General features: G+C 36.2%; 3 protein-coding genes, 1 long non-coding RNA gene and 1 other non-coding gene across 5 annotated transcripts; 2 read left to right on the top strand and 3 right to left on the bottom strand.

The window, feature by feature from the left end:
- Positions 1-29092: 29092 nt before the first annotated feature.
- LOC131157936 (uncharacterized) lies at positions 29093-53090 on the bottom strand. Its single transcript, XM_058112402.1, has 5 exons — positions 52765-53090; positions 49713-50013; positions 31451-31582; positions 31194-31310; positions 29093-29736 (listed from the first exon to the last, which is right to left on the bottom strand). Exons 2-5 carry the CDS (start codon positions 49980-49982, stop codon positions 29389-29391), a joined length of 867 nt encoding a protein of 288 aa, XP_057968385.1. The 5' UTR covers positions 49983-50013; positions 52765-53090; the 3' UTR covers positions 29093-29388.
- A 15169-nt stretch (positions 53091-68259) lies between these two features.
- On the bottom strand, positions 68260-82880 carry LOC131157934 (uncharacterized). The gene is made up of 18 exons (XM_058112401.1): positions 82207-82880; positions 79807-80326; positions 79412-79672; positions 79161-79252; positions 78204-78413; positions 77712-78116; positions 75892-76070; positions 75634-75727; positions 75452-75508; positions 74785-74919; positions 74590-74661; positions 72375-72488; positions 71941-72102; positions 71670-71798; positions 70931-71032; positions 70754-70833; positions 70130-70279; positions 68260-69091 (listed from the first exon to the last, which is right to left on the bottom strand). Exons 1-18 carry the CDS (start codon positions 82693-82695, stop codon positions 68512-68514), a joined length of 3831 nt encoding a protein of 1276 aa, XP_057968384.1. The 5' UTR covers positions 82696-82880; the 3' UTR covers positions 68260-68511.
- Positions 82881-111515: 28635 nt separating this feature from the next.
- LOC131157933 (pectinesterase inhibitor 3) lies at positions 111516-112820 on the bottom strand. Its single transcript, XM_058112400.1, has one exon. The coding sequence runs from the start codon at positions 112305-112307 to the stop codon at positions 111717-111719; it is 591 nt and encodes a 196-aa protein (XP_057968383.1). The 5' UTR covers positions 112308-112820; the 3' UTR covers positions 111516-111716.
- Positions 112821-115047: 2227 nt separating this feature from the next.
- Positions 115048-116383, top strand: LOC131157932 (uncharacterized). Its single transcript, XR_009137353.1, has 2 exons — positions 115048-115219; positions 115836-116383. It is a non-coding gene; the product is annotated as an uncharacterized LOC131157932 (long non-coding RNA).
- Positions 116384-143266: 26883 nt separating this feature from the next.
- Positions 143267-143372, top strand: LOC131159055 (small nucleolar RNA R71). The gene has a single exon (XR_009137669.1). It is a non-coding gene; the product is annotated as a small nucleolar RNA R71 (small nucleolar RNA).
- The last annotated feature ends 807 nt before the right edge of the window (positions 143373-144179 follow it).

Raw genomic sequence — 144179 nt, 5'->3', positions numbered from 1 at the left:
CCATCAATGATCCCAATTGAGAAAATCTGGAAGTCCTATTAAACCACATTTGGACTCTTTCTTTCCAACTTTGTTGTTTAAGGAAAGGAACACCAACCTCCACCGAAACCTTCCTCCAAACCTCAGTAGCAAAGTCTCCCCTATTTAACACATGCTCTATATCTTCTAGCTGCCTCATCTCACAACAATTACACGCCGAAGCCAGCGAAACCCCCACCCTTCTCACCTTTTCATCAACACTTAAACATCCAAAAGTGGCCTTCCACATGCAGATAGCAATTTTCTTCGATAACCATTTATTCCAAAACCATTTTGCCCACTTAAACTTTGGAACTCTAACTCTGATAACATCCCAAGCGGACTTTGTATTAAAACAACCATCCTTTCTCGGGAGCCAAAGTAGTATGTCCGAAGAGTTTCTAAAATTTCCCACCTTTTCCATCACTTCTTCCGCTTTATTAAACCCCAGAATTCTCTGCAAAATTTCCACATCCCACGCATTATTGATAACCAAGTCTTTTAATTTGATATGAGAATGTGCACCATCTGGAAACTCTACAACCAAAGTTCCCGAGTCTAGAAACTTATCATACCCCAAATTTACATCTCCATCTCTAACCTTCCACTTAGATTTACTTAAAAGTTCAGGCATACCCTGCAGAACTTTCCTCCAAAAGGAAGAATCCGAACCATGAGGTCTGCAAAGAGCAATGTGTCCTCCCTTCACATATTTACCTTTAAAAAATCTAGCCCATAAAGAATTTTAAGTTAATAAATGCCAACCAAACTTCATGAACAAAAACCGTTGCATTTTCGAAATGTCCCTAACTCCTATACCCCCCTCCTCTACAAGAACACACAATTTCTTCCAAGCCCTCCATTTCATTTTTTCTTTTCCATCCTTAAAACCCTAGAAAAAAGAAGCAAACATACCTTGTATCTTTTTTAACACCAGTTTTGGGACATTTAGAACAGCTAACAAATGCAATGACATACTCGACAACACATGTTTCAACAAAACAAGATGACCTCCTTGCGACAACAGTATACTTTTCCAGCCCTCAACTCTCTTACTTATTTTTTGAATTAAAGGGTCAAAATGACAGCCCTTTAATTTACCATCCACTATTGGCACACCCAAATACATAAAATGAAATTTACCCTCACTAAAACCAGTTTCTTGAAGAATTTCTCCTTTCCTCAGAACACCCAACTTTTTTGAGAAAAAAAATAGCTGATTTATCTTTATTCACCCTTTGGCCAGTCCAACTTTCATACTCCTTGATCACCTCCATTATCTGTCCAACAAATTTTTTTTTCTAGCATTAGGAAATATAACAACATCATCCGCGTATATTAAATGTGATATAATAGGTGCACCACACGAATGTGCAAACGGTAAAATCCTCTTCTCAGACATCCTTTTTTGAACTAATTTAGAAAAAACTTCTTCCATGATGATGAAAATATATGGCAACAACGGATCCCCTTGCCTCAAGCCCCTTTTTTACTTGAAGAAACCTCTATACGTGTCATGCATCATGACAGAAAACCAAGAAGTAGAAATACAATTCTGAATCAACATACAAAACCAGTCTGGAAAAACAAGAGCATGGAAAATCTAATCTACCACCTGCCACTCCACTCAATCATACGCTTTGCTCATATCAAGCTTTAACATTATATTACCTCCTCTCACCCGCCTATGTAATAATTTTGCCATCTCTAGAGCAAGCATTATATTTTCAAAAATACTCCTCCCTTTCACAAAAGCACCTTGTTCTAAAGATATTAAATCACCCATCACCAACGAAAGCTTACCAACAAGGATTTTGGAGAAAATTTTATAGATTACATTACAAAGGCTTATCGGGCAAAATTTATCAAACGATTGAGGATCCTTTACTTTAGGAATAAGTACTATGTAAGAGGAACAAAAAAACCAAGGCAACATATCACCTCTGACGAATTCTCTTACCGCATCCATCACATCATTTTTAATAATCCTCCAACAAGTACTATAGAAAGAAGACCCAAACCCGTCCACGGGCTACTATTCACGGAAATAGAAGAAATAGCTTATAAACCTCCTCCTCAGTCGGTCCTTCCCTTAACCGACCTATAGCCTCCTCAGAAACCACCGGATGGATAAGACCGTCTAGATTTGACCTTTGCACAGAACTATTTTGCCTCAAGAATTACTCAAAATAATTTACAGCTTCATCGTGGACCATCTGCATATTTTCCAACATCGAACCATCAAGGAGCACCATTGAATTAACACAAGAGTTATGTCTTTTTTGCGTAATCACAGCATGAAAAAACTTTAAATTATGATCACCATCAATCAACCATTTCAATTTTGCTTACTGAGCCAGCCTAGCATCTTCCCTTTTATACCAAACCTCCAATTCAACCTTAGAAACAAGGAACTCTTTTTCAACTGATTCCAAGTACTCTGCCTGTAGTAAATTCTCATATTTTTCCACCCTTTCCTCCAACTCTTGAATAAAACCACCAACACGCCCAAAAGTCTGTTTATTCCACACCCTAAGTCTTTGTTTTAACCTTTTCAATTTACTCGCCAATTTACACAAACCTGAATCTGCCACAATGTGTTCTTTCCAAGATGATTCAACCATTTCCAAAAAATCTCCATGCAACGTCCACATGTTTTGGAACCTAAAAGGTGTTGGCCCATACCTCTCCATATTCACACACAGCTATAAAATGATTGGAGAATGATCTGAAGTATTTCTTTTCAACAAATATGTCTTAGTTTCACCATATTTTATAGAAAAAACATTATTAATCAGCACCCTATCTAGTTTCGCCCAGCTTCTCATCAAACCTTGTTGGCCATTACACCATGAAAATTGACTTCCTTTGAATTTTAGGTCCAATAAACCACATCTATTAATACAACCACTAAATTCAGCCATAGACAAACCCAAGCGAGGTCTACCTCCAACCCTTTCCTCATCTGACTGAATTACATTAAAATCCCCCATAACAACCCAAGGCACATCATAACTCGACAGTCCCTAAAGCTGATCTCATAACTCTCTTCTCTCAATATGATAACATTTGGCATATACAAAAGTAAGAAGCAAGGGGCCTCTATCCTCTGTTAACAAAACTATCACACATTGATTAGAGGCACCCACCCAATCCACTTGAACATCCTCTTTCCAGAACAACCAAATCTTCCCACCTTCCTCTACATTAGAACAAAATTTAGTAAATTACAAATACACCGCCCACCTTCTTATTTTTTCTATATCTTGAAAAGGTTCCGAAACTGCCAAAATCGAAACTTTCTGATCTTTCACAATTTGTTTCAATCTTCTCTTCAACGTGCCCAACCCTCTTAACTTCCAAAATAATTTTTTCCATCATAAGTTCAACTTTTGAGGCACTACCTTAGCCCTCTTAGACTTTCTCACTTGACCATCATCTTTATATCTTCCTTCCGACTCACCCATTGTCACATTACCTGGATCAGAATGATATTCTTTTTTAGTATCAATGCAAACCTCCATATCTCCGTCAAACAACACATCATAATTCTCCCTACACCCTACACCCTCCACATCACTCTCTCTCTCATCCACCTCCTCCACCAAAATCACCTCCTCATCCTTGTCCTTTTCAACTTTTCCCCTCTCTCCTTCATCGACAACTTCGATTTCCTGGGTAGACCTAGAGCAACCTCCCAGTTCTACCTGCACCCCTACTACCTCTAACTTTTGGTCTTGACAACGATTGACTTTCTCTCCACTCTTTTTCTCTATCAAATTAACTTCATCTGCCCACATTATTAACCTCATTCACAATTTATTTCTTTTTCTCAATCTCCTTCGATAGCCCACTCATGTTTCCATCCTTCTTCTCCTCCATCCTTTGAACCTAAATCTTCAAAACAGGACCTTCCTCTTCAACTAACATATTCTTTTTTCTACCCACTTCTTTCCAAACCCTCTCATCTCCCTCCTTCCTCATACCTACCTTTCTTTTATCCTTAGGCTTAACTCCAAATCGGCATACTACTTTAGTGTGACCTTGTCTACAACATTTATTATAATAGAAACCTCTTTTCTCATATATTACCCTTTGCCAATTCTACTTTTGTCCTACCACCAACGGAAAACCCTCCACAGGATATTTCTGCAAGTCCACTTCAACACATAATCTCGCACCAGTGGCTCGTGTTCTATATAATGTGGCATTATCTGTCCCCAGGAATCTACCAAACCTAGTGGCCAAACTTTGCAAATAGTCCATTCTATATAAATGTAAAGACAAACCTGGTAGGAAAATCCACTGAGGTGCGATTGATGGCTCCTTATTTACATCAAAATTCACAGACCATTTAAAAAGCTGAAATTGGTACCCTGCCACCCATCTTCCTTCTCGTGCCCATGCATGAATGTAATCCTTTTCGTTTACCAAATTCAACAGAACATGGTAGTTGTCCATAAAACTTATCATTGGGACTTCAGAGAGACCCCATGATTGGATAATATGCCTCTGAAGGACATCAATAGACGGCCTTAAAGAAAGAAATTTAAGAACCAACGCAAACTTCAGATCTTCAGCAACCTTTTCCATCTCCACATCCGAGAAAACAAAACCTAATTCTCCATTAATTAATTCTGGTTTCTTCAACGGGATTTTGAATTTTGAAGATGGGATTGGCCTCTTCAAGGATTCCGCAAATGATTTTACCCCAGCGAAACCTTCCCCCTTTTCGACCTTATTATCCCCCGAACCACTCCCCTCAACCCATAAGCTAGCGTCGACACCTCCCCTCAACCCTCCAGTAACAGCAACCATAGACAGCATGGTCATGACTAAAAGTTATTCCATATTGAATACCAAAAAAACAAAATAACAAATAAAAAATAATAAAAAACCAAACCTGCGGTAGACCTCCGTCTTTCGTCACCGTATATCGCTGACGCAGGTTTGCCGTCACCACTTTGTTGTTGTCGCCATCTCATATTACCTCAGCCCAGAAGCCTTTGCCACTCTTCGATGAGTACCACTGCCCCTGCAACCTGCGGCTAAGGCGGTTGAAGCGACAGAGATGGCGGCGCTGGCGAACTCCTCCTCTGGCCACCAACAACACCAACAAACTCCCCACACCGTAAGGGGCAACATAGCCTCGCCGAAGTCCAGGCAGAGCTCCAAATGCCATCGTCGTGGGTCGTGGCTGTAAAAAGAGATACACAGTAACCTCACGGGCAAAAAGAGAGTTGGAGAGGACCCCCAAATGCCGTCTGGGCGACAGCTCCAACGGGTGTAGCCGGAGACGATGAAACTCTCCATCGTCATTCACAACGGCGGCAAGAAACAGCTCGCGGCTCATCGTCTTCCTCGTCGCGTAAACTCCCAACTCTGTCGTCATTTTGACATCGGCTAGAGACAACACCTCGTAGCGACAGAGACTCCGGAGAAGGACCCAACTCCATCGTCACGGAACGCGCTTCAGGTCATCGTCGTCTTCCTTGTCACATCGACGGCTCGCAGCTCCTCGTCGCGAAACTCCCAACTCTGTCTACATTCTCAATCGACTAGCAGTGACGTCAGAGAAAGGACACCCAAGCAACGCCATCGTCACGGAATAGCGCCAGGCCGTCGTCGTCTTCCTTTGCGACGGCGACTAGGGTTTCACCAGAGCAGCTTTTTTCAATTAAAAAATGTTGTTATTATATAATTTCCACCATTAATTCACTTGATTGATAACCACAAGAGATTTGCTATTCATCACAAGTTTTGTAAATGAAATGAAATCCTCTTTCAATTGACATTCAAATTCCTTTTTAAAAATATTTGTCTTCTTCAAAAGCATCATTTAAAAAAAAAAATACTAGTTCCTCTTTCTGTATTTCACAAGCTTGTAATCTTTCTCTAAATTCTGATTTTTTTGTTTCAAAATAATCCTTGTAATTTTTAAGATCTTCCAAATTTTCTTGGTTATTTTTATTAAGCACAAAGTTTTTGATTAAATTCAAGAAATTTCTCTTTTAATCTGATATGTCTTCTACATAAATCTTCAATACCATCAAAAGTATCATCGATAGAAATAGAAGGATCATCTATCACCTCTTGATTTTCTTTGATGTTAGCCATTAAGTAGAGGTTGGCAGTTTCTTCCACCCATTGCTCACCCTCAAAATCTAATGATTCTAAGCAACTCCATGTGAGAACCATTTCATTTTTCTTTTTGCTTTTTTTTTTTTTCTAAATTGGGTTATTGGCTATGTAATGTCACTATTTTTTACATTCAAGGCATGTAATCACATATTTCTTCTTACCATCATCTTTGAAGGATTTATCAAGGAATCTTCCTTTGATGCACTTTATTTTAAAGAATCTAGCCATATTTGCAATTAGCTCCTTATTGTCTCTGTCCTTTGAACTGTTACTTGTGTTGATTCTTTAGCTTTGAGCGCAAAATTCTTGTTTTCTAGAACAGATGAAGCATCGCATCAGTATTATACATTGTAATCTCTTGTGTAAAGAGTGAACCCATAATTTTATAATACAATTCATTACTCCCATCATTAAAAATTCCAATTTTCTTTTTCTAGGGTTCCTTTTTCATTTTCAAATTTTTTTTCAATTGACACTCAAATTCCTTTCAAAAAACATTATTCTTTTTCAAAAGCATCATATTTTCAATTTCGAATTCCTTTTTTGATTTTTCACTAGCTTGCAATTTCCTTTTTAAATCCTGATTTCGTGCTTCAAAACAAGCCTCCTGATTTTCAAAATCTTCAAACTTCTTGTTTATTTTTCTTAAGCTCAAGATTTTATGATTTCAACTCTGTCGCGACATCCTGGGAGTGCAGTGTGCCCCAAGGGAGGCGAGGGAATAAAATATGTGATTTTTTAAAATTTTGAATTTGGAGTTGCGACTAACCTATTTTCCTTGGTGCGGTTAGAACACCTAATTACTATTCACTTAATTGGTTTCTAGACTAAACCTAGGCGAAGGAACCAGTAGCCTCAGTATGGGTATACCAGGATTGAGATTGGGAGTTCGGTTATGCAAGGAGAAGGTATTCACACCCCCTACACACATGTTCTACGAATGGTACCTAATTAATTAAGAATTATCCCCAAATTGAATTTAATAACCTTTAATTTACTCTTTTAAAATAAAAGAACAAATAAATAAATAAATGTAAAAAAATTAATAGGATATAAGAAAAATTGGGTGTGACATAGGAATGTCTAATAAGACCTCCAAGAGAGGGAATCATGTTAAAAAAACCTCCCTTTGAGCCGATACAGATGAGGTCTAAAAATAACCCATTACTCTTTTTTAAATCATAGGGACACAACCGCCCCCCCCCCCCCTCTAAAAATCAAGAAAATCATCAAAATATTTATGAAAAATATTCCCATATTTTATAGAATATTTTCTAGAATTTTTAGGCATTTTTTTAAAATTTGCTGGGATTTTTAAAACATTTGTTTCCCTATTTTTTGGCTAAAAACGACCCAAAAATATTTTTATTTTTTTGACCTTCAAAATATTATTATGATTTTTCTCCAAATTTCTTGATTTTTCGCAATTTTTTATATTTTTTCTCAATTTTTAAATATAAATAAGAAAATAGAGAACCAGTTTGACCGGTCTGAACCAAATCAACCGGCTTGGGGGTGATTGAAGCAGAGCCACATGTCAGCTCAGGATGAGGACACGTGGCCATATATATATATATATATATATATATATATATATATATATATATATATAATAGTGTTAATTATCCGTCACCTAATATGCTCCTCGGTTGGATGTGTATATATCTCTCTCTCTCCAGTGGTCAGGCTATGATTTGTGCTCAGATCTGGTCAGGTGAACGGGCCGTCGGCATAACTCACTTCAAAAATACCAAATTTTCTTAGTCGATACTCATTGAATTTGTTGAAGGGGATAACATTAACATAATTGCCCAGTACAATACAACTGGTAACAAAATATAAAGATATGATGATTTCTCTTCTTTAGTTCATTAGTAATTTGAAGTGGAAAATAAGCTAAATGTGGTTGTGAACTTACATAACAACCAAAAAAAACTAATAAACAAAAAATTTAAATTGTAACATAGAAGGAAAAATATTCCACTTTCATTTCTAATGCAGACATAAATGTTAACCTAACAAGGTTTAATCTCGTTTTGATAATGACAAATCAAGACATATAATTGTGTTGTTAAGTATGTATACATGAATTACAGTATAAAAGCACAATGAAAGATGTAAATTGGAAAGCCATGAAGCACACAAGTAAATGAAAGATGACTATTGACATAAAGCTTGGATGAAGATCAAGCTTAGGGACATGAAGACCTAGTTAGTTTATCATGTGTATTGTAAAATAGGTTTCATCTAAGTACATCTCAATTGGTTTTTGTTACGAAACTCTTAGGTTATTTATTTGGACCCTAGATACCTTTTAAAGTATTGGAAAATATTTTTTTCATAGTCCAAATGTTATTTCAAAAGATTAAAATCATTTTTGGAATTTAAAATATAAAGGAATTTGAATTTCTGAACAAACTGGTCTTGCATTAGAGAGTTCAGGTGACCGAACCTCATGTTCAGTTGACTAAATGGCTATTGCCATTATAAAGTTCTAGACACAATTAGTTCAGGTGACCGAACCTCAGGTTCAATAGACCGAACTTGTTTGGGCAAACAAACTTGGAGTTTAGTCGGCCGAATGGCTACTGCCAGTTTTGAAATTCCTAATCTAATTGGTTCGGGTGACCAAACATTGAGTTTCGTCAACCAAAGTGCTGCTATAAGTTTCACAAACGGTAGAAAATCTTTTCGATTCTTGAATATTAAGTTACCAAAACATGTACAATGACAATAATTCAAAAGATGATATAAATAGCTAACCCTAAATATGATTTACACAAGATATTACACCTATTAATATCAAGGGTGATTTTTGTCGTTCTTGCTAAACAATTTTTCTGTGTTCATATTTTCAAGTTTAGCTTTTCAAAACCAAAAAACCTAGCCTTACTCTTTGAGCTTCATAGCAATACCATTCTGAGAGTGCATTAGATTTGATTGTGTACAATCTACTCTATTCCGAGAGCTTCTTTTCATACAACTCTACTATTACAATTGCTATGTATTTTAACGGTTCTAGCATTGATTCGTTGAACAAGCAAAATGGTGTTTTTTCTTAAGAGGTAACTCCACCTAAGTAAAGGGGAAATGCGACGCTACCTAGTGAAGGAGTGAGGTACTCCACCTAAGAAAAAGAGAGAGGTAATGTAACGAACTCAAAATTTACATCATTTTATATATATATTAACTATTCTGATACCCCCTTCTATGGAACTCAAGCCCTGGAAGGCACTGGGGTAAATCTGAATATCAAATCATACCTATGCAACGGAAACATAATCCATACATCCATACACATCATACAATACTAGGGATTTGTATTTCCAAACCATACTATATAATACATCTCTCTCCACAACATCTGTCCCAAAACACAAAACCCTGCACAAACTTACCCTCTAATCCAGGGTAATCAAATAAACTCTCTATCCGCGAGCTTGGCCAGCTCGCCCAGCTGGCTCACCGGAAAAATATTAAAGTCATAGGGTGAGTTAACGCTCAGTAAGTGGAAATATGCTATTACTAGTGTGTGACGAATAAGTTGCATACTGTTAAAATAACAACTAAACTGTAATAAAATAATAAATCTGTAAAGCATGTCTGTTATTTTCACAATTTATAATATAACTATATCATCTGTACTTTCTACTTTTCATACTGCTAATATCATACTATATTCATCAGATACTGTAAAACTGTATACATATACATAACTGTGCTTTATCCCTAGAACTCTGTATATCATGATTTGACCCCTCATGACAGGGTTGTGCAGCCCATATGCGGGACTTAATCTGATCGGCCCTCCAGATAAGTCAATATACTCTGCACTACCTCAGCCCAGCCAAACTGCATCCACTCCTAGGCTTGGGACTAGCTGCTACCTCGTCAAACTGGCCCCCTCAACCCAGTGAACTGGGGAGCTGCATCCTCTTTGAACACAATTTGATAGTACCCACTCACTATCTGAGATATGTGGTTGCACTCAATCTGTATATAGCAACGGCACCATGCTCTATATTCTTTATCTGTATCTGTCTATAATCATTCCTCAGGGATCTGGTACTATATATATACATATATGCTCTTTTACTATTTTCATCATGTTTCCAAAATTACCATAACGCTATCTTTTGTACTATAAATACTGTAATCTCTGTATACTGTATCTGTAGCATCTTGATGCTATCTCTGTATATCTGTCTATATACTCTGTCTATATACTCTATTTGTATACTCTGTATGTTATGGTAATAGGAAACATGGCATACTATAAATACTGCATATATATTGTTCTGAATAAAGCTATAATATATCGATCTGAGTAAAATTGTAATATACTATTCTGGATAAATATCTGTGATATACTGATCTGTATAAAACTATAACATACTGATTTGAGTAAAACTGTAATATACTATTCTGGATAAATATATGTAATATATTGTATATATCTGTGTAATTAGCATAGTATGATATACTGTAAAAACTATATAAGTTCTTTATCACATAAATATCTACTTAGGCCACACAAGCATTTAAAACTCATATTCTGTAAAACTGGGTAATAAGCTGGTATATTCATATATGTAAAATCTCTGATAACATTATAAAAATTCCTAGCATAGCATATTTCCCTTACCTTATCTCTAAAAGGTCCCTCACTGAACTCTAGCCTTACACCCGCAGGGTTTTCCACTCAACACCCTAAAAACAACATCCTTTAGAACAAAACATCAGTATTTCTTCATGTATTGTATTTCTTATAACCGAGGGAAAGAAAAATCCCGAATAAAATGTCTTACCCTGAGATTGGGATGAAATCCAAACCAACTCCACCAACAATCAGCTCCAGCAGACTTGCAGAGAACTTCACCAGGAGCGTCGTGGTGGCTTCAGATCATCGATCCGATGTAAAACGGACCCGGAATCAAAAAGAGAAGGAGGGAGATGCATTTTAGAGAGAGAAAGAGGGGGTTTACGCTGAAAATTCATCTAAAAATCCAAGTCTTCACTATTTATAGAGCCGAATTCATCGACGAGACACGTCACCTTGTCGACGAGTCCTTTAATAATTTTGTCAACGAACTTCCTCCCTTGTCGCAAAATTTCAAACTGTCCCAAAATTCCTTTTCGGTCTCTACTCATTGATGAGGCATGGCTTCGTCAACGAGGTCCCCTTATGCGCTCGTCGACAAACTCCATGTGTTCGTCAACGAGGCCCTGTGTGTTACTTTTGGGTTATTCCATCCAAAGTGCAATGTTGTCGATGAACATGAAGCGTTCATCAACGTAGCCTACTGCCTCCTTCTGTTTTTGTTTCCATCCCCCCCCCCCCTCTTTATTATTTAAAACATTTATTTTTCGGGTTGTTACAGGTAACTCCATCTACGTAAAGGAGAGAGGCGACTCCGCCTATTGAAGGAGGGTTTGTAAAAGGCATCTTCACCTACTAAAAGTGTGAGGCTTCTCTACCTATTGAAGGAGTGATAGTGAAATCCTCAAAGCGGGTTGCTTGAGGCAAGGACATAGGCACGGTCTCCGGAGTTTGTAAAAAATCTGGTTTCACTCTTTTCCCTTTTCTCTTAATATTTCTAAGCATATTTATTTTTGAAATATATCTATTGTGAATATTTTAGTATTATCGTGTTGGCTGATCATGTATTGGAATCATACTATTTTGAATATTGTTACTACTGGATAGTTTGATCACATATTGAATTTATAGCTACAACTCTTGTATAGTTAAGAATATTTATATTGATATTGACTTGTTATAAATATTTTTTATATTGAGTGGTTGATCACATGCTGAAATCAGTAAATAAAATCGTTTATATTTATAGATATCTATATTGATAGATTTAATTGCTTGGAATACTATTGAAGTAATTGTGAAAATCATAATACTTAAAGCAAATAAAGCTTTCGCGCATAAAATTTTTAAATACCCAATTCACCCCCCCCCCCTCTTGGGATCACACCACAACTTTCAATTGGTATCAAAGCCTCGATGCAATAAATCCTAACAAGTAATTGCATAAAGATCTAATGGCAAACCTAGGTGTGTCCCCATTTAGTGAAGGTCAATCCTCCACAAGGCCTCCAATATTTTGCGGTGTAAACTACACCTTTTGAAAACAAATTGTTAATGTCCGTTCAACTTGAGCACTTGCCTCAAACACGAAACAATCAACAACCACTAATGCAATCACTTGATGATGAAATATACTCAAAAAGAAATCAAACAATGATAAGAAGAATAAAAAAAAAAACAACTAAAAGGCACAAGATTTACATGGTTTGGCGATAGCCTACGTCCACGGAAGCAGCACTTGGGTTTTCACTATGATCAATGAAGCTTACAAGCTTTGAAACTTACTTGAAGCTTAATCCCATCTAAGGCTACATGATGATGTTTATATAACAATATAATGTGTACAAAAGTGTTCTAGTATAACTAAACTACATCTGTAGAAATCCCTAAAGGAAAATCCTCCAAATAAGCCCAATTTAGTTACAAGCCCCCTATTTGAATTTACGTAATTTGCGCTGACGAAAATTTTCGAAAATTTGACCAAACCATCAATGGTTTAGAGCAGAAGAAAACATCATGTAGCTGTTGTATGAAACCGTCTACGGTTTGCCCTCCGTGGTTGTACCTTGCTTCTCTCCCTTTGTCCCTCGCGTCATGTAACTTTCTCCGGTACATGTGATCCACTATGAATATGAGTCACATCCCCAAAAATATCCACCTTGGCGAATATTCACCACCTTGAAAATCTGAAAGCATAATCGTTGCTCCACCCGGGCCTGTAGATCGGCACTTGCCTCCCCTCTAACACTTGGATACGTAAACCAAGTCCAAGCCACGCTTGAACTTTACCGTGGTAACTGGAACTCCACCTAGTTGAATACCCAACTCCTTGACTGATCATTAAAACCACAATACTACCTTGGCAGCCTTTGCCTCTACCAAGAACGCCGATCTAGTTATAACAAGCGCACCTTAAGACTGTACCCTTTGACTTCCAATAATTAGGCCTTCCCACAACATACCCCATTGTAAGCCTCATGTCTTAAAACCCCCAATGTAGTCTCCATCTGCGAACCTCACAACTGATAGAACCCTTTGTTGCCTACTAATGTACCCAACTATACTAGCATAGGAAACCTTTGACACGACTCAAACATCACCGTCCATCAATGAGTACTGAGCGGTAGACTGTTTACTTAAATTCACCAATGGTGTACCATGACCGGTTTAACACTAACCATGCTAAACCTCACCAATACTTGATTCCCAAAACCACCCTGATATAACCACAATATCCATGTAGTTTTGTCCATACAGCCACCCTAAGATAACACCAATCTCCCTGCAGCTACAAAGTCACCCTGAGATAATCCCAATCTCCCTATAACTTTAACCTTGCAAATCTCCAACCCAAGAATACTCTTGGCAACAATTAACTCCTTTATGTCAACTTCCTTTCGCAACAGAGTCCCTGCCTAATTACCTCAATCGGAACCTTTCCAGCAATTGGCATATCCCTTACATAAAACAACAGAATACTTGTCCACTTGCAATCTATCTCCATATTCCTCTCTAGAAGCACGACCAACCCCACGTCTGATTCTTATACAGTACCTCCATCTCCTCTACCATGGCACCTATCCACCTAGCCTTCTCCTAGTTATGCACTCCCTCTTGAAAGGTAGTAGGATCCTCCCTGGTAGTAATGGTTGCATAAGACATCATATCACACCTAGGCGGTGGCCTAATAGTGCCTCTGAGCCCATTGTGATCCTACTAGTCTCCCGAGTTTGAGGTCCCTGCATTTCTGCCCCGAGTCTGAAACTCCACCTACATCACAATCTTCTTTATGCTCTAGTTTATCCTTTGATACTGCAAGTCTCATGAGTTAGAACTCCGTGCACTCCTACTCCGAGTCTCCAACTTCATCTGCACAACATGCTCATTATAGCTACTACAACTTTCTGGCACCCGTTTCTCTTCATCTACCTAAGTACGCTGTCTCATGGCTTTAACACCTAAAACCATCTCTTCGCCAATCATCACCCTATTTGCCATTGGATCACCCAGCTTGAACCCATCTTTATTATATACCGGAAAGATGCACTGTCTGAACATAACACTAAGCCTGGATCCTAACTCACTAGAAACATGCATAGCTGGACCTCCAAATTCTACCACATAACCAGTCCAAGCCTCTCTTGCAACTCTCCCATCTAGTGATTCCTTTGGCCATCAATTATCCTAGAAAAATTCCATACTCACTAACTTCACCAAGAAGTTCCTTGCAACCACTACATACACCATGCCCTACTCACAAAAAATCCCTGAACGCTAGCGTACTTCGCAACAATATCTGACCTAAGGAACTCTTTCTCGATCTGGTACTCCACCTCAACCACAAGTTACACCTAGCAAACAACTCCAACTTGTGTCGCATGAGATACCCCCAAACCTTTCGTGATAACCTTACAAAATATCCATGTCCAACTCGTGATGTTGCCCTCTCCAGTTCCCAAACATCCATACCAATGTAGTTAAGAATACGCACCATTTTGTGTGTGATTACATTACACAAAATGGTTTTTCCTGACTCAAAACTCACAACTGCAACTCCACCTACAACTGTATTACCCTGCAGTATATAGAGATTCCCTGCTATCCTCTGTACCTTCATCACCATCAAAATGTCATCACTCACCATCATCCTCCTACCTTTGGACATGTAACTATACCCGTCATAATCCAAAACACCTAATGATATCACGCTCTTTCATAGATCAGGTGTATGTCTTACCCTACACAACGTCTTTACCATTCCGTCATACATCTTGATCCTGATATGTCCCATCCCGATAACTTTGCAAACCGCACTGTTTCCCATCAGAACGGAACTAGGACTCACCAATATGTAAGTAGTGAACTAGGCTTTATTGGGTGTCATGTTAAAAGAACATCCCAAGTCTAGGATCCAAGAACCCATGAGGCATTATGAACCTAATGAATAGTAAGCACCTCACCATCACTGCTCTCCGAGTCCCCTTTTTAAACTACATGCACAGATTTTAACGAACCCCCTTAAGCTTTTGTATTTCCCTTCTCCCACTCTAGACATTCCGATTTTATGTGCCATAGTTTCCCCTGCACTTAAAATAGTGAACATCATTCTTCCTCCTAGAGTGAGTTTTATTACCACTCAATCCACTTTAGGACTTGCCTCTCCCATGATCCTGATTACCCTTTGCCACAAGCCATTCACTAAGTGAACCCTCATCGTTGGTCTTCTTCCTTTGATGGAACCCCAACAATGCACTCGTGATGTCCTCCAACTCCAGGGTTTCTTTCCCCCAAGTTAGTGTCATAACTAGATTCTCATATTTAGGCGACGTAGATAAGGAATTCAGCAACATCAATGCTTTGTCCTCCTCCTTGAACTTCACATCAACTCGCCCCATATCACTAATGATCTAATTAAATGTGTTGATGTGCTGAGTCAAGTCCGAACCCTCCACCATCTTAAGCCAATAAAGCTTTTACTTAAGATACAGCTTGTTCGAAATTAACTTGGACATGTATCGATGCTCCAATTTCAGCCCAACCACCACCGGCGAGTCCTCATCCATGATATGATACAACACATCATCTGTAAGAACCCAAACCGTGATAAAGGGGTTTAAATAAATAAGATAGGGGAAAATTGAGAATTTGGCATATTTCGTCAAGGAAGCCAGATTTCGTCGACGAAGCCTTTGTTCTTCTAGTCAATGAAATTTAGAGACTCGTCGGTGAGGAGAAGCCGAGGAATCTTGGAAAAATCGAGATCCCAGATTCGTCGAAGAAGCCACCGATTCGTCGACAAGGCCACCGATTCATCGACGAAATCAATGAAAGATTCGTCAACGAGAACACCATTTCGTCAATGAATTGGGCCCGGTCAAAGGGCTATAAATATAATTTTCCTTTACTTCCTCACTAAGAAAACTCAATCTTATCTCTCTCTCTCTCTAGAACTCTCCTCCCTACTCTCCTTCTCTCTAAATTTTCTTCACCGATCGTTGATGGAATCAGGAATCTGAAGTTACGACGAGGATCGTGGAAGGATTCTCTAAAATTTCTATGGATCGGAATCTCGTTTCGGGGATTTTTGGGTTTTGGAAAAAAATCGAGGTAAGGTTCGATTTTCATTTCTAATCCGGTAGTTTTGTAGGAAACTATTTTGTGAGCATATTCTGTACTTTGATTTGTAGGTTTTGGAACTCGATTCGCTGTTTAGGGGCCTTGGAGTTTGGGATTTGTTATTCGGGGAAAAGGTAAGGGGAACTGTGTTTATATTGGTTATTTTTTAAATCGGACTCGGTGGAACTGTGATTTACGGTCCTGTGTATGTTTTGACTACTCATTTGGGGGGATCTAACGGGGAAAACTATGAGTTTTTCATTATTACAGTTTTGGGAAAAAGGGGGCGACGGGCTGCATCCCTGGTTTTTTTGAAAATCGAGGGTATATGTTGATTTATACTGTGATATTGGGATGGTCGTGCCTTGACTTGTTCAAACTGTATTTGTTGGAAAACCATGATTTAGATTACCAAATGGGCGTGGTTTGTTTGGTTATATGAGCATGCATATGTTGTATCTTGGTGAAATAGGAACGGGGTTTCGAATTGTTCCAAGTTTGAAAATCCAGCTTTTGCCGAAGAGTGTGCAATACCACTAGATTGGCCGGATTTCGAGCCAAAGGGTGTGTGAACACCATATCTGCACCGATTCAACGCTGATGCTATGCCAGGTTACTAGGGACACCGACGTTTGCCAAAAGGTGTGAAATATCACCAGACTACCGGCATTGGCCAAAGGGTGTGAAATATCACCAGATCACCGATTTTTACCGAAGGGCGTGAAATACCACCAGAAAGTCCTGCTTCGAGCCGAAGGGTGTGATGACACCAGATTGTATTGCTTGGTTTGTGAAAATACTGGAACTGTTTTGATTGTTTTGACTATTGATCCATGCATGTTAATGTATCATGATAACACTCAAATCTCACACACTGATATAACCTGTGTTCTTCCTTATTGAGAGGTGTCTCACCCCTGCTGTAAGTATATTTTTATAGGTCCTTCGAGTAACCGGAACTAGCGTCTTAGGGTAGGGAGCGTAGTGGCTGTTGTACTGCGATTAGCGCTAGGTAAGTGCTAAGACTATAATTTTGGTGGGTTGTCATTTTTAAATGTTTTTGGGCACCCGTTTGTACGTTTTGATAAAGTCATGTTCTGCTCTTATATAGACTCTGGTATGGTACTGTATATGTTGTTATAAAATGACCTTTTTCCGCTGCGTATATGATTGTGTTTGGATGTGTTTAGGGTGCCTGGGAATCCCACGGGGTCGGACCCTCATCCATTGTACTATATTTTTGGATGTTTGATCGGATACATGGACATGTTAGATTATATTTTCACCCTTGGGTCCCATTTCAGGGTTCGGGGCGTGACAACTTGATATCAGAGCTAACTAGGTTACTCGATCTTGTAGACTTGGTTAGCCTTAGTTGTGAGTACATACTAGAGTATAGGATGTGGATATGAGTAGAGTTGGTTGAGGGTTGTTTGGTTGAGGGTTGTTTGGTTGCTAGACCTAGAATTGTCGATAGTATTCCGTGTTTTTCCTAGGATGACGATTCCAGTAAAAGAAAGGCATATCATTGATGACTTTCATGTTGGTGTGATAGGACAGACCTAGACCTAGCAGGGAGTAGTTAACACAATTAGTGTAGATCATTGTGTTACCTGTATCTGTTGTAGGGATACTAATAGATTCTTATTATGTTGCAGCATGGAGCCCAAGGATAATAACCTAAGAAGTGGCTCCGAGGAAACTGTGAGTGATGAATCTCCTTCTGTGCCTTGAGGTTTGACGAGGCAGGTATTACGGGAGATCGGGCAGAGTGTGAGGAGACCCGAGCGCTCTCCTACTACTACGGGGTGCACCATTGAGAGGTTCACACCCATGCATCCTCCGATGTTCTCTGAGGGTCCTGACCCGACGATAGTAGAGGACTAGATGGAGAATACTGAGAGGATTCTGGAAGTATTGCACTGCACGGATAGGCAGTGAGTCCTCTATGCTACTTTCCAGCTATTTGGGGAGGCGGGTTGATGGTGGACTGCAGTGAATCTGTTGGAGAAGTAGAGAGCTGGTCCTGAGGAGATGACGTGGAGCCGATTCAAGGAGGTGTTCTTTGACAGATACTTTCCAGCTTCAGTACGTGATGCCAAGGCAGATGAGTTTTCTGCGCTGACTCAGGGGAGTTTGATGGTGCAGGGGTACACAGCTCGGTACATAGAGTTGTCCCGATTTGCACCATGTTTGATCTCAAGCGAGTACGAGAAGACTCGGAGGTTTGAGAAGGGTTTGAGGAAGGATATCCGCAAACTAGTGGGTATGCTTCAGATCCGCGAGTTCTCGGTGTTGGTGGATAAGGCCACGGTGATTAAGATCAGTATCCGAGAGGACGAGATGGATCAGGAATCGAGGACGAGGACAGTACCTTCTTATTCTCAGACAAGATCTCGTCAAGGATCATGGAAGAAGAGGAGCAAGGGCTCGGGTTATCATTAGAATACCAAGCACCAGGATTCTCAGATGAGCTAGACTCGTGGGCGTTGTGCCAGATACCACAAATGGCACGAGGATAAGTGCCAGTCATTTGGAGGTAACTACTACAACTGTGGCCAACCAGGTCACATGTTTCGTGATTGTCATGCACCGAGGTGAGACATGCCTGCATCTAGTGGGAACTAAGGGGGCAATCAGATACCTCGGGGAACCATTCAGACTAATACAGCTCCAGCCAGAGTATACTCTCTTACTCCAGCGGACGCTGAGCATGCAGGTAACGTGGTGACAGGTACCTTGTTATTATTTTCAAATAAAACTACTATTTTGTTTGATTCGGGTGCAACCCATTCCTTTGTGTCTATGAATTTGGTGGGACGGTGTGGGGTTGAGACCCGAGACATGAATGAGGTGTTATCTGATACTACACCATCTGGGAGTGAATCTTTCTGTAGGAAGATGTTGGAAGATTGCCTAGTGGTGATTTAGGGAAAGCTGCTACCGGTAAATTTTATTGTATATGACATGTCGGGGTTCGATGTTATTCTGGAGATGGATTAGTTGTTCTCCAGTTGATCGACTGTCGTAGGAAGGTGGTAGTTTTCAGACCTCCTGGGGAGTAGGAGTATGAATTCGTGGGATCATGTGTGTGTTCAGTGCCACAGATTCTGTCGGCTCTACAGGCGAGGAGGCTACTCTTGAACGGATGTCAAGGGTACCTAGCTTGTATGAAGGAACCACCGCGGGATAAATTGAGACTCGAGGACATTCGGGTTGTCAGCAAGTTCCCGGATGTGTTTCTAGATAATTCACCTGGTTTACCTCCAGATTGTGAGGTGGAGTTTGCGATAGAGTTGCTGCCTGGTAAGGCACTGATCTCTAAAGCTCCGTACTGAATGAATCCAGCAGAACTTCATGAGTTAAAGGAGCGTGCAGGAATTACTAGACAAGGGATTCATTCGACCTAGTGTTTCACCCTGGCGAGCTCCAATATTGTTTGTGAAGAAGAAGGACGGGTCGATGCGGATGTGCATTGATTACCGTGAGATTAACAAGGCAACTATGAAAAATCGTTATCCTTTACAGCGTATAGATGATCTCTTTGACCAGTTGCAGGGGACGCGGGTCTTTTCGAAGTTTGACTTGCGGTCGGGATATCATCAGGTGAGGGTTAAATCAGAGGATGTAGCGAAGACAGCCTTTCGAACCAGATATGGCCACTACGAGTTTTTGGTCATGCCTTTTGGGTTGATGAATGCTCTGGCGGTGTTCATGGATCTTATGAACAAGGTTTTCTATGAGTACCTAGATCGATTCGCAATAGTATTCATTGATGACATTCTGGTATACTCGAGGAGTATGGAAGAGCACGTGGAACATTTGAGGTTAGTGTTTCAGATTCTATGAGAGAAGAAGTTGTATGTTAAATTGAAGAAGTGTGAATTTTGGTTGAGTCAGATTGCGTTCTTAGGCCATGTGGTTACTGGGGATGGCATATCAATTGATCCTAGTAAGATTGAAGTTGTGGTCGACTAGGTAAGTCTGAAGAATGTGTAGGAGGTTCAGAGTTTTCTGGGACTAGCGGGTTACTATCGTCGGTTCGTAGAGGGTTTCTCTAAACTGTCTGGACCTTTGACACGACTGACGAGGAAGGGGGTGCAGTTTGAGTGAACCAGTGATTGTGAGCAGTGCTTTTAGGAGTTGAAGCACCGACTGGTTACTACTCCAATGTTGACCATTCCTTCGAGGGATGGTGGGTTTGTGATTTATAGCAATGCGTATCTGAAGGGCCTGGGATGTGTGCTTATGCAGCAAGGTAAGGTAGTGGCATATGCTTCTCGGCAATTGAAAGAGTATGAGAAAAACTACCCTATGCATGATTTGGAATAGGCCGCTGTTGTGTATGCACTGAAGATTTGGCGACACTATTTGTATGGTGTGCAATATGATATCTTCACTAACCATAAGAGTCTTAGGTATTTCTTCACATAGAAAGAGTTGAACATGAGGCAGAGGCCTTGGCTAGAGTTGATTAAGGACTACGATTGCACGATCAGTTATCACCCAAGGAAGGCTAATGTGGTGGCTGATGCGTTGAGTCGGAAGTCAGGGCCTACAGCTGTATCTGCGATTGTAACTCAGTGTCACATTAGATGGGATTTGGAAAGCTTAGGTATAGAGTTGGTGGTTGGTGATCATCAGGCTTATCTTGCTAGTTTGGTGGTCCAATCGACTTTTTTTTAGCATATAAAGGCCGCGCAGGCTAGTGATGCAGAGTTAGCAGAGGTTAGGGAAAAGGTACAGTAGGGATTGGCTACAGAGTTTAACATCTCTGAAGGGGGTGTATTTAGGTTTGGGACCAGACTGTGTGTTCCGAACGATAATGAGATCAGAAGGACGATTCTAGAAGAGGCGCATCGTTCTATGTATACGGTACATCATGGTAGTATGAAGATGTATTGGGACTTGCGCGAGACCTTCTAGTGGTCTGGTATAAAGAGGTAGATTACTCAATTCATGGAGTAGTGTCTTACATGTTCGCAAGTGAAAGCTGAAGATCAGAGGCCGACAGGGCCATTGCAGCCTTTGCCTATTCCGATGTGGAAATAGGAGCATATTTCCATGGATTTTGTGACCGAATTGCTGCTAGCGCTTCATGGGCAGAATGCTATTTGGGTGATCGTGGATAGATTGACGAAATCTACTCATTTCATACCGATAAAAGTTGGCTATCCTTTGAGTAGGCTAGCAGATTTGTATGTGCAGGAGATTGTGAGAATGCACGGAGTACCGGTATCCATAGTATCGGATCGAGATCCAAGGTTTACTTCTCGATTTTGGATGAGCTTGCAGGAGGCATTGGGGATGAAGCTTACTTTCAGTACAGCGTTCCACCCCTAGACTGATGGACAGTCGAAGAGGACGATACAGATATTGGAAGATATGTTGCGAGCATATGTGTTAGACTTTGGTGGTAGCTGGATACAGTTTATGCCACTTGTAGAGTTCACTTATAATAACAGCTTCCAGTCTAGTATCGGGATGGCACCGTTCGAGGCTTTGTATGGTCGGAGGTGTCGATCTCCTTTGTGTTGGGATGAGGTTGGTGAACGTCAGGTGTTAGGACCTGAACTTGTGTAGCATGCGTCTGAGAAGGTGGGTTTGATCCGAAGAAGGTGGGTTTGATCCGAGAGAGGATTAGATCAACTCAAAAGTTACGCAGATGTTCGCCGTCGTGAGTTAGAATTCGAAGTGGGTGGTAAAGTATTTCTGCGTATTGCTCCGATGAAAGGGGTGATGAGATTTGAGAGGAATGGCAAGTTGAGCCCAAGGTATATTGGACCATTCGAGGTACTTAAGCGAGTGGGTCCGGTAGCCTACAGAGTTGCATTACCTCCAGCACTTTCGAGGGTCCACGATGTGTTTCATGTATCCATGTTGAGGAGGTATGTGTTGGATCCTTCACATGTTATTAGTTATTATGAGTTGGAAATTAGAGATACTTTAGCGTATGAGGAGATACCTATTCAGGTTCTGGACCGTAAAGTTCAGAAGCTTCGTACCAAAGAGATACCGTTGGTGAAGGTATTGTGGTGAAACCACGAGGTTGAGGAAGCTTCTTGGGAACTAGAAATGGAAATACGCCGAAAGTATCCACAGTTGTTTTGAGCACCTGTACATGATCCTACTATGGATTGGGATAGGTGGTTAGTCATCAGGAGTATATGTATTGTGAACTGCTGAGACCGTTGTATATGTAACCATGGTGTTCCTCCGCCATAAGTGAGGGTATGTATGTGTATGATGGGGCTACATTGTAGTAGTCGCTAGTTTCTTGTTGGTATTTCGTGTGTATGTATTCAGTGTATGAGTTTGTGAATGAGAGATGGCAAATTTTGAGGACGAAATTTTTGTAAGGAAGGGAGATTGCAAGAACCTGAACCGTGATAAAGGGGTTTAAATAAATAATAGAGAGGCAAATTGGGAATTTGGCATATTTTGTCGACGAAGCCAGATTTCGTCAACAAAGCCTTTGTTCTTCTCATTGACGAAATTCAGAGACTCATAGACGAGCAGAAGCCGAGGAGTCTCGAAAAAATCAGAGATCCCAGATTCGTCGACGAGGCCACCGATTCGTCAACGAAGTTAGTGAAAGATTCGTTGACGAGAACACCATTTCGTCGACAAATTGGGCCGGGTCAAAGGGCTATAAATATAATTTTCCTTTACTTCCTCACTAAGAAAACTCAATCTTATCTCTCTCTCTCTCTCTCTCTTTAGAATTCTCCCTACTCTCCTTCTCTCTAGATTTTCTTCGCCGATCGTTGATGGAATCGGGAATCTAAAGTTACCACGAGGATTGTGGAAGGATTCTCTACAATTTCTACGGATCAGAATCTCGTTTCGGGGATTTTTGGGTTTTGACAAAAAATCGAGGTAAGGTTCGATTTTTATTTCTGATCCGATAGTTTTATAGGAAACTGTTTTGTGAGCATATTCTGTACTGTGATTTGTAGGTTTTGGAACTCAATTCGCTGTTTAGGAGCCTTGGAGTTTGGGATTTGTTATTCAGGGAAAAGGTAAGGGGAACTGTGTTTATATCGGTTATTTTTTAAATCGGAATCGGTGGAACTGTGGTTCACGGTCCAGTGTATGTTTTGACTACTCATTTAGGGGGGATCTAACGGGGAAAACTATAGGTTTTTCATTATTATAGTTTTGGGAAAAAGGGGACGACGGGCTGCATCCCTGGTTTTGTTGAAAATCGAGGGTATATGTTGATTTATACTGTGATATTGGGATGGTTGTGCCTTGACTTGTTTAAACTGTATTTGTTGGAAAACTATGATTTAGATTACCAAATGGGTGTGGTTTGTTTGGTTATATGAGCATGCATATGTTGTATCTTGGTGAAATAGGAATAGGGTTCTGAATTGTTCCAAGTTTGAAAATTCGACTTTTGTCGAAGAGCGTGCAATACCACTAGTTTGGCCGGCTTTCGAGCCAAAGGGTGTGTGAACTTCATATCTGCACTGGTTCAACGCTAATGCTATGTCAGGTTACCGAGGGCACTGGTGTTTGCCGAAAGATGTGAAATATCACCAGACTGCCGGCGTTGGCCGAAGGGTGTGAAATATCACCAGATCACCGGTTTCTACATAAGGTTGTGAAATACCACCAAACAGTTCGGCTTCGAGCCGAAGGGTGTGACAACACCAGATTGTATTGCTTGGTTTGTGAAAATACTGGAACTATTTTGATTGTTTTGACTATTGATCCATGCATGTTAGTGTATCAAAATAACACTCAAACGCCACACACCAATATAACATATGTTCTTCCTTATTGAGAGGTGTCCTACCCCTGCTGTACGTACATTTTTACAGGTCCTTCGAGTAACCGAAACTAGCGTCCTGGGGTGGGGAGCGTAGTGGCCGGTGTACTGCGGTTAGCACTAGGTAAGTGCTAGGAATGTAATTTTGGTAGGTTGCCATTTTGAGATGTTTTTGGGCACCCGTTTGTATGTTTTGATAAAGCCATGTTCTGCTCTTGTATAGACTCTAGTATGGTACTGTATATGTTGTTATAAAATGGCCTTTTTTCACTGCGCATATGATTGTGTTTGGATGTGTTTAGGGTACCTGGAAACCCCACGGGGTCGGACCCTCATCCATTGTACTGTATCTTTGGATGTTTGATCGGATACAGGGACAGGTTAGATTACATTTTCACCCTTGGGTCCCACTTTGGGGTTCAGGGCGTGACATCATCAGCCAAACATAACCTGATCATGGAAACCGTCTTTGCGTCAAGATTCTTCCAACTTGCATCGTTCATGTCGTCCGACTTCTTTCCGTACAAAGCCTTCACCATCCCTTGTTGTACTAGCAAATTTTTCACCCTTCGTTGCCAAAACCTGAAATTGCCAATTTTGTCAAACTTGTTCACATCGAACTTAATTGAAGAGACCCAGCCATTGTTAAACCAATAGCTCTGATACCACTTGTTAATGTTTGTTCAACTTGAACACACGCAACGTAAGCACACACTCAAACACAAAATAATCAACAACCACTAATGCAATCACTTGATGTTGAAATATACTCAAAAAGCAATCAAACATGATAAGAAGAATAAAAAACACAACTAGAATGCACAAGATTTACGTGGTTTGGCAATAGCCTACGTCCAGAGGAGCAGCACTTGGGTTTTCACTATAATCAGTAAAGCTTACAAGCTTTGAAGCTTAATCCCATCTAGGGTTACATAATGATGTTTATATAACAATCTAATGTATACAGAAGTGTTCTAGTATAACTAAACTACATTTGTAGCAATCCTCAGAGGAAAATACTCCAGATAAGCCCAATCTACAAGCCCCCGATTCAAATTTACGTAATCTGCGCCAACGAAAACCGTCAACGGTTATAGACCAAACTGTTGAAGGCTTGCCCTTCGTGGCTACACCTTGCTTCTCTCCTTTTGTCCCTTGCATCACGTAGCTTTCTCCAGTACATGTGATCCGCTCTGAATATGAGCCACATCCCCAACACAAAGGATGAGAATTTTATACAAACCATGGATTGGAGGGCTTGGAGAGTTATTGTCCAAGGCAATTACGTGCTTATAAAATTCACTGATAACAAATAAGTTCCTAAGGTAGAAAGTGAAATGTACGAAACTAATATGAAACTAATATAAATCAACTCGAGTGCCATGAATGCCTATACTGTGCGTTAGACGCAAATGAATTTAATAGGATTATGGAATGTAAGAGTGCCGAGGAAATTTGGGAGAAGTTAGAAATAACATATGAAGAAACCATAGATGTTAGGGATAGTCACATAGACATGCTCACCAGTGAATATGAAGCCTAAAGGATGAACCCTGACGAATATATATCCAGCATGTACACTACGTTCACTCACATCATAAATTCTCTTAATACACTTGGAAAGAACTACCCCACATATGAGATGATTAGGAAAATTCGTAGAGTACTCCCATCTATTTTGGAGCCAAAGGCTATAGCCATATCTGAAGGAATAAATTTGAAGGCAATGTCCCTAGACGAGCTCATCGAGTCACTTCTCACAAATGAGATGGCTATTAACGAACGAGTAAGTGAAAACCCTAAAGTCAAGAAATCCATTGCCCTCAAAGCTTCTAAGGAAAGCTCTAGTGATGAAGATGAAGAAGATATGGATGTAAATGACATCGCCCTAATAACTAAAATACTTGGAAAGTTCTTCAAAAAGAACAAGAAATTTACAAGAAAAATCCATGATTCCAAGATGGATAAAGGAGAGTCAAGAAGAAGAGAGTCAAAAGTAGAACCGCCTACTTGCTACAACTACAAGGAGGTTAGACATTATAAACCAAAGTGTCCATTACTAAAAAGGGACTCTAAGAAGAAGAAAAAAAAAAAGGCAATGAAGCCACTACTTGGGACGATCCAAGGTCTAGTAATTCGGAAGTGAATCAAGCAACAAGGAGATCGTGAACTTCTGCCTTATGGAATCAAATGACTATAAGGAACAAATTTCTTCTTCAAACCCATTTAACGATTCATATAGTGAATCTTGTGATGAATTATAGGATGAACCAAATGATGAAAGTATGTCATCTTATGAAGAACTAAGAAGAGAATTATTTAAGGTTCATAAGATTCTAGGTAAGATAACTTAACGATACACTTCATTGAAGAATGAGAATGAAGCTTTAGTGAAAGATTTATAATCTCATACTATTGTTGAAAAGGAAAATGACTTAAAAATTAATAAATTAGAGAATAAGATTGAAAAAATGACAAAAGATCTAGAAGACGTAAAATCCCAAGCTACTATTGAAAATGAGAAGGCTCAGAAAATAACAAGCTTAGATGACTATGCTAAGATAATCTATAAATTTACAAGTGGTAAAGATAACCTTGATAAGCTGGTAGGTTCACAAAAGATGACCTTGGATGAAGAAGGCATCGGGTTCAATGGCAAAGAGAACAAGTAGAAGAAAAACCTTTACATGGGATATTTTGTAAAGGAATCTAAATTCTACGCTAGTACTTCCTCAAAAAATATTTACACTCACACTACCTGCTTCTTGTGCAAAAAGAAGGGTCATATCAAATTTGATTTCCTGTTCAAAAGGAAAAGTGTGAAAACCAAAAAGGTTTGGAGAATCAAAAACCATGTTAGCCTTAGTGGCTACATAATCATAATTGATATATTTTGATGATATTAACCTAATTTATAGTTCCAAGTTTAACCTATCTTTGCAGATCAAGTTAGAACAAGACTACTATCTCTTCTCTCCTCTCCTTTCATTCTTCCACCCTTTGTTCTTTGTTTCTTTAATTTCATGTTTATTTCAATACTGTATTTTAATCTATTGTTAGATTGAGTTTGTTTCATTTAAATTATTGGATTGAGTTTGTTTCATTTAAGTTACTAGATTGAGTTATTTCATTATTGAATGGTTTATTGAATGGTTCATTGGGTTGTTTTGTTCGTTTAATTTCATTATCGTTTATTTTATTATTTGAATGAGTCAAGTCAAAAGATGATTCTTTTTCTTGCTTTTGTGTGAGATAGTAAGTTATCTAATCAATGGACTAAATGAAATTAAAACGCAGCATGTTTAATAACCCAACTAAGATATAAAACATAGTTACATAACAAATTCAAAATTCATGAGCCAATGTCCTTGTCACCAACACTATTCTTATACCTAAATTGTAAGAAATTGAGGTCATGTGTTGAATGAATAATGATTATCCTTGCTTCGAGGAGCTAAACCATATTCAACAACATCATCTAATCCTCAATTTCTAACAATAAATAGCCAATTATAATGTTCATGCTATAAAGGGCATTCTATCAAACACCTTGTGTACAACCTTGTTACTTAATTTTAATCTCCTCGTGTTCTAAAACATCACATGAATACAAATCAAACTTAAACAACTACGCAAAACCAACGCAACCAATATAACTCATTCAATGACTCATTTAAACAATAAAATAAATGATAATGAAGTAGGGACTTCCTTAATTACTAGGGAGTTATTAAGGAAGTCCCTACTTGCCAACACTCTTATACTTGGGAGTTATTCTCTAAGGTGTTTTTAGAGTCAAGTCAAAGAGTGCATTAGATTTAATTGTGTACAATCTACTATATTTAGAGAGCTTCTTTTTGTACAACTCTGCTGTTACAACTGTTGTGTATTTTGACGATTTAGTATTGAATCATTGAACAAGCAAAAGGGTGTTTTCACGTGAGAGGTAACTCCACCTAAGTAAAGAAGAGAAGTAACTCTGCCTAGTGAAGGAGTGTGCTACTCTGTCTAAGTAAAGGAGAGAGGTAACTCCACCTACATAAAGGAGAGAGGCGACTACGCCTATTGAATGAGGGTTTGTAGAAGGCATCTCCCCCTACTAAAAGAGAGGTTTCTCCGCCTATTCAAGGAGGGATAATGAAATCCTCAAAGCGGGTTGTTTGAGGTAAGGACGTAGACACGATCACCGAACCTTCTAAAAAACTTAGTTTCACTCTTTTCCCTTATCTCTTAATATTTCTAAGCATATTTATTTTGAAATATATCTGCTATGAATATTTTACTATTATTGTATTAGTTGATCACGCATTGGAATCAAACTGTTGTGAATATTGTTACTACTAGATAGTTTGATCACGTATTGAATTTATAACAACAACTCCTATATAGTTAAGAATATTTATATTGATATTAAGTTGTTATAAATATTGTTGATATTGAGTGGTTGATCACATGCTAAAATCAGTAAATAAAATCATTTATATTTAAAGACATCTATATTGATAGATTTAATTGTTGGGAATATTATTGAAGTAATTGTGAAAATGATAACTTAAAACTAATTAAGCTTCCGTGCATAAAAACTTTAAATACCCAATTCACCCTCTTGGGATCACAACTTGAATTTCAATAAACATAGTATAGGATATATAATAATAATCCTATCCAATTCAATCCAATCATACAAAATCATGACTTACGAAACAACACATCATCAAGGATTAACCACAAACTATTTTCTTCCATGGGGCCAAAATATTTCCAAGATTAACAAACTAGTTAAAAAGAATTTATTAAAAATTATCAAAACTTTATTTTAGAAAAACAAGATAATTGAACTGCTTCAGATTGAATTTTTGAGAAAATTCTTTGGGAGTTTTGGACTTCCCCAAATGTGGGAAAGAACTTCGAGAAAAAAACAAAAAGTGGAAGTAATCAAATAACTCGAATTTCCCGTCCTTGTATTAATGTTCAACCAACATGATGACTTCTAATTACAGGCTTGAGCTTGGGTGACGTACAGGCTCTTCATTAGTAAATATTGCACAGATTTACATTAAACAAGGTTAAAAAAAAATGTCACGTATTCCTCAACAGCAAAAAGAGGGGGCATTATCATTCTGAATGGCAATAGGAAGCTATTTGAACCCCATCTATATAAAAGCATAGGAGAAATATTCAGGCAGGCAACGTCTCGACCTCAACACGACAATTTCCAGCAACAGCTCGGGCTCGTTCACTTATCAGGAACAGTAAGATTCTGGAAGAGCTCTGGAAGGTGGGCATTAGTGAGCTTGGTCCGCTTGCTGATCTCATGCTTCTTCTTCTTGGCCTTGGGTTTAGAAGGAATGCCATGAACCTGGGCCATGGCCCTCCTCTTTGCTGTGTTGGTAGCAGGTTTCATCCCATTCTTTTGAAGATCCTTCTCGATATCAAGCATATCACGTGGCAGCTCAATCCCACGGAAAAGCTGTTTGATATCATCATCCACCTTGATGACTGCACGAGGATCATTTGGGTAAACAATGTCTTCCTGTGAATCGAAGTTTGATAGCAGCCAAACTTGACCGGCAGCTTTCAATGCCTGAAAAGAAAAAGATCTTATTTTGGAAATAAAGACTATGCGTCTTTGATACGTTCTTCACAACAATCAGATTTTCATCGAGACATAATCAAAGATTCCATGCAAGCTCAAAGGTGTAGAATGTTCATTTCGGAACTGTTTCGAGCAAATGTGAATTCCCCACCTTTTTTGGACAAACAAAATAACTAAACTTTCTTTTGAAATCTCCGAACTAATGAAACTATTTTTTAGAAATTGGATGTTGAAATACGCAGAATTCAAAATTTTGGATTATACGGAAGAAGAGATAAAAGAAAGGGGGAAAAAAAAAAAAAAAAAAGAAGGCAAAAGAGAAGAGAAAGCACGAATAGATATAGCAGAAGCCTAGGATACCATTCTATTTGCTCAAGTAATAAGAGGTTCATGTTAGTAACCCAATCAATTCTTAGAAAATATTTTCTATTACCTTCATTGATAATAGCTAAAAATATCGGCCGTATGTTATTATTTCAATTTCCCGAATGGTCCGAGGATTTAAAAGAATGGAATAGAGAGATGCATGCTAAATGTATACTTATAATGGTGTTCAATTATCCAAAACAGAATTTCCGAAAAACTGGTTAACAGATGGTATTCAAATAAAGATCCTATTTTCTTTCTGTTTGAAACTTTGGCACAGATCAAAGTTACGAGCCCCTCATAGAAATCCAATGAAAAAGAAAAGGCAAAAAGATGATTTTTGTTTATTATCAGTTTGGGGAATGGGAGCTATAAATACATACATATTTATAATTAAAGAAAAAAAATTTAATTGCCTAAGGTCGTAAAGCATAAGTGTGCAATTAGAAGTTCAAACAACCACCTTCAAAAATTCTAAGTGGCGCTACAGAAACAATGTAGAACCAACTCCATGTGTACCCAAGTTAAATTTGGTACACAGAATGCCTATACCCAAAAATAGAGTGATCATAATTTAGAGATTTGATAGCTTGTAGAAGAAAGAGCAATGATTACTCCTAAATTTCACCATGTCAATGCCTATTCCAACTCTGTTATACATTGGATGAGATATAAAAAATTTTGCATTAATGACTCTTTTTGTAATTTATGACTTCTTTTGTAATTTATCACATCTATATACAATTTTTGTTTCATTCCATTTTATTCCATTTTGTGAACCAAACATAAACTAAATGACTTGCATTTGAATGTCCTTGCTTCTTCAGATGCTAATGCCAAAAAGGTTTTTTTTTTTTTTTGGAATATGTACATAGGCCTCTTAAGGGGAGAAAAATTTCTCATAGCTCGTAAGCCATTAAGCAACTTTTACTATGGATGAACCAAACAGGTTTCTTTCATATGTATCTATGCAAAGAACTTTCTCAGAATTCCCAGTAAAATGTCCAGGTGCCAATTCAAATTCAAGTGACATACAAGTTTAAAAAAAATAAAATAAACATATTAAAATAATATAATACCTGTAAATCCTCTATCACGGTTGGGTACGCATCCTTAAGATCAATGACAGCGATACCCTCAGCGAATTTCCGTATTAAAACAAGTAACTGACTTTTGTCCTTCAAATCATGCTTGGACTGTAAAATCAAAAAGACAAACAATACTACGCTTATGAATATCAAGTCACTCTTGCCTTATGGTGGAAAGATCAGAGTACTATAAGTAAACAAGTTTGTCTGACAGTAATTAAGATGAAAAAGATAATAAAAGGAGGTACCTTGTAAGAGAAGCGCTTCCCATCATAGTGTACTTTCAAATTATTCCTCAAGCTGTCAAAGACAGCTTTGTTTGCATTTATATCAACATAGCATGCTTCATTTATTTGCTCTGGTGTGAAGGCTTGCCTTGTCTGCAAAAATGTAAATAAGTAAATTAGGAGAAAATCCTTCCCAATTGATCCCATCAAGAGTCAGCACATCTTTCTATGAACCTCTATATTTTTCACTAGTAAAGAAGAAAAAGACTTTTTCTTTTCTTTTTCCTTAAAAAATTGGGAGTGGAACTTAAATATTTAACTAATTTCATGTTCAATTAGGACTAACCACCAACTTCACAGCTGATCAGATGATTAAACCAATCAAAGGTGGAAGATGACTGCTGCATGTTCATATTGCTGCAATCCTTAAGTGGATGGCACACAGCCTAAGAAACCTAGGCAACCACAGTGACACTGCCTTTTAGATGCATCACTTTGAACCAAGTCATGGTTTTTTTTCATTTTTGCCAAACCAAAAAAGGAAAGGACTCATGGTCTGCTTATAGCAAGAAAATATGTCCACCAAGCAAAAGTAGTTAGGGCAGCAGTACAACAACAAGAGTAGTGAGGGCAGCCGTACAACAACAACAAGCCTTAAATCCCACTAGATGGGATCGCTACATGAATTCGTTCTCTAATTCACCCGATCAAGAGTAAATGCTATTTAATCCTTCCTCACTACCTCATTCCAAGTTATTTTAGGCCTACCCCTATCCCTTTTCATGTCCAAAACAATAACTCACTCTGCGCAGGTATTCTACTAGGCTTGCGTTTTAAATGCCCAAACTATCTAAGTTGCCCCTCCCTTGTCTTGTCTTCAATGGTGCTATGCCTAAGTTATTGCATATATGCTCGTTTTTTAGTTTGTCTTTAAATTTTATACCATTCATCCACCTTAATATTTGCATTTCGGCAACTTTTACTCTTTGTACATATTGTTTCTTAGTTGTTCAACACTCTAAACCATAAAGCGTAGTCGGCCTTATAGTCATCTTATAGAACTTCCATTTTAATTTTAAAAAATCCTACGATCACACAACACACTTGACATTCTTCTACTTTTACCCAACCGGCTTTAATTTTATGCATTACATATTCTTCAATTTCCCCTTCCGCTTGCATAATATATCTAAAATATCGAAACCCATTAGTGTTAATAATTTATTGATTATCAAGCTTAATCTTCTCTCCACTACTCCTTACGTTACTAAAATTACAGTTCATATATTCTATTAAAACCTTTGGATCTAATGCAGTTCTCCAAAGTTCTAATTTAGATTCCACTCCACTCCTAGTTTCATCAATCAGCATAATATCATCAGCAAACAACACATACCAAGGGATCTTATTTTGGATATTCCTAATAAGTTCATCAATCACTATAATAAAAAGATAAGGACTCATAGTAGAACCTTGATGTACAACTATTGTAATGGAAAAATCTCTAGATTGCCCTCCTACAGTCCTAACACTAGTCACTACTCTATCATACATATCCTTACTGACCTCAGTATATCTACTACAAGTCCCCTTTTTTCTAACACCCACCAAAAGACTTCCTAGGTACTCTATCATAATTTTTCTCTAGGTCAATTAAAACCATATGCAAGTTTCTCATCTTTTCCCTAGACTTTTCTATTAATTTTTTTAAAAGATAAATAGTTTCTATTGTTGATCTCCTGGACATAAAGCTAAATTAGTTCTCTGAAAGCCTCATTTCTAGCTTCTTTCATTTACCCTTTCCCATAATTTCATCATATGACTCATAATCTTAATTCCACATAGTACAATTTTGAATATCGCATTTGTTTTAGTATAAATGTATTAACGTGTTTTTCCTCCATTCTTCCGACATTTTTTTGGTTTTTATAATAAGGTTGAAAAGATTAGTTTAACCAAATATTTCCTTTATCCCCTAAACATTTCCAAACTTTAAATGGTATGTTATATGGTCCTATAGATTTCCTACTTTTCATCTTTTTTAACGCCATCTTAATTTCAAGGACTCTAATTTTGCAAATAAATCTCCCATTTTCAGTAATCTCCTCATTCGTCACTTCCAATTTCAATCTTTATTTTAGTTTTTATTAGACAACTTATCAAAGTATATTCACCACCTCTCTTCTATGTTTTCTTTTCTAGTTAAGGCATTATTATTCCAGTCTTTTATACATTTTACATCACCTAAATCTTGGAATTTTCTTTCTCTAGCTCTAACAAAGTTTATAAATGTCTCTCTCCTTTTGTAACTAGTGTAGTATATAAAATATCATAAGCTCTATGTTTAGCATCACTAATAGTGTTTTTTGCATTTTTGCTTGCTTCTTTATACTTTTCAAGATCTTCAATATTTCTACAATTTTGCCATATTTTATACCAATTTCTTTTTGTCTCAACAGATTTTTAGACTTCTTAATCCCACCACCTTCTTTACTACCCAAAAATCTTCCTTTGGACTCACTTAAAATCTCTTTTGCTATCCATATACCTTACCCCCTACTACCCAATCATATTCTTCGATAATTTTATCTTTGAATTTTACTATGTTATCTCCCTTCAAACTTAAACCATCTCCCCTTGTGTTGATTTATATTACACTTTCTCTTCCATCTTTTAATACATATATATAATACTAGGACTCTATGTTGTACAGCCAAAATTTCACCTAGAATAACTTTGCAATCCTTACAAGATAGACGATTCTCATTCTAGTTAAGAAGAAATCTATTTAGCTTTTACTATGCCCATACTTGAAAGTTATTTAAGTGTTTTCTTTTTATAAAGCAAGTGTTCTACATACCCAAATCGTAAGACATGGCAAAATCTAAAATTGAAGCACCAACCTTATTTTTATCTCCATATCCATGGTCTCCTTGTATCCTCTCATTAGCCTATATTATCCTTTCCAATGTGTCCATTCAAATCAGCTCCTATGAATGTCTTTTCAAACATTAGTATCCCTTGTAAAATATTATCATATCTTCCCAAAATTGTCTGTTAAGATTTTCTACTAAGCCTATTTGGGGAACATACACACTAGTGACGTTCATTATCTCCAAGCCTCGAGCTATCCTGATTTTAATGCTCTTATCCCCAATTCTTTTGACATCTACTACATTATCTTTTGCCTTTGTCTACAATAATTCCCACCCATTTTTATGTTTCTATTTTCCAGTGTACCAAAGTTTAAATCCTAATTTTTCAATTTCTCTAGCTTTCTCCCCTACCCATTTGTCTCTTTAAAGCAAATTAAGTTAATTTTCCTTCTAAACATTTTTTCCACTATTTCCAAACTTTTATCCATAAGAGTCCTTACATTCCAAGTTCTAATCTAATCTTAATCTCTTGTACTAACTTATTAACTTTCTCCCTTCTACACTGACTTAGTATATTCCCTTGACCCAGGTGGATTTGATAAAGAATTCATGATATAAAGATCTAACAAAGTTTTATGCTAGCTGTCCACTACCTAACACAACCCTGCTCTTTTATCCGAGCTTGGGACCAGCCGTGTATACAAAGATAATTTCTTCTACATAGGTGAGGTACAAGTTTGAGTTTTTCCTTTTTTTTTTTAATGCAAACTTATTTCACAAAGATAATTTTCTAAATCACCCTACAACTAGTGAAAACCACACAAACAACACAATGCATTGAAAACTCTAAAGCATACAATTTTGACATGCGAATCCAAGCTAGACTAAAATTCAAAAAACTCGTCATAGCAATTTTTGAAACATTTTTTGTATACTCCAATATTTGCAAATGGAAAACACAAAAAAAAAAAATCATATGTTAAACCAATAAATAATAAACACAAAATCCACACTATTAACCAACAATTGGAAAATAATAATAATATAATTAAAAGAAATAACAAGAAAGGAGAAGATCTCACCAGTGGCTGAAACTTAAGGAGAATGACAACCGATCAACTGAAAATACTACCTTATGTACACTTTGGCAACGAAATTTTTGATGCTGCTAATGAAAAATCAATCGAAGAATATTGAAGCAACGAGGGATAACAAGAATTCTTCAATCCAAATTCAAGATTCAAATTCAAGATTGGTTACGGGATTGAGTAGTCAATGGTGTTGACATCACCTCTCACTAAATTCACGCCCTATTACACATAACAACCTTGATCAAAGCTAGATGTTCTTTTTTGTCACGATCTTGAGATAAAATGTTTGATCTTGCGTATTTTCAGTTGAAATTCTATTGATACAATTCTTTGGAAAAACTCTAAATTTTTCATTTCTAGAGGGATGAAAAATATGAAAGTGCAAAAAAAATTGAGGATTTGATTTCTTCACTTCCAAGAAAAAAAAAAATTCAGGGTGAGAGTGTATATAACTTAAGATTTCATATTAGACAAGCAAGATGACAAAGAAAAGAAGAGGAGAGAGAGAAGCTCTACAAGATGACAAAGAAACTCACACAAGAAACCACCGTTAGGACCACCAGAACAACGGCGAGAGAGGGAAAAGAAACAGAGGATAGTGGGCAAACACCAAGATGTCAAATTTATTTGCTACTATAGCGAGCAACAGTCAAACCCAAAAAACCCGTACAAGAAACATCTGCTAAAGTTGGAAATCGCCACTGAAAATAATCAGCAAGACGGGTTAATATTTTTGACATCTGAAGATCATGGGCCTAAATCTATGATTTAATTAGCTGATCTTGGATGCTTTGAAGAACTCAAGAACGAGATTACATAAGTACGCGCTGAAAAATGGTGTTTTAAAAATGAGTGGCATAAACTGTAATTTTGGCTGGAAGTGGCAGATGACCAGCCTGCCTGGTGATGGTGGTTTTCTTTGATACAAAATTGACGTAAGGCAGTAAAGAAATAGGAAACAGAGAGAATTCAGGGAAAGAAACAAAGAGGAGGGGGGGAAGAAGAGAAAAGAAGGGAGAAGAAGAGAGGTTGCTGTGCAGGACAGAACAAAAGAATAGAGACAAAAAATTTTAGTGAGGGCAGGAGTCGTAAACATAAAAGAAGCAGAAGAAGGCTACAAAAATATAGCCACGAACCTTGTGCATCATTACAAAACACATTCCTTCTCATCTTATCCAACACACAGAAACTTGTGAATAACAAATTGTCATGGTTCTAGCCAAGGCCAATACACCCAAATGTTACAATATTTTTTTATAAGCAAAAATGAAACCAAACACCACGGTCATCGAGGGGGAGCAACCTATGTAAAGAGAAGAATTGACAAGAATATAGCATCAACAATATGAATGAAAACTCCACTATGGACACAATAAACATAAAATACTATTCGAGCCATCTATATCCTTTACAATAATTGTTTACCCTACATTGACCAGGCCTGAGGAGTGAACTAAGTCAAACTGTCATGGTCAAAACATCACTTGGGCTACTGAACAATATGAGGATTACAGAAACACTCGCTAACTACTATAACTTTTGATGCAGTTACAGGCACTCATTCCTACGAGTGGTGTCCTAGGTAATGTCACGTCAATTCTCAATCCAACAGGCAAGTGCTAGGGGGAAGATTTTTCCTAAGCTGTGGTAGCAATATGCTCACATAGCAGAGGCTCAGCCACTCAGATGTAGGCCAAGTCACAGTTAAAGCATGGTACATGGGCTTGAGTAGCTTTTTAGTGCAGCATTACACATTCAGTCCTACAATACCTTCAACGAGTGTGAATCCCTCCTCTCAAGAAAAACCCCCTTCCAACATACCAGTTCATTCAATCTTTCCGGCTCCCACTACTAGATCGTGTATACCTTTATCTTTAATCTTGGCCCCTGGAGAGAAGCCCAAATAAGATAAAGGAAGATGCAAGGCCCCATCCTAGCCTACACCTCAAAATATCAGCCAAAAATCCCCTCCAACTCCTTCCCTTAAATGAATTCACTCACCCTCTCCAAACTAAAATTTATGTCCAGAAGCCACTTCAAAACATAATAATACACATCTCAAAATTCAAAATCTCACTTAGATCAATTAAAAAATAATAATAGTATCTGCAACAACCAAGTGTGAAATAACCCTCTTGTATCATCTGAGTGTAAAACCATCCACTACTTTAAACAACAATTTTCCAAGATACTCCACCATTAAAAATATATAGGAAAGGGGAAAGAGGGTCCCCCAACATTAGGCCCCTGAAAGAATTAAATTATTTCTCAAGTGACCCATTAATGAGGATTGAAATTGTCAGCATAAAAATGCTTTCCCAAATCCATTTCCTCCACCCACGTCCCAAAACCTATTTTCTCCATAATATAGTAAAATTTACAACACATGTGATCGTAAGGCTTCTCCATATCAAGCTAACAAATAATCCATGAACCACCCTGCATTAATTTGCTATCCAAAATTGTATTGCAATTAAGGACACGTGAAGGAATTATTGCCTCTCCATAGGCATTTTAAAAAAGTCCCACAAAGTCTCCGACCACTTTATTCAAACTTTTTTTTTTTGATAAATAAAAGGAATTTATTGCAAGGCGCCAAAGGAATGCCAGTTCAATATACATAAGATCAACCTCGCTGAAGGGTGTCACAAAGATCAAAGATTACATTAAAATCATTTACAACAATTCTACTATGCCAACTAGTAACTGCCATTAACCACTGCTCTTTGTTTATCTAAAGTGCGGAGGTTGAGTTATTAAACACTCTCCTATTCCTCTCTTTCTAGACGCACCAGAAAATTGTTAGGGGAATGAGAGACAAATCCTTTCTTTTCCCTTTTGTTGTCCGAGTCCCTCACCAGGCCTAGGGTCCCCATTAACAAAGTTGGTGACAACCCTCCATTGTCCGACCAAATTCAGACCCAAATTCCAAACGATTCCTGAATCAAGGACAATGGAGGAGGATATACTCAACATCGACCATGCAAAGGGGGCATCTATTAGCAACAAACAGCCCCTTCTCTGCAAGTTATCCAATGTCAAGATCTTACCATGTGTTGCCTCCCAAGCAAGAAAGGCCACTTCTGTGGGGGCAGCTATCTTCCAAATTTAAGCCCAAGGGAAACTATCACTGTCAGACTACAAACAAGGTTGTCAGAATCAAGATTCTACGTAGGATCCTTGGAGGGCTCTGCAGGATCAGATCGTAGAATCCAATCTAGAATCATAAGATTCTACTTTCAGTGTAAAATTAAATATTAAAAATCAATGTATATGAAATTTTATGACAATTCGTAACACTATAAGCTTAATTAATAAGTCAATCAAGTTAAAAAAATAACCAAATCAATCATCAATCAAAAAGAGAAAATTTCAATGAAGTTAAATACCTAAATAACTTAAAGAGATTGCTGATTCTTTCTTCAAGAAAAAGATGAACAGAAACTCAGCAAAAAAAAAAAAAAAAAAAAGAGGAAGAAGGAGAAAAACGGAGCTCAATAGCTGTAGAGTGCTGAGTACTGATTCTGCTGAATGGTTATTTCTCTTCAAGATTCAAAAAGAAAAAATGTTTCAAGGCTCAAGCATACCTAGAATCTGGTTGAAGACTGAAGAGTGCGGACTGTTGAGGTGTTCAACAGGAGCGAAGAGGACTGAGGAGTGGATTCAAACACCAAAGAGCTATCAACAACTGAGTGGCGACTGGCAAGTGCTGATCGAACACAAAACAGGAGTAGACAAGTAGTCGACTGGAGGAGGGTGATGAGAGGTGTTCGAAGGGTTGGCTGGTTGCTGGCTTGCTGCTGATCAAACACCAAAGCTCTCTGGTTCTGGTTGTACTTGTCGACCCGAGCTGGTCAACCAGTGATCACTCAATTAGTCGATTGTCAAAGACTTGAAAAGAACAGAGCTGTTGATCAAACACCAAAGCCTACTGCTGCTGGGCAATATTTTGCCCTAGATTTAAAACTTTTGGGCTAAATGTAGAAACTTTGGGTCCACTGGTACAATAAAAACACATATTGGGCCTTATCATTAAAGCCCAAAGAAGGAAAAAACCCAATCCAGGCAGCATTGTAGGATCATTACGATCCCACTTACGATTTCGATTCACAATTCCAACAATTCTGCCACAATTCTACAGAAATGCAATTTTCTTTAGCAGTTGGATCATGGGGGTGAAATTGGATCGTAGAATTGTACTATTCTACGATTCAAGTCGCAATTTAACAACCACAACTCCAAAGGACAGAGTTTCCTGTAGAATGATTTACTAATGAAGGCCCCCTTCTTATCTAAGGTCCAAACTGGATGATTTGTGCTATTTTGTTGCCGAAAGTTATAAGATAGCTGCAGAAGTTTGTGAGCTGATGGAGTTCCCAATCTACCACGTTTCTAAGGAAGGGGATGTTCCAAAAGAACCCCTGATTTGAGGTTTGGAGGTGCTTCCTGATGCAGGCATCTTTGTCGCCAAGTTGTAAATGGCTAGAAGCCTAGAAATAAGAAATGAAGGGCCTCTTGGTCACACCACACATCATGCCAAAAGTAAGTGTTGTCCCATTCCCCACATGGAATCCAATACAAGAAAAGAAATCATCCCAATCTTTCCTGATAAAATTCCAAAACCCAACACCGTGTGGTCCTTTTTGCCAGCCTGGGAGATCAAATCATTATGATCAAGCCTGTATTTCATGGTGATGAGTCCCTGCCAAAGGTGATCCTTCTCTATCATGAATCTCCATAACCATTTCCCATGTAGGGCTTTGTTAAAAAGGTCAAGGGACTTCAAACCCAAGTCTCCTGAACGAATGGGTTATTTCACCATACCCCATTTCAAAAGGTGGAAGTTAAATTCTGCCCCAAGCTCCCCCAAAGAAACCTCCTTTGAAGTCCTTCAAAACTTTTGGCAATGGAAATCGTAAAGGGGAGGAGGGCAAGAAATAAATGGGAAGATGTGTCAAGGTTCCTTTAATGGGAGTGAGTCTGCCACCTTTTGACCACAATTCGTATTCCATTCTACTAGCCTTTTTTCAAATTTTCCAATAATAGGATCCCACACTCCTTTATCTTTGAATTTGGCGCTAAGAGGTAACCCAAGGTAATTGCAAGGGAAAGTTCCCAACTTGTATCCTAGAAGAGGCCTAACAACAGTTCCACCAATCGAAATGATGTCACTTTTTCCAAGATTAACTTCCAAAACCAATACTGCCTTGAACCTTGCCAAGATACATCTCAAATTCAGAATGTGGAGAGGATTGTCTTCACAAAAATTTATGGTGTTATCCACAAACAAGAGATGAAAGACCTCCAAGGACCCCCTGTTCCTGCCAACTCTTGGGCCTTCAAATAGCCCTTTCTCCTGTAGCTTTTTTCAACACGAGGCTCAACACCTCTTCATCAAGAATTTTAAAAATCAACTAATAGAAGCAGCCCACCAAACTAATGGATTGGAAATATTAACACAAGTAGCTCCATGCTTCTCAAAAATCAGATTCATACTAGTCCCCTCCCCCTTCCTTCATAAAACTCAGCAAACACTCATAGGAAAATCAACCTTCACCAACTCCCGAATTCTCCAGTAAAAAATCCATTGTGAAGTCTTTTTTTTTTTTAAAGATATGACACAAGGCCCACAACATGCAGACCATATCATCTCCTATTTTTTGAATTTCACACTACGGGCATAAATTGATACGGGCTGGTGGAGATCCTGCCCCAATCCGCCCTATAGGAGCAGATTAGATAGATCCTAAACAGATTAGGGGCACTAGTTGGGATTAATTTTGTGACCTGAGGTGGATTTGGGGCAATAAATGGGTGTAATGTCTTTTCCCGTCCCACCCCGAATACCGCTCCTAATACAAAACTAAACAAATAAATATATGTTTGCATGTGTACATGCTTATATATATATATATATATATATATAGAGAGAGAGAGAGAGAGAGAGAAGCACACACACATATATGGGTATATATGTATGCACAAATATAGTATTCCCATTCAATTGTTCATAGCTTCTAAACGCATTCTTTTTATCTTATTTTATAGTAATCTACTAGAAAAAAAAATGAATAATAACATTAAAATAAGATAAAAATATTTTAGTTTAATAACATAACAACATGGCAATTGTTTTTACCCCTAAAATTTTGTATGTTCTTTTTATAGCTGGAGGGGCGGATTTGGATCCACAATGGGAGGCGGATCCCCTAATGAGGCAGGAATAGGGATACAAATAATGCTCCAAGGCAGATTCAGAGTGGTAAGTGGAGTGGAATTCTTGGCAAGATGGATTTCGTTCTCCATCTCCCACTCCAAATCCACCCCAATTACATCCCTATCCACATCTTCCACCAAAGGCCTTCAGTCAACCAGCCTGTGTACAACTTGATGCAGAACAGCATCAAGGAATTGTAGCCAAAAGAGAGAGAGAGAGAGAGAGAGAGAGAGAGAGAGAGAGGAGAGCATGATAGTCAAAGGTGCAAGGTGCATCAAGACGCAAAGGGTACTTGGAGCCAAGGCACCAGCCAAAGGCATGCACCTCACAAAGGAGAGGTGCAGAATTATTAAAAGTGTGCGTACAATGCCTATTTGATGGCTAATTGATCTATGAACACATCAATAGTAATCTTAGAATTTAAAATGCCAAAATATTCAATACCAAAACATATATGCATAGAAATTATGACTACCAAGCACCAAGTTCCACGTGAAACAAGCACAATTCAACATTAGCATGCAAGAGTTCAAGCTTCAAACTACAAAAGAAAATGAAATTGCCAAGCCCAAGGCCTAAAAGCATCAACAACATAGTTCAATATCAAAGAAAAAAGTGCAATAAAAGATTCCAAAGTCTAAAATCTAAAAAAATCCTCCTCGGTCATCACCAACTAAGTCTGCTAAGATATCATCATCTCTTCACCATCAAAATTTTCTTCTCCAACATCTTCTTCCTCTTCTGTTTCCACTCCGCCACCCACTTGGATCTCATCCTCATCTAAAAGTTCACACACTGTAGTCCAGCCCCTAGCAGTGTTAGATGAAGCTCTTCCTCTAGAAGATGATGACACATTCGCACTTATTCTTGATCTAGTGTGATGCAGGGGATCACTCCAGCAACTCTGGAAACAGAACCCCGTGTCAAAAGATCGTCTTCAAACGCACGTTCATCATCCTCATCAGAATCACCATCAATCCTAATCAACCACTCATTACTATCATCAATGTCCGTTTGGAAGGATGGGATCAATGGTGTCATGCTTGTCGTATAGACAACTCAAAGTTCGATTATATTTCACAAATACCAAATCATTCAAACATTGTTGGGCTAGCCTATTTCTCCTTTTGCTATGAAGCTGCTAGAAGTTTAAAGTAACATAGAAATAATGATTTTAAAAAGTAGTAGACTAGTAGTACATGTTCTTCAATCCACGATATCCTAGTGATTTACATGCTGGAATATGCTCCAATTCCTTTCGCAGCCAGTAGCACTACATATGAGGCTAAGGATTTTGACAACAAACTTTTGCAAGTTTGGAGTCAATGATCCAAATGATATACACCATTGTGCTGTTATTAAATAAATTTCAAATGAATACCTGCTAGCTAACTAGAAAAAATAATTTTGAATTGAAAGTGGTAGTAAAAATGCCACTTCACCCAGTGCTTTTGTCTTCCTTTGTGTCAATGCCATCTCAATTCCAAAGAGGCCACTAGCGCTAGTGCAATTTTCCAACTCAATTGAAGCTTTATCTTGCAATTTAGGGGATGGCACCAACCTTGCAATACATTTGTACAAACCCAACATGTTTTCTTCATCTTGCAAAATGTAGGGGTTTGAATAGTAAAATTTCGGGTTCAAGTAGTGTGTAGCTACATGCAAAGGTTGATGGAGTTGGCATCCCCACCTCATGTCCATAATTTCATATGCCTCCTTGATCTTCTCTTTCATTGAAAGTCTTAGCTATGGCTTCCTTAGCACTATCCATACCTTCATAAATATATCCCATTGCATGTTTCGTTTCCCCATCAACCAAATGGAGTACACAGACAAGTAGGCCTATCAATTTAAGAGCATAGACAATGGTACTCAAAAAGGTAGGCATCAAAACAATAATATCTACTCTTTTGCCAACTGCCTCCTTCACCCATTTTACTAATATTTCAATCTTCAAAAGTAAACATCTTTCTCAAGTTGTTCTTTTGAAGGCGTATTGAACAAAGAGTGGTGAAGGCAGTTGCAAATCTTGTAACTCCTTGGTAACTCCCTTCCTTATGTGCATTGCCTCATCAAGTTCACCACGCCAACACAATTATAAATATAACCATTCAAAAATATTACCCTTCTCTAAGTTGTATGAATTGTACGCATCTTCCCAATATCCACCAATATCAAATTGAGGCAATGGGCAGCACACAGTGTCCAATATAAATGTGGCCTCTTTGCTTCCAACAATTTGAGGCATTTTTAGTCACTACTTAAATCACATTTGATTCTCCAATTTCCTCCACCATCTCATCAAGTAATCTACAAATTTTATCTACACTATTGACAATACTACAAGCACCAAGAGACATTATGAACACCAATCCCTTTGGAGAGTTCAATAAGAAGTTTATTATTTCCTTATTAGCAATCGAAACCCTCCAACAATCTGACATAGTTGAGCCTCAATATTTCACCCATTCCTTCTTATGCACCTTCATCAACTCTTTCATTTGACTAACTTCCTTCTTTAGGAAAGGAACTCTCACTTCATGATAGCCAAGCAACTTTATTGCAGGACCATATTGCCCAATTGATTCAAACGCCACTGCAAATCTCTCCAAACATACAACATTAAATGGTACTCCAGCATCATACATCCACCTAGCAAAATTTGTCATTGCCTTTTGTCTTAATTCTTTCTTTCATGCCTAATTAACCGATGTTTCCTTCATCTTCCCTTCTTTCCTAACTTGAAACGCTTTCTTTGGTTCAAGAGTTAAAAAAAATAAAATAAAATAAAGTCCATAGGCCCCTTTTTTGTAGTTTTTTCAAGGTGGATTGGTAAGAATTCCGACTTCCACTACTAAACAATCTCTTGCCACGAGGGTAAATTTCCTTAACTTCATCCTCTTCATCTTAACCATAATGATCTATGTCATCAAAGTCAAGCAATAATTCACTTTCCTCTTTCTCTATATCTTTCTTCAACGTTACTCCCTAATCTCCTCACAAACATGGGCAGGGCACTTAGAGCATTCTTTTACATTATGAGATCCTCCAACAATATATTGTTTTGCCCAAAATACCCTTCCCTTTTTTACTTTACCACAAAAATTGCAAGTCAAATTATTACTATTTTTTTTATCTTCCAAATGTGCATACTGCATACTCCACGCAGGATTTTTCTTTGCAAAGCCTTTGGGATCCATCTAAGATTTAAACCCTGTTACCTTAAATGCAAAAGAAGTGTATACCATATTTCAAATATAAGCATAAATAAATTAAATTCAGGGAAATGTATACTGCATTTCCAAACAAAAAAGCAACTAAATTCAATGAAAAAATGCATATTTCATAGTACGTATTAATTAACTACATATTATATAATATATAAGGGGAGCCTAAGCGCAACAATAAAGTTGTGTCCTTGAGACCTGGAGGTCATGGGTTTGAGGCATGGAAGCAGCCTCTTGCAAAAATGCAAGGTAAGGCTGCATACCATAGACCCATCATGGTCCGCCCCTTCTCCAAACCCCACATATGTGGGAGCTTTGCGCACCGAGCTGCCCCTTTTTTATAATATAATATATATTAACTTGCATTAAACATTTAAACTACGTATTATATACTGCCTTAACTTGCCAAGAGCAGGGCAGCCACCAGCAGCAGAAAATTATTAAGCCCAGAGGCTAAGTTTCAAAGAAGAAGAACAGAGAAGTAAGCCCTCGGAAAATGAAGAAGAAGAAGAAGAAAAGCAAGAAGAAGATACTCGCCTGCTTGAAGAAGCCTGACGATCCACGAATACGAAGCGAAGGCTCTAGCTCACAAAGGTGAAAGCTCTGGTGAAGACAATTTACCCTCATTGACTCACGAAGATGAAGACTCTCGCTGGTTCAAAGGCTTTGGAGAAGACTATGGCAAGGCTCTCTTGCTGGTTTGAAGGCTCAAAGATGAAGGGCTCTAGCCCTCTCGTTGGGGCTAGGGCTCAAAGTAAAAAATATTAAAGTAAATTTTTTGCTTAGAAGGTACAAAAATAAGGGTAAAGGCCAGATCCATTGAGGCGTGACTCACTGCACCTTGCGCCAACCTGGCTTTCACACCCTACTTACAAAAAAGCCTAAAGGCATCCCCAAGCCGGAAGGCTCCGCACTTTGCGAGGGTAGGAGGAGGGCTGTCAGAGTGTGTGCAACCCTATTTATAAGAAAACTAATTATATGAAATACACATAAACCCCTAAAGATACATGAAATTATAAATGAAGCCCCAAAAAGATATATCTATTACAAATAAAACCCCAATACACATAATTTTACTTCTAATTAAAATTTAAACCAAATGCCCAATAGACTAAGCAATCCCTTGATTCAATTATTTGAATTAGTTTCCAAAGGGTCTGCCCATGGTCCAGCTTCTTGTCCTATATCAAATCTCCCACATTTGGAGAAAACTCAGCCTCAAACAAGTGTTGCCATGATCCTATGCCAAGTTAACCCCCTTCTTTCCCTTCCCTTTGTCAATCACTCTTCAATAAAATCAAAGTGAAAACAAAAATAGAAACAAACCAAGGATCTTCACACACCACCAAGCCATGAGCTGATATATGACTACCACAAATTACCCAATATAAATAAAAAAAATCACCAAAAAACAACACAAAATAACTTCTACTCTATCGTAGAAACACATGGGAAAAATGGAATTGGAAAGCACCCTCAATGGAAAGAGAAAAGAAGAATATTTTCTTCTATGGTTACGAGATCCAATAGTTCTGATTTTGATGAAGAATAGAAAGAAAGGTGATCTAGATACAATCAATATGCCTAAAAGTTCTTACATAGCCTTTATATAAGTTACCTCCAAGAGAAAATGTGATTTTTCAACCGAATGGGTCAACATCCCCAATGAGATAGCCTCTATTGCATGAGATACAAGGATATGTTGTGATACACTCTTCAACGCACAATTCAAAGGCCCAAATCGATAAGTCCAGTGATTCATATCAACATGGCCTCAATAGGATACATATGACATATCATTCAGTAGAATCAGTACAAAGGACACTGTACACAATGTTGAACTTCTAAAATCTTAGATAGTTTTCGACCACTACCTTCTGACTTCAATCATTTATTTGACCCCACAAAAACTCATCACTCCAGCATAGTGTCAATAAAGACCATGGTCTTAAATTTCCACGAAATTGTCAAAATTTCCACCCTGATTTCTATCGCCTTCGAAATCGAAATGGCAGTTAATTTCCATTTTACATAATTTCAGTCAAAATTTCACGAATCATCTGAAATTCATCAAAATCTCGAAATTTTAGCAAATCTTGTCAAAATTTTAATCATAGAACAAATTTTCCTCAGAATTCAAATGACAGATTTAGGAGCAGAGTGAAATTTCTTTTTTAATTTCTCTATTTTTTTATTGAAACAAAAAGATTATGACAAGGATTTTGAAATTATATGAAAAAATAAACTTGCAAACAACATTTTTTATCTAAGCATTCAAGTCTAAATTGTCATTATTTGTATAACAAATAATATTTAAATGATTTAGAAATTTCATTTGTATTAACTAAATAATTTTAATGCACGTTATCTTATACACAAAGTATATTACAATTTTTCCACATCATAAACAGCATAGATGTATTTAATTTGTAATATATTAGTCTTAAAACTTACGTTATTATGTCTATTAACCATTTCTAAAGTTTCATACAAGAATTCCATGACTTACCACTGATTTCCATTATTTTTTCAAATCGAAATCAAAATTGACATCGAAATCAAAATTTCTATACTTTTGGAGCTTCGAAATTTGAGCCAAAATCAAAATTTAAAATCTTGATAAAGACTGTCCCTCACCCCTACCCCTCTAGATCACAAATTTTTTTCCAAATTTCTTTATATGTAACATAAAATTCCAATCTTTTAAGTGATCTCTTTTTCTAGTGCTACTATTTGTAGTACTTTCCAAGCACGTTTTTTTTTTTAATCTTCAAAAGCCCAAAGGCGCTTTCTTCAAACCCATCAAACAACAACATTAGTATTCTATGTTCTGCCTTTAAGATCTTCAACGCCCAACGGAAGGCTTGCTCCTCATAACAGCAATTCCCCCCACTTTAGACAGGCATTTAGAGCTGAAACCACCCCTAGCATTTCACAAATGAACACGTCAAATAGGCCCTCCTCGTTGCAGCAAATCCAGGTTCTATATCTTAGGAATAATGGCAAAGTGATCACCCCTTGTCCTGGGGTCATCCCTTCCTGACTCAAGTCTGGCAGTCATCCTCTTCTTCATTTCCTTCACTCACCAAGCTCTCCAACTCATTTCCTTTTATAGTTGAGTAATCATCTTCATTTCCTTCATCTCTTTCTTCATTTCTCACAAGAACCTTTCTTCACAGCACTGGCAAGAGTTTCTTTCCATACTCCATTCTTCCCAACATCAATGCTCTCCTCAGAACTAGTAAGCCCTAATCTAGATCTTTCTTGCCTCCCCTTCGAACAAAGTATATGGGCCAGCGTCCTTCAAAAATTCACCAGATGAGCCTTGAACAATAGCTCTAGCACACCCTAAGAATCTTGGGTCCACTTCTTTTAAGAAGCCCACATTTGACTCGATCAAATGGATCAGCTACCACCACCACACCCGCCCCCTGGTGCTGCGAGCAGGGAGGCACCTTCTTTAAGCCCAATTTCACTTCCTCTCCAATTTCTAAATGTACTACTATTTGAGGCCCATTTTGGGCGCCCATCTTTAACTCAAAACTTGAAAACCAACTTTCCATTGTACAGTTCCATTTATCTTGGGGTGTCAATTTTTCAATTTTAAGTATAGTTTAGGATGACAAGCCATCCTTAAAATAGTAGAACGATACCCAATTTGCAAGCAGTTGATCATATTCCAAGAGTTATGGATGGTTAAGAGTCCCAGGAATGCTTGGAGATATCAAAATTCAAAGGCCATGTACTGGCTACCCACTTCATTAGATAAGATCATGTTAAAGCATGGTGATGAAAGAACAAATATTTTGCACACCAGGGATCAGAAATTATCAACAAAATAAAATGGAATCTGGGGAAAGATCTAACATGCAGCATCAGCAAATGCAAAAGAAAGAATAAAGTCATGTAGTGTTTGGGTGCACAAATTTGAGCCTTGGATTTGAATTTGTGTGGGTTTGGAAGAAACTCAATACAATTTTGTGCTGCATTTTGTCTAAATCCACACAAATCTGAATACAAGACTTGAAATCTATGCTACCAAATGCTGGGTCAGAGATTTTTCCAAACCCATCTCCAATACATCAGAAAAGCGATTTCTAAGATTGGGTTACTTGGCAAGAGAACTGCTCATAAAATGTTGCAAGCCAAATACACCAAAATGTTTAGGCTTCAAACATAGGATTTCACTTCATAAAAAGCTTATAAATGCATTGAAAACACCAAGAACCAAGATTATGGACTAGGCAACTGACCGCACTTAGACCACAAGACATGCCCAAAGCAATTGCCCAAGCACATATTTGCAAGAATTCATTTTGGTAACTTAGAAAATGTTTCAGTCAATAATTTTCAACCACAACAAAAATATACAGTTGTCGCATCTAATCCACTCAAAATACTATAAGGTTATATTCTTTCCATCAAAATACTTCTACATCTTAGGAAATTTATCAATTAGGCATCTCTGTTAGTCTAGCTTCATAATCTTCTCCTAGTCTGCTCAATTCTTAATACAATTATTGATTTACCCTTAACAAATTTTAAAAATTTTATCCACTTTTTCGGCAAAGGGATAAATCGCTAACTCTTATACGTAAAAACTAAACCTTCCCAGGTAACTTTCAACAAATATGAAAACATAAATTAATAAAAAAATAAATAAACTACATTATTTCAATACAAACAAAGAATATATGATCAGTTGTTTGTCAGCTTCCATCCTCAAAATCGACCACAGAAGTATCAATTTATAAAATGAACACAGGCACACAAAGTGATATTTCTGCCCATTTCCACCTCGAAATTTAATATAGAAATCTTCAATTACAGCAGTTGTCACAGAACCTATAAAGGGACAGGTTAGGTTCACACCTCTAGTAGCAGATCTATGACACGCTTGATCTGAGCTCCAACAGGGGCTTTTCGTATGCTGTTGATGTGTTGAAGCCTCTCCGTATCATTGGAGAATTTAACTGCAGGAGCGGGCACCTTTGTCTGAGTTGAAGATGATGCGCCTGCAAGTCCAGTTTTCTGAGCTGGTGCAACCTTGGAGGATCCTGCCTTCCCTGCAATGCTTGTGAGGGTTGACTGGCACTTCTCTTGCTGCTTCTTAAATTTATTTAAACTCTCTTGCAATGCCATCTGAGCATAAGAATGTTTCAACAATTATTACCTGCACAACAGTCAATAATGAGTAAATAAGAATTTTTTTTAATTAATGAAAAAGAAAACTTATATTCAAAAACCAGAATTAATAAAATATCTTCAATAAAACTAGCCCAACATCTAAACAATGAATGTCGAAAACAATCATACAATTCTACGATCCAAATTCACCCCAACAATTCAAATCGCAACAAAAAAAAATTGCAATCAAGTAGAATCACAATAGAATCATAACAGAATCAGTAGCATTGTAGAATAGGGATCACATGTAGGATCGTACCAATTCTACTTTGTCACCTAGATTGGGTTTATTCTCTTTCTGAGCTTTAATAATAAGGCCCAATACATGTATTTATTGGCCCAAAGGCCCCAAAAGGTTTACATCTTCAACCTATTTCGCTCAAGTCCATAAAACTATGGCAAAATAGCTCCCATTGATGCACAGATTCAGCACCTGACTTATCTTTGGAGTTCAACACCTCAGTCCTCTTTGAATTTCAGAAGTCAACACTTGATTTCTACCATTTGAAGTTTCAATCAGCACCTAGCATCTTTCTTTGGAGTTCAACAACCAAAGAGCCCTCCATCTGATGTTCAATCAGCAGCAGGCAACTTGAGGTTCAAAACAGAACCTAGCTTCTCTTTTTGTTGTTTGATAAGCAGAGGTTCTTGGTGTTCAATCAGCATAAGCCAAGAACATAGCCAAGCCAGCATCCCCACCAGAAGTATGCTTTGAAACAGAGAGCTTTTGAGTCTTGCTTCTTGAAGAGAAAAGAGAACAGAGCTTCTGATCTGCTTCCGAGTCTTGCTTCTTGAAGAGCTTCAAGAAAGACCTTGATTTCTTCATATTCTTAACATTCTCTCGAATCTCTTCAAATTTTTTTTCTTTAAAACAATTAAAGAGAGCCAACTTTGACACTTCCTTAGACTCACAGAGAGCCACTTATGACACAATCCAATTTTCTTTTTTAAGCACTGTCACACTATTAGGCTGCTAGCACTTAAAAGACTCAACAGTAATTCTCTCCTCCTTTTCTTGCTCTTCTTCTTTTTCTTATTTTTACGGTCTGAAATCTAAATTTTTTATACTTTGATGAGTTATGAGTCTAAATTCAAAATTAGCAATTTCTAAATTCTAATTATAGTCAATGCAGTGGCAGTCTAGCAGTATGAGGGCTCTAACACTTGAGCTACATTCCTAAAATATATTTTGAACTTCTTATATTTACTAAGTTACAAACCAAGTTTTTAGTGTTAAGACTTGTCTTACCGCATAATTTTTTAATATTTATTTCACATTGTAAGTAGAATCTTATGATCCTCAATGTGATCCTACAATCCAATCCTACAGACCCCTCCAACAACCCCACTTAGGTTCTTGATTCTGACAACCTTGCTTACAATAGACATTCTAGAGGTTTTTTAAAATTCTAAAAAAAGGATGCTTTGCTCTATCCTCCATCCCTCTAAGAAAACAGCTTTTTTGGCACAGGACTTCATTAGTAACTTAATGCTGATAGGGTAGCTAGCATAGATCAATAATGTTAACACCCACACTAAATATTAATTTAACACTCTCACTAAATATTAATTTCAAGCAAACCATCTAACCTCAAGCACCCAAAACATGGTAGAAGTGCACATATCCATGCTTCTAAATTATAAAAAGAACAAAAAAACGAAAAAAAAAAAACAAAAAATACAAAAAGGAAGCATTCCTTGCATATGGCCTTGCCTTAAACTTCCACTTAGATAAAATATTAACATCTATTAATGAGGCTCAAACATTTAACATCCATTAGGAACAGATATCGGTTGAAGAGATTCTATCGTGTTAGTATGCAATTTTGGCCTTCAAAATACAAAGTGATCATCCTTCTCAATATATTAAGCAGCCCATTTTGTGGTCCATGGATAATTAAGTAACACTTAAATGGCTTTCATTAGTTCCTATCACACCAAATATTTTCCAAATACAATCCCATCTGGATGAGACCAAGCACCTACATGTCACCTATAAGGCAGTTTCGTTCACCCAAGGAAATTTCAAAGGAAAATGATAAAGTTTCAACTGAAAATCCAGTTTATTAATGGTAAATTCTGGAAGTGGTTTCTCGGACCATTAATAGCTCATAACAAGTTAATGAGTTCTTCCTACTTATCTAAGAAAATGCACAGAAGCTTGTGGCTCAATTCCTAGCATCTAGTTCTGTGGGGCTACGAATAAAGGCTATGCATGATTTAAAATAGCGATACACATGGCGTAGGAAGCACTAATACCGACATGGATTTGGATACAACGTGACAACACAGAGATTTTGTAAAAACTACGATACATATGACAGGACACGTTAGTTAATTAATATAAAAAAATATATTTAGGCATGTTTTCCCTTTAAAATGAAAAATATTGAGGTAATAGGCATCATTCATGCTCAATTATGAATTGCACAATCTTAGGCAACATTCATATCAGGGAGCTCAAGAAGCACTCATCATTCATCAACAATCAAAAATGGGACAAGGGATCAATAAAATTACAAAAAATTCGTTCAACTACGAATCTAATCAAACACAATAAAAGTCATAAGACATCCATCAAATATGCATCATCATTTTCAATTTTCCACCATTTCCACCTCAGAAAAACACAACCTCCATATCTGGTTCATCAAGGGAAAGGAGACGGAGAAGAGGGTGGGGCTCACAATGAGCAAAGAAGAGTCTAGCGTGAGAGAGAGAGAGAGAGAAGAGAGACCTCGAGTCTTCGACCCTTGGGCAGACGGGCAGAGAAGAGACTTCAAGTTCGAGACTAGACAGAATCCAGCCCGGATCGTTGTCGCTGAAGGCTGAGATGGCCGGCGAAGAAGACTAGGAGGCCGTGTGAGAGGTTCGAATGCTGGGAGTATGCCAGGAGGGGTCGCCCAGTGCCCTAGCAGGTCGTTCAACAAAGCTCCGCTGCTCGCTGGCCGTGTGAGAGGTTCGAATGCTGGGAGTATGCCAGGAGGGGTCGCCCAGTGCCCTAGCAGGTCGTTCAACAAATCTCCGCTGCTTGCTCATCTGGAGTTTTTAAGGAAAATATTTAAATTAAAATAAAATAAACACATTTATATGGTAGTTGATCAAATAATTATTATTGAAATAAATCCAATCAACTTTCAATCAACTCTTTAATAGTATGTTTTAGAGTTTTTTTCTGTTTTAATATTAAATTAAAACTAAATATTAAATATTATTCTATTTGAAAAAAAATTTCTCAATATAATACTCACGTAATCATACAACACCAAATTGCGAGCTTTAAAAATGTAATGTTTATAATGGCGACGCATGGTAAGGTGGGCGAAACAAATCTCGAACCAAATTGCGAGATTTATTTCGGAAATGATTCTGCGACTTAATCCTGTAAGATTTCTTTCCTCATTCAGCTGCCCTTTCTTTTCTAATTAAATCTCACAAATCTTTCTGCGAGATTTATCAAGCGATTCAGGCATATATATATATATATATATAATTAAAAATGCATTATACCAAATTAAAAAAATAAAGTATTTTAATTCGAAATTAATAACTCAAAATGTGTTTTAATTTATAATTATAAAATATTTTTCTAAGGAAGGCTTTTGAATATATTTCTCAATTTTTTCGACAATTGAATTAGTAAGTATTTGAAAAAAAAAAAAAAAAACTCAAAAAAATAAGTATTTTTTAAAAATAAATATACTAAAAATACTTATAATAAATAAAATTATTTTAGATAAATATTTTCTAGATAAGTTTTTTTTGTAAAAAGTTATTTTTGTTGGAGCCTAAATTGTTTAAATCTCAAGAACGAGTTAATTTTTAAAATATTCCTATATACTTTATAAAATTTAAATTTTCAGAATTATTTATTCATAACTATAAACTATTATCATAAAATTGGAATATTAATCAAAAGAACTTGATATTTATAAATATTTTAAAATTTAGAAGATATTGATAGATATTTACGAATCTAATTTGACTTACTTAAAAATTGACCACTAGTTAAATAAAAATAAAAAAATTTATTTCGACTTATCTGAGTAGATAAAATCCTTAAAAATCATACTTCACTCGATCTAATATATATGCATATATATATATATATATATATATAATTATTTTTTATAAATAGAATGAAATATAGCCCACACTCCTATTATTTTGAGAATAATTTTTTATCTATTATTTGTATTAAACTCATAAAAATTTCACATTATTATTTATTTTATATTATCAACATAAATTAAAACTGAATTTATAATTGGTCTACAAACCAATCAACAAGTAGTAATTAAGTAATCTAAATACACTTAGGAAAATAATAAGTTGGTACTGACTTTATGAAACCAAAGTTATTATTATCACCTCCAACAATTTCAGACACTTCTAGATGTTGTGATACCATTCAAACTTAAAATAACAAAAATTTTATATCCATTGTCATTTTGGGTTAAGGCTTCCGCACTTTATATGTTGCAACATACATATAACTATTATGTGTCATTTTTTACATTTAGCAGTATTTAATTCTTTGAAGCAAAGGTCTAATCTTTCACTATTTAGTTAAATAAAAATTATTTTATTCATCTTAATTTAATTTGATTTTTATATTCTCTTGAATTAATTTTGAAATCCATTAATTTGTATGGTAGTTGCTTAGAGAAAATGCTAAGTCAAATATCCGGCCAAACAAATTTTTTTATTGGACCAAAATAAAAACTAGTCACACAAAAACAAACAAACAACTAAGTAGGCAGATAAAATAAATAAATAAATAAACTCAAAGACCAAGTTCAAGAGTATGAAGTGTGCACAAGACACATGGTTATACAAATGAAATGAAAATAATCAAACGTTATACAAGTGAAATGAAAATAATCAAATGCTATACAAGTGAAATGAAAATAATTAATGATATACAAATGAAATAAAAATAATCAATATTATACAAATGAAATAAAAATAATCAATGATATACATACAAATGACATGAAAATAATGTTAAACTACTCGGTGCCGCAGCGAGGTCGTCTCCGGGGTCATGGTGGCTACCGTCTGCGTCTGCCCTCTCCCTTTTGGTCATCTGCATCAGGTGTCCTATCCCGTCGTCTTGGATGTGGATCATTTCTGCCAAGAGGTACTGTGTAATCATCATCCATGCGAAGCGCACGCGGTGAAAACTGATATGATGTCTCTGGACAAGAATGAAGCGGCATAGCGGGTGCATCGACCTCCTCCCCATAAAAAATGTCAGCCAATAAAAATGACATCGATGGGGTGGCAGCAGAGTCAAATGGGACGTCAGCCGATCTACTAGACGGTCCTACAATATCAACTGCACTAGAAGGAGCATACGGTGCTGACAGACCGAACACGTACTCCGCATGTACAATCGGTGGTGAGGAGATGGAACTCACTAAACGACTAGTGGAGGCATGTCGTCCTCCTCGTACTAGAGCTGGTTGACCTCCTTATGCTGGTACATCAAGTCGAGCAGCTGGGATCCGTCGCCCATCTTTGTGGACAAGGTCCAATGTAGCACTCATCAATCGGTGGATAGTAGGATCTGACGAGATCTGATTTGCCTCATGTACTATGTCAACCTGCAGGATACGAAAAAAATTTGGTTAACTCATGCAAATCGTAACATACACATAACAAAAGAAAGTGTGGGTTAAAGTCTTTTAACGAGACTCAAACATACAGCAGCGGTCCTGTCGACGAAGCGGCGCGTGATGGACCTATACCAAAAGAAGTATGGGTCATTGGGACGCATCGAACCGTCCTCCACCACTCCTGGTATGATGTACTCTCACCGATGCTCCCACGCAGTCATGAATATCACGTGTGTAGTCACCCAAACTATGACCCCTCGACTGCGCCCATCCATGTCGTGAAGGTCATCCCTAACTACATCTACCCCTGACGTTAGAAAGTGGTCGGAAATGCCTTATTGATACTCGAACTGCCGCATGACTCAGTCGGGGAGATACCACTCAATAATATGAAAGCATAGAGTGGCACTCGGGCTACCCACAGGTCACTCTCAACTGCATACTCAGAAGGTAGGTCGGCTAGAATCTCAGCCATGTAGGACCTCCATAGGAACTACACTTTAACATAAACAAAAGTTAAGTGAACTATACGTAACTAAAAGAAAGAAAGAGAATACTATATGTTATACTTTAATTGGACTATCCCTCATGCTCTCGGTGCACGTCCAACTCGAACCTGTATCAGGGTAATGTGTGTAGCGCAATCGTCAGTGCCCTCAAATCGTTCCTTCATATGTATAAGATGAAACGTAAGTTTACGAATGTAATGATTAGTACTACGAATTAGTATTCGTAGTACTTATAGAATGAATGAGAAGGGATAAATGATGTTGGTATGAACCGATATGCGAGTGGGAGTGGGTCAACTGAACAACCGTCGTGGCCCCTTTGAATATACAGGAAACTTCACCGCGTAGGAGCTAAGGACAGAAATCTCTCCCAAGCCCAAACCTGTAGTAGGCAAAATGGGCCAACAATCTGTGTCTTTGAGTGGTGAGCGTCACAACACATTTCCCTGTAAAGCCACGCCAAAGTAGTGAACCCCCAATTATACGAGCGACACGCTTCCAAGTTCGCAAGGAGTGGAAGGAACATCAGATGGGCATAGCCGCCTGAAACGTCACAAAATATCACCCCACATATCAAATGCAACAAGTGGGCTCGTGCGTGGCACGCTATAGTTTATGCATCTACATCTTCCGGGAGCTGACGAAACACATCCCCCTCGAGGAACCGCATACGGATGCATGGACCAACCAACTCGCTGTCAAGTGGCACAACTCCTAACAAACGCTCGCACAAAGTACGTAGCGCGAGTCGTCCCCGACGGTCTGTAGGTCCCTCTACTAGCCCAGCAGTACAACCAGTGACGGGTTGCCCATCAATCGGTAGCCTAAACAAAACGGCGACGTCCTGGAGTGTGACAGTTGCCTCCCCATGAGGTAGGTGGAACGTGTGCATCTCGGGTCTCCATTGCTCCACCAAAGCTGTCACGAGATGCCAATCCAACTAGATGTGGGCAATCTGATAAATACCATAAAAACTTGCATCGCGGATCTAGCGGATGATGCGGTCGTTTGCCTCCAACCAATGCTCCGCAAATTGCGTGCCCCCTCGACAGAACAAGGGGACAGCGTGCCCATCGGCCCACGCTCGGCTAGCTCGGTGAATATCGCCCATTGTCAAGACGCTCGGATCAGACAGCCCTGGATCAATCCTACAAAATGCACCATTGCAATACAATAAATATATACAAAAGAAGAAGTGTACTAAAGGTCCTCTAAGTGAGTACGAAGTAAATGCGATGGTCCAACTGCATCCGTAGGTTGGATCCTTCTCGGACACCTTGCGTGGTTATGTCCTTCTTAATGACATATGTTGAATGTGCTCCTCTTCCTACCTTTCCTTCCGTCCATCTCATTATGTATATGGGAGCTCCTAGGCCGACCTTTATGTCAAGCATATGCAGGATTTTCTAGTATAGTCGGCAATGAGGATGTTGGCCAATACACCTCGTGCATAATCGGATGAAAATCCGCAGCATATGTCGCATAATGTTCGGCAATGCTCCAGCATGACTTAATGTACTGCATAGCATGCAGTCATGTCTTTGCACATGCAGCGAGAAGGTGGGAGCATGGAAAGTGTAACGCTTGCCACTTCCTACATGAGCATTCACGTCTATCCTAGATGCTCAAAGTTTGGACGTTGTTTCCTTTATAAGGTCCCAACTACGCGGTCGTGATGCTAAAAGTACCCCTAGACCAATTAAACATCGTGACTTGATGTTCGGTCGCCTTCAACTTCCTTCTTTCCATCATTAGCAATATATGGGGAGTGAATGCATTTCCTCCAAATATTGCGTTACGAGCAGCCTCCCGTCGGCTATTGAAATAATGTGCAACATAATAAAATGTTAGTTGCACAAAGGCCGCGATTAGGAGGCTATGAGCGCCTTTCAAGATGGCGTTGAAACATTCCACGAGGTGAGTGGTCATGTTCTCATACCTTCTACCACCGTCATGGCACTGAGTCCACATATAAGGTGAGATCTGATCAAAAAACGACTTTGTAGGTTCCCCACCCTCATTGAATATCCTCTCTATCCACATGTTAAATTTTCTTACCTAATGCTCATTTCCCGCTCGCTCAGTCATATGCTTAAGATTGACATTGTGTACTTTTGTGCTAAAGTTGCTGATCACGTGTCGAAGGTAGAATCGGTGGTGGGCACATGGTGGTTGCCAATTGGGATTGCATTACACTGCAGCGAGAATTCTTGGATGCCAATCTAATATTAGGAAAATGTTGTTCCTATCAATAATAGTAAGAAGACAACACATAAACCAATTCCACGTGTCCAGACTTTCCTTTTGAGAAATATTTGCCTATTTGCATCCAAGCACGTCGCAATTAGGAGTTTACTCTTGTACTTATCATACAAGTGTGTCCCGTCCACACATATAACATGAGGGCAGTGACGAAAACCCTGAATAGGTGTTGTGAACGTCCAAAATACAGGTACAAATTTTGCGGTGTGCTCGTTACCTGGAATAAGAGTCCACATCCACTTGGCAATAGTACTAGGATTGTACGCACACATCACTTCAATCTACTTAGGCAAAGTTTGATAAGACATCTCCCAATCGCCAAATACTTGGGAAATTGCCTTTTGTTTGCCCAACTAAACCTTCTTATACGAGATCGAATAGTCGAAGCGACGATCTATGAACTTTTTCAATGTAGCGATTGATGTCGATGCATCACCTCTGATCATATTCATGATCTCTCTAGCAATGAGGGACGACGTGATTTGATTATGGTCCTATAAGAGAAATTTGTTCAAACACGTGTGCGGACCATCATATTGGGTGATTTCAAATAATCAGTGTTTCATCTAATACATTGCACGCACTCTCCAACCGCAATTAGAGTCCTTACACCTAACAACCCACAACAGTGGGGTAGACTATACGACGTGAAAGTCATGGTGCGTTCGAGCGTGGTATATTCACACTGCCGCTATCAACTGATCCTTCAACCTGAAGAGCATTCCCTTACTTAGCTCAGACGATTCATTCTAATGAGTTACCCGTATAGGAAGCTCCTTATCATGTGACAAATCTGCAACATCTACGTCAATTACACCGTACATAGGAGGTTCGTCCATAAACTGGGCGTTGTACGTGGCATCATTCGTTTCACAAGGGGGTGGGTCGACATCATCAGGGAACTCATTTGTCCTTTCACTAGTTTCTTGCTCATACATGTCATCTTGTAAATTAACATCATTTGTGATGTTCTTCCCCTCGTCTAACGTGTTGTTCGCAATGGCAAACAATGATCCTGGATGTTCTGTTGGAATTTCTTTGCAAACACCATGATCATTCGTGCCAAGAATGGGTCTTTCATACGTCTGTGGCTCAAACGACGATCCCAGACATTCATTCAAATCCACAACAGGCATCCCACCAACATCTGCACTCGTGTATGGTTCAATATCATAATGACGTGTGTGTTGGGTGTCTTCTTTCGCTTCAATAACATGCTCAGTAGACGTTCCCGACAAAAATCTCTCCTTGGCAATGTAATACCCCATGGATGAAAGACTTAAAAGATTAGATGCTACTACCCATATCAATAAGGTGTACCTTTCTTTTCGAGAGTCTTCCCATAAGAACTCTACGGTTAAGCATGCTTGGTTTGGAGTAATCTTAGGATGGATGACCTCCTAGGAAGTTTTCTTAGGAAGTGTGTGAGTGAGGACAAAACACACCAAAAAGGACATATGTTGGTTTTTGGGTCAATTATTAGTCTGATAAGGCTCGCTCCCTTGTTGTCTGGTCCAGGTGAAGGAGAAGAGACGCAGTGCTCCCTGGTAGACCTAGGTTGGGGAGTTACAATGGTATCAGAGCCAACACCCAACCGAAAGTGTGATGTGATTCACATCGTCTGAGTTTAGAAATATGGGTTTGCAATGAGGACGTTGCGTTCTATAAGTGAGAGAGAATGTAATACCCCATGGATGAAAGACTTAAAAAATTAGATGTTACTACCCATATCAACAAGGTGCACCTTTCTCAATGAATTCAACATGCCAGACCCTAGTCAATTACCAGCATGCAATGCACAAATTTGCATCGACTAAGTATATTATGTTCAAATCAAGCATGCAGTTCAGTATATTCAATCAATATAAACTATTCATCAAATAATATAACATTTAGAAAGTAATGGATAGTAAGCGTTCAGTTCACATGAAGCATCCAATATAAAAAAAAGATAAAGATATTTCCAAAATAAGCACAATACACTGAAGTATTTATTGGTTAAACTTTAAATTTGCTACTTACCTTCAATTATAGAACCCAAGCACAAAAATTTTATGATCTTTTTTTGAATATATTAATCATTTAAGCTTCAAGATGAGTTTAGGATTATATGAGCAAAGTCTATAATTAATTCGCAAAAGCTCAATTTTGTATGGTGGAAAAAATATACTCTATTTTAAGATATTCATACAAAAACATATGTATATAGCATTTAAAAAATTATTTAACTAGTTAAGATCCTTTGACCATTTGGGGTTTACTTAAGTATGCAATAACCAATACTATCATATAATAACCAATTATAATGATATATATATTAAGCGAAATAGATTGGATGTTTCACTAAAGTTCTCATATTGGTTTGATTTTCCTAAGGTTCTTAGTGTAATAATAATGTATACTAAAATTTAAAATTTAAAGCACAAAACACCTTTTTAAGCTTTCAAAACATTATTACCCCTTATAACCTAACAAGAATCTTATGAGTAAAAAAAATTTCTTTTAAGATATCTCATAAGATATCATGCAAATATAACCCATGATTTGTTAATGAATTTAACACAAGATGTAAATCATGAATCATGGCATGAGATAAAGTAGAAGGAGGAAAATATACCCTTTCAATTAACTTGGTTTTATTTGACAATACTCTTAGAATATAGGAGACATGTTCTCTTAATTTGCCACTAATGGGAGGGTATTCCCCAAACATATGATATCACAAATAAATGATTCATTTTAAAATGCCACTTGTTGTTATGATTATTTTTACTAAAACTCAATTCATGAATGCTATGTTTAGATATTCTACTATGTATTCAAATAAGAGCATATATCATCAAAACGAATTATGTGACTAAGAAATACATCTCTTTTCCATAAGAGATGGATTTACCTATCATAACATGTCTTTGAACTTAAATTTAAAATCTTAGAAACTTATATGAGAAAAACAAGGTATTTCCATCTAATAAACTTGGAGCACATGCTATTTATCCCATAAATAATAGCCAGCATTTTCAAAAAGGAACTAATTGATAATGACATATACAATTAAAGCATCACATTGATTTTATAATTTGAACTCATCAATATTGACATGATTTTCAAAAGTTCCCAACAAAGTAATTTAAACGATTCAAAATTTGGGATTTTTCATTTTGAGCTCATTAAATACTTTTACCTAGGTGGTGTTTAAATCTACCTAAACCTAATTCCTAACCCTAGGTCCTAAGGAAACAATTCAAAGAGCTTATGTATTTCCTTTTGGTACCCATTCCTCCTTAGGTCCCAATGGATTTTTCTTCACAACTCATTCCATTTTTCTTTCTTTGCCTCTAACTCCTCTAAATGGGCAAAAATATCTAACATGACCATTTCTTTCACAATATAGACAAATCTTGTTTTCATGTGAGGGTTTTGACTTATTTGCATTATTTTTGCTTGTTGAGGCATAACCTTGTGATTTATAAGAGGATTTTGAATTCTTTTTAGAAACATTATTTTTCTTAACTTTCAAAGATTTATTTATGTTTTCTTTTCCTCCTATGATTTTACCATGATTTTCAACTTCGTTTTTCAACAGAGTATTTTCTTTCAAAATATTTTCAATTTTGTTTTTCAAAATTCCTACTTTCCCTTGAAGAATTTCATGGTCTTTTTGAGCTTTTTCCATAAGCTCCTCATTTTCCCTTTTAAGGGATTTATTTTCTTCTTTCAAAGAAAATTCCATTTGTTTTGACAAAGTAAGCTCTTTGTTAACATTTTTGTTCTTCCTTTTTACTAAAAGTAATTCATCAAACAATTTAACACAACTATTCACAATTTCATCATATGAAGGTGCATAATCCTCCTCATCCGAACTTATTTCATCTTCTTGTTCGTTAGCCATGAAGTAAGGATGTGCTTCTTTCTCATTTTCATTATTGGTGGCTAATCTATCGATTTGATCCCAAGTAGCACCATTTATGGCATTATGATCCCCATTTGGAAAATTTTCTTCATTTTGATTTGGGGGGGAATTTATCATGTCATGCCTTGAGTTAGTACAATCGTAACATTAAATGCATGACTCTTCTTTTTCTTTTTGTTGCATTCTTTCACTTAAAAGTTTCTTAACTTCTCTTGTGAAGAATGCAATATCATTATCTTCAATTATTTCTTGTTGATTAGTACAAGATGATTCTAAGACAAAACCATTTTCTATCTTAGGTTTTTCTAGATTTCTTACTTCTTCAATGGTCATAGATGACTTAGGTAAAGATTGGAGAATTTTTTTAATATAATCTTCTAATAAATAAATTCTACCAAATGCTTTTAAGTTGTTTATGAGGCGTGTGAACCGAGTGAGCATGGAAGAAATTTCTTCACCATCATTTAATTTAAATATTTCATATTCTCTAACTAACTTGCATATTTTTGATTGTTCATTTTGTGATGTGTTTCTATAGATGTTTTCAAGTACATCTCATATTTCTTTTGTGGTTTGACATTCACAAATATGACTATGTACATCATCATTTAAACCACAAAGAATAATATGCTTTGCTTTAAAATTTAGTTCAACTAACCTTTTTTTGCTTGGTGATTGTTCCAATAAAGTCTTTGGAATATCCTTATTTTTCTTTGTGATTGAGAAGTCTCCTTTGGAGATGATCTACCACAAATCCAAGTCGTATGCTTGAATGAATATGGACATTTGATTTTTCCACGCGTGATAGTTTGTAACGTTGAAGATCGGTGGTTGATAAATAGATCGTCCATATGAAAAGGTGCTCATTGAATACTCCATTTGATCTTTTACGCTCTAGATTTTACTTCGAAAATACAAGCGCCTCGCTCTGATACCACTTGTTGGGAGTCCTAGCCCGAGAGTATATAGTCCAGAGGGGGGGGGTGAATAGAATCTTTTGTGGAATTACAAATTTTTTCTACAAAATAAAACACTTGACAAGATGCAAGTAATTATATCACAATATATGAAATTTAAATCATACACAAGACAAATAATAAAGAGTATAGGAAGAGAAAATCAACACCGGTATTTTTACGTGGTTCGGCACCAAGCCTACATCCACGCCTTGAGACCAACTCAACGATTCCACTATACGATCTCCTTCACCGGCAGAGAGCCTTACAACTCGGGAACAAATTCCTACCCGCTCACCAAGAGCCTCTTCGGTTCACAAAGAACCTTCACCAAATGGTCCACAAAGAACTTTACAAGAAGATGATAGAAATATAATATGATGCTCCTCAAATGAGCAAATATTAAATACAAAGCAAACCTCACACTATCTCTCAAGTAATGAATCAAACACAATTAAAGAGCAAGAGATAATGAGCACTTGTGAATGAAGAACAACAATACAAAGTGCTAGGAGCTTAGGTTTTGGCGTAAAAAATATTTTTCACTAAAAATGATCAAAAGCCTTCAAAACCATGTTAATACAAGTCTAATAGCTTGTATTTATAGCCCAAGAGCCTTAGGAGCCGTTAACTAGCCGTTGGGGGGAAGAAAAGATATTTTAATTGGCAAACTAACCGTTTTCCGCCCATTAGCGTCATTCTGCTCGTTGGATTCATCGACGAATCCCTTGTGTTCGTCGATGAGGTTCCTGAATCATAAAAAGTCATAAACATGAAAGTTGTGGAATTTTGTCTTAGCTTTCCAAGGACACCAAGATCTTCCCATTTGGACTTTTTTATAAAAAGTTATTCCCAAAATACCGAAGGGTGTTTAGGACTCAAGGTTGCACTACGGTAGTGACAATTGCTTTGTTTTTCCTTGTCAAAAAGTGTTTTAATGACTTAAAACATTCTTGGAAAAAAGTATATGAAATATATTGAGTCTAATGAAGATTAAAACTTGTCCAAATGAGTTTCCTTTTGAATATAAGATATTTTAATTAATAAAACATGTTTGAAAACTCATTTTGATATCTTATATGCTTAGTATGTCCTTTTGTAAATATACTTGACTTTATTTGAACCTTTAGGACATTAAACTTGTTTTAACACAATCGGGACTAAGTATAAAAATGTTCTTAAAACTAGGATGTTAAGAACTTGTCCCTTTGAAAACATATTTGAGGTTTAGGATTCATTTGACAAACTCTTATTTTAACTAAGAAAGCCATTAAAGGTGAGTTTGTGTTTATGTCTTTAGTGCAATCTTATAAACTCATGTGTCCTAGTATGCATGTGCTTTGCTCAACTCTTGCTCAGAAATCATGCAAGAAACACACTCACAAGAGTTACAAAACATACTACCTCACACAACCCTTATTACAAATAATTCTACAATTAAGCTTCCTTTGGTTGTGCTTAGGTCATTCCGAGTACATGTCCATTTGATCTTTCCTTCTTGACGTCTACTCGGTCCGATCTTTGCCTTCGATCCAATAATTCATGTACAAGTACCTATAGTAAACATGATCTGCAAAGATAAGAAAACACTAGGAACAACATATAGGTTAATATCATCAAAACACATTAAACAATGATGGTTTAGCCACTAAGGCTAACATTTACCATCAAATTTCTCCACCTCAAACCAAGCATTAACTATCGTATTTGACGATGATGTCGAAGCTGAAGGGGTTGGAGTTCATATGGACAGAGTTTCTTCTACTACTGCACTAATTTCTGCCATCTTCTATATATTCAATAGCAACCAACAAAGCAAAAGGCCTAGGATGAATAGTACATACCAATTGTGTCTACTCTATTTTATCCTATGAAATTCCACTTTGACTAGGTCGACCTCCAGGAAGCGACTGAACCGCAATGGTCTCTAAGCACTCACTTAGATAAGGTCTTTCTTAGACATCAAACATGAAATCAAGGATCCTAACAGAGGAACACTTTCGTATCGACACTATTCAACCTAACTCTGATACCATCCACTCACTTTTTCCAATGTGAGACAAACTTACAAGTGGAATTCTCAACGCCATTTACCAAAATTTTTAAAAAATTTATGTCATGATTGATGAGATTTCTAATTTGTACAATTAAAAGTTTCATAAAGTCAATGATTGGCCACCCAGTTGGTGCAGTTGGTGCTGTGGCAGTTGTTGGTATAGTATAGGTACCCATCTTTTGGTTTTTGTATTGACAAATATTAGAAAATCTTGTGAAATATTTTAATTATAAATTATATAAGATTTGTTTGTGTTGCATTACATCTAAAATAGAAAGATTGGCAAATCATGGCCTTTGGGATAATCTATGATCCCAGCATATACCCTAATTGTTTGTCTACTTTTTTATTTTCATATTAGTAAGCCTTACCCCATGAGTTAGCTTTTGGGGTTGAGAAGGCCTAAGACCACCCAACACTGGTATTAGAGTCATGGTTCAACATTCTCCTCGGGATACTAGGTATGTGGTGTCACCGATTTGGAGACCGATGTGTGAGGGGGAGATTGTTGGGATTATCCCACATTGGTTGTGAAAGGGGCTGGTAGTCGGTTATTATGTGTGAGGGAAAGTCTCACCCCATGAGCTAACTTTGGGGTTGAGAAGGCCCTGGACCACTGATACTAGTGTTTGGTAGTCTTGGGCCTTCTTAACCCCAAAAGTTAGCTCCTGGGGTGAAACTTTCCCTCACACTTAATAACCGACCACCAGCGCCTTCCACAACAGATGTGGGATAACCCCAATAATCTCTCCCTTACACATTGAGCTTCAAATTGGCGGCACCACATGCCCGTCATCCTGGGAGAATGTTAAACCATGACTTTGATACCAGTGTTGGGCGGTCCAAGGCCTTCTCAACCCCATGAGTTAGCTTTTTGGGTTGAGAAGGCCGTGGACCGCCCAACATATTGGGATCTGCCTTAGTAGTGTCAAACATTGGAAATTTCCTATATGAATTCGCTAATACTTTCCCTTAACTCCCCTATGAAACTTTTGGTGGTCTTATGATTTGGAAAATAATTTCCAATAATACCTCTAAGGGCTCATAATGATTTGACGAACAATATGTCGTCTTTTTTGTCTATATTTAAATTTGACAAAAGAATTTCCCAAGTATGATATTCATATTTGATGCACATAGATATGAAAACAAACATATTTAACAAAAACTATGAGCACAATTGCATTGACCATCTACTTGTGGTATTAATAAGTAGATATTAAATCTAGAATGTAGAATTATTCTTCAACCTTTCCAATTTGTATTAGTATCATGGATTTTGAAAAATAAGCTACACCAATTTTATTATCTTAGCCTAATGAGACAATTGTAGCATGTTGGAAGGTCATCGGTGCACTACACAATAGGAGTCCTTGAAATGACCAATGAACGCAAAACTCTATTGAAGCTCTGTTTTACATCTTCAATTATGAAATTTCTTTATCAATATACAAGAGGAATATTGTCATAGAATTTGATAGACGTTGGGGGTTGCTAAAGCAATTCTACCTCCTTTCTTGAATTACACAAATAAAAGATCAATTTGTTTTATTTTTTTTCATTTGTTCTAAAAGATTAAATTTGTCTAATTTTCATACAAGTGGTGGAAACTTTTTGGTTCTCTGTAGTTCACTCACATAAAACACATGAAGCACACTTGGACACCTTTGACATGTGTCCACATATATTGAATAATAAAATAAACAAATTTTGGTCTTAACACATGTTTGAGTGGGCTTGGGGCACGGCACTGACACACCTTCAATTCTGCATAGTTGAGGCAGTGCTTGTTCAAAATATGTATAGGAAAAGATGATGCTATCATAGTTATATTTTGAGAAATCTTCCATAAAAGATTTATGGAAGATATTCTTTGTTTCTAGTGCCCCTTGATTTTTTTTCTTTGATATCATACTACTTATTAACAAAAGGGCTTATTGAAGCAGATTTTTTTGTTTCCCTTGGTTGACTATTTTTCTTAAGTTGCCCTTCACACCTTCAAGTTGACTTTCTAAGAGCATAAAATGGTTTGATCTAGTATGGGCTTCAACTTCCCTTTTTTTGTTGATAGTATTTTTTTAAGTAAAACATTTCACAACTTTGTTGAACAATTTGAGATACACTCTTTAGATTTTGCATCAAGTTTCAATCTTTTCTTACGTTTTTAGCATAGACTTTTGCTTGTTGAAATAAGTTTATTTTATTTTTAATTTTTTAAATAATTATAAAAATACCACCTTAATTTTAATTTCCCAAATTTATATAAACAGTTGTAAAACATCTTATGGAGGCTTGGAATTCAAATCGTAAACTTCACTTTGTATGGATTATGTATAAACTTTCTTCTAAACTCACACAAATCCAAATTCAAGTCCTAAAATTTAAATTATTTGCCTATTATGGATCTTTGATGGAATATTTATTTTATATAAATTTTTAAAAAATTAAAAAACAAGTTATTTTTTTTAATTATTTTTAAACAATTTAAAAATTAAAAATTAAAAACATTTTTACATTAAAAACACTCTTTATTTGCTACTACTTTAATACAAATTTCAAAAACTTTAAAAATTAATTTTTTTTATAATTTTTTTGAAAAAAATAAAAAATATTTTTTACAACCAAGTGAGTGCTAGCCACTTTAAAAGCTTTAGAAAATATCCCAAAACCATTTTATTTTCTTTATTTCATTCTACTTTTTAATGCAAACATTGAGACACTGCTTTATCAAATGCCATTTATGATTTGCATATATTCACTGATGTTGAATTTTTTAAATTCACATAAATCCAAATCCAATCCTCTCCAACTCTACCTAAAGAACATTCTAACCGGTGAACATGTCATTCTTTGGCATTACATGCAGGAATTGAGTAAAAAGAAATCTTGAGTATTGAGAATTGCACGAATCACAATTTTCTAAATTGGCTTGTTATTTCATTTTTCTCCTCGCGCATGTACAAGGGGAAAAAATAATTGCCGAGACAAAACAATTCGAGGCGTATGACTATATCTTATAACAACCAAATCTACCGCTTCCTACCACCATTGCCTCCCAACAAACGACACCTACCCCCACAAAACCAACGAGAAGTAAAAGACAAACTAAACAACCTCCCCAAATTTGAGCATTGCAGCTCTCTTGCTGAACTTATGAGAAAACTGTCTTACCCAACTTTCCTGGTGGCTTTCTTTTGGTTCCTCTTGGACTTCAAACCCTTGAGAGCACTTGCGGTACTCTTGCCCTCAAGCTTCTTGGTCTGCCTTACCACGCTAGCCATACCTTTCCTCGCAGCTGCACGATGCTCTGGTCTACGGCTCATCATTTTGCGGTCAAGCGGCCAATATGCATGTGGATCAAGCTTGCCCTTCCTCTTCACATCACCGCCTGCCTTCTTGCTTCCATATTCACTCCCTGTGTAAGCCCATCCAGACATTGATGTTTTCCTGCGCTTCTGGATTTTCCTCGAAGAGTTCACTGACAAGTAACTCCCTGCTCGACTCCTAATATCTAAATCTGGGTCAGAGTGAGCTTCTCTCTTCGGCTTCCCTCCTTCATGAATCACCAATCGCCCTTCAGAGTCTATCTCCAGCTCATCATCAGATTCTGCCTTTCTTTTGAGATGCTCGGAGGATCGAAGAGCTGATCGTGTTTTTTGGCGATCGAGCAAGTCAAGTGGCTCATCTTCCACTTGGTCAAAGAAGTCCTCCTCTAAACTCTTGGATGCTTTAAGCATTTTCTTGGACCTAGACAAATTAATCAAATAGCTCATGTCAAATTACCAAAAGCAAATGCCTGAGACGGCAAAGCTAACACTTGTAAAAGCAGTCCTCCCACACAACCTGTTGATCTGGGACTAAAATAACAGTCGCATCAACATCTATATAGATCATAAATCTAATCGTTATGCACTTGTTTATTATCCTGTAGATTTATGCTTCAGGTGCACAAATTAGGAAAAAGTTCAACTTGATATCATAGAAAATGCAAATCCATACGTGCGTGCGTGCGTGCGTGTGTGTGTGTAGGAAAGAATTAAGCATGTGAGTCACAGATAACACAAACCCTTCAAAACAGTACCATCATATGTCACTTGCAGGCAATTAAAGATCAATTTTGAAAAGGCATCAAGAAACTTTCACATGTACAAATCATTAAACATCAACATTGATTATTAATGCATTTATCACAATTCACAAGACAAATTAGTGCCTTTTCTTATTAATTAAAAGGTGGTCCATATTTTATTTTTGTCAGACATCTGGTGTGAGACGAGGAACACTTGCCCTTCAGCCAGCTAGACCTTCGCCTTCTCAACAAATGTGTATCTAGAACAATTAAAATTCATACAGCTGGCAATATTTTCTGGATAAAAACAATTATTAGGTCTATCGGAATCACCTCTTGGATAATTAAAAAATAAAAAATCCTTTGTATTGTGGTGTAAAGATAACTTCAACTCTCAGTCCGTGGGGGTTCAAAGGAACAAAGTGCATTTCAAGATTTGAAATTTAACATTTTAGGAAAAATTAAAAGTATAAACATGTAACAGATTTTACAAGGAAATTTTATTAAGTTCAGAAATTCATGATTTTTTCCTTGGGCAGATAATTGTAACTGTACTATATTATCAGAGTAGGCGATATTGCTGCAATATATTGAAAAAAAAAAATCATGTATATTTTGCCACAAGATTTTCAATTTTAAAACTAAAAAATAAACTCATGCTTCACACAAGCAATAAACTAGTATGAATGTAATTTACGATTCAAATGTTCCCTCACCGCAAGGAAGAGGCTTTGGAGTTGAACTGTGACGCAGCCTTGCTCCGTTGATTAGAAAGCATACTGGCATCCATATATTCTGCATCACTGCCTGTCATTTCTCCATCATCAAAATCAGAAAATATTTTTGTATGATTCCATCTGCTTAGCCTGAAAAGAAATAAAATAATCACTTAGCAATGCCAACATGAAGCATTAAATAACATTCACATGCAACTGTGAACTGGCAGCTTGCACATAGCTTCAGCCCACATGAAATTTATTTCATTTCATAGTCTTTTTGGCACAATATCCCATGGCCATGCCTAAGCCCTAAGAACTTCATAAATTACCAACCATGATTCAAGAAAATACACCAATTACACAATACTACACACACATTGCATTTACACAACCATTTCTTGACAATTTACTAGCAAGTTGAATTTCTGCAAGATAAAAGCACAAGGATCAAACATCCCCAATGGCGGCACATTAGGATCAAATATAACATTCATCTCCCTTGTGCCATGGAAAGTATCTTTGCAAATTTAAGGCCCAATTGTATTACAAAATACTTTCTAGCTGGAGTGCATGAATTCAAATATGCTTGTGTGTGTGTATGTGTGAGTGAGAGAGAGAGACCTGGATGTAGTTGCTTTTGAATGAAGAGATCGAATTTCTTCAGAGGTAGCTGCACTTTTCCTCTCCCTCCTTTCTTTGATCTGTCCTTGACAAATGACAAGGATGAATCATATACCTCTAGAAAAGAAACCCTATAAATCATTTCATTTCATTTCTGTACGATGTATTTTAACAGACCTTCCGTATATTAGTAAGAAGTTTCATGTGCTCCTCGGGCATTACTGCCTTCACAGCCTGCAGACCGCATTTCTTGACAAGCATTTCAAGTAGTAGCTTAACCTGACCCAGAAAAAGAGTTGCAATAATTCCGAAACTTTGAAATGAGGACTAGCATATAAAAGCACCATCAACTTTGTTTATGCCAAGCAGAAATGATGGTAGTAAAATGGATATGATTAAATTAGGGCATTTCAGGGGCAGGAGACCAAATATTTTAGTAAGTTGATTCTGTAAAAATATGTGACAGACAACAGAGTAACAGAGCTATGACCCTGCATGAATGGAATTGCAAGAAAATATTGAACAGCTGCATGTTTTAAAAAGTATTTTCCATATAAGGGCACTAGGATAAGCCTCTTTTGTTTGGTATGATCGTGAGATAATCAGCCAATGCGGAAGCGTAAGTTTTAATGTTATTGATAAATGCACACGTGCACATTATCTGAAAAGTAAAACCTAGTTTGTTATTATTTGGACCTAAAGGACAAGGCATTAATAATAAATGGCAAAGAACTTTGTGAAGGGAGGGAAATGATACTTTGATGCCTTAGCTGAACACTTGAGGTGAACATCTGGCTGTGCAGGGATTGTACCTAACGAGTTGTACAATCTTTTCACAGCAAGATCTCCACTAAAAGTTTCCAATTGAGTTGAGTCCAAATATCATTGTCCAAATCAAATACATGTACGTACCAACCTTCGATTTGAATTTATTTTTAGTGTTATCTTGCCACTTCAGCAGACCTTCAACCACACTCTTTAAGTGTGCCTCCAATCCCTCAGCCTGTGATTTGGCCACCAATACCTTCAGTAAACCTAAATTGGCCTACAAAAGTACCATAATTAATTAATTATCCTCCACAGAAAAGTAAAAAAGGGGTAAATGAAATAAAAGAGGGCTTCAAATTTGTGATTTCATAGGCAGCTCACTTAAACCAAACAAAATATAAAATTGTTGAAAGACAAACTTTGATTATTTCTTTGTTCTTCCTCTGGAGGAGGATAAATGTTGATGGGAGCACATTGTAGGCAGTATAAACAAGATCGGAGAACTCATACGCCAAGCGGGCTAGGCCTTTCACTGCAGCACTTATCATATGAGGGGTTTCACCAGCCAGGCCTCCAGCCACCTGCAGACCATGGAAAAACTTATGCCCACTAGAACAGCCATGACAATAAGTACCTTGAAAAATATGACACGTCTTACTCAAATATTAAAAGATAGAAACCAAAAATCAAAGGAACAGAAAAAAAAGGAGGAACACTACAACATATTCAAGAGGCACTGACTGAAATTCAAAATCATACAAAAAAAAAAACAAAAAACAAAAAACAAAAAAGACAAACTCTGGTATGAAATAAGAAATGGATTTTTTAATCTAAAATCTAGATAATTTCATACCATGTTAAAAAATTTATGCAGGTTTTCCTTGTTTCCACCCTTCTCTTCATCCCCATATGCATGACCAATTTGGACAAGCAGATCATAGGCCCTGTTTCTTGTCTTCTTATTAGCCTGCAAGGTCAATTCTCTAAATATGGATCACCAACTAAATGTAAATTACATAACAAAGAAACTAAGAATCCATTACACAAGTAAATAGTTGCACAAGTGCAAAAGCACACAATATGATTAAGCCACCTCAAAGAACTATTTTACTTCTGCACAAAAGCAAAACTATCATTTGTATTCTTTTAATCAAATAAAAAAAAAATGCAAATAAGAAAAACATCTAAAAACCTGAAATCTTCAAAAGAGTGATCATGTAAAACACAATCCCACCTTACTGAGGTGGGTATAGTTGTAAAAAAAAAGCAGCACATATTGAATGTTGGCAGGCTTTGAAAAACCTTTCATTCGACTTTTCTCTTATTGCAAGAAAACAATTACATCTAAAAACTTGAAATATTCCTTAATACAATCATGTAAAACACAATTCCACCATCAACACTTGGGCACCAATTAAATCCCTATTAATATCCCCACCCCCTCAAAAAAAAAAAGGGGAAAAAGAATCCAACCATCACTACACTTCGTTCAACAATTATCCCAACAGCAGGGAGCACCACAGTGCCTGTGCACCACCTGCTAGTTTTCACTTTCTTGAAGCAACTTTGACAAAAATCAATCAAACAAAAAAAATATTCAGAATATTCCAACTATACATGTCATAGTTGTACATGAAGAATAGGAGACATCCAAAAGGGACTGCAGACAAAGTAATTCAATGAATTCCTCAAAAACACTTCCAACACAACCTATGGAATAGGTGCAACACTGTAACTGGTGTTCGGGTGCCTAAGAAATAATGCAGCATCAATTTTTTCTCAAAAGTTGCGAAAGGAAACAGCTTTCAGCCGTTCACTTGTTTTCCCCGAGATGATATGAACAGCCTAGAAGTGAAGAAACTTTGATGTTTACCATACTGTCATCAACAGCCAGTCTAAATTAAATTCTTGCAGGGTGACAAAATCAGATAGGGAATAATAAAATAGAAGAATTCTAATATTCTTCCTAGGATTTAACAAAACAGAGAATATCAGGGAGATTTTGGATGTTCTGGTATTATTTTAGTAATTCATATGGTAGCTCATGTGCCAGAACAAAGAAAAAGAAAAAAGAAAAGAAAGAATTATGGCAGTTCAGGCATAAGGAATTTCATAAAAATCAGAGTAAGTAAAAAGAATCGTTGAAAAAATGTATGGAAACTTCAGAGTCAGGATGTAACTATTTGCCAGAAAATTTGCAAAATGAAATAGTGTTTGCAACCTACCTCCACCTAAGAATTTTTATCAATCAATGATTGTCAAAAGAAGACATCCCAGAGAAGACATGAGCCTAAAAAACAAACAACAGTATGCATGTCATGTGCGAGTCATGATCACACAACCAATCTGCCACTCGAAACATATTTTTTTGTGGAAACAGCAAATAACAGAATAACAGATGAAACATGCACAAGCTCTACTGATTAAATGGCGCCAAGAAGACCAGAAACCACGTTATTCAAAGAAAGAAAACCAGGACACTAGGACAGTTCAAATGAGATATTGATTGCAGTATCAAATCAATACTATTAAATCTTAAGGCTAGAGTTTTATCAACCTTCTAAATTCTATGAGTTATCATTAAGAAACCTAATAAATTAGCCCACAAACACCACAATTTTGAATATTAGAACTTAGAATTGTGTATAAATGGCCAAAAAATCCTTCAGTGGAGCACAGATGCATTCTCAAATCAGTAATAATGAAATATTGACAGTATCAGACAAACAGTGATTTTCACATGCATCCATATTGCACTAAACAAACTAATATTGCAGCTCTAGTATCATACATATTTAACAAAAGATCTGCACCTTTATAGTTTTTTGACAGTACATTCCTCTTAATGTAGTTCTATAAGTGGTCTATGGCCAGCATCAATGTAGCTTTCTTCTAGATCTCGGAGATTTTAAGAAAGGATCAAAAGAAAAGCACCAAAGCATTGGACCCATAATTTATCAAATAAAATGCAAACTGGATAATCAGCAAATAAGAAAAACAAAATCACCAGGTCTGAAAAAGAGGATGGCCACTATGGCATTATTAACCCAAAAAGTTACATTAGATACCTCTTTCAGTGCAAGTATTATTTCAGTTAGGAAAGAACTAATGATGCTATGCCACCTTCGTTCCAATTCATCCTGTAGACAAATGCATATTTCTCCGGTTAAAAATATGTGGCCTACTTAGAGAAAACAAAATTAATTGAGGCATCCAACACAGCAAAGTAAAACAAATGGACTCTCACTCATATTGATAATAACCTTTGAGACACGGACAACTAAGAAGTACAAACAGTCGAGTCTGTGACGCTTGGCAGAAAAATGACATGAAGGCAGCACTTCAATCAAAATATTAAGCAACTCTTCAAGGTTTTCTGAGAGAAAATCATCACAGTTCTACCACAAAAAATCAGTTAGTTAAAGGTTAGGAGGAGAAGGACCAAGAAAGTGTTTAACACTATAAGATGAGCCTCAAGGATGGCCTAGCTATAAATGAGCTCAAATGGCTGCTTACAATGGACAAGAAAAAAATGATGCATCATCCAAATGAGAAAGGACGAGCATTTTATGCTTGTAACAGCCACTTCACATGCTAGTAACATGTCAAATGTTCAATTCCCAATTGAGCTCATTTAGTAATTGTGTCTCTCATTTTGTATATATCAATGCTGTTAACCAACTACAAGTTCTCATTATAGTACAAACAATATGACTACTAGTAGTAGTAACAAACAATGCTGTTAACCAACTACTAGTAACATGTCAAATGTTCAATTCCCAATTGAGCTCATTTAGTAATTGTGTCTCTCATTTTGTATATATCAATGCCGTTAACCAACTAAAAGTTCTCATTATAGTACAAACAATATGACTTCAGATCATCAGACAAAATTGCAAACACTAAAATCATTTCCAATACAAAATATACCCTGAGCATAATTGAAAGAACTTTGTACGCCTTCTTTTGGATCAAACCATCAGCATCCTGCAATTCAGGAATATCTTCATCTTAAACATACAACCATCTGATTTTAAAAAAAAAGGCATAATAACAATTCCCTCATTAAACTATTTTAAAACCCATCAATTAGCAGAGAGAAATTGACAAACCCCCAATGCAGGCACTATTGCAAGAAACAATACTTTAGTCTGTGCAGCATTAAGACCAGGTAAAAGCGCCACTGCCAAATCAAAAAGTTGTGCCCTGCAATTACATTGAAACTAAAGAGGGTAAGTGTAGCACACTTGACTTGTTTATAATTCATGGTAATCCAGGTCACAGATTTTTCTTCAGTTCAAGCAGAAGATGGTAAGCTCTCCTCAGCAAAAGTGCAGTATAGCTAAATGAAGAAATAAACTACAACAAACCTTGCATGTGAAAGGGAACCTTCGCTTAATGAACATTCAACCTGCATATAATTGGACTTCCTCAGATTTTCTGCTGTGCTAGCCTTTTCAGTTACCTCCTGGAGCTGCCTCATGGTATTTAAGAAGAATTTTCTGATCTCTATTTCATTTGATATCGAAGCAAACTCACTGATTGTAGTCTGTAAATCATACAAATATCATTATTATTTCTGACGGGTACAATACCCATCCTAGAAACATTAATGTGGACTTCTCAAAAACATAAAACACCACATATTCAACAAAGGTTTCAACCAAAATCAGACAGAAAAGCTCAATGATATAAGTTGAATGCTCATGCCGAATGATGCCAAACCCAATTTAGAGCATCAGTACCAGTTGTAATATGTCAAGATCAATGGTAACACAGGAATTACTTAAATTTCACAAAACTCTTTTAGAAAATAATGTCTGCAATTTGATAAGCCCATCAATCTGTTTTCTGAAAATTATATCAGACCCATGCATGTTGCAGATTCCCCAGGCCATTCAAACCAGAGAGATGTAACAGTTTATCCACCTGAAACACGAACAGAACTACCTTCTACTTGCTAAGGTTAAGAGAGAGAGTCAACATACAGACCCTGGGAAGACACTTCAACTAACTCTTGATGTAAATGAATTAAATCCTTCCTTAATCAAACTAATAGAGAAATGTCAAGCATGCTAAGTCGAACTGCCATAAATAACCTTCTAATTAAAATTTTCTTCAACCTTCTAATTAAAATTTCTCCTTTTAATTATAATTTTATTAAAAAAGATGAATATATTAATAGATAAGAGAATAACAAGACTCGACAATAAGACGTCCTTCTAAAAGGAACAAAAATAGAAAAACAGCATGCCAATCATGTTCAACATACTGCAAAGACAAACCCTTCAAACAGCCAGCAGGAACAGCCCACAGTGAAGCCAAATACTGAATCTTATATCCCAAACCAGAGACCAAGAAGTCTTTTTGCACTTGAAAATCCAACCAACATACAGAGACATTTCCATCAAGTTGTATCATAAAAAAAAACATTTCCATCAAGTTGATCTCTTCTTTCAATTAAATTTGACACTCTAAACAGCCAATATGTCTCTATGTTCACCTTATCAAAATTTAAATAAGATTCAACACAAATCAATCCGCCTTGATATCAAAATGCGATGCAGCAGTTCAGTATACAGGCAATAGTTGAAAAAATAAAACGTGCGACTCAAAATAACAAAGCATAACCTACAATTTAAGTCCAATCATGGTAAAGAGATGAAATCAGGGGGAAAAAAAATATACTAAGGTGAAACAACTAAATGCGTCAACACATTAAATTCTTTCCAAGTCAGATAATAATAATACGCAACGATTAATATATAAAATGTCTTTGAAATCTTAAGATTTAATAATATGCAACAAATTAATTTCTTTAGCAACTAAAATCCACCATTGAAATCAAATCAAGCAGGTCAATTGAGAGTAAAGTATACAATAAGTAAACCATTGACTACGTGCTATTCCTTGCAGAACTCATTGACAAGAGTATCACAAGCTCACCTGAAATGGATCATAATGTCAACCAAAACAAAAAAAGTAAGCTACCAAAACACAACATTACAATGTTTATACCAAAAAAAAAAAAAACAATTACTACCAGGTTAAGACCGCCTACAATACTTAGAGTCGAGTCACTATGTAGTAAGTTATTCAAGATTTAAAACACCTCATTATTTCGCCTAGCAACCATTATGCATGGAAGCCCACACAGCATGTTCATTGAAGAGTGGGTGTGGGGAGGTACCTGCAAACAACCGCCAGTATCGTTTGTTGATTTCTGGAAAATTTCTGATAAGATGGATAGAAAGCCACGAGCAGATGACTTCAGAATGCGCAAATTATCGGATGCAACTTGGGAAGTATAATGGGCAATAGCTCGCTGCCTGGGAATGCTTACTTCAGCATCAGAAAGATCATTTATTCCCTCCAAAATTCTCTTATTTTGCTGAATGAGAGTCTGCAGACTGGAGCATATTATTCCACGAACATCAGGTTCATCACGGAGAGCAACATATAGTGCTTTTGCTAGTTCTGTAAAACTTTCGGCAGTGTCCGTAGGGTAGTTGCAAAATGAAGGCAATAAAGACCATAGAGAGTACACAAATGCATCGTTACTCCTCGATGAAAAAATCCGTCCTTCTAGCTCAAGCTATCAAAATGTAACATGTATGAAGCATATATACATTGTACAAAGATCGCAGAACATAAAAATATATTAAATTGGAGAGGTTCATACCTTTCGTGATTTCTGCCTTATTGGTCCAACCATTCCTAAAATTGACTCTTTAAAGAAATGCAGACGGGCACCGACTGTATACTGTTTCAAAATTGGAAAGAGCCACATATTCACCTCAGAAATATCCTCAGCCTCCAACTTGAGAGGCAGAAGGCTTAAAAATGATTCAGGTCCCATAGCACCAAGGGCAGATCCAACACAGTCATGTAGCTGCAGATAAATATGCACATCCAAAAGCTATTAAACAATACTGTGTAGAAAATATAAATGGAGGTTTCGCAACATCTTTAACATAAGCCATAAGCTAAATCATCTCTCAGCTTGTAGCTAAAAAATCACTCTATAATTTATTAGGGAACACAAACAAGTGCCACACTTCAACAAAATCAAGGTATTTAACTACACAAATTCTATGAAATAATTCTGTGGTTTCAGCCAGTACCTAGCATACTGTGGATGTCACATAACACTATAAATCTAACATAGCATGTACATGAATTACAACTACTGAAATTCTCAATACATCTAACTAATATTGCAAATAAGGTCAATGAATGATTGTAGAATTTCAGAGGTCTTGAAACACTTCTTCCATTTCTCCCCGTTCTATTTTCATGAAGCTTAGTATCAACAGTTTAAACAAAAGCTACCATTTCTGAAGCCTAATTTGACATCTTGAATTCAAGGTATGACGCCAAAGAGTTATCCTGGTTGCATAAAGATAGCTAACTAGTTAAAAACCTAAATAAGACCAATTCAAAAGAAGAATCTAGAACCTGTGTGTGTGAGAGAGAGAGAGAAGCAGAGGGAGAGAGATCATGTAACAACAAAAATGCAGTGACCTAAACCTAGAACAGTGAAAGATCCCAAACCCAATTAACATTTCCTAGCAGAATGATGGGGCAAGGTCATTAAAAAGTATACTTGAATGATGAAGGTCATTAATCATTACGTTACCTGTTTCCTGTAAGGAAAGTCTTCATCTGGCAACTTCTGCATGTCTGACAAGCTTTTCAGAGTTCCCCTCAAAAGATAAGAAGAGTATTCCCCTGAATGATAACAAAGGTTATTCTACCATAGTGAGGAAAAGGTGCAGCAACAAGCTAAACAATTAGGTACAGCATAATAAGAATGCACAAACCAACTAAAAAAAAATCTAACTCACCCCACCCTCGCTAAAAAAAAGGTCAGACAAAGCACTTCAATACCTAATTTATCAAACAATGCTGAAACAATTTGAAATGATGTGTCCCAGACTGCATTATACCGATAATCGAGTAAGCTTTCAATAGTTGCACACACTTTTTCAATTATAGTTGGCCCAGACTTCCTTTCATTCAAATTTGCATTTATTACAATTTGATCCACTCCCTGTTGAATCAAGTTCTCATCGATACAGGCATGTATTAGGCTCTTAAATGCCTCCATTGCTGCAAATAAGGCCTCCTCGTGTTCAAAAGCCAAAATATCTGCCCACCCAAAAATCATGAAGATAATGGCAAGAACCAATTAACCGTGTGTGGATTAAAACAAAAATAGCAGAAATGTATGAAAATTGACTCATTAAATTACACTTTCAATGAAAAGCAAACATATATCAAACCTCTGAGTGCATTGAATACAACAGGGAGTTTAACTACACATATTTGCCTACTAAGGGAATAAACTTTTCTCATTCCAACATCCAGCAAGCGTGCAGTGAACGTCATGCCATCTGCAGATGTCTCCTTTGCAGGGGCAGAAAGAGCTAGTGAGCATAACAGATCAACCAGCAATTCAGGAGGAACCTCTACAGTTTCGTGAAGACATAGAATGTTCAGACTATCTGTTATGCGCCTTGTGAGAAAAGGTTGGTGGAATTCCAAAAGGGTTTTAAAGTACTTCAGAATGATAGTCATAAACTTCATTGACATGTAAGGAAGAGACTCCTTCAGAGCATCCAGAATATACAAGATCTCCTGAGCACTTTGGGGCCCATCAGAAGCTGATGCATTTGATCCACCAGCAAGCAAAAGAGACCTTTGTAAGATGTTTGTAACTCCTTCGCTTGCAGGTGTCAGCATCGATGTTCCTTGGAAACTTTGTAGCACATCTCTAATACACAAATGTGACTGCCTTCTCACCTGTCCAGAATCCATCCAACAAATAAATTCAAAGGGCCGATATAAATTTCATGTACTTTGTGAGGATCAAGATTAAAAGACAGCATTCATGGATTCTTTCCAACATACCTCTTGTGCAATTGTAAGATAACAAGAATCCAATCAGCAGGAAGGGTTAGAGATGCATTATTCCCTCAATTATATTGAACTTTAATTATTTTCTGACAGTAAGGGAATTGTACTCAAAGGTCACAAATTCAAGAGCCTAGAGGTAAGGCTGTGTACATCATGCCCTCTCCAACCCTCTAATATGGTGTGGGAGGCTTACGCATTAGGTGTGGCATTTTCAGGTATTAACAATTTTCATCACTGTCAACTATAATAGATAGAGGGTAAGTCTTGATCCAACAATAATGATATTGTGCTCAAACCTAGATATGTTTAAGTCAAGGAAACAACCTCTCCAAATGTAGTGACAAGGCAGTGTACATCATGCCCACCCTATATCGGAGCATTGTTGACTACGTGTTAACGTGTTACAGACATTTATCTACTATAACAGTTAAAACACTACAAATGAAAGAAAATGTTAAAAAGTGACTAGATTGAAAGTCTGTGCCACAAAATAATATTCATGCTAAAGTATGATGCAGGTGAATCTAGCTTATGATGGAGATTTCATTTGGTTGCACAGTTGCAAGAATTGATGCATAGAAATTTGAACATGGCCTTCAATTTGAATTCCATTTTTACCAAATTACCAATGCAGTGAATCTAAATTCAGAACAGCCTCATCCACATGATTAAAATCCTAAAGAAAAACTTAAAAAACAAATTTGATTGGAAATTCAAAACAAATATAAAGCCACATTATTGCAAATACAAACTAATTTTAGTGCTTGTGTGAAGAAGATTTTCAAGAAAAAATCTCTCCAAAAAAAATAAAAAAAAAGAAAAAGTGATAAAAAAAAAATGTTGTATTGTTCAAATTTGGATGTATGCCTAAGGTAAATTGAGTGCAAGGATCCAAATAAAAAGAACTAGTTCCTCTTGATAGATGAGACATGTATGTTGGTAAGAACAGAGGTAATCACTATATTCAGGATTAAAAGAGACAACATACTTGTCTCTTATTTTTTTTATATTGTTACCAATCCATCAAATAGATTAGCCACTTCTTTGCCACGAGGACATTAATTTTCTATTTATGCAATTAACCTAATGTAGTTACCCAACAGAGTACTTTTTAGATTCAACTTACCCTGTGTTCTATCTTCAAATCCATGTAACCTGCATGGCACCCCAAATAAATTGCCTGTTTAAATTTTTTAGGGGAAAGGAAAAACTAAAAACTCAATATAAGTAAATTTTTTTTTTTAAAAAATAAGCATATGCCAAGTAGTCAATAAAGTGTTAAAAAATTGGGGATTAATGAATTAATGATACATTGGTCTCAATATAGCAACAAGTAAACGGCAAGCTAACATCAAAATATAAGTATTAGGAATGGGCTCCTCTCCATTTTGATTGAGTACAAATTAAGGGTATACACGTATTGGATGAAGTGTTATCATTTGATGGTTAGGTTAAAATTTTCAAAGAATTCTTCAAAGTTTATGGGGATTGGTTAAATTTAACTAATACCAATTTATTCATAACCAAAATAAATTGATTTTTAATCTACATGATGTATTGAGCAAGAAACAAAATCTAATATGCCCTGATGTTCTTTTCAATAAAATCTAATATACCCTGATGTTTCTTTCATACTAATATGGCATTAAAATATAACCCAAAATGGAAGAAACAGGGGAGAGCCAAACCCAATGGATGGACTGAAGCAAACAGGAAAATTGAATTTGCAACGCACAGTGTGTGTTCTAAAACAAGTAAGAAATGACCTTTGGCCGAGAGTCCGTCCCGAAATCAAGCAGAACCACATAGAGTCGAGACACCTCCGACCAGTTGATCTTATCGGCTATGATCAGCACGTGTGATATACACTTCAACGCCGATGCAGCTGCACCAGAAGACAACGTTTTGGAGCGAATAATTCTACCTATTAGTTCCGATACGTATTCACACTTCCTCTTCAGAATTGCAACGGGAATTCTCGGAAGAATCATAGAGAGGATTGTGAGCAAGGCATCGATAATGTGAGCCGGCGGTTCAGTTTCTCCGGAGAAGCGGTCGAGGGAGGAGCACGTAGCGCCGAAATAGGCCACCGAAGAGAGCGGGAGGTTTTGGTCTTTCAGCTCCTGAGACATGGCGCCGATGACTGTGCAGAGATGCTGGTGGTCTTCTTGGGTAGAGTTGCTGAGTCGAGATAGGATAGATGTGCAGAAGTCATCAGTTTCGTCCATGTACAAAGGTTCTTCCATGCCTTCCATGGCAGAAGAATGAGCGTTGCAGAATCTGTATGCGGGAAACCCTTACAAACTAGGGTTTAAGAGAAGTGTCCCTCTCTGGTTGCACACGGTCGGTTTGACCCTAAACTGCCAACCGACCCGCCAGCCATCGGGTTCACTAGTAACCCAACCAAACTCGACCAAGACCAAGATTGGTTTGGATCGGCTTGAATTGGGTGGCATAACAAGTGGATTGGGAGGATTAAGAATGGTTTGGTGTAAAATATGTATATTCATTATGTGCTTAATCTTTGAGATGTAAACGTATTTGCTTATATAAAGACATATTTTATAATAAAATAATTAGCAACATTTAATTCTTGAAAAACTAGATTATTGAATTTCTATAACTCTAAATTTTTTATATTCCTCTTTTATTTCATTTTTAACACGTTATCAAATTTCTAATGGTATAACAAGTTTCGTTAGTATTATTTTAAGGTAAGAATCTTCTTTCCTTAAACATTTATTATCTATATAACTTTAGTTTTTCGTCAAACTATATTTATATGATACTATATCTCTTATTTTGAGTACATGTCCTTAAATATTTTTATGTTGGAATATATGTGAGAATAATATTTCCATTTAATATTTACCTAATTTTAAATTTTTATTTGTTTTCAAAGTGACTTTATGATGTCAAACCTCACAAAACTTGAATTCGTTGCCCTTGATATTTCTAAAAGAAATTATCTGTTATTGGTACTTGATGCTGAGATTCATCTTAATGCTATAAATCTTGGTAGTACAATTGAAGAAGGAAATCAAACATCCTTACAGCATCGCGCAAAGGTAATGATTTTCCTTCGACACCATTTACACAAAGAATTGAAAATTGAGTACCTTACTTTTAAGGATCCATTAGTGCAAATGGCAACATCTCATGCAAATCCTTATAAGCAACTGTCATCTTCTCCATAATCTTTTAGACATTCTTATTTGCAACTTCAATGACTCTATTCATCTTAGGACATTATATGGAAGAATTTTGATGTTGATTCTTAAACTATTGACACAGGTCCTTCATTATCTTGTTGTTCAAATTTGATGCATTGTATAAAATGATCTATTTTGGAAGACCATATCTACAAATTATTGATTTATTGATGAACTTAACTACCATCTTTCCTGTGATGCTTGCATATGATGTAGTCTATACCAATTTTGTAAAGTAATCAATGAGCACCAAATTAAAACAATGACCATTTGACGCCTTTGGTGGAGTTGGTCCAACTACATCCATGCCCACATTGAGAATGATCAAGGAGCTATCATGGAATTCAATAGAACAAGTGGGGCTTTCAGCTTGTCCGTATATATTTGAAATTTGTAGCATCTTTTCACAAAATCCACACAATTAGTCACTATAGTGGTCCAATATGCAACGACCCAAAAATTCATACCATTTTTTTTCTTTTTTCTTTTTTCTTTTTTTACTGTCGAACTATATATACCATAACTCTGATACCCTGTATACATTTATATATATACATGTCATCATCACAACCCAGAGTGGGTACCATGGTAAACTGTGCATTCCATAATTATTACCTATGCAGCGGAAAAACATAAATTTCCAAACCATAACCCAATATACACAATACCAGAGTACTACTATTCCACCTATAAATATATACACACATGTACATCATTTCCCAAAAATTCCCAAAATACTAAGGGCTCTACTACTCAGCCCGAGACTCACCCCAAAACTATGCCGACTCAGCCGCCTCCTTTATCTTTGAGCCGGTTCTGTATGACTCTTTAGGTTACCTAAAATGTTTATAATGCTGGGGTGAGACACCTATCAGTAAGGAGATACATGTTATTACAAGTGTGGGACATATGAGTCTGAATACAAAACATAATCCTTAATTAAACTATAAATGAGAAAAAAAAAGTATCTATATAATAATCCACACCTACGTCATTTAAAATATAGAATTTCTGAGTTATCTATTCAATCATACTTTTAACTATAATAGGTAATCTTTATTTTATGTATTCACTATATATGTATATCATTCTGAAAACTTCCCTGGATGATGGTATGTCATGATTTAACCCCTTATAACAGAGTTGTGCGGCCCATAGGCGGGACTAAATACTGGTTGGCCCACTAGTGCTAGTATAACTGTATGCATATGTCTGTATATGCTTATAACATGAAAGGCCTGCTCCACTTGGTTTGGACACCAAGGAGCCCTCTACTCTACCTGTGGCGCAATCAGCAATACCATACTCTATCTGAGACGTATGGTTGCACTATCTATACTGTATAGCTATGGCACAATGCTCTATAAACTGCTTCGTTCCATAAGGGTCTGATACTATATAATATTATCTCTATATAATATCTATTTGTTTTACCATGATTCTGTATAAATTGTATTTACCATGATTCTGTAATTCTCTATATTTACCATATTTACCATGACGCTGTATTAGTTGTAAATTTGTATAATCTTTATTTCTGTATGTCATGGTTCTATGCTCTGTATATCATGGTTTTGTAAAACTCTATATAAACATGGTTTTGTACAATACTGTATAATCATGGCTTTGTAAAATACTATATAAACGTGGTTCTGTAAAATACTATATAATCATATTTCTATATAACCATGTAAACTATAATTTTGTAAGCCTCTGTATAGTCGTAGCTCTGTAAATAAAATTATATAAGCTGTATTTCATAACTCTGTAAAAACTATATAATCATAAGTCTGTAAATCTATATAAAATTCTATAAATAATTCAGTATTTCTCATGCTACACAATTTAATGAAACTCAATAAATATCATATGTAATACTATGTAATTTCCATGCTCTAATTTATTCAAAACCATACTCTGTAATCCATATTCAAATACTATACTTTGCTGATAATATTTCTAATTTAACTAGCATAACATGTTTCCCTTACCGGACATTCTGAGAACTGTTTGTTATTTCCCTATTTCATGCTTGCAACATTCGTAATTTCAACGCCCTGAAATCACACACACATACACAGATATATATATATATATATATATATATATATATATATATATATATATTCCCCTGTCAATCAACTGAATATCCAAAATAATTATCATACTCACATTTCTAAACTATAATCCATTTATTATTTACCTAGGTTCTTGAGATAACACCCGCTGGGATCCTCAACCCATGCACAGGGTGTTTGGAAACCCAAATCTTGAAACCATAACACCCTAGTTTAATCATCCCAAACACCAATATATCAACATCTAATACATAAATCTGGGTTCAGAAAAGCCTAATAACTATGGAAACCCTAAAATATCCTACTTACCCTGATTTTGGGATGGTGCCTGAACTCCTCAAACTAAAATTCTACTCCAGTTAAGTTGTAGAGAATCTCCCCAAAATTATCGTGGTAGCTTATGATCGTCGAACTTAGGAGAAACGAGGCCGGAATCTTAAAGAGAAGGTGAGAGGGTCTGTTGACCTAACTGGGTTTTTCAATCTTATTTTGATGATAACAAATGAATGATGTTTTAACATGTATTGTTGAGTGGTTTTATTTCAGGTCCAAGTAAAAGGACACTCATGGTTAATCATGGAAGTAAGATGGAAATAAAAGTCAATCAAATGAAAGCTTCTTAGTATATTGAAGTAATAAATGACAAATGAAAAGGTTAAAGGCTAAGCAGGACTTGAATCTCAAGAGACTGGAAGACTTAGTGGTTAATGAAATCATGCTTAAAAGGATATTTGTAAGTACTTCAATTCATTACTATTTAGATATGTGAAGCTCCTTAAGATACAAAAACTTAGAGACCAGCACTTGAAAACCCCTTGAAAATGTTTTTGAAAAGTTGTATTTGAGTAAACTAGATTTTAAAAATTAGAAATAAAAATATTTGAGAAGAAAGGACTGCCCAACAGACTGACCATTTTGAACGTGGTTCAGTCAACTAACTGACCCAAGTTATCTTTTGAAAACCTGTCCAGCTGACTGACTTTTCTGAACTAGAATCAGTCAGCCGACTGACCATTTTGAACGTCGTTCAATCAGCCGACTGACATTTTCTTGAAATAAATTTTTAGCAGATAGAATGTCCTTAGTCGCCTATCCTACCAACTGACCCATACAAATGTTGACCCAGTCGAGTGAGTCATTCGACTGACTTTACGGAGATTTTGAATTTCAAAATATACAGAAAGTTTTTCAAAATTAATTCTATGATTTAATATCTTTTGAAAAGTTACCTAAATACTCCATGCTAAATGAGGAAATTTTTCTGTAAGAAGTCTATAAATACCTCTCTTGTTCAATGAAAACATACGCTCAAGTAATACATGATTTCTACGCTAAAACTCTCCTAAAGCTCATACTTGCTCACACTCTTGCTGGGGAAAACTCTACGAAATTGCTGGTTGATTAAAAAAGATTTGGTTCCGATTTGCAACTAAAATTTCTATATCAATAAGAAAGAACCATTGGTGACTTCTAAACTTTGAGCTTTATATTTTTTATTTAGTTTTGGTTTTGAAGTACGATTAGTGATTTAACTTGTACAACTTGCTCTGTGTTTAAGAGTGTTTTTGTACGCAGATATCTGTTCATTTCTATTAGACCTTTGATGGTTCAAGGTATAGTTGGATTGTTGCACCAAACATAGGTTGTTGCTTGGAGAGAAAAAGAGGTTGAATATTGTAAAGGTTTTTTGTTCCACCTGGAAGGAATAAGGTATAGTGGAATGCTTAGGTGGTTGACCTAAGACGAGGACATAGGTTGGGGTAAGCCGAACCTCATAAAAGCACCGTGTCACTCTCTTCTCTTATTCTCTTTTAAATTCCAGCAACAATATAAACTGCGTGGATGTGCTAATCTTACAAACAACCTTTGATATTAAATAAAACTAAGATTAAAATTGATTGAGTTGATCATCATTGATTGCGGAAACCGAAAGGGAGCACGTTGGTTAATCAACTCCTAAATTCTTTTAACTAAGGGTTTATTTAAAATCTGAGTTATTGAAAAGAGTGACTAGATGTTATTTTAATTTTCAGTTCAAAGGCCAACTATAGGACTTGCATATTCATATACAAAGCTGCTAATAATTAAGCTGAATCTGCAAAGCATACATTAATTGATTACTTGTATTGTGTTTGATTGGTTTGAATAGTTGATTATTTGGTTTTTTATGTTGTGGATGTGAATTGAATAGAATACATAAGTTTTTTGTGTGGATTGCTTAATCAACAAGAAAATAAGAAGTTTTTAAAAAGAATTGTAAAAGGTTAAGATTTCAAAAATGGACTTAAAGAAAAATTTTAAATAACCCAATTCACCCCCCCCCCTCTTGGGACTACACCTTTGGTTTTAGGGCCGGATTTTTAGAGAGAGAAACAGTAAGAAAACAATTCTCTTGCTGAAAATGCAATTTTTCGACTATATATAGGTAGTTGTCCACATGGCTTTGTCGACGAGCCACGTGCATCTTTTCGTTGAAGAAACACTAAAATTCGTCCACGAACCTTATAGGGGAGTTCGTTGACAAAACCAGGACATTCGTGGATAAACCCTACTTTGTCCCTTTTTAAATTTCCTTTCTCTCTATTATTTATTTGCTATTATTTTTCGGGTCTCTACACAATAATAGTCAACTCTTAAGATCCTTTTAATCAACATGTGTCCATACAGGTGAGTGGAGCAAGACCCCCTATGAACTTTTTTCATGATATGAGTTGCTTCTTTGGAATATACACATCCTAACAAAGTCATATCCGATCATATTTTATATAAAATATCCCCACTAAGACAATACTTGATAGATGCCTGCGAATTGTTCTTCAGTCATTATCAGTATGTAGAGGATAATATTAATTTTGCAAGTATTGTTTGATGTCATAATACAAAGGTTTTCCATCTATTTCTTATTCTATAACCATATAATGAGCTAGATCATTTTGCACATCCACACTCAATGATTGGAAAATTTCTTTATTAGTAATTCTTATCATAAAATCCAAGGTTGTTGGCACATCTACAAATCTGTTCTCTTTTCTTGGAAAATGCTATAAGTATATGAATCTGAATTGCCAAATAAGTTTCTTCACAACCTGCTGATAAGGAAGCAACTTTTAGTCCTTAGTTTTCCATTCCCCCACTACTTAACATATGATAAGAGTTAAATCTCTATATACTTCAAGATCTCCAATTCTTATTTCTTTTGTAGCTTTTAGTGTAGTTATTCAAGCATCATATTCAGTAATGCCAATAGTCATTTTTACCTAATAAAATAAAACTGAGTTGAACATATGGAAGTTAGATTAAAAAAACACAAAAGGAAAAGAAAATAGTATGAGCGGTCAACCAATTCAGTTAGGAGGTCGATTAGCCTCTTTCCCACGTTTAGCTATTTGGTGCCCCAATAGGCGGTTGACTGAGCCAATTAGGCAGTCGAGCAGTCCCAAAAAAATTAAAATTTTTGTATTGTCCTACTGTATTTGGTCGAGAGATTTGGGTATTCCATATGTTTTAAGGTTGCCACATGTAAAGCAAGGATATTGGTGGTTAGCAGTTAATGGTAATTGTAGACACCTCAATTTGTCTAAGGGTCTTTGTGAATTCCAGTGTCATACCAAGAGGGGGGGTGAATTGGGTATTTTCAAAAATTAATTCCTTCAAGTTCTAATTTTGATAACTATCAATTACAAACTTGCAATATACTTAATAACTAGCTTAATGTTTCACAATTAATTAATTTAATGTGTGTCTTTGTCAAGTATACAATTTTACCCAATTACTCACAACCTTATCAAATGCTCAATTCATACACAATAACAGATAATTTAAATGCAAGCGAAAATTAAAAGGAGTTAAGGGAAAAGAGAAGACAAACACGATTTTTACGAGGTTCGGCCTACCCTAGCCTACATCCTTGCCTTGAGCAACCCACTCAAGGATTCCACTAAAAATCCGCTCCTTTAACTGGGACAGAACTTTCCTTACAATTCACTGCTTACAAAAAGTGTAGCTTCCTCCTCAACCCTAGTTCATAGCCCGAACTGTGAATACAATATAAAAATTACAATTTCTACAAAACTCAAATTGCTTCTAACCAAGCTAGTGAGTACAATAGAAATTCTAGTACATACTCATATGATAAAAGCTTGAAGCTCAATATGTATATATCAATATGATCTTTATATGAAGAATGATATGCTTCATAAATCTACCCTTAAATCAATATCTCCCAAAAATGATTATATAAATAAATGCTTTAGAGAAACTTAGGGTTTGATTTTAAAGTACTTTATGCAAGAATATAAGCAAAGATCCTTTTTAAAAACAATCTTGAATAATATGTAGATCTATGTTCTTGCTATCAAATAATTAGTAGACTTAAATCTTTGAATAAAAATATAACTTTGAATCTTACAAAGATTTAAACAAACTACTTAAAATATACTCCTCAAAAATATGTATTTAGAAGCTCTAAAAATTTAATCAAATAGTTTATGCAATAACAAAATATCGAGTCATTGAATGAAAAAAAATGCTTGAATATCACAAATATTCAACCTTTAGCAAAATCCTTTCTCAAATAAAATTTTCAAGTAATAACACTCGGATTTTTCTTCTCAGTAAAAATAGTAGATATATGAGTATCAAAAACAACTTTGAGGTATATATATATTGGAATCACAAACCAACCACTTATTTATCAAACCTCAATCACTAAGGAATGCTTGCAAGATGTGTAGATGAAATTCCTTTGAAAAGTTGAGATGATTTTCCCAAAGAGTATAGATGCAGTAGAGTATTGACAAATTCTTTAGAGTGGAGGCACACTTAGCATAAGATCACAAGATTAGTCTCTCTAAAGTGTTCTTCTTGTGTCTCTAGGGTTTAGGGTGTGTTTAAATAGTGTTCTCACTCTCATATTAAATCATGGCCATCAGATCATTTAAAAATAAAGGTTTTACATCTGTGTCCACGTTGAAATGTCATTTTGCACCGCGACCTTCGTTGACGAATGGGTACGTTCGTCGACGAGAGCACTATCTGAATTTTTTGGGCTCTCGGTATTTTTTTGTTGACGAGACAACACTGTTCATTGCCGAGTGGCTTTCATGAGTTCGTCGACGAGGCCATGAGTTCGCCAACAAGAGCACTGTCTGAACTTTTTGGGCTCTCGATATTTTTTCATTGATGAGACAACACTGTTCATCATCGAGTGGCTTTCATAAGTTCATTGACAAGGCCAAGGGGTTTGTCGACGAGGCCGCTAAAATTTGCCTTGAAAAATTTATTCAACCTAGAACTAACGTAAATGAATATTTCATGAGATGCATGAATCCTAAGGTCAATCTAGGGAATGTATGAGCTTCGAAGTATATCATATAAAATATGTAAATACATTCAATTCTAAATACTCATTCCCATTGAAGATCTTAAACTTAAAGTTTGCTTCTTCATCCTTTTATTCTTCTAGTTCCATGGATTAAGCCAAGTGCTATGTACTTTAGATTCCTCGTGGCTTCCATACAGGTTTATCGTTCGTGCATTCTAAATCATGATCCTGCTCACAAACTCAATTGCACAAGTCAAATACCAAGTGATTTGTCATTATCAAAACAGGATTAGACTCATAGAGCCAACGATCTTAAATTATAAAAACAAAAGAAAAAAAAGGAATTTTTTTATTTCATACAAAAAAATAAAAAAAAAATTAAGAGAAAAGGAAATACATTTTTACATTGGAATTTAAAAAAAAAAAAAAAAAGAATGGAAGAGTGCTAAGTAGTCTTCAATTTGCAAATCATTTTCAAACATGCAATGTGAAAAATGTGCAAAAATAAAAAATAAGTGGTGATTGGGAGTTAGCTTTGCAATTGATATTTTATTAAAGCAAATTGGTAATTTGATTAAGCAATTCAAACTTGCAAAGAAAAATCTAGAAAAAGCTAAGTGGTGATTGGGAGTTAGCTTTGCAATTGAAATTTTTTTTATTAAAGCAAAATTGGTAATTTGATTGAGCAATTGAAACTTGCAAAGAAAAATCAAGAATAAACTAAGTAGTAATTGGGAGTTCACTTTGGAATTAAAATTTTGATCTACAAGCTGAGGTTGGGCGCCTTCGTAGGGAGGAGTTACCTGCCAGAGAAGCTGCCGCTGCTGCTACTGCCTCCCGAACCACAGTAAAGGAGTACAAGGACTCCAATTCGTCATGGATACCTCCAAGGCTTACCGGGTGGGGTTCAGGAGGTGTCAGGATCAGGTCAAAACCAAACACCCTGACCTTCCATTGGACGGCGTGAGCTCACACAGGTATGGCAACGAGAGTCCTGAATTTGTGGAAGATCTGGACGAGGATGAAGAAGGGGAGGAGGAGGAAGCTGGAGAGGGGAGTAAAGCAAACTAGTTTGCAGGAACTTTACTTGTAATATAAATTTTTCAAACTTTATTGACGTAGTACAATTGTTGTAATTGGTACTTTATTACTATTTTTCCTCTTTCGTTCTATGCGACTTCCTCTCGTATCCATCATCTCCTCCAGGTTGATGTATTTTTGTACTCGAACCATCAGCTCCCCCATATCCGCCGGAGGTTTTTTCCCTAGGGAGTATAAGAAGCTTCCGGGATGGAGAGCCGTTGTCAAGGCTATCAAAGCCACCCCCATGTCTAAGTTGCGGATTTCTACGGTTGCCGTGTTGAAGCGATGCATGAAGTTCTTTAGGGTCTCTTGCTCTCCTTGCGCCATACTTATGAGATGGCCCATTGTTTTAGCAATTCTCCGGCTACTAAGGAAGTGGCTAGTGAACAGTTGTTCCATCTCTGAGAAGGAACCGATGGATCTGAATCGCAGGGTTTGGTACCAATCTCTAGCAGTACCCTTAAGGGTAGTTGCGAAAGCTCGACACATGATGGCGTCTGGAACCCCTTGCAACTGCATTAGCATCTTAAAGTTATCCAAATGATCAATTGGGTCATAAAAACCTTCGTACCTTTCAAAGGTGGACATCTTGAATCTACTTGGCAGCGGGGCCTCCATGATCTCTTTATTGAATGGTGGCTCTGAGGACTTCAAGGATGCTTCCCCATAGTAGGGTTTGGTTTTTCCCTCTTTCATCATCTTTTCTATATGATCTATCTTCTTGATTCTTTCTTCGAGCTCCGTAGATCTTTTTTGGTTGACGTCCACGCTGTTTACGTCTTCTACCTTCTTGTTGAGGTAGGTTTTTTCCTTGTTCTCCACAGGTTTGTTAGCCTTCTTCTCTGCACTGGGGTTCTCTTGCTGTTAGTGGAGGACGTGCCCCTCTTGACTCTTTTGCTGTAAGAGTTGGTTGAGCATATCCTTCATTTCCTTTTGGAAAGCGAGGAACTCATCCCTACTGACACTAGATGATTCTGCGGGTGTAGAATGGATGGATTGGGACGATTCTTTCGCAACAGGGATGGAGGTAGAACTGTGTGAGGTTGGCATTGCTTGAATGTCGACAGTTGAGAACAAGATATGATTGCCTCTTAAAAGAAGGTTCCCACAGACTGCGCCAGCTGTTGTAGGGTAAAATTTGCAGGGATGCTCCTTCGACTTACGCTGACCTGAAAGGGGAAGAAAAGAAAGGCTTGGAGGACCCGAGGTGTACTCCGGGGGATCACTCCGATGCCTAAATAAGAGGAATGCTTTTAGAGAGGCTGAATGCAACAGTAGAATAGTGTTCAATGACTTACCTTGGCTTCTTCTTCAGATCCCTTCTTATAAGGGCTCGAGTTGACCGTAGGTTGGTTCGTCTTTATTGCGTGGAGGCGTGAATCGCTCCCCAATCATAAAGTGCCCACACCTATTACTCGGCTATTTAAGCCACTGGCATGGATCTCTCATCCTCTTTATTGGGTTGGAGCTTATCACTCGTCAGAATGTCTAAGCCAGAGAAGGCGCGAGACAGGTGTTGACCTGCACTCATTAGCTAGATTATTTTGGGCGTATGAAAAACAAATGAGTTTTCAATAAGACTTTAAATGATTTTCAAGGGATTCAAGTGTTTTCAAGTATTTTTATTAAAACTCATCACAATGTTTTTTAAAACTTATTTTTTTGAAAATATTTGGTGAAGCACAAGTGGCTTGATTCTTCAAATGAAGGGTATGTAGACGATTTACCTTTGAAGATCCAATAACAACTTTAAAAAATAATGCTGCATTTGGGAGGATGAGTTTTGTACCTTAGATTTAGATTTGAGTAGATTTGGATAAATTTCATTATAATTTTATATGACATTTTATTCAAATTCAAAACCTCTCCAAATATAGGGCAAGTTTTTTCTTTGTTCTTTTCTTTTTCCCTTTTATTTTATTTGTTTTTTTAGGAATTTGAAGACATTCAAAGTAGTGGAGTTTTCATGGAATATATGCCTCTGCATGAACTTTATGAAGGCAAAAGGGGTCAAAGGTAGGAAGTTTGGATTTTAGAAAACAAGCAAAGTAGAAATTTGCATAAAGTATATCACCTGATCCTGCAAGGTCTCTCTATCAAGTTATCTACGAAGGCAATCATTAAGGTCTCCAATATTTCAATCTAGGGTAGGAGGCTTACATTGCAATCAAAATAATGTTACAATATGTGGAACAAACCAAAACCACTCACCATTCTCTTATCATAAATAACCTTTTACTTGTTATTAACCAATTCCAAAATAAAGTATCAACTCCATTATAAATAAAAAGAGTAAGCAAAGGAGCCAAGGATGGTTCATTTTACATACTCTTTTTGTTTTTCTTGAGTCGCCAAATGTTGACAATCAAAACAGGTTACTAAAACTCAGTGTCGACAATAAGAAAATCCAATAAGAATAAATCTAAAGAAACAAATCTAGAATAGCTCACAAGAAAAATCAAGTAAGTTTTTTCTCCCTCTTTTCTTTTCCTTCTTAAGTGAACCATACACTCCCTTGCTTCTCGCCTCAAACCCTTCCCTAGCTTCCTAATTAAAAAAAAAAGGGTGGGCTAAGGTTTAAAAAAAAAAAAAAAAATCCTCCTTCCATTAGTACACCTAAAGTCCAGGAAAGTTGTCACCTTGTACTCTAGGGTGTTTTGAAACCAACAAAACCTATTCTTAGTTTGGAATACTTAAAATAAATTAACAATAACTAATAATCTTATGAAATTGACACCCCTAACTCCATCCATAATGAACTTATAGGTTAAAAAATTATCCCAAAAAAGCGCCTAGTTCCCTTACAAGGATGACAGGAGAGGTTAGTCCAAAAAGCTAAATTAAAAGAACACCTGGTCAAAATGGGTTTGGCAGTTCTCTAGCTTAGTTACCACATTAGGAGAATTATGTGTAGCCTCAACTATTTGATGCACCAAAATTACAAACCACCAGATCTGAATAGGGAGATTCCTCATGGACGCGCTTAATATACATGAGCAAGCACCAACGGGACTCGAAAGATTAAGTGATTAGATCTTACATCCAACCATGTTTACAAGCACCTATTATCAATTCAATTTTTTCAATGTAAGTCGAACTAGCAAGTGGAACTCACACATAATTAAATTTTAAAAAAATAATTGATATCTTAGGCTTTGCGTTATATTCTAAGTAGACACAAATTAAGATGGATCCCACGTATGTGAGTATAGCGCTCCATGACGCAAAATTTAGGACATTGAATAATATTGTACTCTTTTATATATGTTGGAAAGTCGAAGGGTAGGTTCACGTTTACCTAGTGGGACTTGGTAGATTATCGATTTTATTTGAGCTAAAATATGATTTGGAATAAGGTTGTCCCCAACCTTTGGGCAATTTTCTGATGAAAAACAAGTGAACTAGGGTGTCTAAATGGGGTTGTTAGGTTCAACCGTTCAACTATTATGCATCTCTCAAATTTCCTGAACACATTTCAGTCTTTAGAGCATAACTTTTTCTAAAACACTCCACAAAGGGCGTAAGCGAGTCAAGCTTACTTGCAAGCTACTCGGACTTGACTCGTCACATAACTCGACTCAATTTGATTCTACTCAAGTTCGAGTTGAGTTTGAACTACTTAAGTATTTTAACGAGTCGAGCTTGAGTTCAGTAATAGTACTCGAGCGAGTTTCAAGTTTAATCAAACTTTTTAATTTTATTATCTTTTATTATATATAATATAATATTTATTTTATATTATATGTATATATTTTATATATGTATTTAATATTAATTTATAATCAAGTCGAGGTTGAGTTTAATAAACTTATAACTAAGTTGTGTTCGAGTTTAACAATTATGAAATTGATCGACTTCAAGTCAAGTTCAAGTATTTTACTGTGATGACTCGACTCGATTCGAATACACCTCCACAAGAGAGTATCTTTATTGAGAATATTAGGGATTGGATATGCAAAAGAAATATAAATACACAAAAACAATAGCAATAATAATCACAACCCAACAATACGAGCCGTTAAGTGGGACCAAAATACATAAATTCTTTTTCAACACTTTACACAAATTTAGGACTATATCCTCTATAAATAAAGATTTATTAAATCTTTAATCATTATTCCATTTTTCAAACTCCATATTTAGAAGTTTAGAGTTTATATCTTAAATCTTGAATTTATGTGAATCATTAGATAAAATTAAGTACAAAATTGTGTTTAATTTTATTCAAATCCACACAAAACCATATTTAAAGTTTGAAATATGGATTCCCTTACAAACATAATCTAAGTTTTCACTTTCCTTCCTAACATTAATTATTTCACTCCTTATTTCGCCTACTCTTGAAGTAAGGTGAAACTTCTAAATATAATTTTCTATACATAAATATAGGATATAAAAAAAAAAAATATGCAAAATTTAAATCCCAAAGTTTTCATCAAAAGATTTTAAGATATTTCTCATTCTTTTAGATAAAGTTTTTTTAAGTATTGAGTATAACTGTTTTTAGGTAATCATAATGATATAATTATTATCATCAAAGCTTCACAGTAATCAATCTTAATCAAATGCAATTTCACTATTTTTAATAATAATTTCAAATACATTTTGAGTATAAAAAAATAATTTTCAGAAACAATACTAAATTTTATTTTTAAATAATTAATTGAATTATTTCTAAAATATCTCTACTTTTGTTTTAATTTAAAATAATACTATGCTTATTTACCAAACATCATACTTTTACTTAATACTTATGTAACTATAGAATATTATACAACAAGCACAATATGATGAATAAATAAAATGATGATATTTAAGAGGAAAATGTAGCATTTCATATCGGTTACAGCTTATCACCATTATTTTTGTTTTTTAACATATTTTTAATGTAAATGGACACAAAATTATAGATAATTAATTCTATATAACTTTTAAAAATTCCATCATATTTTATTTTGACTCCAAAAAAATAAAATAAAATAAATAAATAATATCAACCTAAGAGAGCTTTTATGAAAGTGCAAAAGACACTAACATCTCAGATGTTTGAGAGAAAAACAACACCTTCCTTGAGGTTTCAAAAAAATCCCATTGATCTCTCATGAGGTTTGAAGAATGACACAAATCTCGATCTGAGATTTGCCAAAAAAACATAAAACTCATATTTTGACTTTTCCTTTTGCAAAATATTTAAAAATTTATCTTTTTTTAATAAATTTTAAAGAATGTTCCTAAAATTTTTAAAGTCTTACAGTCTATTTGACATTGTTTTTATTTTCTACTTTTTGTTTCTATTTTTCTATAGTGAAAAAATGTAGGAACCCAAACCCAGAAAAGAAAAGAAAATATATAAAAGAAAAGAAAAGAAAAAGAAATGAAAGAGTTGGTTTGGCACAAGACCAAACCGTCGACGGTTTCAGGGAGTCTCAGGAAAACCATCAACGGTTTCAAACAACCGAGGCCTTTTAAGTAGCCAAACCATCGATGGTTTCGTAAAGCTCAGGAAAAACGTCGACCGTTTCAGGCGGGCTGAGCATCCTTAAGTACCGAGATAGAATAAAAAAAAATTATACCTTTCATTTCTCTCTCTCTCTCTCTCTCTCTCTCTCTCTCTCTCTCTCTCTCTCTCTCTCTCTCTCTCTCTCTCTCTCTCTCTCTCTCTCTCTCTCTCCCTCCCTCCCTCCCTCCCTCCTAAGGCTTCCCAGGATCCGCTCTCGCTCTCCAATTATCTCTCCCACCTCTCTCGGCTTGTTGGCTCACTTCCCGTGGCAAGTTTAAGAAAGCTAGGGTTCCGTTTTCTGAGCGTTTTAGGCATATTTTCAAAAACACGTAAGGGGATTAGATTAAGCCAGTTATTTTTGAAATGTGAACCGATTAAACTGTAGTATATGATATAGGAATTTTGTATATGATTTCTGGATTTAATCAAGCGTATGAAAAATGTTGTTTTGGTTATTATACGTGGATTTGGAAGAAACTAAAGTGAGTGAGGTGATCATCTCCGTTTTACTAGTAAAATATGTGGCTGAGCTGAACTAAATTTTATGGATGATCATACCCCTATTTTCAGCAAAATATATTTTTCCTGGATAGTTTATTATATTACGATTTAATATTCAAATAGTGTGGCATGAGTATGATTGTTTAAATGCATAATTAAACGGTGGATTATTTGATATGGTATTGCATAGAAAAATTGGGATTTTTATACTGAATGGTGGATTAATATACGGAATACTGGTTTTATATTGAGGTCTGGATATAATGAGCTTTGAGCTTGGAAATGTTGTGAATAATGCAGATGTTAGCTTTTGTGTATCCCCAAGAGGGGGGTGAATTGGGTATTTAAAATTTATTCCTAAGTTTAGCTAATCCAATAGTAATATTTCACAACCTAGGGTCTTTCTATATATACATAAACCTAAATGCACAATATACGGAAATTAAATCATGCACGACATTCATAAAATAACATACATGTGTAGAAAATAAATTACGAAAAAGTAAAGTGCACACACGAAATGTTATCGAGGGTCGGCCAATTGTGCCTACGTCCCCGCCTCTAGCTCACAAGCTCAAGGATTCCATTAATGCTCACTTAACGGGTGGAGTGACACTAGTTACAACCGGGTCAATTAGCGGGGCTAACCTCAACCTACACCTTACCAGGATTGTGAACCTAGCTTTCCTAACCGGGTCTAAGCCAATTCAGGACTATTCAATAGGGCTAGTCTCCCTCTTCATGCCCATGCCTGGAATACAACAAATGTATTTGAAATTTTTTGTACACAAAAATATGCTTCTTCAAACAAGCAGATATGTACTACAGTATGCACAGTATAATCAATGCACACCAAACAGGTAGGAATTATAAGCTTTGTGCAATGTGTTCAACTACACTCTTACAAATGTTAATATGCAATAATATCAAAGAGTGTGCAGATAATCTATCTTTGAAACTAACAATTAATGTTAATCAATCACAGCAAGTGTTTCAAAGAGTTGCAACAAGGATGTACAAAAATCTCTTAAATGATTTTCTTAAAATGTAGCTCAAGAGATGTTTGAAAAGAATGTTTGTGAAAAATATTTGCACAATCAACAACGCAAGCCAAGTGAACCTTGCAATGGTGGTGCAAAGACCCACTAGCTATAAGGTTTTCCCACACAAAGAATATTAGTTAATCTGGGGAAAAACCTTTGACTAAACTCTCAAACAAGATCAACAAACAATCAAAGTAATGAGAATAATAGCTTTGTAGGATCTCTAAAGATATACTCACTCAAAAAGATTTGTCAAGGGAATCATAAAAATATGAGTATATGGGATGTGTATGAAGAAGGGGATTTCAAAAAATTTAGAGAAAATTTTCTTAATCAAACTCTCTAATCTTGTGTTAATCTTGCAAATAAGGCCTTATATATAAACATGGGCTAAATTATGACCATTAAGGACTCATAGGGCATTATTAGAATTGTTTAAAAGTCAATTAGAAAAAATAACCACGTTTAAACAATTTTAACCTTCGTAAAAAATAAACAACTTGGGAGTTTTCGGGTGGCTGAACCTTGGTTCGTCGCCCAAATAGACTTAATTAAAAAAGCAACTTTTGAACGTTTGGGTGCCCAAATGTATGTTTGGTTTGCTAAACCGAGGCGATTTCCAAAAGGTCCGTGATTTGGTTGCCTCTCCCTAAGTTCGGTAGCCCAAACTTGTCAATTCGGTCGCCCGAGGGTAAAATGAACTGTAGGTTCGAGCACTCGAGGACGATGGAAAAGTACATAGTACTAGTTCGGTCTCCAGAGGCAATTTTAACTTGCCTGTTCGGTTACCCGAATTCCTTTATATTTTAACCTAAGGTCCTTTTCTTTGCTTTAAAATTCCCCTTGATAATATGAGAACTAAATTGGGGTTTTGTGCACTTAGTGTGGGAACCTAAGGTCCATCTAAGGTCATTCTAAGGACTACCAAAAAAATCCGACATCAGTCGACTGAAGTCTTTCTAAGATCTTGAGCTTATAGTCCTACATGCATGATATGCAAATTATTACAAACCTTTTCTTAATTAAAATTACAGACTCAAATAAATATGTCGGGGTCTTCCTTTTCTTCAAGTTGCCGCATGCCATCAATATAATCCAATTAGAATGATCCTACACACAAACTTGAAAGTCATCAAAAACAAAAAGTATTTGTCATTATCAAAACCAGGAATGACCTATAAAGTCAACAGCAGAAAATGTGAGTCCACGATAATATATTGATCATGTGGTTGTTGAAATGTTATCATTGAGACGTTGGGGAGGAATGCTCATGATATATGTGCTGAGAATTGTGAACACAAATTATGAGTCGAGAATTATGAATATGAAATATGTGTTGAAAACAATGAACAGATTGACTATTTTATTATGTAAATTGCAATGTTGTTCCAAGAACCTTGATGGACAATGGATGCTCGGTACCGTAGCTATAGGCGATATATATATATATATCAGTGCAACCACACTATGTTGAGAGTGTTGGTAGTGGATGTCGATTTGGCCTTGGACTGCCCTTAGAGTTCGGACCAGGCTACGGTAAGCAAATCAGACTACAGATGCAATATGTTTGACTTAGCCTAGTGGTAGGCCAACTAGGACTAAGTCCAGTCTTCAGACCGCACAAACCAATCATGTGGTATTATTACATGATGTGATTATGATAGTCCAATTACATAGTTGTAGATATAATGAGTCTACTGCTGAGCTGAGTTGTGAACTAGAAAGAAAATATACATATTTTTAAATATATTGGTGTGAGTACAGTTTACAATAATTTGCATTTTAATATAACAGGATGGATATATTAGCTACACCAAAACTCATGTTAGCCACACACTGGTAATAACCTAATCCGTCTTACTAAGAAGTGTCTCACCCCAATAAATATATCAATTTTTCAGGGCCTACAAGAAATCGAGTCTAGGAGCTCCATGGCGAGACCTAGACGTTCTAGCTGAGAGTGAATATTTGTAGAACACTATTTTTGCTTATATCTAAATGTTTTTGGACACTTTAGGTTGTAATATATATTTGGAAATATTGATATAAAGGTTGAGGGTTAGTAATATAGTATACATGATATTAGAGGAATATTTTACTTTCGTTGTTTGTTTAAATTTATTATGGGATGGTATTGCCCTAGACCCCGCTGGGTCCGTGGATGTGGTGTATGTATGGTATCATAGGTAGTGTATGATGATGTCATTTTTATAGTTATTATGGAAAGATTTTGGGGGCGTTAAAAGTTGTGGTATCAGATCTTAGGTTACTAGGTTCTGTAGACTTTAGCAAATAACAATACTAGAGTATAGGAATGGATTTTGATGAGGGTATGAAAAAGGGTAGATTAGGATTTTAGTGAGGCATTACTGGAGGTTGAGATTGGAATTTGGGGTTTTGTCTTACCACCTAAAGGCAAGAATTCTATGACGGTTTATGTGATTTTCCTGAAATGACGATTTTAGGAAAGCCATGGTAAAATATTGTCAGTTTTTGTTTCTATGTGGTAAGATTCAACCTTAAATTGGGAACATGGATGTTAAATTGATTTTTTTATGTAAGGAAAATTCTTAAGGTAGCCCGAGTATCTTAATACAAGGATATAGTATATTTTATAGTTTCTTAGTTAAATGATAACACTGATTGTATTATGATATAGAGTTCTAAAAATTTTTCCGTCCTATTTTTAGAATGGACTCTGGGGACAAAAATGTAAATGCTGGAGGTAGCAACCACGTGGGGGCTTCCAGTATGAGTGGCAGCAATTCAAATCAAGTACTGCGTAGTGTAGGCCAACAAGTTATGACGCAAATTGCACGGAATTCTAGAGGACAGGATTGCCTGCTAGCTGACCAAGGCTGCACCATAGAGCAGTTCACTCGGATGAATCCCCTAGCTTTTTCAGGAAGTGTCGACCTAATTATTGTAGAGAATTGAGTACAAGAGATCAAGAAGATTCTAGCAATACTGCGCTGCACTGATAAGAAAAAAGTTCTTTATGCCACATACAAGTTGATGGGTGGGGCCGAGCGATGGTGGTTAGTGGTGAAACTATTGGAGGAGCAGAGGTCGGTACCCATAGCACTAACTTGGGGTCGTTTTAAGGAGATCTTCTTTGATCGGTACTTCCCCACCACCATTAGGGATGCTAAGGTGGAGGAGATCCTGAGCCTGACCCAAGGTCACATGATAGTACAGCAGTATGCCTCCAACTTCGTGGAACTATCTCACTTTGCCCCATACATGATTCCAGATTAATCTAGGAAGGTGCAGGGATTTCAGAGGGGCTTGAAATAGGAGATATATGAGCAGGTGGCAGTTTTGTAGGTGCGGGATTTCTCAGATTTGGTGGATAAAGCCACCGTAGTAGAGATGAGTTGGCAGAGGGGCACAAGGGTATAGAGTCATAGAAAGAGGCCCTTTCCTCCTAGTTTTCATGTAGGTTTGAGTCAAGGTACATGGAGGAGACCTGGTAACAATGTGGGCCAACGACAGAATGTGGGACACCAAGCCCCATAAGGAAATCCATCACCCCTTCTTTGTCCTAGGTGTCATAGGGGGCATTGGGGGGAGTGCCGAGTTAGAGCGGTGGTCTTCTATCGATGTGGTAGACCTAGCTACATGGAACGGGACTGTCGTGCTCTGCCTAATGATGTGCCCACACCTAATCAATTTCGAGGACACAATCGGGCACCTCGAGGGGGCTACCAAAGGAACACTGCCCAAGCACGGGTGTATTCACTTACGTTGGGGGATGCGGAGGATGCTGACAATGTGGTGACAGGTACTATTTTAATTTTTTCACATAAAGCTATTTTGTTATTTGATTCAGGGGCGACACAATTCATTTGTAGTTCGGGAGTTCGTTAAATTATATGGGATAGAAGCTCGGCCATTGGATGTCGATTTATTAGTGGCTACATCAACAGGAACCATAGTGGTATGTAGAAGGGTACTTAAGAATTTTTTGATCAGTATTCAACGAAGGACGTTGCCTGCTAATCTGGTGGTCCTTGACATTCACGAATTTGAGATGATTCTAGGAATGGACTGACTAGCTTTCGGTTATGCCAGTATTGACTGCTATAAGAAGAAGGTGGTGTTTAGACCTCTTAGGGATCAGGAGTACAGATTCGTGGGGTCGTGCGAGCGTGCCTCGCCATCGATTCTGTCAACCATGCAAGCTAGAAGGTTACTTTTGGAAGGATGTCAGGGTTACCTGACTTGTGTGAAAGATGCACCAATGAAAGAACTAAAGTTGGAGGATATCCCGATAGTGAGGGATTTTCCTGACGTGTTTTTGGAGGATTTGCTGGGGCTAACTCCTGAGCCTGAGGGGGAATTTGCTATCGACCTATCTCTGGGAATGACGGTGATCTTTAAAGCTCCGTACAGAATGGTTCCGATAGATTTGAACGAATTAAATGAGCAGTTACAGGAGTTGTTGGACAAGGGGTTCATCCAACCCAGTGCATTTCTGTGGGGAGCACCTGTGTTATTTGTGAAAAAGAAAGATGGGTCAATAAGGATGTGCATCGACTACTGAGAGATAAATAATGTTGCGATAAAGAACAAGTACGTATTGCCACATATTGATGATCTGTTTAACCAGCTTTAGGGGGCATAGGTTTTCTTGAAAATCGATCTCTGATCTAGGTATCATCATGTGAAAGTTAAATTAGAGGATGTACCAAAAACGACTTTCTGAATTCGGTATGACCATTATGAATTCTTGGTTATGCCATTCGGACTAATGAATGCGCCTACTGCATTCATGGACCTGATGAATAGGGTCTTCCATCAGTACCTAAATCAGTTCGTGGTGGTGTTTATTGGCGATATTGGTTTATTCAAAGAGTCTCGAGGAGCACAAGGATCATTTGAGGATAGTACTTCAGGTGTTGGGCGAAAGGAGACTGTATGCGAAATTCAACAAATGCAAATTTTGGTTGGAACAAGTAGCATTTCTAGGATATGTGATATCTTGAGGTGGTATTTATATGGACCTGAGCAAGATAGAGGTAGTAGTGGATTGGGAAAACTTGAAGAATGCCCACGAGGTCAGGAGTTTCTTGGGTTTGGCAAGATATTACCGCCGATTCGTAGAGGGTTTTTCTAAGTTATCAAGCCCACTGACAAAGTTGACCAAGAAGAATGTAAGATATGAATGGACAAATGAATTTAAACAGAGCTTCCAAGAGTTAAAGCAGTGACTTATCACTACGCTGGTGCTAACAATTCCTTTAGGAGAAGGGGGTTTTGTAATCTACAGTGATGCGTCTCGAAAAGGGCTAGGGTGCGTACTGATGCAATGGGGAAAGGTTATTGCATATGCTTCTTGGCAGCTCAAGGAGTACAAGAAGAATTATCCTATGCACGACTTGGAGTTAGCAACAATGGTTTTTGTATTGAAAATATGGAGGCACTATCTGTATGGCGAAATGTGTGAAATTTTCATAGACCATAAGAGCCTTAAGTACATTTTTACACAGAAGGAGCTAAATATGAGATATAGGAGATGGCTAGAACTCATAAAAGGCTATGACTACACCATCAATTATCACCTAAGAAAAGCTAACGTGGTAGCTGATGCTTTGAGTTGGAAGTCAGTGAATGTGTCAGCTTCAGTAGTGGTAGCTCAACAGCAAATAAGGATGGATCTGGAAAGGTTTGGTGTGGAATTAGTAGAGGGAGATCATCAAACGTTCATTGCTAGTCTGGTAATCCAACCAACTTTGCAATAAAGGATTAAGGCTTCTCATATGAAAGATGTAGAGTTGGTGAAAATTGTGGGGAAAGTACGGAGTGGGCTACAGGAAAATTTTAATTTTTCGGATGAAGGAGTTCTAAGATTTCATGCCAGACTATGTGTACCTAATGACGCAAAGATTAAAAGGACAATTCTGGAGGAGGCTCATCACTTTCTTTATACCGTACATCCAGGGAGTACAAAGATGTATAGGGATCTGCGAGAATCCTTCTTGTGGAACAACATGAAGAGGGAGATTGCCCGATTCGTGGAACAGTGTCTGATATGCCAGCAAGTGAAAACAGAGCATCAAAGACCAATGGGACCACTACAGCCACTTCATATTCTTAAGTGGAAGTGGGAGCACATCTCTATGGATTTCGTAATGGGGTTACCGTCAGCATTGCATAGAAAAAATGCCATTTCGGTAATTGTGGATCGTTTAACAAAGACTCACATTTCGTTTTGATGAAAGTCAGCTATTCCATGAATAGACTGACAGAACTTTATGTGCAGGAGATAGTTCAACTTCACGACATGCTTGTGTCCATTGTTTCATATCGAGATCCACGACTCACCTGGATCTCAACTTACTGTAGCATAACATTTCACCTGCAGATTAATGGGCAATTAGAGAGAAAAATTAAGGTATTAGAGGATATGCTGTGGGCATATTTGCTGGATTTCGGAGGTAATTTTACTCAGTTTTTGCCACTGGTGGAGTTCGCCTATAATGACAACTATCAGGCTAATATCGAGATGGCACCATATGAAGCGTTGTATGGTTGAAAGTTCCAATTTCCGCTGTATTGGGATAAGGTTGGTGAACGGCAGGTTTTGGGGCCAAAAATCATGCAACAAACTTCTGAAAAGATCGAACTCATCAGGGATAAAATTAAGACAGCTCAAATTTGACAGAAGAGTTACGCTGATACTCACCGACGGGAGCTAGAGTTTGGGATAAAGGATAAGATATTTTTGAGGATTGCTTTGATGTTGGGAGTTATAAGGTTTGGAAAGAAGGGTAAGCTAAGCCCTAGGTACATCAGACCATTCGAAATATTGGAGAAGGTTGGTCTGGTTGCCTACAGGATAGCATTATTCCCAACTTTGTCTAGGATTCATGATGTCTTTCACGTGTCTTGTTGAGGAAATACGTCCTAGATCCTTCAACGTAATAAGCTATGAATTCTTGGAAATAAGAGATACCTTATCCTATGATGAAGTGCTAGTTGAATATTAGATCGGAAGGAACAAGAACTTTGTACTAAAAAGGACGCATTAGAGAAAGTGTCGTTGACTCTATAAGTCCAATCTCGTTTTGATAATGACAAATCACTTGGTATTTGTCCTGTGCAATTGAGTTAGTGAATAGGATCATGATTTAGAATGCACGAATGGTAAGCATGATATGGAAGCCATGAGGAACCTAAAGTACATATCATTTGACTCAATCCATAGAACTAGAAGAGTATAAGGATGAAGAAGCAAGCTTCAAGTTCAAGATCTTCAACGAGAATGGGCATTTAGAATTGAATGTATTTACATATGTCATATGATATAATTTGAAGATCAAATATACCTTAGACTGACCTTAGGACTCATGCATTTCATGAAAGTTTCATTTACATTAGTTCTAGGTTAAATGAATTTTAAAGGCAAATTTTAGAGGCCTCGTTGAAGAATGCATGAAGACCACTCGACAATGAACAGTTTTTTTCTCGTAGACTAAAAAATACTGAGAGCTAAAAAATCTAAGATAGTGCTCTCATCGACGAACTCACGTTCACATCGACGAACCAGTGTTGTACACTCTTCGACGAACCAGTTTTGTACACTCTTCGACGAACGTACCCATTTGTCGACGAAGGTCGTGGTGTAGAATGGCGTCTCAGTGAGGATATGCATGGAAATTACTTAATCTAATTGATTCAACGGCCAAAACTTAATCTAGGGCCGAGAACACTTATAAAAATAATCTCTAAACCCTAGGGCAGCACTTTTTGCATACTATTCAGAGCGAACTTTTTGCCTACATTTTGAGAGCCTTGAACATATTGCTGAATTGTGCCTGCACTCCAAAGGATTTACATCCAGTTTTGGGCATTTGTTACTTTGATCTAAAGGCATTCACACACATATTTTTCAATTGTCGTTGGTATTGAGGTTTGAGTATTTTGAGCATTCAAATCATATTTTCTTGTTTCCCATATTCATTATATTTAATATTTTTTCTTGGGAGCAAAAATCATTGTTGTGCATTTTATATTCATTGATTGAATAAAATACTTGAGAAAAGTTTTTCTAAAACTAAAATCTTTGAGATATTCAAATCTATATTTTTCATTCAAAGATTTGGTATTTGGTTATTGCAAAAACTATCGGATTGCAAATTCTAAGAGCTTCTAAATACATATTCTTGAGAAATATCTTTTGGAAAATATTGTTTAAATCTTTGCAATATTCAAGTCATAAATTTATTCAAAGATTTGATTTTACAAAACATATTTGATAACAAGAACATAGATCTGTGTGTTATTCAAGATTATTTTTACAATGGATCGTATTTTATATTCTTGCGTAAAGTGATCTGACATCAAACCCTAAGATCTCCAAAGCACTCATTTTTAAGAAATTATTTTTTCGAGATATTGATTAAAAAGTAAAATTGGGAAGCATCTCATTACTCATATAACGATCTTATAGTTATGTACATATTGAGCTTCATGTTTCATCATATGATTATGTATTAGGAATTCTATTGTACTCGGTAACCTGGTTAAAAGCATTTTGAGTTTTTCTGAAACTGTAATCTTTATATTGTATTCACAGTTCGGGTTGTGAACTGGGGTTGAGGAGGAAGCTACACCTCTTGTAAGCAGCAGACAGTAAGGGAAGCTCCGTCCCAATTAAAGGAGCGGTGTTTTAATGGAATCCTTAAGTGAGTTACTCAATGCGAGGACGTAGGCTGGGGTTGGCCGAACCTCGTAAAAATCGAGTTTGTATCTCTCTTATCCTTACCTTTATTTAATTTTCACGTAATCTTATTTGTATGAATATTGTGAATATTTTAAATATATTGTAGGTCTACAAAGTAATTGGGTAAAATTGGTTGATTGAAAAAATCACTCATTAGATTGATTAATTGAAAAACGTTGAGCTAGTTCTAAGTAGCTTGCAAGATTGTAATTGAGAGTTTTTCAAAATAAGTACTTGAAGGACTTAATTTTTAAAATCACTCCCCCCTCTTGGGATAACACCAAAATTCCTAGGTACTTTGGCGTAACCACGTAGTGGAGGAAGTTTCATAGGAACTAGAGAAGGAAATACATCAGAGGTACCCGCAGCTATTCAACGAGACGCAATGCTAGGCAGGTAAGTGAGACGGCTCAGGTAAGTGAAGCCGTTTAGGTAAAAGTTTGATTGTGAATATATTTGTTTTGTGTATGTTATCTAGTTAGGTTTGAGTGATTGTAAATCTATAGGTTTCGATTTTTATGTTTTGAGCGGTTTTGGGAGAATTTTGTTTAACTATTTGTAATCTCCTAAAAATGTATTATGTAACCGCAGTATTCCTCCGCCATAAGTGAGGGTTATTAATAAATTTGGGATGTGGCCGCTATATGGGTGGCTGCCGACTCTTCCTAGAGGCAGATGAGCGATTCGGTAATTCGATGAGTGATTATAAGTGTCAGATGGGAATTTTGAGGAAGAAATTCTTAAAATGAAGGGAGGATGTAGGAACCCCAACCCAGAAAAGAAAAGAAAAGAAAATAAATAAAAGAAAAGAAAATAGAAAGAAATGAAGGAATTGGTTTGGCACATGACCAAACTGTCGATGGTTTCAGGGAGTCTCAGGAAAACCGTTGACAGTTTCAAACAATCAAAACCTTTAAAGTAGCCAAATCGTCGACGGTTTCTTAAAGCTCAGGAAAATAGTCGATGGTTTCAGGCGGGCTGAGCATCCTTAAGTACCGAGATAACATAAAAAAATTTATAAATTCCATTTCTCTCTCTCTCTATTAGGTTTCTCTCTCTCTCTCTCTCTCCTAAGGCTGCCCGGGATCCGCTCTCGCTCTCTAATTATCTCTCCCTCCTCTCTTGGCTTGCTGGCTCACTTCCCTCGGCAAGTTTAAGAAAGATGGGGTTCCGTCCTCCAAGCATTTTAGACATATTTTTAGGAACAGGTAAGGTGATTAGATTATGCCAATTATTTTTGAAATGTGAACTGATTAAACTATAGTATATGATATAGGAATGTTGCATGTGATTTCTGGATTTAATCAAGCATATGAAAAATGTTGTTTTGGTATTATACCTGGATTTGGGAAAAACTAAAGTGAGTGGGGTGATCATCTTTGTTTTACTAGTAAAATATGTATTTGAGTTGAACTAAATTTTATGGATGATCATACCCTTATTTTTAGGAAAATATATTTTCCCCAGAAAGTTTATTATATTACGATTTAATATTTAAATAGTGTGGCAAGAGTCTTATTGTTTAAATGCATAATTAAACGGTGGATTATTTGATGTGGTATTGCATAGCAAAATTGGGATTTTTATACTAAATAGTGGATTAATATACAGAATACTGGTTTTATACTGAGGTCTACATATAATGAGCTTTGAGCTTGGAAATGTTGTGACTAATGCAGAAACTGTGAGCCCACGGTGATATATTGATCACGTGGTTGTTGAAATGTCATCGTTGAGATGTTGGGGAGGAATGCTCATGATATATGTGTTGAGAATTGTGAACATGAAATATGAGTCGAGAATTATAAATATGAAATATGTGTTGAAATATATGAATAGATTGTCTATTTTATTATGTAAATTGTAATGTATGTTCTAAGAACCTTGATGGATAGTGGATGCTCGGTACCGTAACTACAGACGATACACACACACACACACACACACACACACACACACACACATATATGTTAGTACAATCACACCATGTTGAGAGTGTTGGTAGTTGACATCGATTTGGCCTGCGAAGAGTTGTGGACCGCCTCTGGAGTTCAGACCAGGCTGCGGTAGGCAAATCAAACTACATACGCGATATGTTTGACTTAACCTAGTGGTAAGTTAGACAAGGTTAAATCCCGTATTCGGACCGCACAACCCGATCATGTGGGATTATTACATGATATGATTATGATAGTCCAATAAGGGAGGTTCTTATTTACATAATTGTAGATTTATATAATGGGGCTATTGCTGAGCTAAGTTGTGAACTAGAAAGAAAATATACGTATTTTTAAATATACTGGTGTGAGTACTGTGTACAATACTTTGCATTTTAAATGGATGAATATATTTTCTACACCAAAACTCATATTAGCCACACATTGGTAATAACCTAATTCATCTTACGGGCTTATAGAAAATCGAGTTTAGGACCTTTAGGGCGGGACCTAAACGTACTAGCTGAGAGTGAGTGTTTGTAGAACACTATTTTTGCTTATATCTAAAGGTTTTTGGACACTTTGAGTTGTTATATATTTTGAGAAATATTGAGAAAAAGGTTGAGGGTTAGTACTCTGGTATGTATGATATTAGACGAATATTTTGATTCTGTTGTTTGTTTAAATTAATTATGAGATGGTATTGTCTTGGACCTCGTTGGGTCTGTGGATGTGGTGTATGTATGATATTAGAGGTAGTGTATGATGATGTCATTTTTATAATTATTATGAAAGGTTTTGAGGGCGTTACAAAAAGCATATTATAAAAATGTGTTTATTTTTATTGTCAATTTTTTGTTTCTGATATCGACTTTCACGTGTTTGTCAAAAAATTTAAAAACAAATTTTATGATTTTTAATTATTTTGACAACGTGTTGTCAAAAATTTTAATATCCGAAAATTATTTTTTTGAATCAAATTATACACTTAAATTAAAATTAAAAATAATTTTTCATATAAATTTAAATATAATTTAAAGAAAAGTATGCGTAAATTTCAAAAAAATAATAATAAAAACAATTACAAAACACCTTTACTCTTATCAATTGTAATGTCTAATTAAATTTTTATTATAAAGTAAAATTTAAAATTAAAAAATTAAGTAAAATAATTATAATAAATTATATTTTTATTATAATAATTTTTTAATATGCATTATTTGTAATTTTATTATTTTAGTTATATTTTTGTAAATATTTTAAATTAAAGATGAAAATGTGTATTTTTTAATTAAAATTTTAATTTATATTAATTTTGTAAACATTAACCAAATATGTTATTAATTTTTAATTTTTAATTTTTTTTTTGAAATACGCACCAGACATCCATGCGTTCATTTTACGGTCCACGTGACTAATCCTGCGTCCCTTAAAGTTGACCCCACAACTTCAAAGGAAGGATAAATTTAGGAGTCCAAGAACGAAAACGAGTTCGGAAGGATTTGAACACCTGAACTCGTGAAAGGCTAATTTTTAATTTTTATTCCTCTAATTATTGAGAGCGATGGCCGCATGTGGACGTTAGTCTTTTATATATAAAAAATGAGAGACTGGACCCATCTAAAGACAATATTGTCAGAGCTGGATAGTACGTCGCACCCCCCACCATAAAAAAAGCAGTCAAATTTTCATCACAACATATAGAGGCAGTAAAAGTAAAACAAAGAAAATTCGTACATACAGCGTCCGGCAAAAGAGCTAAAACACCCCAAGAAAAAAGTTCTGAAAAAAGAAAAAGAAAAAAGAAAATAAGAAACAAACACAGCAGGCTCGTAGATACTGCACAGTGATAGAATCAGAACCGTCTATCTCTAAGGATGGGCATCGTCGAGGCGATTGATCAGGTACAGCGCGTTGCTGGTAACCCTAGCGACGTTGTTGATCCGACGCTTCACATCCGCCTTCACCTTCCCATCAACGCCATCAAAGCCGTCCAGACAGGTATCCTCGTTTGTCAGCGCCGCGCTCACCCACGTCTCCGCATTGCTCATGTGCCACCGGAACTGCCCGCTGCCAGCGCCGCCGTTGGCCACCTGCTTCAGCTCCCCCAGCGTTCGCCTCAGCTCGTCCACCGTGTCCGACATCTGCTCCGAGCAGTCCCTCACGGCCGCCCGCACCCTCTTGCTCCCGCTCCGCAGCCCCGCCGCCGCCATGGAAAGGTAGCCGGAGAGCTTCCGAGCGCGGCCGAGACTGACGTTCACGGCAGCTCCGGCCAACTCGCCGGGCGTCTCGGCGGTGCCGGCGTAAGCCGACAGCGTCTTGACGCAGACGGTGGGATAGCTGGCGTGCGCGCAGGACGACTGAACCAGATCTTTTTCGGCGGCTACTTCAGATTTCGAGCAGAGAGAGAAGAAAAGGAGAAGACAAAGAGAGATACGGAGGAGAAACGTAGCAGATTCCATTTTGTGCAGAGACAGTGGAGCGGCGAGTAGGCGTGGTTAGTTGGTTTAGTGTGCGTTGGATGTGTGAGCATGTGATAAAATGGTGTCGAATTTGGGACTTATTTACGAAAGAGCCCTGGAGGTCACGAGAGCGGCGCTTCTTCCTAAAGTGAGAACTGGTCGTTTACTGCCATTTGTCTTGACAAGAAGGGGCAATTTTGGGAAATGGTTCCGCCAATGGGTCCGGCTGAAGAAAGGCAGTAGTAAATGCGGCGCGGAATTACCCTCAATTGCAGGTCGGCAACTGAACTGAATGCGCCATAATTCCGGTTCATTTGGCTGGTGCGAGTATATTGTGTGTGACGGCCATTATTATGGGGATAGCCACTCCAGTTTTTATTTTAATTTACAAAAAAGGTTAATTATTATAATGTTTTTTAAAGGAGAAAAATTATTATGATCATAATAGTTTACATGTTATCGCAGACATTAATTGATGTAATAATTCATTAGCAAATTTGATTATTGTTTTTAGATCATAACATTGTGAGGAAAAAGTTTGCATAATGGTTTCCTTCATGGCAATGGTGGTTTATTTCTATCTTTTAATTCAACCAAAATATTGAAAGTGAAAGACATTCTCAGGATGTTTCAATATGGATGGGCTTAGCAAGTCAATTTCAAATTCTACCTGTCAAAGGCCATCTCTCCTGGTAAGTTGTAGAACATATTTAATATTTTTTTTTTTTTTTTTTTTTTTGCACCTTCATTATGTTGGAGGCTACTCTCTACATAATCTAAGAAGCTCAAAGTTCAACCTAAATATATCTCCCTATGTTGGAAAAAAAAATATGACATTACTTTTATAATTACTTAAAAATTTTAAAATTAAATTTGGAAACTTTTCTTTTCCCACAATTAGATAGAGTATTTAATTTTTCACATAAAAAGATGATCATAAACACCTTATAAACTACATTAATTATTATATATTTTCTCTTTAAAAAAATATATCTATAATTTGTGCACAAATTCCATCAAAATTATTTTACAAGGAGAAATCTTGTCTATTTTCTTGGTAACCAATCAATAGTTCAATTGAATATGATCATGAACAAGGAGAAATTATTAGGTTAGATAGTCTAATTATGTCATATTATAGACAATCAATTATATTTTTAAATTTTAAATAATTATAAGAAAATTTAGATTAAACTATTCATTTTTTATTCAAAATCTTTAAAATCAGAAAATATGATTGATTATTTCAAATCTAACGTGATTAGATTATTTAACTTAATAATTTCTTAATGAAGGAATTGATACCACCACTTACTTGCTGCATTAGTAATGAGGACTATGTTAATATTTTTTAATAATAAAAAAATCGACAACTATTCAATTTAGTTGCAAAAAATAATTTTTATCATTTTTTTTTTATTTTTTTGGAAATGATTAAATGCCTGGTTAATTTTTATAGTTTCCAGATTTTTATTTTAAAAAGCAGAAATTAAAATATTTGTTAAGTTCTAAAAAAAAGAGAATAGTTTTCATTGTTCATTTATAAATTTTTAGATAGTATAAAATAAAATCATATCTTGCTTTTCAATTTTTTTAAAAACTATATAACAAACCAAAAATTTAGAAAAAAAAAAAACCAAGAAACTTAATTTCTTTTTTAAACTTTCCCATAAAATGTAGAAAATTATAAAAGTTGGTATTATTGTAATTATATGAAAAATTAAAATAATAATTATTCTTTTTCAAGTGAATAGCGTCAATTTTTTTTATTGTTTTCTTATTTTTTATATAAATATTTTAATTGTAGATAATTCTTTTTAATTCTTCAAAAACTAAAATTTCGAAAAATACTTTTTGCAACCATACAATTCTTTAAGAACTCCAAAGAGTTACCGAAATTAGCCCCATGCTCGAAACAAGAATTTGAATTTTGTTTTTAAATTTATAAAAAGTATAATATAAAATGATATTAAAATTTTTTCAAATGCAATCAAATTTAATAGATTCCACACAGTATCTAATGAATCAATAAGATGGTCTTGATGGGTTCAAAGGACGACTGGATGGCCAACAGCCGCAAATAATTATGTGGTGCATTGGATATAAAGGACGACTGGATGGAGATCGACAGGCTAATACCCAGTGCCTTTTAATAATAGCAATCAACCATGCAAATCCCTGTTCCTGTTCTTTTCTGTGCTCTGTGTTTCTCCTCAGTCCTCACATGCATATGCAGTTAAAGAAGAAGAAGAAGAAGAAGAAGCATGTGAAGTAGAGATAAAGAGAGAGGCAGTTGTTGCCACAAAAGAAAGGGGGTCAGTTAATTGGGAAAGGCAAAGGCTCAAACGCTTCCTCCCTGCCTGCTTTTAAAATGGAAAATGATTTCCCATCATTTGTCACCAATCAAACATTTTGGAGTTTTTTTTTTCAAATTTAAACTTATTTTAATTAAAAATATTTAAGAAAAGTACGGGTGGAACTTTATTTTCACGATTGATGCGTCTTAAAAGACGTTAGATGATCCATCATTTTTTAAAGAAGAGACGTTGGATGTTTTAGTGTTTTGTAATAAAAGACGCTGGATGGTCCAAAGTTTTTTAATAAAAGAAGATGAATGATCCAGAGTCTTTTGTTTTGGGAGAGGTCACCGCCCGCTGACGCATGACGCCTAAAAAATGCCGCTTGAAGTAACGTTGTTTTGCTTTGATATTTTATTTCTTACTCCCTCTCTCTACAATTTGTAAGGAGGCCGAGAGTGAAGATAACAGTGAGGACCCGCGCGGGGGGGGGGGGGGGGGGGGGAAGGGTACATAAGAGGCGATCTGACGTAAAGTGAAGTTGCTGGTGAATGTTGGGTTTGGATTGTACAATCTAAACATTCTGCAACAAAATACAATCCGAACGTTGGGAAGGTTCGGATTTTGAATTTGTGTTTGTTTGTAGTAGAAATTAGTATTTGTAGGTTGAATTTGGTTATATTGAAGTATATTTGGTGATTTGAAGCATCCTTTGAGAACCCCCAATTTGAGGTTAAGGTTTTTTCATGTTTGAATTTTTGCATATTAAATTTATTTGAATAAATGATGAATGCATATGAAATTTTGTGTTTGACAGCATGAAATTATATTCTATGATTTGTATTCTTTTAATCTTTTATTTTTGTTACAACATCTTTGATAGCTTGGAATTAGATTTTATGATTTGAATTTTTAATTTTTTGTGGTAAAACTTGAGGTGCTTGTTGTGCTGAGATTAAAAAAATTGAGTTTGTGAGTAAGATATTTCTAAAAGATTGAAATTACATCCTTTTAGCATTTCATCCCATAGTGCTATGTTTGCCTCATCCGGCTATAAATTGATGCCTAACTGATATTTCCCCTACAAGAGTCTCGGTGAATCTTCAAACCATTTATTTATGAATTGCTCATTTACTACTAAGATCCAAGCTTATTTTTTGAATTTTCTGCAGCTTTTGTTGGGTTATAATGAGTTTTATTTTTTATTTTTTAATTTTTTTTATTTACATAGGAACTCTAGCCGCCAACGAGCCATTCAGACCCCCTAATACGACACCAAACCTACGAATCAGCGTCCTCCTCCCCTAGGTCTTGCTGATCAGGCTAAAGTCAGGATGCGGACACGGCTTCTGTGCATCAGTTGGACGTTCGGCCAACCCAACTCCCGAAACACATCTTTATTACCATCCATGGTCCTCGCTGGCTTACAGAGAACTCTCACCATCCACGGTCCCTGCTATAGATCGAAAGTATGGTCTTCATTTCACGGAACTATTTGTTAGGAAGTTTAGAAGGGAAGAAATTAACATTACTTAATAGAGAGGAGCTAGACTCCTAGAAAATAGCAGGGAAGTTGCTGGTGAATGTTGGGTTTGGATTGTACAATCTAAACATTTTGCCACAAAATACAATCCGAACGTTGGGAAGGTTCGGATTTTGAATTTGTGTTTGTTTGTAGTAGAAATTAGTATTTGTAGGTTGAATTTGGTTATATTGAAGTATATTTGGTGATTTGAAGCATCCTTTGAGAACCCCCAATTTGAGGTTAAGGTTTTTTCATGTTTGAATTTTTGCATATTAAATTTATTTGAATAAATGATGAATGCATATGAAATTTTGTGTTTGACAGCATGAAATTATATTCTATGATTTGTATTCTTTTAATCTTTTATTTTTGTTACAACATCTTTGATAGCTTGGAATTAGATTTTATGATTTGAATTTTTAATTTTTTGTGGTAAAACTTGAGGTGCTTGTTGTGCTGAGATTAAAAAAATTGAGTTTGTGAGTAAGATATTTCTAAAAGATTGAAATTACATCCTTTTAGCATTTCATCCCATAGTGCTATGTTTGCCTCATCCGGCTATAAATTGATGCCTAACTGATATTTCCCCTACAAGAGTCTCGGTGAATCTTCAAACCATTTATTTATGAATTGCTCATTTACTACTAAGATCCAAGCTTATTTTTTGAATTTTCTGCAGCTTTTGTTGGGTTATAATGAGTTTTATTTTTTATTTTTTAATTTTTTTTATTTACATAGGAACTCTAGCCGCCAACGAGCCATTCAGACCCCCTAATACGACACCAAACCTACGAATCAGCGTCCTCCTCCCCCAGGTCTTGCTGATCAGGCTAAAGTCAGGATGCGGACACGGCTTCTGTGCATCAGTTGGACGTTCGGCCAACCCAACTCCCGAAACACATCTTTATTACCATCCATGGTCCTCGCTGGCTTACAGAGAACTCTCACCATCCACGGTCCCTGCTATAGATCGAAAGTATGGTCTTCATTTCACGGAACTATTTGTTAGGAAGTTTAGAAGGGAAGAAATTAACATTACTTAATAGAGAGGAGCTAGACTCCTAGAAAAGCTCTTTTTTCATTTTAAGAGATTTATTTTCTTTGGCTCATTGAGCCCCAGAATTTAAATCTTTTTCCTTCCTTGTTTCTTGTTTCCCCTTTCTTCTATTTCATTTCAATTTCTTGTTGATTTTCTTTACCTCTTGTATGCTTTAATAATATTTTTATCTATTTTTTTAAAAAATTATTTTGGGTAAATTGACTTATGTACAAGTTCAAGGATTCAACATTAGAAGAGAGCCGACAATTGGTATGCATTTAATAATTTGTGATTTTTGATTTTGTGATCATGAGGTAATGTAATATTCTCATTGAATTACTTATGATCTATGTTGGGAAAAGACAATCCTATAAGAAATCAGTTAATTTGTATCTTCATATCTAGCCAAAACATGAATTAATTGATTCAGTTAAAAAAAATTTGATTGCTTTTAATCTTCCATTAAATATACATTTGAATTCGAATTTCTCACCATTTTCAAGACTTCACATTCTATTTACATAATCATTATTATTTATGATTTTCTAATTCAATCATTATTGTTTATAAATTTTCTATTCAAAGTCACTAACCAACACATCTATTGTATATTTTAGAACTGTGATATAATATAATGGATGCATGAATTTGAATTTACAACCCATATGAGCATATATGATTGTAATGTGAATACTTTCAAAAGATTACATTTTCAGTTTCATTTACACAAAACTATAAGGAAAATCACGTGGGTTGGACAAATTTTTTGTTAAGATTTGCATTAGTATGCAGCCATTACTCCTATTATTGTTTTTTCCTTATACAATTTTTCTAAATGCACAAATATGTTTAAACATTAATAGATACATACTTTTATATTCTAGATTTAGAAAAATACACATACAAATATTTTCTTGTTTTTATTTTCGAAGAATATGTTAAGCACATTGTATTTGTTAAAGTTAAAAATGACAACTGTATGCATATTTATGTTTGATTAATTATGGTAGAAATGTCTGCAACTTGACATTTTGGTTATAACTATGAAAACAAATGAGTTTATTTCATTTATATCAATTTTTTGAATGTGAAATATAACTATATTTTCTTGAGGCAAGTTTGGCTTTGACTAGTCTATTAAAGTATGGATAGAGAGGTAACTTTATACAGGGATGTCAATGAGGGAAGGGCATGCGGAAATAATCATTCCCACAAATAAAATCTTTAGTTATGAAACATGAACGTAGGAATATAAAAAAAAATTAATGAAAAGTTTTTACAATTTTTGGTTAATTTCACAAACCAAACACCACTTTAAAGAATCTTATGCTCTTGATAGTGATAAACTACGAAAAGAAAGCAAAAATGAATGGGCCTCCTATATCTTGGGCCAATGGCCCAAAACAGAAAATGGAATTAGGTAGGCCCATAGTTTTATATTGAAAGCCATGAGTTTGAGTTGGCCACAGTTGATCACTTTACCACATCCACACGTGTCTCCAATGGTATGAAAAGGATGAGTTATATACGTCTGTCTATTAATTAAATATTTTCTCGTAATGTTATTGTTAGGTAAGATTACAATCAAGTCGGTCCAAATCGAGTCAACTTTAAACATACTTTACTTATTTAGTAAATGAGTTTTAAAATTAAATTTATGTTGAACTTTTTTAATAAGTAGGGGTAACAAAACAGGTTAGTGGGTCGAGTTTGGACGAGTTATAAATGGATAGGGATTAAACGAGTTTGGGTTTGGGTTGACCCATTTATTAACTGGTGATTAATATACGAACTCAAACCCGTCCGTTTAATAAATAGGTACCCGTTAAAAATCTATTTAAAAATACTATTTATTTATTTTTAATTTTTTAAAGCATTTCATGTAAAGTGACATAAATTTTTTTTTTTCAAAAAAACAACACTTTTTATTTTATTTATTAATATCTTAACAAAAAAAGTGCATCTCTTATATATATATATATATATATATATATATATATATAATTAAATGGGTCACTCGGTGGGAACCCAATCCAAATTGCCAAACCCACCTAACACGTTCATTAAATGGGTCAAGTTCAGATTGACCCGTTTACCCAAACTTGATTTAAACGAGAGGGTCACGGGTCACCCTGTGGGTTCCGATTCATTTTGCCACCCCTATTAATAAGCAAGTCGAGTTCATATTCGACTTATTTATTAAATTAGTCTTAAAGAATCAAATATAATCTTGTTCATATTTTCATCAATTTTCTATGAAATTTATTAGAATTAAGCTCAAAATTACTCATTAATGTAAACAAAGAAACAATTTAATACATTTGCAATAGGTATAATATTTTGATTTGCCTTTAATTTGTTGTCTTATATGTATATCTAATGAAAAAAATATTAAAAGGTAAATAATAATAAGTAGGGAAGTGCTGAGAGAAAAAAATATATATTGCCAATTTAAAATTAATTTTGGACTGAATTTACAAATCAACAAGCTCTTAATGAACTAAAATTTTTAGTTTATATATAAATAGGTTTATGAACTAGATGAGTCAATTAATGAACCTATTAAACAAAATTATTGTGTGAACTAGTAAACAAACTAACTTGTAAGTTTATTAAATGAACTAATTTGCAAGCTTAATGAACTAAGTATCATCTCAATGAAGCTCGATTTCATTTAATTTTTGAATCTCAAATATAATATTTGTACTTGTGCTAATAAATACGTTTAACCACTCGTTAATAAAATTAGTGTCCCATAGATTTTAAACAAATTTACTTATCATCACTCTTAAGTGTCAAAAACAATATACAAAGTAAATTATCCTAATAGATTGTTTTTACATTATGATTTTAATTACTTAAATGAATGTTATAGTGATCATAAGGTATAAAAAAAAAAGCAAAGAAGTATAAAATATTTCCCCCACTAAATTTTATCTTTATACAGGTTGATTAGATTATTGAATAATGTTATACTCACCTACAAAACATTACATTTTACCATTGTTTTAAATAATTGTATTATATACATAATATAATATTTACAAAACAACAACAACAACAACAATAAAAACAAAACCAAGCCTTAAGTTCCACTAAGCGGAGTCGGCTATATGAACCCTTTTCGCCAATTTATGCAATCATGGACCATTTCTTTTGATAGATTCAAAGATATTAAATCCTCACTCACTATCTCTTTCCAAGTTATTTTAGGTCCACCACTACCCTTTTTACTGCTCACACAATAACTAACTCACTCTTCATTACTAGTGCACTATCTAGCCTAAGTTGCAAGTGTCTATACTATTTGAGTCGTCCCTACAATCTTATTTTCTATAGGAACTATACCTAATTACTGCGAATATGTTCATTTATTAATTTATCTTTTAATGTTATACCACTCATCCATCTAAGCATTCTCATCTCGACAACTTTTACTTTTTGAATATTTTGTTTTTTCGTTGTCCAACATGCTGATCCATATAGCATAGGTGGGCTTATAGTTGTCCCATAAAACTTCTCTTTTAATTTTTAAGGGTATTCTATGATTACAAAGCACACTTAAAGCACTTCTCCATTTTACCCATCCTGCTTTAACTTTATGCATTACATCATTTTCGATTTCTCCTTCAGTTTGCATAATAGATCAAATGTATCAAAATCTACAAGTGCTCTTTATTTTTTCATCATCAAGTTTAACTTTGTCTCCAGTATTCCTCCTACCATTATTAAAATTACATTTCATATATTCTGTTTTATTTATACTTATCCTAAAACCTCTAGATTCCAAAGCTTCTCTCCATAATTCTCACTCAACCTCTACTTCGTCCCTAGTTTCATCAATTAATACAATATCCTCTGCAAAAAACATATACCATGAAACCTCATTTTGAATATTCTTAGTCAGTTGATCTATCACTAAAGTAAAAAGAGAAGGCCTTAAAGCAGATCCTTAATGTACACTTATGGTAATTGGAAATTCTCTAGTTTCTCTATCTATAATCCTTATACTAGTTATTACTACATCGTACATATCCTTAATGACATCAGTATACCCACATATACTTTTTTTTTTCTTCTAAAACCCACCATAGAACTTCCCTAGACATCCTATCATATGCTTTTTCTAAGTTAATAAATACCATATGTAAGTCCTTCTTCTTTTCCCTAAACTTTTCCATTAATTTTCTTAAAAGATATATAATTTCTGTGGTAGATCTCCCAAATATAAAGCCAAATTGATTTTCTGAGACCTTTATTTCTAACCTTAATCTTTGTTCAACTACCCATTTCTATAGTTTTATCGTATAACTCATAAGTTTAATTCCACGATAATTATTACAATTTTGAATATCTCCTTTATTTTTGTATATAGGTATTAAGGTGCTTTTCCTCTATTCATTTGACATTATCTTAATTTTAATAATTGTGTTAAATAAATTAGTTAACCATATAATTCTGTTATCACCTATGAATTTCCAAACTTCAATTGGGATGCTATCTTGGTCCTATAGTTTTCCCATTTTTCATCTTTTTGAGTGTAAACTTAACTTCGTTAACTCTAATTTTGCGAATCAATTTTATATTTTTAGTCTTTTCCTAATTTGACAATTATAAGTTTAAGTCTTCTATTTAGTTTTCATTAAACAACTTACTAAAGTAATTTCGCAATCTTTTTTATTGTCTTCCTCCTTAACTAGACAATATCATCTTCACTTTTTATATATTTTACATTTCCTAAGTTGTTACTCTTCCTTTCTCTAGTTTTAGCAAGTTTAAATATATCTCTTTCCTTTTTTTTTTTTTGTATCTAATCTATCATACAAACTATTAAATGATCTGTATTTAACCTCACTAACGGCATTTTTTGCATCTTTTCTCGATTCTTTATACTTTTCAAAAGTTATCCCTGTTTCCACATTTTTGCTATGTTTTATAACAAAATTTATTTTTGTCTTTATGACTTTTTGTACATTTTTATCCCCCCACTAACTTTGTTTACTATTTGAAAATCTTCCCCTTGATTCACCTAAAATCTCTTTTGCTATTCTTTTAATAGAGCTAGCTAATTTACTCCAAAGAGTATTTGTATCCATCTCGTCCTCTATAGTCCAATCCCCATTTTGATAATTTTATCTTTGAATTTTATTATATTTTCTCCTTTTAAGTTCCACTACCTAGTTCTCTTACACTGGTTTATTTTATCATTTTTCTTCTATTTTTTAGTACAGATATCTAACACTAAGACTTTATGTTGTGTGGTTAGGCTTTCACCTAGAATAACTTTACAATCCTTGTATAATAAACGATTTATCATCCAAGTTAAAAAAAAATCTATTTGACTTCTATTTTTTCTACTTTTAAAGGTTATTAAGTGTTCTTCTCTCTTCTTAAAACAAGTATTCATTATACTAAAATCATATGACATAACAAAGTCTAAGATCATCTCCCTAGGCTCATTTTGTTGACGTTTTGAGTCCTATTCCATTTTGATAATGACAAATCACAACATCTCATTCATGTGTTAAGTGAATGAACAGGATTAAGTTTTAGAAAACATAAATGGCTGATGTAAAATGGAACCTATGAAGCATTCATTTCAAGACATCTCTTGACACATTCCATGGCATTTTGAAGAGCATAGCTTGAAGACATATGTTTTTGAGTTGTAATGCATTTAGATTCAATTGTACAACCATGTCTCATTTGATATGATGTGAAGCTCATTAATGACCTTACATTGACCTTAGGATCTCAAGTTTTCAAAGAAAACCTTTTTATTAAAAGTGATAAACAAATACAAAATGTTTGAAATAAGTTTGAAATTGAAAATGATTGAAAATATCAAAAACAAGATATGGCCGTTATGAGACTATTGGGGCATTAAAGTAATATTTAATTTCAAAATTTATGACCAATTAATGCTTCTAAATGCTTGAACCCGAGAGTTCCAATCGACTAAACTGAGGTTCAATCAATTGAACCCAAGGCGATTTTCCATTTTAGCACGATTCGGTCGATTAACCAATTATCCGATCAACCAAATCATAAAGGGAAGAACTTTGGTTGACCAGGCATTGTATCCGATCAACTGAACACCTTATGTTTTTGAGATTTTCTGTCGTTTTCAATTTTAAACTTATTTCAAACCTTTTGTATTTGTTTATCATTTTTAATAAAAAGGTTTTCTTTGAAAACTTGTGATCCGAAGGTCATCAATGAGCTTCACATTAGATCAAATGAGATATTATAAAGATCACATGGCTCAACTTGGTGTATCCCCTTTTGGTGAGGGACAATCATCTTCACGCCCTCTGATCTTTCGTGGTGTTAAGTATATGTTTTGGAAACAAAGAATGATAATTTTTCTTCAAAACATGGATTTGAGAGTATAGAGAGTTGATGCCAAGGGAGACTATATACCTATGAAAACTATTGAAAATAAAAGTATTCCTAAAATTGAGGATGATTTGAGTGAAGATGACATGAAGTTATTGCAAGTAAATGCTAGTGCTATGAATGGTTTATATTGTGCTTTAGATGCAAATGAATTTAATAGAATCATGGCTTGCAAAAATTCTAAAGAGATTTGGGATAAATTAGAAATCACATATGAAGGAACTACAGATGTTAAGGATAGTCGTAATGATATACTCACAAGTGAATATGAAGGTTTCAAAATGACTCCTAATGAATATATACAATCTATGTACACTAGATTCACACACATTATAAATTCTCTAAATGCTTTTAGAAAAACTTATTCTACTTATAAGATGATCAAGAAGGTACTCAGAGGATTACGTCCAATTTGGGAACCAAAAACAACAACTATAGATGAAGGGAGAAATTTGAAAGAAATGACGCTAGACGAGCTCATTGGATCCCTCATCACTTACAAAATGGCCATCAACGAAAGGATAAATGAGCAGAGTAAAACAAAGAAGGTTACAACTCTCAAAGCTTCTGTAAGTAGCTCCACTAAGGAAGGTGATCAGGACACTGACGAAGACATGACCTTGCTAACAAAAAAATGAGTAAGTTCTTTAAAGAGAACAAGAGATTTGCTAGAAAATATTGGGGCTCGAGAACAGAAAGAGGAGAATCAAGTAATAGAGAACAAAATTCAGATCCTCCAACGTGCTACAATTGCAAAAAGGTTGGACAGATCAAGCCAGAGTGTCCATTGCTTAAGAAGGACTCCAAAAAGAAAAAGAAGGCAATGAAAGTTGTCACTTAGTACAAACCAAGTTCCAGAATGAAGTTGCGAATCTGTGCCTAATGGCACATAGCAATCATGAGGTACAATCTTCTTCTTCCTTCACCTCATATTATTCTAGTGATGATTCTATAAATGATAGCATGCCGTCATAAGAAGAATTGCAAAAGGATTATCTTCGTGCTCATAAAGTTCTTGAGAAAATAACTAAAAAGAAAATTGCTTTGAAAAATAAAAATAAAGAATTATCAAAGTTTTTAGAAAGTTTAAAGGAATCTTATTCCACCTTGATAAAAGAAAAGGATTTGAAAATTGCAAGCCTAGAAGCAAAACTGGAAGATGAATCTAAAATCATTTACTAATTTATAGAAAGAAAAAGCAATTTTGAGAAACTCCTAGGTGCTCAAAGAAAATCTTTACAAAAAGGAAGGAATTGGCTTCAAATGGAAAAGAAAATAAGAAACAATATATATATATATATATATATATATATATATATATATATATATATGGGTTATTTTGTAAGGGAATCAAAATCATATACTCCCTCAAAAATTTCTTATATGCATGCATGCAACATGTTTTATGTGCAAAAGGAAAGGCCACAAAAAATTTGACTACCCTTTCAAAAATAAGAATTCTAAGTCTAAGATGGTTTGGAAAATAAAAGGAGAATAAAATGCTAACCCAAAAGTGTTGGCCTTACAAGGCTTAACATCTTGTTTTGATGCTAACAAACAAGTAGAACTTAACATGCTTTGTTTCAAAGAAGGATGATCAATATGAAGCTTAAAGTATGGATTCAAAAATGGATTTAAAGATAAAGTTTGAAGATCATAAGAGCATGGGGATTAAAGAGAACTTGATGAAAGCTCAAAGAAAGATGAAGCAAACATAAAAACCTCAAGGAATTCAAGAATTGAAAATTTGAAAGAGTTTATAGGAAATTTCATGTAAGTATTTCAAAGAATTTCAATATGGATGCTTGAATCTCTTAGGTAAATTTATTGGACCTAGATACCTTTGAACATACTTGGAAAATATTTTTATAAGGTCAAAAATTATTTCAAAAAGGTTAGAATCATTTTTCGAATAAAAAGCACCAAAAAAAGGATTTTCCAAATGCTGTTAATTTTTCTACATCCGCATTGAGGTGCATTTTTCTCTATCACAAACTCCTTATTTTAAAAAGTATTCAACATGAAAGTTGTATTATTTTCTCTTAGCTTTCGTGTGACACCAAGCTCGTTAAATTTGGAGTTATACAGAAAAAATTTTTGACCAAAATACTGAAGGGTATTTGAAGCTCACAACAGTGTTGTGTTCCACCAGTAAACTGCCTAAACCATTACAGGCACCTGGGTGGTCAAGCTAAGCAACTAGCTGTGTCCTGGCAGGCGACTGCCACCCTGTTGCCCCTATTGCTCCTTTAAAATAGAATTTTAAAAAACTCAACGGAAACATTTTTTAAATGGTTTGCTTGAGGCTCAAACTTTGTAAAAACTTGGGGAATACCCCAAGTCACTTGGGGATCAAGTTACATACTTTTTCAAGTTTATAAATAAGCCTCAAAGATCATTGAATCAATACACCAAGAATTCAAATTCTGCAAAAATTCAAAATCTCTTTCAATTGCTCTCAAATTCTCAAGGCTCTCTCTTATTCTCAACTTGCATGAATTCAACTAAGTTTTTGCTAATCTTCTTCCACTGGAATTGTGCTACAAATTCTATATCTTTCAATCATTGATAGAATTAATCGGTGACATACTTCATTGAGCTTCAAGTTAAATTCCCTATTGTTATTTACTTTGAAATATATTTGTACTGAAAATTGTTGTACTAATCAGCTCTTTGTGTGAGCAAATTCTTTGTATACAAATATTTGATTTGTATCTTGTAGATTGACGAATTCAAGGATTGTTTGGATCGTTGGCTAAGCAAGGGGATATTGCTTAGAGAGGCGGGCTCTAGCCTATGTAAGGAGTGATCGAACGAGGGTATATCGTTTGGAAAAGGCGTGCTCTAGCCTTAACCAAGGAGTGTTGTAAAGGTATTGTTACGCCTGTCAAAGGAAAAGGTTTAGTGATCCTTTGGTGGTTTACCAAAGGCGAGGACGGAGGTTGGGTATAAATCAAACCTCATAAAAATCTCTATCTCACTCTCTCTTTCCCTTACTCTTTATTTTCAGCATATTTAAATTGCGTGGATGGTTTAATTGATAATCATACATACTACGTAATATAGAAATCAAAAAAATTTGAATTCTAAATTTGATTTGGGTTGCGGAAACCAAAAGGGAGTACATTGGTCATACCATATCTTATGGAAACCATACCGGAGTACGTTACTTGGTTAACATCCCAAAGATAAAATAATTGAGAGTTTATTTGAATTCTGAATATTGAGAAGAGTATCGATATTGTGTTGATTGGATTTCATATTATACATCATATTAAAGAAGCAAATCTATTACTACATGGCTTGATTCTATTTATAACCAAGGCTGACAACAAAAGCAAAAAGTTGAATTTAATATATTGATATATTGTGGTTGAATGGTTTAAAGTTTGAATGTGTTTATATTCCAAAGAGTGTTGAATCTTGCATACTTCCATTAATCTAATAGTGCTGCAATTAACTTATACTTGGGAAATTAATTGGTTGTTTGATTCGAATATTGTGCTTAATTGATTGGTTGTTTAATAGTGTTGTTGATTGTATAAAAGAAACTAAGTTCTTGTATGATTGACAAATTAAAAAAAACAAGTCAAGAATTGGTTTAAATAAATAAAAGAAGTTTAAGGATTCTTAAAAGTAATTAAAAGAAAATTTTAAAATCCAATTCACCCCCACCCTCTTGGGACTACACCTTGTTTTTCAAAAAGGGCCCAATAAAATTTGGGTACCAAAAGTAGTTACCTAAGTTTATTTTGTAGGTATGCTTCAGGATGTCCTCCTCAAGGGATAAATGGTATATGGACAGTAGATGCTCAAGACATATGACAGGAGATAAATCAAAATTTGCATCCATTACGCCAAAAGATGGAGGATACATCACCTTTGGAGATAATGCCAAAGGTAAAATTATCGGAGTCGGGAAGGTCAGTAAAGTACCTTCTCTTATAATTGATAATGTACAAGATAAATGCATTATTGAAAAATCATCTGAACATAAAGTACTCTTTGTTGCAAATCTTTATGAAAATGTATACACTATTAGCTTTGACAATTTAGTCTCAAAAGATGTAAAATGTTTTTCAACAATTAATGAGGCTAGTTGGTTATGGAACATGAGACTAGGACACACTAGCATAGACTTATTATCAAAACTAGTCAAAAAGAAAATTAGTTAAAGGTCTACCTAAACTGAATTTGTAAAAGATAAAATTTGTGACACATGTCAACTTGGTAAACAAACTAAGTCTAAGTTTAAAAAGGAAAAGTCATCTCCACTAGTAGGCCACTACAAATGCTTCACTTAGACTTATTTGGTTCAAATCAAGTACAGAGTCTAGGGCTATGCATTTGTCATTGTAGATGACTACTCTTGGTTCACATTGGTTCTATTCCTAGCATCTAAGGATGAAGCGTGTGAGAGGCTTGCCAAATTGTGTAGGAAAATCCAAAATGAAAAGCGCTATACAATCACACATATCCATAGTGATAGAGGAGGAGAGTTTAAAAATAAGGATATAGAGAACTTTTGTGATTTACATGACATATCCCATAACTTCTCAATACCTAAAACTCCTCAATAAAATGGAGTAATTGAGAGAAAGAATAGATCTCTACAAGAAATGGGTAGGACTATGTTAAATGAACACAAACTTCCCAAATACTTCTGGGAAGAAGTAGCAAGTACCACTTGCTATGTCACGAATAGAGTGTTAATTAGGTCAACTCTCAACAAAACTCCATATGAATTGTGGAATGGTTATAGACCAAATATCTCATACTTTCATGTTTTTGGGTGCAAATGCTTCATTTTAAGAGATAAAGATAACTTAGGAAAATTTGATGCAAAATCTGCTGAAGGAGTACTTCTTGGATATGCTATAAATAGTAAAGCCTATAGAGTTTTTATAGAAGAACCTTGACTGTTGTAGAATCTATAAATATGGTGTTTGATGCATCCAATCCATTTTCCAAAAAGAACGATGAAGATGATCTAGAAATAAGAAAAGTATTAGAGAACTTAACCATTGATAATGATGTTGAAAAGAGCATTGAAATGAAAGAAGCATCGAATAAGGATAATCAGATAGAAAGTAGGGTTCAAGAATTGCCTAAGGAGCGGAAATTTGTGAAAAAATCATCCTAAGGATCAAATTATTGGTGAACCTTCATGCGAAATAGCCACCCGTTCATCTCATAGAAATATGTGTAATTACATGGCATTCTTATCTCAAGAAGAGTCTAAGAATGTTCATGATGCAATTGAGGATGAATCATGGGTGTTGTCAATGCAGGAGGAACTAAATCAATTTGAAAAAAACAAAGTCTTGAACTTGGTTCCCATACCACATGATCATATAATTATAGGAACTAGATGGGTTTATAGAAATAAAAAGGATGAAAATGGGGTTGTAGTTAGAAATAAAGTTAGATTAGTAGCACAAGGCTATAACTAAGAAAAGGAATAAGTTTTGAGGAAACATATGCTCTAGTGGCTAGAATGGAATTCATTCGTATGTTGTTAGCCTATGCCTCTTTTAGAGATTTTAAGTTATATCAAATGGACGCTAAAAGTGCTTTTCTGAATGGCTACATAAATGAGGAAGTATATGTTGAGCAATCTCTTGGCTTTGAGAACCACAAACATCCAAACGATGTGTTTAAATTGTCAAAAACCTTATATGATTTAAAGCAAGCTCCTAGAGCTTAGTATGAAAGGCTAAATGGTTTTCTCTTAGATCATGGTTTCACAAGAGGAAAAATTGACACTACTCTCTTCATTAAATCTGAAAATGAAATATGCTCCTTGTTCAAATATATGTAGACGATATCATCTTTGGAGCAACTGATGAGGAGATGTGTAATGAGTTCGTCAAATGCATGCAAGATGAATTTTAAATGAACATGATGGGCGAACTTACATTCTTTCTTGGACTTCAAATCAAACAAGCAAAACATGGAACATTTTTTAACCAATCTAAATATGTAAAAGACTTGCTCAAGAAATATAACATGGAAGATGGAAAAATTCTAGGAACTCGTATTAGCACTTCCACTAAATTAATTTGATAAAGATGAGCATGGAATATCGATAGATGTTAAGTTCTATTGAGGCATGATTTGTAGTCGACTATATTTAATTGCAAGCAGACCGGACATAATGTTCAGTGTGTGTATGTGTGCTAGATTTCAAGTCGTAGCAAAAGAATCACACCTACTCGATATTAAGAGGATACTTAGATACCTCATTGGCACCATTGATTTAGGTTTATGGTATCCTAAGTACACCTCTTTTAAGATTGTGTTGGAATTGGTGTATTCCTAAGATGGGGGTGAATTAGATATTTAAAATTTTTTCTTAGGTTAAACTAGATTCCATAAGAAGTATTATATAAACTTAGGGTCTTTCTATGTAATCACAAATCCAATCAAATATTCAAACAATAAACATAAACATACAGGTGCAGAAAATAAATTGTAGAAAATAAACTAATACTAGATATGTTATCGGGGTTTGGCCAATACTACCTACGTCCCCGCCTCTAGCTCACAAGCCCTAGGATTCCACTAATGCTCATTTAATGGGTGGAGCGGCACCATTTACAACCAGATCAATTAACAGGGTTGACCTCAACCTACAATCGCACCTTACCAGGATAGTGCACCTAGCTTTCCTAACTGGGACTAAGCCAATCCGGGACTATTCACAAGGCTAGTCTCCCTCTTTCGATCATACGTCAAGAATATAACAGATAATCAAATAAAATATTTTATGCAAAAAAATATGCTTCTAATACAAGCAGATGTGTACAACACTACAACTCAAAATACACTAACGTATGATATGAAAATAAGCTCAATACGAGAATGGTGATTTTTCTCAAAATAACTTTTTGGAATCTTTGAGTAAAATGTATGCAGTGAATATTTCAAAGACTCAACCCCAAAAGATCTCTTCCCAAAAGATTTTCGAAAAACTTGTTCAAAGGAAGTTAGGGTTTTTTCTTTCTAATGATCTTGCAAAATAATGAACATCAATGTAAGCACAAATGCAAAAAGACTTTCCCAACACAAAATATATGTGCTCAAGTCTTTCATAGTAACAAATATAAATTTTCTCTCAATAATATTTATCAATAAAATATATGGGAGATTCAAGAAGCTAACTCTTAAAAGTAAATTTTCACAAACAAAGAACAAGTGAGAGTATGAGCTTTGGATGAAGAAAATAAATGCCCAAAGACTAATCAAATGCTCTCTTCAAAATGATTTTAAAAACAAGGAGTGTAAGAGAGTATGAGAAGTATATTTTGAAAATATTGGAAGTATTTGAGCAAAAAGAGGAGTTTGAGTATAAAAAATTTCAGAGAAATTTTCTTAATGATTTTTGCTAATCTCTGCTAATTAAGACAAATGAAGGGGTATATATAGACTTGGAGAAAAATATAACTGTTGGGGACACAGAGGTCATTTTAAAAAAATATTAATGATGTTTAATTAAAATTAACCTCGTTTACTTGCGGTAAAAAATTTACCAACCCGAGAGGTTCGGTTGACCATCTCACTAAGTTCGGTCGACCAGAGCATTTTTTAACTATAGGTTCGGTTGACCATCCAAAGGCGATTCTGAACCCCCCGAGGTTCCCCTCTTTTCAAACCCTAACTTCTCATTTTTCTCTCTAGAACCCAAAAACCCCATTTCCCTTCGATTCTTTCCATTTACCCAAAATCAAACCACAAAATCACTTTTTTGACTTGTGCTTACTCCATGGCTAGAAGAGATAAACACAAATCCACTAATGGAGAGGGTGAAAGTTCGAGAAGAAGCTTCATCTCCATCAATGTAAGGAGATGGTATAACAAGAAGCTCTGGGGTATAGAGCCCGTTCTCAGTAAGATCTTAGATTTAACATTCGTTAGTTTATAATTTTTCGAATGTGCTAGAGATGTTTATGACATTAAGTTGTATACATTCCTTCCCTACCAAACTAAAAGCATGTTTCCCCATTTGGTCTGCCTATTTTACACAAATATGGACCATCATCAAAATGGATTTTTCACCCAGGTCCTAGATAAAACATATAGGTTCGATGCCTAAATTTTGCCCGAAACCTTTGAAATAGAAAGGGGAACCTTTGAGTGCTCTAACCCTGGATCCTCTTAGATCATGGAGCAGGACTTCAAACCACAAGCCTTTTTTAATCGAGTAATCGAAAACCCTATCATGAACATAAACCATCATCTGACCTATAAAACCTTCACCTTAGAGGCCAAAGTGATCCACAATTTCATTTCGTACAATATGTAGCCGAAAAGTGGATCCCGGGTTTATGTATCCTATTTAGACTGCGTCATTATGTGGTTTGTGCTTATGGGGAGAAGGTTGACTTGCACACTCTCATCATAAAGTGGACGTTTGCCAAAAAATGGGAATCAGGTAGTGATGTCTTACAGAGGTATGTTAAATCGAATTTTTGAGAGGCTAGGACTTACTCGAGGATCAGCCTTGCTAGTCAAATACTGACCTAGTGACTTCTTCACCTCTACTACCATAAAACAAATGGGGTATGAATTAATTGGAGATGTCTGGGTTGCCAAGATGCCTCATCATATACAAATGGAAGAAGAGGCATTTGCACAACAGAATATCCCAAACCAGCCTCCCATGCCTATATAGGTTGATCAATCTTATGAAATTCTTACGACCATTGCATGACTCTCCGCATCCTTCATTGATTTCAGAGTGGATGTTGATGCCAAATTCACCCTAGTTTAGAAGGATATAAATGATATGAATGATCCCATCCAATCTAATCTTCAGATTCCTAACGACAGATTCAACAAGCTTGAGAGATCCTCAAAAGGAAAGGAACCTATGGAAACCAGTAGCAGTGAGGATAGCTCTTTAAAGGAAGATAATGGTGATGATTTGGTGCCGCATGATTGAGGGGGAACAGAAAATTTAAAATTTCATCTAATAAGCAATTTCAATTTATTGTACTTATTTTAAAACACTATCTTTTTTATTTATTTATTTATTTATTTATTTATTTTTTATGTTTTATGCATTTGTGAGAACAACACTAAAAAATATTGTCCATGATTTGTTGAATGTTTAAATTTATTTAATGGATAGTTAATTTCTTTTGATTATGGCATGAACTATTCTTGGACATACAGGATTGATTGTTACCATCTGCATGGTTGATGTAGAAAATGATGTGTATGTTCTTTAAATTGCTAAATATTTAAATGACCATCTGCATGGTTGATGCAGAAAATGATTTATCTGTCTAAACTGCTGAATATACAACTGAGCATCTACATGTTTGATGCAAAAATTGTGAACCGCATGCTGGATAGATGATTAGGATGATTGCATACTGGTTTAGTTGGATAGCATCTTCATGCTTGATGCAAAAACTTGTGAATTCCATGCTGATTAGTTGACTAGGGTATTGCATGCTGATTAAATGAACAAATTGAGAAATGCATGTTGAAAAGTTGACACTAGAATGTTGCATGGTAATTAAAAATATGCACAAACTGACACTTAACATTACATAAGCCTCATTTTGAACTCCAAATATCTTAATAGAACTTATGTAACATCAGAATAGTGACTTAATGGTTTATGGACATTTTCAAGTCTCACCTTGTTCAACATTTCATTTCAAACTTAAATGACCACTTATACTATTTTTGTGTACCAAACTGCAAGTCATCTAAGCCCACTTTTTATGTAAAAAATGAGGAGTTTATCATATAAAAGACTTTTCAAATCATGTTTGAAAATGATATTATTAGAACTTCAAGCTACTTAGCTTAGTCATTTTGCTGATGACAAAAGGGGAAGAAGTTTTTGAGCAAAATTGCAAAAATTCTTAAAATCCGTTTATAACTTGTGCTCTCCTACCTTTTGATTTTCAAAATTGACTTGAACTTATAAGAAGAGATTCTTTTTTTTACAAGGAAGAAATATTGAAACAAAATGGAATGCTAAAACAAAAACATGATACTTGCTACACAACCGTAATTATTTATATGTATCATGTGACTTAGTTTACCTCAATATTTTTTCAAAGTCATTTTTCAATACCAAATGCAAATTAAACTAAACTCAACTCAAATTGTTCAACTCAAAAAATTCAGAAGTCTTCAACTTGATCATGCTTGAATTGCATTGACTATTCTTTTAAAATCATGCATATTGTGAGAGGGAGCCTTGTCAGGCTAACCTCATTTTGCTCATGTATTTGTGATTACGCGTCAAAACTGCGTAATTGGGCATCTTAACCCGGGCTTTACGGTTTATATTTTTAATTAAATGCTCAAAATTGTCCAAAATTTTAACAAAGTGCAAAAATTATCATTCTTGAGTTTCATTGCACAATTTATGAATTTTTGATAATTTTTTATCGCAGGAAAATTTTCGGGAACCAAAACAGACACCTGTTCGTATTTTGTGCATAACTTTTCCTTCTGAGCTTCGATCGAGACGATTCAAATTTTTAGAGAAAGAGAAAAGGATTATCTACAACTTTTGTGTTTTGAGTTTTGCGAGAAACGGGCTCCAAAAGAGTCAGATTTGCGATGAACAGAGAATGAAAAAAAAATGAAAAAAATAAAGTTGCCGGGTCAACCCTTTCCAATTCGGGTTGGGTTGGATAACTGGGTCAGCTTGTTGGCTTCACGGGTCTAGGGCAGCTGTGGTTCCCTCTTCCCCTATTTAACGTCTTCTTCTTCTTCTTCTTCCTGGTGTGCGGGTGCCTCCACACCCTCTCCCTTTTAGCCTTTCATCTCTCGTTTTTGGATTTGTTTTTTTTTTTTCTTTTCTTTCTTGCTCTCTCACTTTGTTTTCTCTTCTCTCTTCTCTATTTCTTCCTGCAACCTTTCTTATCCTTCCCTTATACTCTTCTTTTCCTTCTTGTATTAGCTCCATCCCTCAGCTTCCTCTGTTTCCCGCACAGCCGCCAAGCCACTCCAGCATCTCCAGCGCACGGCCGCTGCCTTGTTGCCACCCAACGCACACCACAGCAGATCACCCAACAGCAGATCTCCCCCATAGCCGCATCTACTTCCTTGAAGAACCCGAGAGGACCAGCTGAACTTCCAGCCATCTTCAGCCCCTCTGCCCAGCCAATAGTTGTTCTCCTCTCCAGGCGCTCCACACTAGTCCGAACAGAACACCGCTAGATGCTAGCACCACAGCAGATAATAGGAGAAACTCCCACACCAATAGCTGTAGGCAGTCCCATCCACGAGCACCACAAGCATCCATGCAACTCCCGAGCCCCCCTACACAGTACCAGCAATCACAGCAGATAATACGGTGACTCACTCGAAAAATGAGCAGCTCGGAAGCTATCCCAAGTATAGGAGTTACGTCGTGTAATATTAAGCCCAAGGGCTAGATCGTCTCCTCAGGGAATGCATTTAATCTCAGATTCTACGTTCTTCCAATCGAAATTAAAAATGCACTGAACTCAGTTCAGATTCGGGTTTTTCAAGATAGTTCAATTTCACTTGTGACAAATTAAATGACACGCAATTTAAAACCCTAAACCTAAGAAGCACTCAATTAAAGAACAAACACAAGTACCCTTAAACTAATCAGGCAAGAATTGGGACATGCGTTAACTAAAGACGGTAACTTACGAAATTAAATCATGCAATAATGGAGACTCAATAGACACAACCACACACGGTAAAAACTGAATCTTTAACCAAATAAAAAAAATCGAACCAAAATTTAGTTTTAAAAACTTAAACACTACCCAAATATTATAAAAAAAACAAACTTTAACAAAGGGAACCTAACTAAATCAAACTGCAGTTAAAAATTAAATCTTTTTTTTTTGAAAGAAGGAATAACTAATTTAATAAAAACAAAACAACAAATAAATAAATAAACAGAAGAGAAGGAAAAATTGAATGTTGCTGGAATCCTTAATAAAAACTACAATGCTCAATTTAAAATTAAAAGTAGAGAGAAAGAAACAAATAAATAAAGAGAGGGAGATAGTGAGAGAAGAGAAAACAGAGAGAGCCTCGCGTCGGCTGGTATTGCTGGAGTGGCCGGACTGTGATGGAGTTGCAGGCAACAGGGAGGATCTCGAGTCTGCTGTAACTGGCCGAGACAGAGAAAAACAGAGCAGCAGTAGTTGCTGGTATTGGTGGAATGGATGGCCTTTGCTGGTGTTGCTGGGGCTGTCCTGTATTCTCGCGAGTATCTTCTCAGGTTCTGCTGTGTGGTCTCCTCGGGTTCCAGCTGGTGGGGCAGTGGCCGTAGAGCTGTGCTGTGTTCTCGGGTTCCAGCTGGTGGGGCAGTGGCGGGAGAGCTGTGCTGTGTACTCAGGACAGCTGCTGCTGGTATTGGTGGCACTCCGGTGGGTTGAGGAGTGCTGGGGTGGTCCGTGAAGCCGGAGCAGCAGGGAAGGAACAAGGAGAGGGAGAGACTGCAAGTGGTTAAGGAAAACAGGGGAAGAAGGAAAGGGAAACAGAGAAGGAGCAAAGCAGCAATTGAAAGAAAAAAAACGAAACCCAAGAAGAAGAAGAAGAAGAAGAAGAAGAATAGAGGAGAGCCGAGGAGAGGAGAGAAGAGCATTACCCTAGGAGCTGCACTGGAGGAGTTTAAAAAGAAAATACAGAAGCCTTACCCGGATAGCACTGACCCGACCCGGACATGCATGGCCGGGTCAGATCAAATATTCATTCAAATATATTTTTTATTTTCTCATTTTATTTGTTCTCAGTTCGTTGCAGATCTAACTCTTCTGGAGCCCATATCTCACAAAACTCAAAAATAGGAAAGTTGTAGATAATCCTTTTCTCTTTCTCTAGAAATTTGAATCGTCTCGATTGGAGCTCGGACGGAAAAGTTATGCATGAAATACAAACAGGTGTCGGTTTTGGTTCCCGTGAATTTTCCTGCGACAAAAAATTACCAAAACTTCATAAATAGTGCAATAAAGTTCAAGAATGATGATTTTGGCACTTTATTAAAATATTGGACAATTTTGGACATTTAATTAAAAATATAAACAGTAAAACCTGGGTTGAGATGCCCAATTACGCAGTTTTGACGCGTAATCACACCCCCCAACTAACGTTTTGCTAGTCTCTAGCAAATGACGTGAATGATTCTCAGGGTGGTGCCTATAACTACATACTCCGGTGATCATGAAATCAATACACATGCGACATAATTATATCACTTCACATATGAGAACATAACTGAATTTCACACAAGTTATTCATATTCAATGCACACGACTCCAAAGCACGTCACTCATGCAAGTTTCATCGTTTATATGTGATTTGAGAGTAGTATACTCACATGAAGTTAATCAGTGGCACATTCAGAGTTAATGCAATCATATAAGTTCAAGTATAAACAGGTAAACTCTTGAGGTGTGTGTGATGTGTGTGACTCAGTACACCTAGGACGCCAGTGGACACCTACAGAACGGTTGCTTTGACTCGGCCTAACTAGTATACCCTCAAGAACACTCAAAGAAAATGGGTTCACTCATCATATGTGAGGAGGAGTGTCACGATCAAACGTCCCACGTATTAAAAGGAACAACGCTAAGTATATGGAGTGGACTAGTCTAGAAAGGATCTAACCTATCTATGAGGTATTGGGTCCTTCACCCTAGCATCTTCTCACCTACTCGCCATATCCAACCGAGACCACCCTAGATCAACTCATTCACAAACTTGTCGTGAATACATCTGAGGCATTAACCGGTTGAAGAATCTTCATACGTGGAAAAATATGTGTCGTGTCCTTGATTCTTTGTGATATGTACTTTGGGCCGACATTGACATTTCATTTCATGCGCATGTGTATTGCTTATTCTTTTTTTTCCTGCTCATTCTTTATTTTCTATCTTTTCTTGAGCAATAAGGACAATATAACTCTTCTTTTGTAATCTTCAAACAATCAATGGGAATTGAGCTTGAATAGGAGTTCATGAATTAAGTTTATCTCTAGGGGTGGCTCAGCCTTCACATTTTGAGTAGGCTACAAGACCTAGGTTTCTATCTCCCCACTAGGTGTCACCTCTAGGCTAGCAAATCAAAACATAGACTAGTGTACAAAGAATCATCCAGAAAAAGAGAACTGAGTTCTGTGAACTCTAATTTGATATTAATGCTCAAAAGGACGATAAATAGCTCAAGGATATCTCACAAGGTGTCATAGTCTCCACGGGTGCTCTCTCAGTGCTCACAGGAAACCCTAAGTGCAATGAATCATGTGAATGTGTTTATTCAGCCTCATGAGATGCCGTATAAATACAGGAAATAATATAGTCAAATTAACATGAATGTACTATCAATGAATTCTTCATGGAGTCATAAGATCATATAAAGAGAAAACTACGCATGATTGACTCAAGTGTGTCATTCTTAAGTTATACGCAAGTATGTGAAAGGTATACGCAATGTTAAGCATGACATAGTGCAATGTAATTCCTCAGTGCTCTTCCTTTCTTTCTTTCTCTTTTTATTTTTTTGATTTTTTTTTAAATTAAAAACTCGATACGTGTACGTGCACAGTGTTACATGCGAATGCTCACCCCCCAACTAAAGTGGAACATTGTCCTCAATGTGAAAGCGCAGGGGAAATAAAATTGTGCACGGTAAACAACTAATGGAAAAGTACTATTGACTAATGTAACAAGAAAGAAAAGGGAAAAACACAACTAAAACAAATAAACAAAAAAAAAAATAAAAAAATAAAAATAAAAATAAAAATAAAACAGTAGCATAGAAAGGTCGGAGGACTCCTCTTGCAAGACCTCTTTGTCGACATCGAATGGGGTCATGAAAGGCTTTAGGCGCTGTCCATTGACTGTGAAACGGTTGTCATTCTTTGGATTTACAATCTCTATCGCACCATGAGAATGAACTTTTTCAACAATATAAGGACCACCCCACCGGGATTTCAATTTCCCGGGAAACACATGCAGTCAGGAGTCATAGAGTAGCACTTGTTGAGAAGGGAAAAGTTGTTATTCTCTGATGTTCCTATCATGTAGCAACTTCATCCGCTTCTTAGCCAAACGAGCATTATCATACGCGTCCCTTCGAGATTCTTCAAGCTCGCATACCTGCAATTTTGTTAAACCTGTGGCATCATCAAGTGAAAGGTTAATCTGTTTGATAGTCCATAAAGCACGATGCTGAATTTCAACAGATAAATGACATGCCTTACCATATACTAACCTATAGGGAGACATCCCTAAGTTTGTCTTGAAAGCTGTTCGATAGGCCCAAAGTGCGTCTACAAGTTTTTTTGACTAGTCCTTACGGTTAGGACGCACGATTTTCTCAAGTATCTTTTTGATCTCTCTATTGGCCAATTCAGCTTGACCATTGGTCTGAGGGTGGTAAGGGGCAGAGACTTTGTGGGTTACACCATATTTTTGTATGAGTTTTTCAAAAGGTTTGTTACAGAAATGGGACCCTCCATCACTAATGATTACCTTGGGTGTGCCAAAGCGTGTAAATAACTCTTTGAGAAAACGTAAGACAACTTTGTGGTCATTGGTTCGACAAGGTATTGCCTCCACCCATTTAGAAACATAGTCCACAGGGACCAAAATGTAAGAATGCCCAAAAGAAATGGGGAAAGGTCCCATAAAATCAATACCCCAACAATCAAAAATCTCAAGAGTCAATATGGGGGACATAGGCATTTCATTCTTGGCAGTAATTTTTCCTTATTTTTGACAGGCCTCACATGCTTTATAAAAATTTTCAACATCTTTAAACATGGTGGGCCAGTAGAGTCCACTTTGTAATATTTTTGAAACAGTTTTCTTAACAGAAAAGTGGCCTCCACATATCCCACCATGGCAAAAATGCATCACAGAATTAAATTCATCATCTGGAACACATCTACGCACCAATTGGTCAGAACAATATTTGAACAAGTATGGATTATCAAAATAATAATGTCTTACCTCAGCTAGGAACTTATGCTTGTCCTGGGTGAGCCAATGGTCTGGCAGTCGGTCGGTGACGATATAATTCACAATGTCGGCGAACTATGGAGCGCGTGACACAACAAAGAGACGTTCATCAGGGAAGTCATCATTCAAAGGAGGGGACAACAGTACCTCAGGTAGCTGCAACCAAGAAAGATGGTCAGCTACAACGTTTTCCACGCCCTTTTTATCGCGTATGGTGATATCGAATTCCTGGAAGAGTAGAATCCACCTGATCAACCTGGGCTTGGCGTCCTTCTTTGCTAATAAATATTTCAAAGTAGAGTGGTTAGTAAAATAATGACAGGTGCACCAATGACATAAGAGCGAAATTATTTTAAAGCAAAAACAACAGTTAGCAATTCCTTCTCAGTGGTAGTATAATTTTTCTAAGCATCATTCAAAGTTCAACTGGCATAATAAATAACCAACGGCTTGTTATCAATTCATTGACATAGAACAGCACCAAGAGCGTAGGCGCTAGTATCGGTCATGATCTCAAATGGCAAGTCCCACCGAGGAGGTTGCATGATAGGCGCAATAGTCAAATGTTGCTTTAGTGTTTCAAAGGCCTGTTGACAATCATCAGTCCACAAAAATTCAGTTTCATTTTGCAACAAGGTACATAATGGTTTAGCAATACTACAGAAACCCTCAATAAAACATCTATAGAACCCGGCATGACCAAGGAAGGAGCGAATATCTCGGACTGTCTTAGGGACAGGTAATTGAGAAATCAGCTCTACCTTGGCCCTGTCAACTTCTATACCACGTTCAGAAACCAAATGTCCAAGTACTAAACCACTACGTACCATAAATTGACATTTTTCCCAATTTAGAAGTAAATTCTTTTCCTCACATATTTTCAAAATCGCAATTAAATGTGTCAAACAATGATCAAAAGACTTACCGAATACAAAAAAATCATCCATAAAAATTTCGCACATATCATATAACATATAAGAGAAAATACTTATCATACAACGTTGAAAAGTAGCAGGGGCATTACATAGACTGAATGGCATTCTGCGGAAAGCAAAGGTGCCAAAGGGACAAGTGAAGGTAGTCTTCTCTTGGTCCTCAGGTGCTACGGCAATTTGATAGTAACCATAAAATCCATCCAAGAAACAATAAAAAGAATTACCAGCTACTTTCTCTAATATCTGATCTAGGAAAGGTAACGGGAAATGATCTTTTCGGCTAGTCGAATTCAATTTACGATAATCAATGCACATTCTCCAACCCGTTACTTTCCTAGATGGGATCAATTCTCCATTAGCATTTTCAATGACAGTCAAACCAGATTTTTTTGGAACTACCTGTGTTGGGCTTACCCATTTGCTGTCGGAGATTGGATAGATGATGTCTGCAGCTAATAATTTCAGCACTTCGTTTTTTACCACCTCTTTCATGGCTGGATTCAGCCTCCTTTGTGCATCTCGAATTGGTTTAGCGTCTCCTTCGAGGAAGATGTTATGAGTGCAAATGGAAGGGTCGATACCCTTGATGTCAGTGATAGTCCATCCAATCGCTCCTCGATGCTTTCGAAGTACCTGCAATAATTTAGTTTCCTGTTCATAAGTAAAGTGTGAAGAAATTACCACAGGGAATGTGCCGTCTACTGGACCCAAAAAGGCATATTTCAGCTCAGCAGGCAATGGTTTCAACTCAAGTGTTGGAATTTCTTCTGCGGATGACTTCAGAACTTCTGGTAGATCAATGGCCTCAAATGTAGGCATACGCCAACTACTTATATAACTCGCATCAAACATATGAGGACCACTATCTGGGATCTGTTCCTTTGATTCTAGCAATAATTCATCAATCCCTTCAAACTGCGCAAAAGAGTCATTTTCAAGTGCGACATCGATGTCGAGTACCGACAGTAGCTCTGAAGTGTCTAAGTCATCTATCACATTGACTGCATGAGTACCTGCATCATCACACCCACTTGACATCCTATGAGCATTAAAAACATTCATTTCCAGTGTCATGTTCCCAAATGTGAGCTTCAAGACTCCGCTCCGACAGTTAATTAGGGCGTTTGAAGTAGCAAGGAATGGTCGCCCCAAAATGACAGGAGCTTGATAAATGGTGGAAATAGGTTGCTGCATATCCAAAACAACAAAATCCACAGGATAGTAAAATTTGTCAACCTGAACCAAAAATCTTCAACAATACCTCGTGGAGCCTTTACAGATCTGTCTGCCAACTGTAGCATCATAGTAGTTCTCTTCAATTCACCTAAACCCGGCTGGTCATATAATGAAGACGGAAGCAGATTTACACTACTCCCTAGGTCAAGTAGAGCTCTCCCGATACGAGATTCACCAATCATAATAGGTATCGTGGGGGAGCCAGGATCTCTAAGTTTCTGTGGAGTCTGACTAAGAATCAATGCACTTACCTGCTCAGTTAAGAAAGCCTTTTTCTTCACGTTCAGTTTCCTTTTTACGGTGCATAGGTCCTTTAGAAATTTTGCATATGCAGGGATCTGCTGTATGGCATCTAAAAGTGGAATGTTGATCTTCACCTGCTTGAATATCTCTTGAATCTCCGTATGATACTTGTTCTTTTGTCCAGATGTCAAACGCTGAGGGTATGGTACCACAGGTTGGTATTCCTTAACTGGCTCATCCTCTTTATTATCTGACTTTGTTAAACTTGAGCTGGCCTCATCTGATTTTTCTTTTCCTTTATCTGTCTCATTTGTCACCTCAGGTGTCGGCGTGGTTGTTTGTTGGTTAGTGGCCATTTCAGGACGGGGAACTTCCTTTCCACTTCGCAAAGTAATAACTGCTTTTGCTTACTCAAACGTATCCCCTGAAACATTGTGCACTGACTATTGTGGCTATCTATATACCTGGGGATTAGGCTGAGGCTGTGCAGGGAATTTTCCTTTTTCCAGGGTATTAAGCTGTGTACTCATCTTGCTTACGGCATCTTTCAGTTCTCCATTGGTCGTAACTTGCATTTGCATGAATTGCTGGAGCATGGTTGCCACCTGTGCTACACTATCATCAGAAGCTTTCTTCACTAGAATGGGGACTAATGCTAGTTGGAATCCTGGTGGTGCGTAGCTCCGAGAAAACTGTTGCGATTGATACTGCGGTTGAGGAGCTACGACTGGATTGTATATCAGTTGTGGGGGTAGTGCATATAATTGAGGTGCTTGCTGATATCGTGAGGATGATGGACCAGGCTGATCATTTCTCCATTGGAGGTTTAGATGATTCCGCCACCCCGGGTTGTAAGTGTTTGAGAGCGGCTGATTTTGCCTCTTGTTAACCCAATTTGCCGATGACACCTGATCAGATCTGCTCTCTTGCATCACAGGTAAGAATTGACAATCCTGAGGTCTGTGGTCTGAAGTCTCACAAATCGTGCAAATCTCAGCTTTCGACTTTTCGAATTCCATGACTTCCAATTTTTTAGATAACGCAGCTACAAGGGCCTGTCAGCTAGTGTCCTCTTTAACCTCATATCTGCCCCCGCCACTGATTGCTCGGATAGGTTGGGCAACTATCGGCACCCATTCAGGTCGTGCGTTCCACTGCTGGGCACTCTTAGCGAGATAGTCTAAAAATGATAAGCCCTCGTCTGGTTCCTTACGGAAGAACATCCCATTGCACATAGACTGGACAAATTGTTTGCACACAGGGGTTAAAGCAGTAAAAAAATAATTCACTAACCTCCATGATTCGAAACCATGGTGCGGGCATATGTTCATCAAGTCCTTGAATCTCTCCCAACATGCCTGGAATGTCTCGCCATCTTTTTGTATGAACTGACTGATCTGCTCTTGCAGGTACTGAGTTCTCTGAAGAGGAAAGAACTTATATAAGAACTCACTCTGCATTTCAGCCCAGCTAGTAATAGAGTTAGGGCGCAAAGAATTAAACCAGATTTTCGCCCTATCTTTCAGAGAAAAGGGAAACAAACGCAATTTAATGTATTCATCAGTCCCAGCCCTATTAATGAAAGTAGTGCAAACCATCTCAAAGTCTGTCAAGTGTTGGTACGGACTCTTAGAGTCTCTCCCGTGAAATTGGGGAATCACAGATAACATGCCATGCTTAAGAGTGAAATTCGGTGCATCTTGTGGCAACACAATGCATGAAGGTGTAGATGTGCGTGCAGGCTATAGAAAATCTTCAAGTGTACGTGGTACATGTGCAGCCATAGCTTCTTCAAAATAATGGCCAAACAAATTATTCAGCTTAAATTCAGAATCACCCGTAGGACTAATAGGTAGACAGTCAGACTCGGTGCTAGGTGTATCCCTACTGGTGCTAGGTGAAAGTCTACACAATCGATTCGAATTATCTCGAACCCAGGGCATCAAACATCACAATCGCCAACAGAAATCCACTAACATGGCAACGGAAAATTTTTTTTTTTCAAATTTTCAATTTTCAATTTTTTTTCATTTTTCTATTTAATAAAAGAAAATAAAAAATAATAATAATAATTGGGAAAACGAAAAATTTGAAATTAAAACTGGCAATTCCCTGGCAACGGCACCAAAAACTTGACTCACTCGAAAAATGAGCAGCTCGGAAGCTATCCCAAGTATAGGAGTTACGCCGTGTAATATTAAGCCCAAGGGCTAGATCG

Source organism: Malania oleifera, chromosome 6, assembly GCF_029873635.1.
Source record: "Malania oleifera isolate guangnan ecotype guangnan chromosome 6, ASM2987363v1, whole genome shotgun sequence".
NCBI lineage: Eukaryota > Viridiplantae > Streptophyta > Magnoliopsida > Santalales > Ximeniaceae > Malania > Malania oleifera.
Note: the sequence above shows the minus strand (reverse complement) of the source record. Positions and strands in the feature narration are given on the sequence as shown.

Coding starts and splice junctions, on each gene's coding strand:
- LOC131157934 (XM_058112401.1), bottom strand. CDS start 82,695: ATGGAAGGCATGGAAGAACCTTTGTACATGGACGAAACTGATGACTTC. Junction 74,662..74,784: donor TAGTTGTCCGTGTCTCAAAG/GTTATTATCAAT, acceptor ATTTGTCTACAG/GATGAATTGGAACGAAGGTG. Junction 69,092..70,129: donor TCCAAAGCCTCTTCCTTGCG/GTGAGGGAACAT, acceptor TAATTTGTCTAG/GTCCAAGAAAATGCTTAAAG.
- LOC131157933 (XM_058112400.1), bottom strand. CDS start 112,307: ATGGAATCTGCTACGTTTCTCCTCCGTATCTCTCTTTGTCTTCTCCTT.
- LOC131157936 (XM_058112402.1), bottom strand. CDS start 49,982: ATGGCATTGCAAGAGAGTTTAAATAAATTTAAGAAGCAGCAAGAGAAG. Junction 31,583..49,712: donor TCATAGATCTGCTACTAGAG/GTGTGAACCTAA, acceptor ACATTTTTGCAG/ACAAGGCAAGCCTTCACACC. Junction 29,737..31,193: donor CCGTGATAGAGGATTTACAG/GTATTATATTAT, acceptor TTTTCTTTTCAG/GCATTGAAAGCTGCCGGTCA.